Source organism: Astyanax mexicanus, chromosome 11, assembly GCF_023375975.1.
Source record: "Astyanax mexicanus isolate ESR-SI-001 chromosome 11, AstMex3_surface, whole genome shotgun sequence".
Lineage (NCBI taxonomy): Eukaryota > Metazoa > Chordata > Actinopteri > Characiformes > Acestrorhamphidae > Astyanax > Astyanax mexicanus.
This window is the reverse complement of record NC_064418.1, coordinates 22,641,213-22,759,270: the sequence shown is the minus strand read 5'-3', so window position 1 is coordinate 22,759,270 and position 118,058 is coordinate 22,641,213. Positions and strand designations below refer to the sequence as shown.

The 118,058-nt window shown below is 39.0% G+C and overlaps 4 protein-coding genes and 3 long non-coding RNA genes across 12 annotated transcripts; 4 read left to right on the top strand and 3 right to left on the bottom strand.

Moving 5' to 3' along the window:
• Positions 1-6,613: 6,613 nt before the first annotated feature.
• LOC125805049 (uncharacterized) lies at positions 6,614-7,913 on the top strand. The gene is made up of 2 exons (XR_007441329.1): positions 6,614-6,690; positions 7,464-7,913. It is a non-coding gene; the product is annotated as an uncharacterized LOC125805049 (long non-coding RNA).
• Positions 7,786-9,192, bottom strand: LOC125805052 (uncharacterized). 2 transcript variants are annotated; one of them, XR_007441332.1, is made up of 3 exons: positions 9,072-9,192; positions 7,919-7,954; positions 7,786-7,838 (listed from the first exon to the last, which is right to left on the bottom strand). It is a non-coding gene; the product is annotated as an uncharacterized LOC125805052 (long non-coding RNA). The 2 variants fall into 2 exon arrangements; XR_007441333.1 differs by having other exon boundaries at positions 7,919-9,192.
• A 780-nt stretch (positions 9,193-9,972) lies between these two features.
• LOC111196469 (piggyBac transposable element-derived protein 4) lies at positions 9,973-13,837 on the top strand. 2 transcript variants are annotated; one of them, XM_022685783.2, is made up of 3 exons: positions 9,973-10,041; positions 11,248-11,428; positions 12,188-13,837. In XM_022685783.2, exons 2-3 carry the CDS (start codon positions 11,268-11,270, stop codon positions 13,731-13,733), a joined length of 1,707 nt encoding a protein of 568 aa, XP_022541504.2. In that variant the 5' UTR covers positions 9,973-10,041; positions 11,248-11,267; the 3' UTR covers positions 13,734-13,837. The 2 variants fall into 2 exon arrangements, with proteins under 2 accessions (XP_022541504.2, XP_022541503.2); XM_022685782.2 differs by lacking the exon at positions 9,973-10,041 and having other exon boundaries at positions 10,486-11,428.
• Positions 13,838-15,520: 1,683 nt separating this feature from the next.
• ifngr2 (interferon gamma receptor 2) lies at positions 15,521-32,857 on the top strand. The gene is given in 7 exon segments (NM_001360806.1): positions 15,521-15,685; positions 17,574-17,685; positions 20,806-20,969; positions 22,653-22,807; positions 26,534-26,675; positions 28,254-28,408; positions 32,600-32,857. Coding segments are annotated over 7 exon segments (918 nt in total). The 5' UTR covers positions 15,521-15,630; the 3' UTR covers positions 32,735-32,857.
• LOC125805048 (uncharacterized) lies at positions 15,712-17,566 on the top strand. Of its 2 annotated transcripts, none has more exons than XR_007441328.1 (3): positions 15,712-16,363; positions 16,454-17,150; positions 17,205-17,566. It is a non-coding gene; the product is annotated as an uncharacterized LOC125805048 (long non-coding RNA). The 2 variants fall into 2 exon arrangements; XR_007441327.1 differs by having other exon boundaries at positions 16,400-17,150.
• A 10,732-nt stretch (positions 32,858-43,589) lies between the features above and the next one.
• Positions 43,590-80,010, bottom strand: il1rl1 (interleukin 1 receptor-like 1). Of its 3 annotated transcripts, none has more exons than XM_022685774.2 (11): positions 79,552-80,010; positions 76,275-76,350; positions 64,734-64,980; positions 64,433-64,583; positions 61,656-61,806; positions 59,863-59,931; positions 59,660-59,783; positions 58,490-58,653; positions 46,808-46,945; positions 45,673-45,825; positions 43,590-45,357 (listed from the first exon to the last, which is right to left on the bottom strand). In XM_022685774.2, exons 2-11 carry the CDS (start codon positions 76,348-76,350, stop codon positions 44,963-44,965), a joined length of 1,668 nt encoding a protein of 555 aa, XP_022541495.2. In that variant the 5' UTR covers positions 79,552-80,010; the 3' UTR covers positions 43,590-44,962. The 3 variants fall into 3 exon arrangements, with proteins under 3 accessions (XP_022541495.2, XP_022541496.2, XP_022541497.2); XM_022685775.2 differs by having other exon boundaries at positions 58,520-58,653; XM_022685776.2 differs by having other exon boundaries at positions 61,656-61,749.
• A 1,303-nt stretch (positions 80,011-81,313) lies between these two features.
• Positions 81,314-112,063, bottom strand: LOC111196468 (interleukin-1 receptor type 1). The gene is made up of 11 exons (XM_049485391.1): positions 111,801-112,063; positions 106,570-106,711; positions 96,471-96,678; positions 95,533-95,713; positions 91,882-92,029; positions 91,510-91,572; positions 90,573-90,708; positions 90,007-90,149; positions 88,802-88,939; positions 86,085-86,231; positions 81,314-83,650 (listed from the first exon to the last, which is right to left on the bottom strand). The coding sequence occupies exons 2-11, from the start codon at positions 106,625-106,627 to the stop codon at positions 83,244-83,246; spliced, it is 1,629 nt and encodes a 542-aa protein (XP_049341348.1). The 5' UTR covers positions 106,628-106,711; positions 111,801-112,063; the 3' UTR covers positions 81,314-83,243.
• Positions 112,064-118,058: the final 5,995 nt, after the last annotated feature.

Sequence of the window (118,058 nt, the reverse complement as noted above, 5' to 3'; positions counted from 1 at the left end):
GTTAATCACATTACACTGTGGAACATATGCCAGTTTAAACTATAGCTTGCTAGCTACCGTTATCTGGTGCTCACGACTTAGTAAGTGGTGCTCACGACTTAGTAAGTGGTGCTCACAACTTAGTATGTGGTGCTCACGACTTAGTAAGTGGTGCTCACGACTTAGTAAGTGGTGCTCACGACTTAGTATGTGGTGCTCATGACTTAGTATGTGGTGCTCACGACTTAGTAAGTCGTGCTCACGACTTAGTATGTGGTGCTCACGACTTAGTAAGTCGTGCTTACGACTTAGTATGTGGTGCTCACGACTTAGTAAGTCGCTTACGACTTAGTAAGTCGCGCTCACGACTTAGTATGTGGTGCTCACGACTTATTAAGCGGTGCTCACCACTTTCTACATAAAAAAAAAATACACCACATCCCTTTATGGGCTCCGTAAGAAAAAGAACATCATACCTACAGTAAAATATGGTGGTGGTAGTGTGATGGTCTGGTTCTGTTTCAGGAACTAGAAGATTTACTGTAATAAATAGAACCATGTATACCTATGTCTACCAAAAATCCCTGAAGGAGAATTCGGGCTGTCTGTTTATGTCTTTAAGCTGAAACAAACTTGGGTTCTGCAGCAGGACAATGATCTAAAACACACCAGCAGTTCACCTCTGAATGTCTAAAGAAAAACAAAGAAGACTTTGGAGTGGCGTAGTCAAAGTCCTGACCTGAATGCTTTAAAAGGTGGTTCAGGTTCGACACCCTCCAGTGTGGTGCAATTAAAACAATTCTGCAAAGAAGAGTGGGCCAAAATTCCTCCACAGTTCTGTAAAAGACTTCATTGCAACTTAAGCTGTTCATACACTACACAACAGTGAAAAGACTCTGTAAAGACTTTTAACAGACAGAAGTCTAACACACTCTCACAGCTAAAGACCAGTCACAGACATTTTAACTCACAGATAGTCAGTAAATAATAAGTAACTGCAAAATGTGTTTTTTAAAATCGTTTCTAAACAGTTACCTGAAATATATTTTTGCCTTCTTCCGTAGCTCTCCTATTGGTTGGTGACATTGTTCACGTCACTATTTGCTTGATCTGAGTCTCAAGACTATATAATATTAAACGAAATTCGTTAGATGTAAGACCGGCATTACTGCGTACGCTTGATTGCAGTTGTTGCTGCTAAGGGTGGCGTATGGAAGTAAAACAGTGTCACCAGATTTTGAATTTTAAAAGCACTTGAATATTTAGCACTGAATTATTTTACATTGAATTATTGCATGTGATTTTTTTTGCCTCTGAATTAAACACTTTAATTTTTCAGTATATCATTTTCACTTATTTTATTTGAATGTAAAAAAATTCAAAAGCAAAAATTCAAGTTTTAAAAATTCAAGTAAAATAAATTCAGGTTGCTCAAATTCGACCTGCCAAATTCGACTGCTAAAATACAACGCTCAAAATTCGCTGTAAACATCCGGGACACACAGGATGAGCAATCGATTCAGTCTTCAATCGAGCCAACAACCAGCCAATCACATCACGCTCCGAAGATCACGTGACAGGGGGGCGTCGGTGGGCGGACGCGGACACCATGGATTGGTCAGAGGTGCCGGAGGATGGTGCGGTGTTTGAGTCAGGAAGTGAACCTGAAAGTTTGAGTGGGAAAGCTGCGGCTGATTCTGAGTGGAAGAAAGTTGAAAATAGGACTGCTAAACGGAAGAAAAGTTGGGGATCAGCCTCAGATGGGAATAATGACCAGGAACTTAATCAGAGAGGTGACAAAGAGTTCAAAGTGGTGATCAAGGTTTTGTCTGAGAGTTGTACAAGTTTGAACCCTATTAAACTGACAAAGGATCTGAAGAAAGCACTAGGAGATGTAATCTGGGCAAAGCCGTTAAGGGATGGGAGGGTCCTGCTAATGTGTAAAGACAAAAGACAACAAGATTTAGCTTTAAAGATTAGGATGTTGGCGGGGCAGAAGGTAATGTGCTCTCTTTTTTCCACTAGAACATGGATTAGAGGAGTTATCAGTGGGGTTTCTACTGACCTGACAGAAGGCATGATTAAATCTGGAGTGCAAGGGGCCAAGGTGAGAGAGGTGAAACGTCTCAAGATAGGTAAAGCTGGGGAAAAGGTTGACAGTTTGTCTGTGATGATATTGTTTGATGAAGCTCAATTACCTGCTCGTGTTTATTTGGGTTGTTTGAGTTATGCAGTGAGGGCGTATATTCCTCCACCCCTTAGATGTTATAAATGTCAAGCATATGGTCATGTTGCTGCAGTTTGCAAAGGGAAATTGAGATGTGCTAGATGTGGGGGAGAACACGAGTATGGGAACTGTGGAAAAGGAGTAAAACCCAAATGCTGTAACTGTGGAGGTGAGCATAGTGCAGGATTTGGAGGATGTGAGGTTTATCAATCTGCCCAAACCATCCAACGTGTAAGGATTACTAAGGGTTTGTCATATGCTGAGGCTGCAAAGGAGGTCAAGTTAGGTGAAGAGCACAAGTCATCACAGGAACAGTTGAAGAGGAGGGAACCTCAGGATGGGCAGAGCTTGGTCCGTAGGGATGTACTAGTCCTGGACAAAGTTAAATTTCTCGCGTTTATGGTGGAAGTAGTTAACTGTTCAGCGCAAACAGATAGCAGAACTGAAAGGATTAGGATTATTCTTAGGGCAGCCGAGAAACATCTGGCTATGGAAGGTGTAACAGTTGACCAACTAAATGAGTCCTTAATGTCGCAGTTTGCTACTTCACAGTCTGTAAGTGGCATGTGATGGTGGCCCTTACTCTCCTGCAATGGAATGCGAGAAGTTTGATTGCAAATGGTTTGGATTTTAAGCAATATATTAATAGTAGCAATGAACGACCTAGTGTTATATGTGTTCAGGAAACGTGGTTAAACCCACGTCTGGATTATAGGATACAAGGATATGAGGTTGTCAGACGGGACAGGGTGACGGGCTCTGGAGGGGGGGTTGCAATGTTTATTAAACAAGATTTGAGTTATAAAATAGTAGAGGTGAATGCAGACTTTGAAAGTGTGATGGTGGATGTATGGGTCGGTTCCTGTTTTGTGCGGATTGTTAATTTTTATAATCCTTGTGACAAACTGAGTTTGGATATTCTTGAAAAAGTGAGTGGCCAAGGGTATCATAGATTTATATGGTGTGGTGATTTTAATGCACACAGTACTTTGTGGGGTTGCAAGGAGTCTGATCATAATGGTAGGGTGGTGGAAGAAATGTTAGAATGTACTGGCCTGGTGTGTCTTAATACAGGTGAAGGGACGAGGTTTGATGTGGCACGGGGGCAATTTTCTGCATTAGATTTGACCTTGACGTCTGGTGATTTGGCTGGGATAGCTGATTGGATGGTTAGGCAGGATGTCCTGGTGGGTAGTGACCATTCTCCAATTTGGTGTAGAATAGGTCTGGACCTAGTCCATGATATAGAGAAGGTAAAACGTTGGAATTTTAGGAAAGCAAATTGGGGTATGTTTTTGGATTTATGTGAGGCTGGGGTTAATGAGATTTCTTTTGAGGATGATGTGGAGACTTTTAATAATAAGATTCAGAATCTTTTGTGTAAGTCTGCAGTCAAGGCTATTGGGAAAACGAACAGTGGGAAGGGAAAGAAAGTTGTTCCGTGGTGGACGTCTGAGTGCTCAGCGAGTGTTAAAAGTCGGCGTAAAGCGTTTCGAGCTCTGAAGTCCCTTCATACCTTTCAATTGTTAATTGAGTTTCAAAAGGCAAGAGCAGTAGCTCGGAATGTTATTCGGAAGGCTAAAAGAAAGTATTGGAGGGATTTTTGTTCTTCTTTAGGACGACAAACATCTGTTGCTGATGTGTGGAGTATGATTAAGAAAATGGGGGGTAAACGGGTTGACTGTAGTATCCCTGTTCTGAAGCATGGGGCTGAGATAGCAGTGTCGGACCGAGAAAAAGCTGAGATTTTAGCAAAGACTTTTATTGCGATTCATAGTAATAATAATTTAACTGAAGACGCAAGGTTGTACAGGGAACAGCAGAATAGGCTAAATCAGTGTATTATTACGAGATGTGAGGATGGTGGACACCCTTTGGACGTCGAATTTAGTCTACTGGAACTGAAACAGGCATTAGAGTCAGCTAGGCAGACTGCACCTGGGAAAGATGAGGTCTGCTACATTATGTTGAGGAATGTATCAGATAGAGTTCTTCAGTGTGTTTTAGCTTTATTTAACAAAGTATGGAAGGAAGGAAGCCTACCCAATTCTTGGAAGCATGGTGTGGTAGTTCCTATAGTAAAACCAGGGAAAGACAAATCACATGCATCTAGTTATAGGCCTATTGCTCTGACTTCAAATCTGTGCAAACTTATGGAGAAAATGATTGTTAGACGTTTGTTGTATGAACTAGAGAGGAGGGGATTATTGTCTCCTTACCAGAGTGGATTTCGGAAAGGTCGTAGCACTATAGATGCTGTATTATACCTGGAATCAGACATAAGGAAGGCTCAGGTATCCAAAGAGTTTGTCATGGCAGTATTCTTTGACATTGAAAAAGCGTATGACATGATTTGGAAAGAAGGTCTTTTAGTTAAGCTGTATAACATGGGAATTGGTGGTAGACTATTCAATTGGATTCGGGATTTTCTTTTTGGGAGGTCTATCCAAGTTAGAGTAGGTGCTAGTTACTCTGCAATTTATTCTGTGGACAATGGTACACCGCAAGGTAGTGTCTGTAGTCCTGTATTATTTAATATAATGATTAACGATATTTTTTCTATGGTTGATTCAGGAATTGGAAAGTCATTATATGCAGATGACGGGGCTTTGTGGAAAAGAGGCCGTAATGTAGGGCAGGTCCAGAAGAAAATGCAATTGGCCATCAATGCGGTAGAAAACTGGGCATTTAAATGGGGTTTCAAATTTTCAGTGAATAAAACTCAGGCAATTTGTTTCACTAAAATGAGAAATGTTCCGAATGTTCAGCTACAGATGTATGGTCAGACTTTGACACAGGTCTCAGAAGTTAAGTATTTGGGGGTATGGATGGATGGTAAACTAACTTTTCAGTCTCACATTAATAGATTGGTATCAAGATGTAAACATAGTATTAATGTAATGAGATGTCTAGCTGGACTGGACTGGGGTGCAAGTAGGAAGGCGCTACTGCAGATATATTTCTCTCTCATTCGTGCAGCAATAGACTATGGTAGTGTTGTTTATGGGTCTGCCTCAAAAACTGTGTTGCAGAAGGTAGATAAAGTTCAGTTACAAGCATTGAGGGTATGCTGTGGGGCTTTTAGATCTTCCTCAAACCCAGCGATTTTAGTGGAAACGGGTGAACCACCGCTGGACCTTAGACGTCAGCAGTTAGCCATGTCCTACTGGGTGGGAATAAAAGGGCATGATATAGATCATCCTGCTAATATAGTTTTAAGGGATTGCTGGGAACATGGTGATAGCAGAGGTAAAAGTTTTGGGTGGATAGCGGGTGAATTGGCTCGGCAAATGAATCTGGAAAGTCTCTGTTTATGTAAAACTGTGATTGCGGCACCAATTTCTCCTTGGCTATTTCCAATGCCGGAAGTTGACTTAAAATTGCAAAATGAGTTTAAGAAACATGGGAAGCAGGTGATGAAAGATCAGGTAACACTATCATATTTAGATCTCTATTATAAATATGACCTCAAAATTTATACAGACGCATCTGTGGATCCAGATTCAGGAAGAGCTGGAGTATCAGTGTATGTTCCAACCTTTAAGACGGAACTTATTAGGAGAGTGTCAGATTATGTGGCAGTGTATACAGCTGAATTGGTGGCCATTATGATGGCCTTGCTCTGGGTCGAGGATGTACGGCCCTTGAGAACAGTAATATGTTCTGACTCTCAGACTGTTTTGAAAAGCCTAACGAACGGTCAAAAGTCATCAAGGATAGACATTATTTATGACGTCCTCATGATCCTTCTCAGGTTACAGCATTTGGGTTTATCAGTTGGCTTTCTGTGGGTACCAGCTCATGTGGGGGTGGAGGGCAATGAATGTGCTGATATGTTGGCAAAGCGAGCCCTTACGCTGGACTTTATTAATGTTTCAGTGCCCTTAAGCAGGCAGGAGGCTAAGCTGCTCATTAAAAAATATGTAACTAGGACTTGGCAAGGTATGTGGGATGGGGAACAAAAAGGAAGGCATCTTTATAAGTTTCAAAGGTTAGTAGGACAGAGAATAATTAGAGGTAAAAATAGACAGGAAGAGTTGGTACTTACTAGGGTACGTATAGGACATTGTGGACTGAATCAGAGTCTGTTCAGAATTGGTAAACATCCGGATGGCAATTGTCTGTATTGCTCTCAACCAGAGACTATAGAACATGTCTTAATACAGTGTGTGGCATATGATATACAAAGGGAAGAGGTGTTTGGAGGAGTTCGGGCAGTAGGGAATCTATCTATACATAGTATGATTCACGACACATATAAGTTGATTAAATTTCTTAAATTATCTGGGCTGTTTAATAGGATTTAGAATTCAGCATTTCATGTTCTATCCAGTAAGTGGCAGTAATGCACCAATGACAGGAGTGCTGGCTGCCATTAATTCGACAAAGAAGAAGAAGAAGAAGATCACGTGACAGGTAGCGCCTCAGTACAGCAGAGCCGCTCAACGCAGCTCACAGCCCCCTCCGCTGCTGCTCTCGAGAAGGTGAGTGTAAAACAGCTGAAAACAGGGCATTTACCTCACCACTGTGGCCATGTAATATCACTTAAACGGTGTAGAAATCCTCACTTTAACCAGGGTTTGCTCTGTGGTTTGTAAACATATTAAATTAAGATAGATATCCAGATATACCTTGTTAAACTAAATAAATAAATAAAGCTCCTCTGTTCATTTCAGAAAGCGCTTCAAACACCAACACTAGATCAATCATTTATAAATACAGCCAGACTGTGTGGAAGATAATTACTACTGTAGAATCTGAGATAGTAACTTAGTTTGCTAAATTATAGCTACCTATCTTGCTAGTTAGCTGTGGGACTGTGCGATTATAGACAAGATACTACCTAGTTAGCGGTTTGTTTAGCAATACCTTATTTACACTTTGCTGCAAAGTATGTTGCTTAGTGTACTGGCCACTGTCTAAATAAATATATTAAGCTATATTACACTTACTGTACCCCTCTCAGGCCGGTCCTCTCATTAAATAAAGGAGATTTATTACAGTTACTATATACCTCTCAGGCTGGTAACTAGGTCTAGATGTATGTGTGGGCATTATCTAATTTGTAATCAGTGCAATATTTATTAGTGATGTCTTTTATACATTTATATTTAGGTCATGTTAATAAATGAGAAGCAGATATTGCAACCCATGAGAGAGTATTATTAGTAATATTTATTAAATGTTTTATGTTAATAATAATTATCACATTTTGTAAATGCTGTCGCTAAAAGTGAATCTGATGTTTTTATTTAAGGTTGAAAAGAAGATGAAGTTTCAGCTTGCAGCTATGGAGAGTTCACCACGAAAAGAACGAAGTCAAAGAATACAAAGATCTGTCCATATTCTAAAGTCACCACTTGAAGATTTTATGCAGAATTATTTGGATTATGAATAGGAACCACATTATTTGCAACAGCTTTTATTATTTATACAAACAAGATGAACATGATATGATGTGCCAGAATATAGGGAGGCTGCCTAAAACATACAAAAAAAAAAATACAGAACACATGTAAACAACTAAAGAAAAACAGAACATGGCACATGTAAATAAATCAAATAAACACAGCACAGACTGCATGAAATTGGATTTCTTTATTTGTTCTTTAAAAGTTTGGAGAAAGGAAACCTGTGGAATACAAAACAAACGTGAAAAATTACTGCATTTGATACATGAATATAATTAAACATTTTAAAAACATTACCTACCTTTTATTATCCTTTCTTTTTCTGGGAGAAAATATCCTGTTTAAGAAAATGAAGACAAGAAGTATGACTGTGTTAAACTTGGTGTTGTTTGGATTCAGTATTTACTTCATTTATATAAAACATTTTTGCAATTATTATTGCATTGGTTTTGGCACAAACCAATTACTAATGCATCTCAGAAAATCTGAAGATCATGAGAATATCATAATTTAACAGAAATTATACATTACACTACATGTAAAGTGACATATTCCAAATCATTTTTACCTGGCTAAAAGTTCATTAAACCAGAATTACTGTCCCAACCTTAACCCAGTTTACTAGAATATGTAGTTTAAACTAGTTTAAATAAAAAAAGTTAAATGTGACCGTTTACTGAACGATATTAAACACAAATATATATTTTTCACTATTGAGATGCACTAGTAAATAGGACTAATCATGCTGTATCTTAATTACACAAGCATTTTAGGACTATTATTTACTGCTGATATCCTCAGTTAAAGCCTGAGTTGAATTGTTAACAAATTTATAAAATATATATTAAATATAAACATTAAAATCAATATCATAAAATTAATACTGGTCATATCTTAATTTATCTCTGTTAAATTAGTTAGTAAAGAGACAAAAAGCAATTCTAATAAATCTCCTTTATTTAATGAGAGGACCGGCCTGAGAGGGGTACAGTAAGTGTAATATAGCTTAATATATTTATTTAGACAGTGGCCAGTACACTAAGCAACATACTTTGCAGCAAAGTGTAAATAAGGTATTGCTAAACAAACCGCTAACTAGGTAGTATCTTGTCTATAATCGCACAGTCCCACAGCTAACTAGCAAGATAGGTAGCTATAATTTAGCAAACTAAGTTACTATCTCAGATTCTACAGTAGTAATTATCTTCCACACAGTCTGGCTGTATTTATAAATAATTGATCTAGTGTTGGTGTTTGAAGCGCTTTCTGAAATGAACAGAGGAGCTTTATTTATTTAGTTTAACAAGGTATATCTGGATATCTATCTTAATTTAATATGTTTACAAACCACAGAGCAAACCCTGGTTAAAGTGAGGATTTCTACACCGTTTAAGTGATATTACATGGCCACAGTGGTGAGGTAAATGCCCTGTTTTCAGCTGTTTTACACTCACCTTCTCGAGAGCAGCAGCGGAGGGGGCTGTGCTGTACTGAGGCGCTACCTGTCACGTGATCTTCGGAGCGTGATGTGATTGGCTGGTTGTTGGCTCGATTGAAGACTGAATCGATTGCTCATCCTGTGTGTCCCGGATGTTGACAGCGAATTTTGAGCGTTGTATTTTAGCAGTCAAATTTGACAGGTCGAATTTGAGCAACCTGAATTTATTTTAATTGAATTTTTAAAACTTGAATTTTTGCTTTTGATTTTTTTTTACATTAAAATAAAATAAGCGAAAATGATATACTGAAAAATAAAAGTGTTTAATTCAGAGGCAAAAAAATCACATGCAATAATTCAATGTAAAATAATTCAGTGCTAAATATTCAAGTGCTTTTAAAATCAGGACCATGTAGGTTTGGATTTTTTTTTTCCTTTAAAAATAAAAACTTTCATTTAAAAAATGTATTTTGTTTACTTGTGTTGTTCCTGAGTAATTTGTAAATTAGTTTAATGATCTGAAACATCTAAGTGTGATAAACATGCAAAGAAAATAAGAACACATATAAAGGGGACAAACAACGTTTTACACCACTGTATGTACAAATTATCTAGATATATTAAAAGGGGAATTGTTACATTTCCTAAATCAGGCCGTTTAGGTTGTGTATACTGTAAATAAACTGCAAATATATTTCACTTTAAATCGAACTGCTTACAGGGGCATTTGATTGTCTTGAAATCTATTTCCAAACATCATCTGTGTGTTTTAATTTGAGACCACAAAACCGCCCCAGTGGGTTAAATGATTTATTAATTATTTTCTTTTTACATAAGACGATTGCAAACTATAACGATAGGGTCTTTTATTTTGAAGTGTCTCAATTAGTGACCGTATTTGCCAGCTTCACCTTTTCAAAAAAAACAAAAAAAAAAAAAACAAGGTGAGGTAATGTGGTAACTCTCCCACTGCATACTCTCTCACAGTAAGTGTCTGTCTGTTATCCAGCGCTGAAAGCATCATTTAGTTACAGTAACACAATTAATGTGTGAGTGTTTGTGTTGTTTTGTGCGGTGTGTTGTGTTGTTTGCAGTGTGTGTTGGGCTGTGTGCGGTGTGTTGTGAGTGTGTGATTTGTTGTGTGCTGTGTGAGTGTGTGTTGTGTACTGTAAGTGTGTGTGCTGTGTGAGTGTGTGTTGTGTGTGCTGTGTGAGTGTGTTTTGTGTGCGGTGTGTGTTGTTTGCGGTGTGAGTGTGTGCTGTGTGAGTGTGTTTTGTGTGCGGTGTGTGTTGTTTGCGGTGTGAGTGTGTGCTGTGTGAGTGTGTGTTGTGTGCGGTGTGTGTGCGTGTGTTGTGTGCGGTGTGAGTGTTGTGTGCGGTGTGAGTATTGTGTTGTGAGTTTGTGTGTTGTGTGCAGTGTGAGTGTTGTGTGTTGTGTGCAGTGTGAGTGTTGTGTGCGGGGTGAGTGTGTGTGTTGTGTGCAGTGTGAGTATTGTGTTGTGTCTTGTGTGTGTATGTTGTGTGTGGCGTGAGTGTTGTGTGCAGTGCGAGTGTGTTGTGAGTTTGTGTGTTGTGTGCGGGGTGAGTGTGTGTGTTGTGTGCTGTGTGTGTGTGTTGTGTGCCATAAGTGTGTGTGCTGTGTGCGGGGTGAGTGTGTGTGCGGGGTGAGTGCGTGTGTTGTGCTGTGTAAACGTGTGAGTATGTGTGCGGTGTGTGTTGTGCTGTGTAAACGTGAGGGTGTGTGTGCAGTGTGCGGGGTGAGTGTGTGTGTTGTGCTGTGTAAACGTGTGAGTATGTGTGCAGTGTGTGTTGTGCTGTGTAAACGTGTGAGTGTGTGTGTTGTGTGCGGTGTGTGTTGTGCTGTGTAAACGTGTGAGTGTGTGTGTTGTGCTGTGTAAACGTGAGTGTGTATGTTTTGTGCGGTATGAGTGTATTGTGTGTTGTATGAATAAAAATGTCTATAGATTTTACATAATTACTAGTGTATTATTTAGACAGTATAGTTTTAGAGCTTTGTGAGTGAAATTTCACAAAAGTCTGGGATTGATGGCTCACCCATTAACAGTCTGAGCTCTGCATATGCTAACAGTGTGGTGATTCAGCAGTCATTACTTGGTGATTATGGGGCTAGAAAGGTGTGGAAACGCCTCCTCTGACTACTAGAAACAAGAGTCATTTTTGGGTTGTTTTCAGGCGGACTGAGGAGCTTCAGGATGGAACACTCTTGCGGAGCAGCTGCTAAAACCCTGCAGCAGATCCAGGAGAGCTGTGATGATCCAGGAGAGAGTGATGAGGACTGCAGCTTGTCCTCAGAAGGGAGCAGTGAGGAGAGTGAGGAGGAATTCAGTGATTCTCCTGAGGATGTTTGTGAAGAGTAAGTGGGGTTTGCTCCTCTAGCTTTGGTATTACACAATGTAAATGATTGTGATCAGTTCATATGCTGGAAAAGGCAGTTCCTGACCTGTTCAATGGCGGTAAGCGCAGAATCCAGCAAGCTACCCATGGCCGTCCACTGCTTTACCCCTCACTTCATTTTCCTCCAAACTGTCAACACGCAGTCACTTTGCTGAAGAATCTTAGCCTATATCTCTCTTTCTCTCTACTTTGTCTCACTAGCCTGAGATTATAATACGTTAAAAAGGCTCTAGCCAAATTATTGTCCTTTAAAGTTCTCATTCCATCGTTTTTAAAATCATTTAAAAATATCTAATTGTGGTCTCTAGTATGAATAAATGCCATGTGAGCCTTTTTTGTGGAAAAAAAAGTGCTCAGGTCTTTCTATTTAGCCCTACTTTAGATCACTGAAATGGAGGTCTCTGAAGAAAGACAGGTTTTGGCTACTCGCTGCAGTGCAAACAATCCCCTCCACGCAGCCGCCTGAATAACCCCACTTCTCGCGGCAGCGAGAATAACCTCACTACCTGCGGCAGAGGGAATAATCCCCTTCCCACAGCAGCGTAATAAAATCTACCAGTGTTCTGTGTTCTATACAACTCAGAGATACTTATAGCATTTCACAAAGAACAGGAAAAAGGGGATTTTAGCAGAATTAGACCTTTAAAAAGCTCAGGGTAGTACGAAATAAGACTATATTATAGTTTTATGACTACAATATAAAACTTTTATTTTACAGAAATGAGGAGAACATTGCACCTGCAAGGAAAAAAGCAAGGAGTCAGCCAACACTGTCCTGGAAGACAGAAAGAGATGACGATGTCGCTCCACCACCACTGCGCTTTCTTCCTGCAAGGGAGCCTGGTGTGCAGCTGAGCTCAGGGGACAATCACACTCCTCTGGACCTCTTCAAGCTCTTCTTTTCAGAGGAGGCTGTGGAAACCCTCTGCAGAAACACCAACAAGCAAGCTGCCAAGAATGTAGCCGGAGGGGTTAAGTACAAATGGACAGATTTGGGACCGGAAGAATTTTACAGATACGTTGGACTGACCTTCTACATGGCCATGATCAAACTGGATCAGATCACAGACTACTGGCGGAAAAACAGCATTTTTACCATCCCCTTCCCGACACAGGTGATGTCAAGGGAGAGATACCGGACGATATCCTGGAATATACACATGAGTGACCCAGATGAGGACCCAGCGAATGATGCCAAGAAGGGAACCTCAGAGTACGACAGACTTTTCCAGGTCAAACCACTCATGAGCACCATTCAGAGTGCCTGTAATTCGTACTATCATCCCCGCAGGAATCTTGCTGTGGATAACCGTATGAGCGACAAACTAACCAGATTGGGGTTCAAGATGATTGTGCTTGTAGATTCTAGCAACGGGTACACTGTTGACTTTGCCCTCAGTACTATAAAGAATTTGTACAAAGACCAGGAACTCTTGTATGAGTGTGTCATGTCACTGATTAACAAAAGGTATCTGGGGTCTGGGTACCACGTGTATATGGACAGTTTATTCACAAGCCCGAAGCTCTTTAAGGACTTAATTACATGTAAGATTGGTGCTTGTGGAATGTACAGAGAGTCCATCAGGGACTGTCCACACGATGCTGACAATGCGCTGACCAGGACCTCACCTAGAGGAAAGTACCGCTGGATAAGGGATGGTTCTCTTCTCTTTGTGAAGTGGATGGACAAACACGAGGTGTCTGTCTGTTCCACTATCCATCAAGCCTTTACTGGAGATACGGTACAGAGAAAAGTAAAATCCAAAAAGCTTGTCTACACCACACAGTCCATTCCATGTCCTTCACCAGTGATGGAGTACAACAAGGTCATGGGGGGTGTGGGTTTGTCCAACCAGCTGATCCAGTATTACACAGCACAGCACAAAACTTTGAAGTGGTACAGGAAGCTCTTTTTCTACTTTTTGGACATTGCTGCAACCAATTCCTACATTCTCCACAAAGAACTAAACCAGGACAGCAGAACCTACAAGGCCTTCATGGAGGAGCTCACTACTCAGCTGTGTGGTGTGCCACAGAAGACCATTGTAAAGAAAGCCAGTGGTGTTCATGTGCCAGTTCCTGGGACTGAGATTGTCCTTGACCGCAGGATGAGGGCATCTGATGGTCGCAAAACCTGTGTATATTGCAGGAAGTACAGGGGAACACAAACAAAAACCCCCTGGAAATGCAAAGAGTGTGACGTCTACCTTTGCCTTCAACCTGACAGAAACTGTTTTTACGCCTGGCATCCTGATCAGGAGTGACAACTTGCTATTCAGTTCTTATGCTTTAATATTCCAGTAAAAATTGTGGTTGGACATTCATTCACACATGCACATTTTTTTAAATAAAATTTAAAAGGCTTTTATTGGTCTTTATTGGTCTTTATTTTTGTCCACTTCACAATAACTCTCCAGAGGTATGGAGGCGAAGACGGAATTGTGTTGGTGCATTGAGACCTACCTCACCGCTAGCCCTCAGCTATGCAACAGTCTTTCCATGGTACTAAACAAGTCAGTGAGCTATATATGTTTTGATTGGGAAATGCTTGTTGATTGTGTAATTGGAACCTTTTTTTATACATGTGTATATATTTAAACAACAAAAAGGAAAATATATGTCCCCTGTAACTAAATATTTGGTTGCACACCCTTTGGGAAAAAATACTGAAATCAGGTGCTTCCTGTGACATTAATAAACTTCTTTTACCACTCAACTGGAATTTTGGATCACTCTTTGTCGCAAACTGCTCAAGACCCATGGCCTAGGATGCAAATCCAGCTTTCTGACACTGTACACTACAATGTTAAGGTTTTTTTATTAGCAATGTCAGGCCCTTGTAGTATTACCATAGAACAGCTGGTGGGTCATTCTTGAAAAAATCAATTCTCCAATGTCTAAATTATTGAAAACATCTTTAAAACAAGAACACGTGCTTGTGTACTTAAACCACTTAAACCAACAAAACCACCAAAACAAAACTATTCAACTTAGCCACGCAGCACTGTTGACACCACCGCCTTAATGAGGTAGAGTCACCTGGAACAGTTTTCTCAGCCTCTTGAAGGAGCTCCTGGAGGTGCTGAACAAAAGTTGCTGCTTTCCATTCACGCTGTGCTTCAGCTTATCCCAAATCGCCCATCTTAGTTTGGTTTAGGTCAGGGGATTTAGCATTTACTTCATAATTCGTGTCCCTTAATAGTTTATCTTTAAAATAAATCTTAAATAAATTAAAGAAATAAAAACAATTATTAAGGTGTCCAAACGTATGACTAGTACTAAATTTGCAGAGTATTCCTTTAGACAGACAATACAGCTACAGAAAAGACGCAGTTGCCATTCAAAGTAAATCTGTAAAAATATTTTTTACAGTGTTTGTGTGAAATTTAAACAACTGCACAGTGACACAAAAAAATAAATTAATATTGACCCTGTTATTGTTATAGAAAGTAAAACAGGCATGCTAAAATGCATCAGGAGTTTCTGAGAAGTCTCTGTGTGGTGGGGTTTCCAGCTCATATATATACCTCACTGTGCTGGTTAACACTTTTGTCCACAGAAACCACAGACTCTCTGTAGTTTAGTCCCACTGTAACACATCAGCTGCCAGAGAATCAGCGATAAACGCTGTCATTTCCTGTATAATATTAATTAATAATCCAGAGGGGCTAAAGTTACTGTGGAGCTGGTCATTTTCCATGAAGGCAGGGAACAGGGGTAGGATGCACAAGAGATAAAAAAAAACTTTTTTTGTTAACGCCAGGTTCACAATACACGACTTTTTAGCTCCACTCACCCCTGTTCATAAAGGACATAAAGGTGGTCAGACTCTCCATAAACAGCTGATGCGTTTTTGACCCGTGGTTCTCTTTCTGTGATCTTATTGGCTGTATGTAGCCACTGCTGCTGACTTCAAGTCGCCGAATGAGCCAGATATTAAACATGTAGAATATTTGAAGGGCGATCAGTTGGGAAGAACGACTAGGAAAAAGAGAAAGAGAGAGAGAGAGAGAGAGAGAGAAAGAGAGAAGGGTCGAGAGAGATAGGGAGGAAGAGGTGGTTTCGCTTTCTGTTTGCAGCGGGGGCGGCTGGAGGAGGAAGCAGCTAATTTCCACCGTGAGAAATGATTTTTTTTAACGCCGAATTAATTCGCACTTCGTTATGGATTGGAGAAACACGTTTGTTTCGTGCCTGGTGTTTTTTATTCCCAGCAGCGGTAAGCTTCTTATTCGGATCATTTTTCTATGAAAAAGAAAATTGGAGTAACATTAATGCTGCTGTAAGTGAGTGGAGTTAGCCGAGTGATCGGAGTGAGCTGAACTAGCAGTATGAGCTAGGTTATCTGAGTGAATGGGTTATCTGAGTGAGCTAGGTTAGCAGTATTAGCTAGGTTATCTGAGTGAGCGGATTTAGCAGTATGAGCTAGGTTATCTGAGTTAGCTGAGTTATCTGAGTGAGCTAGGTTAGCAGTATTAGCTAGGTTATCTGAGTGAGCGGATTTAGCAGTATGAGCTAGGTTATCTGAGTTAGCTGAGTTATCTGAGTGAGCTAGGTTAGCAGTATTAGCTAGGTTATCTGAGTTAGCTGAGTTAGCAGTATGAGCTAGGTTATCTGAGTTAGCTGAGTTATCTGAGTGAGCTAGGTTAGCAGTATTAGCTAGGTTATCTGAGTGAGCGGATTTAGCAGTATGAGCTAGGTTATCTGAGTGAGCTGAGTTAGCAGTATTAGCTAGGTTATCTGAGTGAGCGGACTTAGGAGTATGAGCTAGGTTATCTGAGTTAGCTGAGTTATCTGAGTGAGCTAGGTTTGCAGTATGAGCTAGGTTATCTGAGTGAGCGGATTTAGCAGTATGAGCTAGGTTATCTGAGTTAGCTGAGTTATCTGAGTGAGCTAGGTTATCTGAGTTAGCTGAGTTAGCTGAGTGAGCTAGGTTTGCAGTATGAGCTGGGTTATCTGAGTGAGCGGATTTAGCAGTATGAGCTAGGTTATCTGAGTTAGCTGAGTTATCTGAGTGAGCTAGGTTTGCAGTATGAGCTGGGTTATCTGAGTGAGCTGAGTTAGCAGTATTAGCTAGGTTATCTGAGTGAGCGGACTTAGCAGTATGAGCTAGGTTATCTGAGTTAGCTGAGTTATCTGAGTGAGCTAGGTTAGCAGTATTAGCTAGGTTATCTGAGTGAGCGGATTTAGCAGTATGAGCTAGGTTATCTGAGTGAGCTGAGTTAGCAGTATTAGCTAGGTTATCTGAGTGAGCGGACTTAGCAGTATGAGCTAGGTTATCTGAGTTAGCTGAGTTATCTGAGTGAGCTAGGTTTGCAGTATGAGCTAGATTATCTGAGTGAGCTGGGTCTGGGCTAGCAGTATTAGCTAGGTTATCAGAGTGAGCTGAATTAGCAGAATGAGCTAGATTATCTGAGTGAGCTGAGTTAGCAGTGTGAAATAGGCTATTGAGTGAGCTGGGTTATCTGAGTGAGCTAGGTTATCTGAGTGAATTGGGTTATCTGAGTAAACTGAGTTAGCAGTGTGAACTAGGTTATTGAGTGAGCTGGGTTATCAGAGTGAGCTGAACTAGCAGAATGAGCTAGGTTATCTGAGTGAGTTGAGTTAGCAATATAAACTAGGTTATCTGAGTTAGCAGTATAAGCTAGGTTATCTGAGTGAGTTGAGTTAGCAGTATAAACTAGGTTATCTGAGTTAGCAGTATAAACTAGGTTATCTGAGTTAGCAGTATAAGCTAGGTTATCTGAGTGAGTTGAGTTAGCAGTATAAACTAGGTTATCTGAGTTAGCAGTATAAACTAGGTTATCTGAGTGAGTTGAGTTAGCAGTATAAACTAGGTTATCTGAGTTAGCAGTATAAGCTAGGTTATCTGAGTGAGTTGAGTTAGCAGTATAAACTAGGTTATCTGAGTTAGCAGTATAAGCTAGGTTATCTGAGTGAGCTGAGTTAGCAGTATAAGCTAGGTTATCTGAGTGAGCTTTATGAAAAGCCCACGAAAAGTGAAGATGTGTATAGTGGTAGTAAATATGGAGTGAACATGGGATGAACCAGTTTTGGGATTATTGTATGTATGTCTTTAACATGTAACTTATGTCTATTTTTTTTAGCTTGTTTGTCTGAACTACCTCCACCACAACATGTCGTAATCGAATCCTCCACATTGCGGTGGAACCCTCCATTAGGCGAAAGCAACTTTAATTATACTGTTCAGTTCAGCAAGTAAGTCCTTTACCTGCATTGTGTGTAGGCCTGTCACAATGTCTGTATACACTGATACAGTACATTGTCTCTGAAACACTTTTGGTAAACGTTATTATTTTAATATGGAGTTTAGTGATGTTAAAAGTCTTTGCTCTCATTTACTATGAGAGAGTTAGTTTTACACATTCTACACAGTACATCTGTCTGTGTTGAAGTCAGATATGGTTAAAAAAAAAACTGACTGACTGACTGACTAACATGTTTGCTATCAGAACTTGCAGTGAAATCCAACATTGTGTTTCTGCAGTTATAGATGCTAGGGAGTCTCAGTTTCAAATATTGCAATCTATGGCTCAGGAATTGTGATATGTTCCGATCCATGACATTTGCGATATGTTACATATCTAGTTAGTAGTTAGTTAAATGAGAAGTAATAGCTGTTCACATCAACCAACTACAATACTACTAAAAATTAGCCACACATTAAACTAAACTGCAGTGATATTAATAAGTCTGGGCACCCCTGATAATTTTCATGATTTTGCTTTATAATTCATTGGTTAATTCATATATAGCAGATGAAAACAGTTATTTGAGTGTAATGAAGTTTGTAGGATTTACAGAAAGTTTGCAATATTTTTTTAAACAAAATTAGGCATGTGCATACATTTGGGCACCCATGGGATTTTATTGATTTGAGTACATTTAGCACTTATTATTGAAACACAACATTTGTTATTCGCAACATTCGCAACAAGCTTATTGATCCTTGACCAACATACACGGGTGAATCCAATCATGAGAAAGGGTTAAGGTGGCCAATTGCAAGTTTTTCTTCTTTTTGCATCTTCTCTGAAGAGTGGCAACAGCTTCATTTTGGAAAAAGGTGCTGTGGACTGAAGAAACTAAAATTGATTTTTTTGGGGGTATGCATGGCGTAAAAAGAACACGGCATTCCAAGACAGACACTTGCTACCCTCAGTAAATTTTGGTGGTGATTCTATCATGCTGTGGGGCTGTTCGATCAGTGCAGGTACTGAGCATCTACTATCGAATTGGATTTCAGTCATATCAGCAGATTCCTGAGAACAATGTTCAAGAATCAGTGACAAAGTTAAAGTTGCTCCGGGGCTGGATACTTCAACAAGACAATGACCCGAAACACTAAACACTGCTCAAAATCTACTAAAGCATTTATGCAAAGGAACAAGTACACTATGTTGTGGAATAATCATCTCAGTCCTCAGACCTGAATATTATTGAAAATCTGTGGTGTGATTTAAAGCTGGCTGTCCATTCTTGGAAACCACCAAACCTGGATGAACTGGTGATTTTTTACAAGAAGAATTCTCCAAAATACCGTCAACCAGTAGCTAGACTCTCATTGGAAGCTATTGGAAGCGTTTAGAGGCTGTTATTTCTGCAGAAAGAGGATCTACTCAATATTGATGTAATTTTACAGCAAGGGGCCTACATTTACTCACCTGCCTAATGTTGTTTAAATAATTATTCCAAACTTTCTTTAAATCCTATAAACTTAATTTCAGTTCTCAAACATCACTGTGTTTGTCTGATATGTGATATATTTATTCAAAGTTGCTGATCCAAACAACAAATGATTTATAAAGGAAAAGGGGTGCTTATGTTTTTTTATACCACTGTATGTTAAACAATATGTCCAGCCCTAAAGCAGCAAAGCATTCTCAAATTACAACACCACCACCATGTTCGACAGTTGGCCCCATGGACCTATTATGGAATGTTATGTTTGCTTTTTACCAGAATGGATATATAGGACATACACATGCACTGTAATAGCGAGGTGCCTATATCCAAGATTGTTTGCTAATGGTCAGGCTTATTCTATTACATAAATATAGTGTTAGTGGTATTATGGAAGTAAAACAGTCTCACCAGATTTTGACATTTAAAAGCACTTGAATTTCTAGCACTGAATTATTTTACATTGAATTATTGCATGTATTCTTTTGCCTCTGAATTAAACACTTAATTTTTGAATTATATCATTTTCAATCGTTTTTTTTATGTAAAAAAAATCAAAAGCAAAAATTTCAGTTAAATAAATTAAGGTTGCTCAAATTCGACATGTCAAATTTACTGCTCAAAATACACCGTTCAAAATTCAGTGTAAACATAATTTGTTTTCAACCTTTAGTGATGGCAAACCAAGGCTTTTTGAAGTCTTTTTTTTTTTTTTTTTTTTTTTTTACAGCTTTTAAAACTCTTTACTATTACTCTTATACTATTATTCACTTCCTCCCAAGCAGGGTTTGTAACACGTTTACATGTATCACTAGTCCATTGCCTATTTCTCCACAGGCCAATGTGAATTTGTTGCATTAAGTTTATGAAAACTTTTTGCTATTATAACTTTATTCCTGTATTTGCTTTGTGGTTTGTGAACTTATTAAAATATGGTCGATATCCAGATATACCCTGCTAACCTAACTTAGTAAATAAAGCTCATCTTTGTTCATTTTAGAAAGAGCTTCTAAAGTTGTGATATCTTGACCATTTTAGCGGTATTATTTTAGGTAAATCCCCTGTTTTCAGAGTTTGGATTGGCTGGTTGTTGGTTTAATTGAAGACTGAATCGATTTATAATCGAGTTTACTCTGAATTTAGTACCTCGTATTTTGAGCAGTGAATTTGACATGTCAAATTTGAGTAACCTAAATTCATTTTACTTGAATTTTTTAAACATGATTTTTTTTCATTTGAATTCTTTGAAATAAAACAAGTGAAAATAATACATAGAAAAATTCAAGTGTTTAATTCATAGATTTTAATTCAAAATCTAGTGAGACTGTTTTACTTGCATATGGTATAGAAATGTAATAATAATAAAAAAAAATCTAATAACTGTAAGAATCTAGAAGGCAATGTAGGTAGTTGACCTAAATCTGTTATTCAGTGCAGATGGTTTAAACATTTTATTAGACAGGCACTGATATCAAAGATAATTTCATCCATTTATGGCTTGTCAATATCACGATGACTGATCCTATTGTGCAGGTATTGATCTTATGAAAATATTATACCATAGTCAGAAACTTGTTGTGTTAATTGTAATTTGTATTAAATATAGTTTCATGCCTGCCCTTGTTTTACCTTAAGGGTACCAGAGGAGGAGTGGCACTATGTGTGTGGCTGTAATCAGCCACAGTTCAACTTCACAGCTGCTTCTGAAGATTTCTATGGAAGGATTTTTCGTATACGAACAGAGACAACAAACCAATCATCAGCATGGATCCCGTCAGAGCAAGTTCTGTGTGAACACAGTAAGTGCTTTTTTTCATCATATATGATAAAAGGAAAACCTTGTATCTTGCTAGCAGATCAACAGGGGACAAAAATAATAATTGTCTTTTAATGAAAGCTCGTAATATATCGTATCATTTTGGAGCATTTCTGTTGGTCAGGTTATCTCAAACTTTTCATCAAGGACATTTGTCCACAATTGACCTTATTCTGTTCGTTTCCAGTTTGTTTTCCAAATTTTGATTTGTAAAAAATATTTTATTAATTCATACATCTTTTTTAATTTAACTGATGTGTTAAATACACTGACATTCCAAAAGTCATGGGCCAGAAACAAGTATCGTCTCCCACGACTTCTGCCATGTCCTATGTAAACTAGAGCGCTTCACTAACCTATTGATTCCCTCTTTGAGGTCAGTGAGCTTTTTTTATTGCGTGTGGCAGCTACGGTTTGGGCCTAACCAGTGTGCTTGCTAGTTTCCATGGCTTCTGTCCCGCTCTGGTGCTTTTAAATCTGGCAACCTCTTGGGTGGAGTTAGTGTTTGAGAATGAACAGCAGGTGGAGTCAAAGACTACACCACACAGATTCTGTTACATTTCACACAGTTCTGTTAGGTGAATACTGACTAAAGCTCTGCTGACAAAAGCTGACAGTGTTTGAACTTTATATGTTTCCTTAATATCTGATGACACATATGATGGACTGATGTAGCAAAAAAAGGATTGTCCTCTACAATCCCCTGACCTAAACCCAACTGGGATGGGTGATTTGAAATGAGCTGGAGCACAGCAAGAAGGACAAGCAGCAACTATTGTTCAGCATCTCCAGGAACTCCTTTAAGACACTGAGAAAACTATTCCAGGTGACTCTACCTCATGAAGACACTGAGAAGATAAAATACTCAAAGTTAATTGTGGCCACTTAGAAAAATCTAAAGTATAAAACATATTCTGGTTTGTTTTACACTTTTCGTTTGCAGAATAATTCCACATGTGTTCCTGTACATCTTTAATGTCTTCAATATTAAATTCACAACGTAAAAATATATAAAAAGAAAGAAAACACACTGAATGAGAAGAGGTATGCCCTCTACTAGTTGACATAACGGAGAGAAAGCAAATTTCCTACACTTTAAAAAGACCAGTACCAAACTAAATAAGTAGGTTGGTTGGTTATTGTCTTATTACATATACTTTTACTAAACTACAGGGATTTACTAGTGTTCAGGGCACAAACGAACTTGATCGGGAAGTTTACTTGATTTTTTGTCTGGCACGGTGGTGGGGTGGGTAGCACTGTTGCCCCACAGCAACCCGACCTGGGTTCGATTCTTGGCTGGGGTGATCTGGTTCTTTCTGTGTGGAGTTTGCACATTCTCCCCGTGTCTGCTTGGGTTTCCTCCGTCCAAAGAGCATGTTCAGGCTAATTTGAACTTGTTTGGAACTGCTCCCTCGGTGTGAATGTGTTTTGTATGTTTGTCTGTGTCTGTCTGCCCTGCGTATGTGTGCGTCCTGTGTTCTGTATATTGCCTTATGCTGGCTGGGATAGGCTCCAGCCCCCCCTGTGACCCTGACTGATAAAGCGGGTATTAATGAATGAACGGATGATGTTTAATTGCCATTTAGTCTAGTTTTAATAATAAATGATAAGTTATGTTAAACAATAATAAATATCTCTCTAATCTGCTTGCATTGTTTTACAGCTGCTACATGTTCTCCCCTATTCAACCTGACAGTAAAATCGGACAAGGTGTATTTGTGGACAGGCCATAAAGACCAGAGTCTGAAGAGAGAGTTTGGGGGTCACATTGTCTTTAAGGCTCTGTACTGGAAAGAAGACCAAATCAGTAATAAACAGGTACATTACACTTTATACAGTCATCTCTGTAATTAAAGTAAAGTAAAGTAATGCTGTTTTCACTATTCACCAAAAGGTACAAATGCAGTAACATCATGTTTTTTTTTTCTGGGTATCATTATTAAGGCATTCGTAAGTGTCCAAATGTATGTCCAAATATGCCAACAGTGTGCACCCCCTCCCATTTAAGTGTTGGAACAAGTAGGTGCAGGAGAAATTAAGGGCAGTATAAAAGTCATGCTCTGTTTTCCTGAGCACAGTAGGGCCTCCTAATAAATATTAGTGATGGGCAGATCCACATTTTTTCCGGTTCAATTTTGTTCCGATTTGCAAATGCCGGAAAAAGATACGAGATAGAAGAGCTTTACATTTTTAATTTTAAATTAACTTATGTACAAATATGCATATTATGCACATAAACAGATATGTTTAATATTTAATATAACACTTGTTATTGGTTGTGCTTAAGGTTACACCATGAGGTTGAAACAGACAACAGGGTACACTGACTTTCAGTTCAATCTAAAGCAATTTATTTGTTGGAGATTGTACCTGAATTCTAAATGCCCCAAAAGGCTGCAAAATCTGTGTCTGGAAAATGGGTAAAATATAAATGTAAATAAATTAAGCAGCTTCTAATCATTTGGTTCATCTGCTGAAGTTCAGTGTGTTTCTGGAAAGCACAACTGAGAGTCTTCTGCCTATTACAGAAATACAATCGTTTAATGTCAAACACAAATGTTTTCATTCTACACCAGGAATGTGAGACAAAAGATCCACATTTCAGAGTGTTTACATCTAGATCTGATGCACAGTTCGAAGATAGCACTTTTTGTCTGAACCTTCCATTTTTTCTATGAGCCAAAGTATTGGAACACATCAGGTGACTTTTGTGTGTGTTGTTGCCCAAAAGTTCAAACAATAAACAGCACTTAATGTCTATGTTTAGTTTTAGGTTTGGGTTTTGTGCATTTATGGTTGGAGTAAAAAAACGTAAAAAACAAGAGAGCTGTCAATGGGCGAAAAACAATCAATTGTAAAGCTAAGAGAAGATGAAAAATCAGTCAATGAATATTGAGCAAAGTCAGTACAATCATTTTGAATGATTTGGAATCATTTCCTGCAGAAGGAAGTAGTCACATATAACATAACACATATAACACAAGTAACATTTTGAACAGGTAAACACATAGCAGTTGATGACAGACATTGTAAGTGCTGTAAAGAAAGAACCAAAAAACAACTGTTAGTGACATCAGCAACAACCTCCAAAGGGCCTGACATCATAAGCAAAAGTACAGAGGCTTTACCTGAAGATGAAGACCACTATTAGCAAGAAGAAGAGGAATGCCAGGCTGAAATTTAACAAGACATACAGAGAGCAGCCTTTAGACTCATTATGGACTGGTGAGACAAATGTTAACATTTACCACTGTGATGAAAAGGCTGAAGTGTAAAGAAAGAAAGAATTTGCTTGTGATACCAAAGATACCATCTCATCTATGAAACACAGTGGAGGTAGTCTCATGGAGGTAGTGTGAACTCAGAAGTCCACAATTTAAATAATGATGCAACAAACTGATTTGGAGATTATGAGTTTATCATGCATTTCATAATGACCCAAAACATGCTACCTGGAAAAGCACCACAGAAGAAGAATGCAGAAGATTAGTGATGTCAGTAGGTCACAGATATGATGCAGTTACTGCAGGCATCGCAAAGCATTTGCAAGTAAATGTTAAGTTTTATTCACTTCAATGTATTTAAAGTTTATCTGTTTCAATACTTTGGTCACAAAAATATGTTCAGAGTTCAGACAGATGGTGCTATCTTCTGAACTGTGTATCAGATCCAGATGTAAGTGAAAACAATGATGCAGTGATGATCTTCTGTGTCATATTCATCTTTTAATGTCAAACCCAAATGTTTTCAGACAAGAGCAGAAATAAGGCATTCACCTTGCTATTACAATACTTTTGGAGGTGACTCTAGTGTACTGTTGGCCATTGCCTGACACTTTATAATAGTGCACTATTTCTGTAATGGGTAGCGATACCGAACGCAGTGCTATTTAGCTTCACTTGCAGGTTTTCTGGGTTTTCCCTTCACCTGAATCTGCTGCAAGTGGTTAATTAAACTGATTAACTGAGTAATGATGCAGCTGTACTTCCAGCCCTCAGGATGCTGGCTTTACTCACAATACAAATGTCTGTGCTGCTCTTTTGCATTTCTACATTAAAATATCAGACAGCATTTTACTCAAACCAACTGCTAATGCTATTTGCTTACTCTGTGGCTGAATGTAAGAATGTAACCCTGCGTTCACACTGGAAAGCGACAATGCGACAGGTGACCATTCATTTCCTATGACTGTGCGCGATTTGTCACCACGAGAGGTGACATGCGACATAGATAGGGGTGTGACGAGACACTAATATCACGAGACACGATACTGGGTTCATGAGAACGAGATTTAAAAATAACATTTGAAAGAAAATGTCAAAAATGAAAAATGGCTTAAAAACGGGAGTTTTATTTGACAAAATCATATATTGCAAACTTAACAGACTGGTGTCTCTCACACATTGATTCTATAAGAAATAGAAATACGAATAAAAAATAAAACTTTTCCAGGTCTTATATAGTGCAAACAATAAGTGCAAATCATAAGCAGTCACATTAAGACTGTGCTTGAAGTGCAAACAGAGACAGAACATGTTTTTAAATACAGTACAGAGCTAAGGGATTAGTACAACTGCCTATGAAACAGTCACGTGTATGATTTACTTACAGTATTTACATATGGTTCATGTCTTGTTGGTCACTCTGGTACCGTTTATTGTTTCCACTGGAGCCAAAATGCAGCCAGACATACAACTTAAAAGTAGCAGAAGCATCTTCTATACAAATGCCCAAATTTTCCTCTTCTGCTGAGAGCTGCTCTCACTCCTCAGCCACCACACTCTATCGCTATTGCTACTGGGTTGCCAGATCCCTCTTAAAAAGTGCACACTAAACGTTTTTTTTTCTCGTCACACCCCTAGACATAGAGTTAAAAATTCTCAACTTTATGCAAATCAATTATGGCACGGTGAAGCGACATTCTAATTGGCTTCTAGCATGTCTTTGGACAGTGCGAGGTCCTCAAGAGTCTAGAAAGCGGCAAGCAATTTCTCATATTTACACTATATTTTCACTCGTTGCAAATGTAGCAACAGAGAGACCCTTGATAAAGGTATTAAAAACACACTACCTAACAGCTACTCTACCAGCCTCAGTGTTACCCTGCCAAACTGGAACTTTCCATTCTTTGTTTCAAAGGAGCTTGATGTAGCATGTAAACATTGTCACTTTTCAAAACGTTTCTTTTTCATCATAAAAAACATGCATTTCTTCCTCTTACAGCAAAATGCTATTTAAATGAGGTCCAAACCAAAGCAGCCAAATCAGTCCAAATTTACACACAACTGTATCAGTCTTATAATCAGTGCAGCTAACAAAATCTAATTATTTGAATTTGTAAGTTGTTTTAGGCTTCTTGGTTATATTTTACAGCCACACAAAAAAATGCATGTACTGTATATGTAAAATTTGCATGCCTAGAAATACTGTATGTAGTTTATAATTCTGTTTGAAAGTGTTGGGAAACCTCTCACCTATCCCTTAATGCTTGATGGTCAATATAGATGTTCAATCAATCAAAAACATTTTTCTTAACATTTTCAGGAGTATTATGTTGGAGGCGGGACCTTGAAAATAGAGGGCCTTAAGTCAGGACAGAAATACTGCTTCCAGGTTGTGTATCTGGCATACAGTAAATTGTATGGACGTCCTAGCAGAGTACTCTGTCAAGTCATCCCTATGTCACGTAAGTTATAGTTGGTAAACATTTCTATATTATTGTTAAACTTAGTGTTGCTCATTACTATTATAATAATAAAACAAAACCTTTGTTTCACAGGGAAAAACACATTGTTTATGTTTTTTAATATATATATTTTTTTGTTTATATACCATATAGCTCCTAAATTATTTACAAAATAAATTATTACTGGTGTATTTCAGTTTGTGAACAGCACCTAGGTTAAAGCATTCTAAAAATGAGTGTATTAAGTTTTCCTAAAAAAAATGCAAATGCATGTTGTGTTCTTTAACTATACCTGTGCTTGCCTACTTTAATACTATAAAAGGAACAGAAAAAAAAACACACACAGGAGTTTTGTTTTTTGTTCTATTTTTTTGGCAACTGGAATTTGGAACTGTTTTTATATAGCTTTAAATATTTATTTTGGCATGCAAAAGTTTGGGCACCCCTAGTCAAAAATCTTTGTTGAAAATGATTAAGCAAGTAGAATATATACTGAACTCCAAAAGGCATAATTAATAAATTATTTAATTAACACATTCTTTGTATCGTGTTAGGAAAAAAAAATTATATTTTAGAGGGGCACCCCACAAGATTAGCTTATTTGGGCTATGGCTTGTTTAAAATCATCTTGCAATTTTCAAGGCTTTCTGAATTCTATATTTGTAGAAATTAAAGGTTAAATATTATAGCTCTTTTTAAACCAGTAAAAATAGGGCTATGAACTGTACATATCCACATATCCATGAAGTTGTTTGCACAAATCCACTCTCACATTAAGAGATCTCAACAACTCTAATTTGCCAGTTTCGGTCCCTTTCAGACTAAGCCATTTAAGAGCTCTGTCACATGTATGCAAATAAGCAATTAGCGTTAAGCAAATAGTTTTTATCTTGTGTTACATGGCAAAACATGAACAAATAAGTTCATGCTTAGCTCATTATTCGAAAGTACTTGCATATCCCTCATCAAGTCATGGTGGCTAATCCTCCTTGGTGGCTAACCCTTCTGTGAATTCTCCGAGATCCAAAAGATAATTGATATGGCGAATCTTCAACTGATTACCTGACTAGTAGGTGGCGCTCTTGTGGGGTTGACTGGTAAGGTTTCCTTATTGTGACATCACAATAAAGGTGCCATCCAAACGCTCATAGAAGCATATGATTCCTTGCACCAAACTCTCACAAAAAAAAAAGAAAAGGGGGATGGATTATTTTCCCCAATCCTGCTCGGGGTGTTTATAGGGGCAGTCGAGACCCACAGGGAAATAAGAAAAAATAATTTGGCACAATATGTCCCTAGAACTTTAAGCTTTTTAAAATTAATGAATAGGTGGAAAAAAACAAGCTTTGAATATTTCCAAATAGAGTGTTAATAATACTGATTATATGGCATAATAGAGCTTTTTTCAAGTTATTTTAAATCTGTAACAAAAATGGAAATTAAAAAGCGTTCTTAATGCCTTTCACTTCAGTGTGATGAAAGTCGAACAAGTCAATGTTTTTAAAAGGCATTCAAATTTTACAGTGGATCAGTTAACATTTTTGTTGACTTTATTTTCTTCGTTTCTTCTCTTTCCAGCTGCACAGGAAAACATTCAGATTATTGTTGTGGGTATTCTAATAGTTGTGGTACTGTTTGGTTTTGGAGTGTGCCTTTATTGTTTTTACAAAAACTACAAGAAGGTGAAACTCTTTCTTCAACCCCCGCTGGATATTCCTGAGCACATTCAAAAGGTACATACATTTTTGTCATTAAACTTTCAAATTGTTTCTTGTAGGTAATTGGGTGGTGCTGTGATGTATGTGATGTGGTAACACCTCTGCTCTCCATGTTGCACAATGAGGATCAGGACAGGACTACAGGTCCTTCTCAAACAATTAGCATTGTGATAAAGTTAATTATTTTCAGTAATGTACTGATAAACATTAGACTTTCATATATTTTAGATTAGGGGTGTGACGAGACACTAATACCACGAGACGAGACACGATATTGGGTTCACGATAACGAGACGAGACGAGATTTAAAAACTTTTTTTTTTTTTTTTTGGACAAAATCATATACCACAAACTTAACAGACTGGTTTCTCTCACACATTGATTCTTTAAGGAATAAAAATAAGAATAAAAAATAAAAGTACAACTTTTCTAGGTCTTATATAGTGTAAACTACAACCAGTCATATTAAGACTATGGTTTGTAATTTTTTATTTTTCTCCTAAATCTCTTGTAATTTAACTATGCAGAAACATAACCAGTCATATTAAGACTATGCTTGAAGTGCAAACAGAGACCGAACATGTTTTTAAATACAGTACAGAGCTAAGGGATTAGTACACCTGCCTATGAAACGGTCACATGTAGGATTTACTTACAGTATTTATATATGGTTTGAGTCTTGTTGGTCACTCTGTTACCGTTTATTGTTTCCACTGGAGCCAAAATGCAGCCAGACTTACAACTTAAAAGTAGCAGAAGCATCTTCTATATCAGGAGTATTTAATTATATTAAATAATTAACTTAAGTGCTATATCCTGTAAGGTTGTTTGAACTGAATGATGTAAAAATATAGAAGAAGAAGAAGAGCCTCTCTGGACAGATTTTGTTTACATTAATCCCCTGTCTCTCTGTCGCGCTCGGCGTGACTAGTTTCCGCCCGTTCTCGTTTTTCCGCCAGTTCTCGTTTTTCCGCCCGTTTTCGGGCTCCCTATCTCCTTATAAAGGCGGTTTTTCACGACCGCGACCCTGACAACACGGGTTCGATCCCGCGTGAGGAGCGGTGTGTTTATTTATTTATTTATTTTTTTCCTTACCGCGTCTGCACAGATCTGATTGACTGAAGAGAGCGTTTAGTGATCTTACCTCACATGTGATTGGTCTGTGAGTTTACTGCGCCGCACAATTAAATCCTTCTCAGTAGTTTATCGGTTTGGGTCCGCATTGGGTCTGCTGAGAGCTGCTCTCACACTCGCTGCTACTGGGTTGCCAGATCCCTCTTAAAAAGTCCACACTAAACTTTTTTTTTTTTCTCCCGCGAGACAGGTTTAAGCTTGACGAGAAATATCGTCACATTTAATCTCGCGAGATCTCGTGGCACGATATCTCGTCACACCCCTATTTTAGATTCATTACACACAACTGAAGTAGTTCAAGCCTTTTATTGTTTTAATTTGGATGATTTTGGAAAAAAAATCTCAAAAAAATTGCATATTTCATCTGACCAGTAAACGAAAAAAAAATTTTAATATAAAAAAGTCAACCTTCAAAAAAATAATTATGTTCAGTTATGCACTCAATACCTGGTCGGGAATCCTTTTGCAGAAATGACTGCTTCAGTGCGGCGTGGCATGGAGGCAATCAGCCTGTGGCACTGCTGAGGTGTTATGGAGGCCCAGGATGCTTCAACATCGGCCTTAAGCTCATCCAGAGTGTTGGGTCTTGCGTCTCTCAACTTTCTCTTCATAATAACCCACAGATTCTATATGGGGTTCAGGTCAGGAGAGTTGGCAGGTCAATTGAGCACAGTAATACCATGGTCAGTAAACCATTTACCAGTGGTTTTGGTACTGTGAGCAGGTGCCAGGTCGTGCTGAAAAAATAAATCTTCATCTCCATAAAGCTTTTCAGCAGATGAAAGCATGAAGTGCTCCAAAATCTCCTGATAGATAGCTGCATTGACCCTGCCCTTGATACACAGTGCCCTTGAAACACATTGGACCCCCCCCCCCCCCCCCCCATGCCTGTGCATGGTGGCTCTGGATGTTTCTACTCCAGACTCAGTCCACTGCTTCCCAAGGTCTGGAATCGGCCCTTCTCCACGATCTTCCTCAGGGTCCGCTCACCTCTTCTCGTCGTGCAGCGTTTTCTGCCACACGTTTTCCTTCCCACAGACTTCCCACTGAGGTGCCTTGATACATCACTCTGGGAACAGCCTATTCGTTCAGAAATTTCTTTCTGTGTCTTACCCTCTTGCTTGAGGGTGTCAATGATGGCCTTCTGGACAGCAGTCAGGTCGGCAGTCTTACCCATGATTGCGGTTTTGAGTAATGAACCAGGCTGGGAGTTTTTAAAAGCCTCAGGAATCTTTTGCAGGTGTTTAGAGTTAATTTGTTGATTCAGATGATTAGGTTAATAGCTCTTTTAGAGAACCTTTTCATAGTATGCTAATTTTGTGAGATAGGAATTTTGGGTTTTCATGAGCTGTATGCCAAAATCATCAGTATTAAAACAATAAAAGACCTGAAATATTTCAGTTGATGTGCAATGAATCTAAAATATATGAAAGTTAAATTTTTATAATTTCATTATGGAAAAGAATGAACTTTATCACAATACGCTAATTTTTTGAGAAGGACCTGCATATACTAATAAAGCCCACTTCTATTACTCTTTTATACCCCTACCCCATGTTTTCAAGTGTAACCCATCCAGAGGGACGGGTACCCAATACCTCATTAGGTGACCCTGCTGGGCTGATTTAATAGCAGTAGAGCGCTAGTTCAGCAATCTTGCGGCTGGTTACTAGTTAACTTTACGGCATTATATTGTCTGTTCCTTAATTCCTCTGTGATGTGGAGCTGAAATGAGCTTTTATTTTATTTTTCTATTCCACTCTAAATGCTGCAGCCTCTGCTGTCTGCAGGTGAAATGGGAAAATGTTAGTAACAAGCTACTAAGATGAACGACAAACAATTTTTGTATGCTTGTTAGAAAATGTCCATAAAACATTGACTCTACACATTAAACTGCGTATTCTATAATTTGAATTAATGTTAAGGTGATGGAGACTACTCATTTAAATATTATTTAATTTTGCCAATCTAACACAGATCATTAATAAATGTTAGAAAGAAAATCAGGTAGGTCACATGGTTTACACACTGTTTGATATTTGCACTGGCGATTTCAATGTTTTTGATTGTTTCCATTAAACAACATATGTCTTAAATATATAGTTTCAGTTAATTTTTTGAGCAACTTATTATTGTTTTTATCACTATCAAAACTATTACGTCACAATTGTAGAAATTATTGTGAAATGATCCCTGTGGGTATGATTTGTACTCCTAAAATTTTTTCAAAGTTGTCAGGTCAGTGGTATGGCCAAGGGGTGAAATGGGATTAGGCCTGTAACACTTCCTGTAACACTTTATTCTCATTATTCATTAAATTGGAGATTGCTCTGAATGAACGTATCTGCCTCTGCCAAGAACAGAAATGTTGTAGGGATGAACAATAATGTCCTTTTAATTCTGATGAGGTAGCTAGTTGTGTTCTTTCACATATGTCTGCTTTCCAGGGTTTCTCAGAACCAAAACTCTCAGTTTAGCAATTGTTTTTTTTTATTCAGGTAATGTGATGTCAGCCCAAACCAGAAGGTTTATGTCACAGTTAAAGACTGTGACATAGCCTTTAGCTAGAAAAGTGTTTTCCAAAACTGGCGCAGGCACACTGCCCACACTGCCTAACTTACTCTTCCATTAAAGTGTTCCCTGCTTCAACACAACTACCCAACTAATGTACCATCAACGAACACCGCTAAACCTGACAAATTACACACAATCTGAAGAGCCACCCACTAGACCTGCTTTGGTCCATGACATTGCCTTAGCTTGATGGCTGAGAATGTGGCTGCTGTATGAAGGTGGTGGGAGAGGAGGCAGAAGCAAACTGAACGAGATAAAATATGTTTTACGTTAAAAGCCAACTGCTAGCCGTGGTGAGCTAAAGCTAAGGTAACAGCAGGCATAAAGGACCTTAGCTGATTTTTATGCTGTTTGGATATAGTAGCCTTTTTATGTAAAATTACCCACCCGTGACCGATGAGGCAGGCTAAAAGACCACTGATTTTGCTCTTAATTATATTTTGTTATCATGAAGAATGCACACTAAATTAAAAAGTGTTCTCTCTTTTACTTCTGCAGTTTTTTTCAGAGGAATTGCCACACCAGCAACTAGTTTCTAATGGCACCCAGGAGCTGGAATTGGATAATAATGTAATGTATGTGTCAGAAGACACCAGAAAGGAGGAAGAGGACAGAAGTGATGCTGTCCTCTAAAGAGCATGTTCTCCCACCCCGAAAGTGGCAGCCGACACCGCATCACACCCAGTGCTGCCCAGGCCGGGAGGTAAAGACCAGCATGTCTTTCTTCGGAGACATGTGAAGCTCCCCCCCCCCCCCCCCCCCCCCCCCCAAAACTCCTCACAGCATCATTCATCATGCTTTGAGGAAAATTCTCTTACTTCAGCCCAAAAATGTCTGATATTATCGTGGTGAGCGATGGAGTAGAGAAGACACTCTGAGGATTATGGCCTAGACAAGTTGATTAGATAAGATTGGACAGCCCTGGATTACACTGTTGTGCTGCTTTGCAATCCAACAATGCATATTTTATACTGGGTTTTAATATAGTATTTGATATGCTTTTTCTTATTTACCTTCAGCATGTAGTGCTGAAGTGCCAAGTTAGGTATGGTTTCGGTATTTCTTTTTTAGTTTACTTGGTTCTGGGGCAATATACAACCTTTAGCCACCCCCTGACTTTGAAGGCATGCATCTGTATTTTTAAGAAATACCTTCTCTGCCTTCTTGCTGGCTTATCTGTAAAGTAATCTTAGAACAGAGTGAGTTTTTAAGGGTTAAAACATCATCCAAACAAAACTTTTTAATTTCTTACACAGTTTGGATTTGTTACTGACAGTTTATATATTTTTTAAATATTCCAGCAGAATTAATCATCTAACATTTTGTTTTTGCTCTTGTGATTTGTTTATAGTCAAAATGCTAAATACAAGACATGCGGAATTGCATGAACAAAATAGAGGACGTTGGTCCTTTGTGTCGGTTTTCATATATGATTGTTGTGCCTTTAAAGGGAGGTATGGAATCAGGTCGTTTCCAGTGTTCCAGTGTCTAGTGTGTTCCAGCCAACCTTTCCTCTCTAAACACTATGCCCTTTTGTTAGGGTTGTCCTGATATAATGTCACTATGTACGATAAACAAATTGTAAGAGCTGTGATAAAACTGTGGAAAACAGCAAAGTCAAATTGCATTACCAGCAACAGAGGAAGCTCTTCCTGCTGCAAGTATGCTGCAGTATGATTTAATGTAAGAGAACAATCATGCAATGTTTCCTTTGAGAATAATTCCCTTCCTTTGGGAATTCAGTGTTTTAAGCACTACATAAACAATAAGATGTGCACCATTATCTGTAGGCTTTAGTGCAGGGAGAGTAAGTCAGTTTCTGAAAGCCTGACTGATGAATGTTTACATGCCTGTCCTGAACCTAAAAATTACAGCTTTTTTTACAGCTCGTTTGTCAGTATCTATGTTCTCACATTTAAGACAGTGGAGATGATTTGTTTGCAGAGTGTGTTGTTGGCTGCCTGCTGGGTGTAGCATTTGGGTGGAGTGCTCAGTTGGGTGGAGTGCTCAGTTGGGTGGAGTGCTCAGTTAAAAGTTGTACATTTACTTTTACTGTTACTTGTGCTGTATGTTTGTTTTCTCTATAGATTAAGAGCATTAAAACATACCTGCACACATGCTAGCTGACTGCATATCATTTTATGTAACCCTTTCAGGCATAGAGAATTTCATTCATAATGACAGGTTTATTGATCTGGGCAAATACCAAAGCCAGACCTCTGTGCCTCTAACGTACGCTACCATTAAATAAATCTTAATTACATAAGCCATAACATAGTTAATAAATTATGTATTTTATTATTATGTTTTGTAACAATTAGCTTATGTGTGGTAGATTTTTAGGTAATTTAGCTGTTTAAGTGTAACAAAATGATGAATTATTTCTAAATGATTGCTGATTTTTGTTGATTTGTGTTGTACTGTAAGTGTTGTTCTCTTGAGTCTGAATTTACTGTTTGCACAATTTTTCTCATATTGTAAAATCAATTAATTGTTGACCGCTAAAATAAAAAAAATATTTTCCAATGTTTAACTGTATTATTTTCTAGAAACATCAACATGGTGTGTCTGTGTGTGCGTGTGCGTGCGTGTGTGTACATACAGTACCAGTCAAAAGTTTGGACACAACTTCATTTAAGTGTTTTTCATTATTTGAAAATGTTCTGCACTGTACATTGATACTTAATTCACTCAAACTATTAAGAACAACATGAAATATTTTAGTGAACTAAACTAAACTAGTGTTTAACTAACGCTTAGAAAAGATTCTTCAAAGTAGACACATCTTTCTTTACACAGCTTGGTATTTTCTCAGTCAGCTTTATAAGATATTTAATTGGAATGGCCTTCAGTTTACAGCTGTTCTGAACTTGTCAAGTAACATGTTTAAGACCATCAGTTGGGTTGTGATAAAATGTACTGCTAAGATTTCAAACAACAATGCAAAATGGCTGACACATTATATAGTACACTTTTTACTGTTACTGTAAAAGGAAGTGATTCCCAACACAGTTCAAGAGTTACCTCTGTTGCACAGGATAAGTTCAGAGTTACCTGAAACTGCAACAGAACTGCATGATTCTTTATGCGTTCCAGTGGTGTGCAGTAAGGCCCTTCAAAACCTTCAGGGAAGTATGTAAATCATTAAAAAATATTTAATAAGAAAATATATATTATAGTTATTGTAAAATATAAGCATATTTTTTTGTAAATTAATTAAAATAAAAAACAACAACTAATTCAAAGCATAAGTCTGTGTTTTTTAATTGCTACCGGACTCATATCTGTCTGGCAGCGGTACTAACCAATCAAAACTTTTTAAAATGGCTTCTGCCCACTTGTGTCTGCGTGGACGCTGTCACTACCCGTTCTGTACCCCCTGCCTGATTTGTGCCGCGCATGCGCACTGCAAACTGAGCAGGGGCACGGATAGGGTAGCCACGGCTGTTACACAAGCAGTTGTGTGCATGTGTCAACATTTCTGTGAGTTCGCTGCTCAAGCTTAACTTCCGTTTTCTGGATTCTAGATAGACTGATAGGTGTTTAAACTAATTATAATTAAGAAATAAAAGATTTAAATACACTTTCAGAGATAGCATTAACATCTACATACTCAAGTGTCAATTTAGAATGCTTCCCATGAATGAATGAATGAATAAATAAAAAAATCAGAGCCAGAACACATTTATTCTCATAGGCCTTATCTAACTAGCAGTTTATCTTTCTGTAATCTAGATAGACTGGGAAATGAATTACAAATAAATACAAACATCAACTAGAAGTTTTTTGTCCTTAAAACAGTTGCTATATAAACTGTGCATTTTACGCTTTGCCAATTTAGTATTACAGGGTGTATGAGACATTTTAGAAATGTAATTAGTTTACCATTATAACAAACCTGTTTGGGTGATTCCCCACGTCTATGGGGTGGTGGTGTGGTCTTTGACCATTTGTATAATTTTTTAAGCTAACAAAGAATTTATGTAAGAAAAAAAAAACACATTTATTTTTTCTTTAACTATACAGTTAAAGAAAGTATCAGAAATAACAGCTGCCCGGACCCGGTTTTGCATGCGTCAAACAACTAACACCAGTTACTCCCTCACTGAAATTTTGCATTAAATTTGCCCAAACTTTGGTCTGTGATTCATGTTTAGAAATGGAAACCAAATACCATGTCTCTAAATATGGTCCTGTATCAATATGCTACTTACCATTTTGCTAGTATTTCCCCACACCCTTGACTGAAAGAGAAGAAAAAGAGAAGGGGGCCAACTCAGATAATTGGGCGGGAGTTTTGGGCAGCTTTGCGTGAAGCTGAAGCCCCTTCACACAAAGAGAAAAGGAGAAAACAAATGAAGGAGGAATATGGGGAGGAGGTGGGTGCGAGGTTGTTCGACATGCAGGTAGAGAGGAAGGGACGGTTTATATAGGTCGGAGAGTGGGCGGAGTAAGGGCGTGGATCAGTCTCCCAAAACTAAGTTATATAACTCCACTTAGTATTTCCCCATGCCCTTGACCAAAAGAGAAAGGAAAGAGAAAGGGGGGGGGGGGGGGCAACTCAGATGATTGGGCAGGAGTTCGGGGCAGCTTTGCTGGAAAAGTGTGAAGCTGATGCCGAAGCCCCAAAAAGTTTAATCAGAAGTTCGAGTACGGCAACAAGATTTGTGAGTAGGCCTGTGGCTGTGGTAGGCTTGGGATCTCGAGTGTTCGGGAATTTGGGATGTGTGATCAGGAAGTCCTTGGGCGAGCCGGAAGCTGTGCTGATTCGAGCGGGTGAATTAATGTGTATGATTTGAGGATAAGGTTAATTAATATAGGATGGAGATCTGTCAGACAATCGTGAGAGCGGATTTACATAAGTAGAGGGGGTTAAATCCAGGCAACGGGAACTGAAGGAGCCGGAGGAAATGGTTTTAAGGTGTTGCTAAGTGAAGAGAGAGATGTAACCTGCGCAGGGCATGGAATACAGTAAGACAGAATATGAGAAGCGAAGTAGGCTTGTTAACGTCTGATTACCAGAAAATAGGTGGTGGTTGGAAAGGGTGAGGAGATTGGAGTAGCAGTTGAGGGTAACAACAAATGCTGGCAAGATGATGAAGGCGGTGTGGAGGTCTAAGAAAAGAAAGGTAAGGAATGAATTAAGTGAGGTGTTTTGAGGTGCTGCCAGTCTATTCAAGTATGGACTGTACTGGAATAACAGCATAGAGGATGAGGTCCCGGGAATCAGAATAGGTTGAAGTGGAATATGGTGTTGAACGACTTGTGGAATGATGTGCGTGGTGTAGTTTAAAGGCCCCAAAGAGAAAGCCGCCGCTCCGCGATGCATAGCAGGTGCGACTGAGAAAGGTAGACAGGGTGCCCATGGCGGTCCAACTTGACCCGGGGAAGTGAAGCAGGTCGATGATGATTCAGAGGACAAAGATCAGAGAGAGAAAATTGACAGACTGGGGAAGGGAGGATGGACAAACTGGTGTAGGGGAGGGAAGAGAGAGAAAGATTGGGAAGATGGGATGGCATGGGGCGGAGCCAGGATTACGAGGGGACAAGGAGAGAAGAAAAGGGAAGAGAGAGAAGAAGCAAGGATTGAATACTTACACTGGAAGCGGGACGAAGAGAGAGAGAAGGACGAGGAGGATCGCCCAAGAGAGAAAGAGCGGCAGAAGGGGGAGCTGTGGACGGAGCCTCTGCAGCTGCAGGTGGAGGAGCTGGGGTGGACGAGAACAGTTGGTCGCAGGAGACATACAGGTGGAGGACCATCGGGAGCCAACACCACATGCGTTGTTTAACACGCAAGTAGAGAGAAAGTGACAGTTTATATAGGTCGGACATAGGCGTAGGAACCGGGGGGGATGGGTGGGACATGTCCCACCCAATATTAGAAACAGGTGGATTTGTCCCCCCCAAAAATGATATCAGTTCGCTCAGGTCAGCTGTACTATTAATGAGGAGACAGACCGGACCAATCACGGAGCCGGTTCAGGTATTAAGTCACGCCTCTCAGTAGAAACAGCCAATCAGCTTGCTCGTTTTGCGGCGCGCGGAGCAGAGGCAGTTTGCTGTTGGGGAAGCCCCGCCCCCTCGCTGTGAGATTTAGCAGCGGGATCGGGACGCAGCAGCTTCAGCTGATTTTAAAACAGATCTGGATATACGGAGATTTTACTAAAAGAAAGGTAACGATAGGCTAACCACTTCAACTGTGATGATATGTTTCTGATAGCTGGTTAAAAATACACGTCTCTGAATCAGCACACAGTTTAAACCCACTGTGATTAATAAACTGCAGCTGTGTTAGTGAGTTAGCTTATCTTTGGAATTAGCTAGATTGGGAGTCAGGATTAAAGGAAAAAAATAAAATATATATGCAATGTTTCCCTGTACCTGATCAGCTAATCACTTTAATTTTCAAACTGTTTATTCATTTAGGATTACATGACTTACTGTGAGCTATAATGAACGAAAATTGATTTAACTAACTAGTTATCTAGAAGCTGGATGTAGATGATCGCCAGAATTTCGTACAGTACTTTAAGTTGGTAGTTTAAAGCAGTTACTTAACCCCGATCACTGCCCTAAACTAGTGTTTTCCACCTGATCAGCTAATAAACAGTCATTTACTGAGTTTACCTGTTAAAAACCTTTAGCCCCCTATGGAGCCTAAATTAATCATGTATATCCACCAGAGGAAGCTCTAGAATATGCAGAACAGTTTTAATATGCAGTAGAATATGTAAGAACAGGGTTGAGAAACACTGCTGTAACGTGACTTCTGTTCATTTGTATTTCACAGTAAGACCACATATCCTGACGTTTATAAAAGTCTCTATGAAACGTAAAGTTACATTCTTTTACATAAAAGGACACCATCTTAAGAAGAGCTCTCAGTAGAAAAAAATAAAAGTGCAGGAGAAAATGTAAATATACAACAGAATTGACATGCCAATACATAATAATAATAATAATAATAATAATAATAATAATAATAATAATAATAATAATAATCTGTTATATTATTTTAAATATTAGGTGATAACTCAGACATTGCTTGCATAATTTTTCTAACAACAGTAACTGTAACGTGGAGTAACATGTTTAGGTTGTAAAATCACCTTATAATAATAATTTACTTTTAATTAAAAGTAATTTCCACAAATGTTGTTCTAGGAAACTATTGGGTGGGCTTGGGTTCCTATTGGCAAATGTGTCCCCCCCAATATCAAGCCCGCTCCTACGCCCTTGAGGTCGGAGAGTGGGAGGAGTAAGGGCGTGGATTGATCTCCCAAAATTAAGTTATATAACTTCACTAAAAATGAGGTACAACACATTTATCAAAAAAGCAGTTTATTTTAGCATGAGAGCGCAACCCAATAGTTAGCTAACTATCATGGAATTGTGACTGCAAATGAGACAGATATTGTGTCATATCTAAATAAAAAACCTTTTTAAAGGCTGCATTTCAATGTGAAACTAATTCACAATAATAGGCCTGACTGGTGAGTTTTTGTGTGTACTTAATGTTTTGGCTGCCCACATGGCTGCAAAAAAATTATATACAGATCAGAGAATTTATAGACCATTTTCACAGTGGCTGTGTTGTCACGTCAGTCTCTGAGTAGTAGTGTTGTTGAATTTCTTCCTGCACTGTAGGCTGCTCATTGTTTTTTTAGACTCTCTCAATCGTCTTTACTGATCTTTAGCACCGCTAACAGAAGCACAGCTTACTGAGCGGCATTCTGGAGGAGAAAAAAGGCGTCAGGTTCTTTACTCATTCACACATTGTGCTGTTTCTACATTAAACTACACACTGCTCAGTCCTCACTGATAACAATGTAAATAAATGCTGAGTAACTTAATGTACATGTAGTTTCTTTAATCACTGTTTTTATTTTAATTTCATTTTGAACTGAACCAGAGTGAACAGTGGGTTTATTTCATCTGATTTGATTGATTTGCTGTTTAAACTCACGTAATCACGTAATAAGCAGCGGTTTTTAGTTGGAGTTGAACAGTTTAATTCTGATAAAGTATAAACTCTGGTAAGGGTGTTTAACTAAATTATTGGTATATTTAGAAACAGTCCGCAGACTCAGCCATTGATTACAACACACAGTTATTTATATAGAAGAATCAAGAGTTCAGTCACTTTCTTATTCAATGACAATTTATTCATGTGATTAATAAGTATGTAACTTACTTAGCAGTGCAGACCCACATCCCATAACATTAATATAAATAAAAAAAAGATAAGAAAACTTAATTTGTAGCAAACTATTTTAAAAGTGGCACATGGAAACAATTTTAATACACTGACATGCCAAATTTAATGGGACAGACACTAGAAATAGTCTTTTGCCAAATTCCATGGAAGGTAAAGAACACCATACTGACCTGTGAGATATATGGGCAGGGTCTCCTGAATTGACTGTGGATATGATTTCTGCCATAGTTGCTAGTCGCTGTTCACAAAGGCAGTTCGAGCCAGACACCACCGGTCACCATCATTACCCCCCACTGTACTGCACTACTCACTTAATATTAGCCTATTACTGTTAAATACCCAAAACACAACTTCAGTAATGGAACGTCCCATGCATCTGCACCCTCACTCCAACTCCCATAATTCACCTGCACCCACTATCAGCTCTCACTCCAACTCCCACAATTCACCTGCACCCACTATCAGCCCTCACTACAACTCCCATAATTCACCTGCACCCACTATCAGACCTCACTACAACTCCCATAATTCACCTGCACCCACTATCAGCTCTCACTCCAACTCCCATAATTCACCTGCACCCACTATCAGCTCTCACTCCAACTCCCATAATTCACCTGCACCCACATTAGGCGTGTTTGACCCGGCGCTGCACAGTCTGATTGAGGCCTGGCTTGGTACAGTGCTTGTGGGTTAGTTTTTTTGTCCGACTTGTGTCTGCCCCTTTACCACGTGACGATGACATCCGGCGTTATAATCTTGCGAGTGTAACAGCGCTACAGCTGCTCTCCCCCAACTGAGTGAGCCTAGAGACGCCCTGATGACGACAGAGCTTAATCCCCATTGGTTAGAAGAGCCACTGACACCTATCGAGTTTGACTCTTTTTTTTATTGTAAAATATCCACTACCGTTCAAAAGTTTGGGGTCACTCAAACAATTTTGTGTTTTCCATGAAAAGTCAAACTTATTCACCACTATACGTTGTGAAATGAATAGAAAATAGAGTCAAGACATTGACAAGGTTAGAAATAATGATTTGTATTTGAAATAACATTGTTTTTACATCAAACTTTGCTTTCATCAAAGAATCCTCCATTTGCAGCAATTACAGCATTGCACACCTTTGGCATTCTAGCTGTTAATTTGTTGAGGTAAGCTGGAGAAATTGCACCCCACGCTTCTAGAAGCAGCCCCCACAAGTTGGATTGGTTGGATGGGCACTTCTGGCGTACCATACGGTCAAGCTGCTCCCACAACATCTCAATGGGGCTCAGATCTGGTGACTGCGCTGGCCACTCCATTACCAATAGAATACCAGCTGCCTGCTTCTGCTGTAAATAGTTCTTGCACAATTTGGAGGTGTGTTTAAGGTCATTGTCCTGTTGTAGGACGAAATTGGCTCCGATCAGGCGCTGTCCACTGGGTATGGCATGGCGTTGCAAAATGGAGTGATAGCCTTCCTTATTCAGAATCCCTTTTACCCTGTACAAATCTCCCACCTTACCAGCACCAAAGCAACCCCAGACCATCACATTACCTCCACCATGCTTAACAGATGGCGTCAGGCATTCTTCCAGCATCTTTTCATTTGTTCTGCGTCTCACAAACGTTCTTCTTTGTGATCCAAACACCTCAAACTTGGATTCATCCGTCCACAACACTTTTTTCCAGTCTTCCTCTGTCCAATGTCTGTGTTCTTTTGCCCATCTTAATCTTTTTCTTTTATTAGCCAGTCTCAGATATGGCTTTTTCTTTGCCACTCTGCCCTGAAGCCCAAAATCCCGCAGCCGCCTCTTTACTGTAGATGTTGACACTGGTGTTTTGCGGGTACTATTTAATGAAGATGCCAGTTGGGGACCTGTGAGGCATCTGTTTCTCAAACTAGAGACTCTGGTTAGAGCCTGTTTGTGCTGTCCTCTGAAGGGAGTAGTACACACCGTTGTAGGAAATCTTCAATTTCTTAGCAATTTCTCACATGGAATAGCCTTCATTTCTAAGAACAAGAATAGACTGTCGAGTTTCAGATGAAAGTTCTCTTTTTCTGGCCATTTTGAGCGTTTAATTGACCCCACAAATGTGATGCTCCAGAAACTCAATCTGCTCAAAGGAAGGTCAGTTTTGTAGCTTCTGTAATGAGCTAGACTGTTTTCAGGTGTGTGAACATGATTGCACAAGGGTTTTCTAATCATCAATTAGCCTTCTGAGCCAATGAGCAAACACATTGTACCATTAGAACACTGGAGTGATAGTTGCTGGAAATGGGCCTCTATACACCTATGTAGATATTGCACCAAAACCAGACATTTGCAGCTAGAATAGTCATTTACCACATTAGCAATGTACAGAGTGTATTTGCTTAAAGTTAGGACTAGTTTAAAGTTATCTTCATTGAAAAGTACAGTGCTTTTCCTTCAAAAATAAGGACGTTTCAACGTGACCCCAAACTTTTGAACGGTAGTGTATATCGCCTTTAAAACACCTTAAAGCATTTTATATCATAATAAAGCTCAACTGCTATACATTTTTACTGTTTTCTGAAGCGTTCTGAACTGCTCTTCTTAATTGTCTTTAAAGGCACTACATAACTATTATACTGAGATCTACTTTTCTTTCCTTCTATTATTTTCTGTTGTGAAATGCGCTAAACAATTAAAGCTGTGTAAATGAGCACTATGTTGTATTTATTTGCAAGAACTAAGCTTGTCTGCAATAACAAAACAATGTTCTAAAGCTGATTCTAAAGTTATGCGTGATTCATATTCAGTGTCTAACTTTTCTGTGTCTGAAGAGCAGATTTTTTAATTATGCCCAATTTATTCCCAATTTTTGTTTAGTGCTACACAATACATCTGTAACATGAGAGTTTTTTTTGTGAACATTATAACAAGTTTTTTTTTTTTATCTAAATTTAATAACACTCAATTTCATCCTGTAAACAGCCCAATCACTGCTATTGTTCCACTATTGTTCACGTGGCTGCAGGTGAAGAGTGTCTGACTTGACTCCTCCGCTTGCCCCCCTTTCCCCAACAGCACACGCCTGCTCTCGCTGACCAGCAAGGCGAGGCGCAGCCGCATCGTGAACAAGCCTATTTAAACCTTACAACTACCATCACCTGCACCCACTATCGGACCTAATTCCCAATGTCCTATCCAATTACATTTGGCATGGCATTGTATATTATTTAATGATTTTTTAAATAAGATTAATTATTTGCAGGAAAATGGTAAAAATACTTTAAATGGTAAAAGTACTTTAAAACAATAAAGGGAGATCAGGATGCTTTAATGCAGGCAGCTTTCTACAGAGCAGATAAAGATATGTAATATTCATATTCCTTTTGTACCACACACTCACTAAGCACTTCATTAGAAACACTAGACATTTCTAACAGAGGATTAGTTTATATCAATCAAGTAACCTTCATTTAAATTTACTGTACATAAAGGGGGGCCTTCAGTTACAGTGTGGACGGGCCAGTGCATAGAATATAGATTGATAATTAAAAGACAGCATTTATATAATATAAAATAAGATAACTATATCATCAGACCAGGCTTTGTTTCTCTACTCTTCAGCTGCTCAGTTTTGACCATTTCAATTTTGATCCACTACAGCTTCAGCTGCTTATCCAAATTATCTGAGTCAGCTTCAACAAATCTAACTTTCTCAGCTAAGAAATATGAGCACATTTTACGCCTTACTATGATCTAAGAAATCAGAGTATGCTGTTTACATGACTATTAAAATAAGACAGCGATAAGAAACATGCAACAGCATCATATTCAAACTCTGACTAGGTCTTTCCAAAACCTTCCTTTTATTTTGGTGTGCTTCGGATCATTGTCCTACTGCAGTACGTCTGAGCTGAAGGTCACAAATTAATGGCTGGACTTTCTCCTTCAGGATTTTCTGGTAGAGAGCTAAATTCATGGTTTCATTAATTACAGCAAGCAGCCCACACCATCCCAATATCACCACCATGACTTTAAGGATGATGTTCTTTTTCAGATTTTTTTTTTTCTGAAATAGTTTTATGCTATATAACAGGACACACACCTTCCAAAATGTTCCCCTTCTATCTTGTCAGGCAAGTGAGACCTGCAGTTCTTTACATGTTTTCTGGGTTTTTTTTTAGACCTGCTGGATGAGTTGTCCATGCCCTTTTGGAATAATTTGGGTCAGCTAATCACTTCTGGAAAGGTTCACCACGGTTCCATGTTTTATGCGCTTGTGAAAAATAATCATTAACAAAATCTTTTTTTGCACAAAACTCTTCTGATTCCTGTATATTGTTTCTACAAGCAGCCGGAGGGTGGAGAGTACAGTATGTCATGCTGTTTCTCTCTGGGTGGGTACAGCAGGTAGCGCTCTCCCCTCATGTATCAGAGCTGAGGATCTGGCGGTTTCCTCTGAGCATTGATGGTGCCGGTTAACAAAGAGGTGGAGTCTTACTTACATGTATGGGAGGTGACGTGGGCTTATCCTGTGGATTCATTGTTCAGGGGTAAATGGGGTAAAATTTAAAAGACAAAAAAAAATAATAATACATAAACACTGTATTGTAAACACATCTTTTTTCTAACAAAAACACAATGGGGATATTGAGGAAAACCAAAAGGATTGTGGTTATGCTAATGGATTAGCAGCATGTCTCAGAAAGTTCATATGAACGAATCTTAGCGGAACAAAAATTTGGACACAGCAGAGCTGGAACTGCCGGCATCATGTAACGGACCTGCTTCCAGAATCGGGAGCTAGCAGAAGTGGCATGCGGACTTCTCTCGCTCCACTTTAATGGCGGGGTCTTCTGCAGGTGATGCTGCAGCGCTAGTGGCAGGTGGGAGTAGTCCTTCATTTTCCCGAGCTGGATCAGAATCATGCTCATTTCTTGCTGAACCAGAACCTGATACAATCCCACCTGCCAGTCATAACCGTGTGGAGTTGGAAGCTGCTGTCCTTGGCTGATCCCTGGAGTTAGCACAACTATGAGTCTCCGGCAGAGCTTCATTACCCTTTCTACCTGCTCCATACAGTCTGGTGACAGAAGTGGAAGTCTGTTTTATTAACCATTCCAGAAATCTAACTCTTAAATTTAATTAGAAAATATAAAGATATAATGAGAAACAAATCTGGCCCACTTTTTTACTTTAGTGACTACAGGGAGTAGAATTAGGGAGTAAACAATTGAGAGGATTGCATGAATAAAGGAAGAGTATAGAAAAAGTTACACATGCACTAATACCAATTTAAACTTTATTTTTAAAAAATGCTGAACTTTTTCTACAGTGGAAAGTTTCAAATAATTGCACTTTTATGTGATAAATATTGTGTCAGTAATGTATGCTTTACCTTCCCCAGGCAGGTCGTCTCTGCAGTGAATGTAGAGTTTAAAGCCACAGCTGTTCTCCAGGACAGCTGGGAGAACTCTGTTGATAAAATTAGCTGTTTTCTCATCCACATTGTCCTTCTGGTAGATCACATATGCATCGTATACCTTTCCATCTAAATGAAATCAACACAGATGGCATTTCAGGCCCTTCAATCTTAGTTTTTCCTAAATTATTGTGTCTCATTCTCTACAATCAATCAGCCTGGGTTGCTGCAATTCTCTGCATGCAGTTCTGTTTTAGGCAGATATGTAAATGATTAGTGATCTGATCAGATACTGGGTTTTGCCACAAGAGCAGTGTTGCCAACTTAGCGACTTTGTCGCTATATTTAACGACTTTTCAGACCCTCTTGCGACTTTTTTTGTAAAAAAAAAAGTGACTAGCGACAAATCTAGCGAGTTTTTGTGGAGTTATTGGAGATTTTAAGATGTACACAAGCTCTTTAGTTACTGTCCTCAGCGAGCAGCGGGGGCTGCCGTGAGCCCCGCCCACATCACTCACAGTGCAGTCTCTCACAGTCAGAGCACACCCACACCGCTCCAGGAACACACTGCGAATCAACTGCGCTTACCCACAGCTACCGCTGACTGACCCCGCCCCCTATTTACAGAGTAGGATGTAAATATTAACGTGTCTTCAGTGTGACACGAAAAGAAATCACTGAATTTAACTCACACAGTCTCAATCACTCACTGACCTCATTAATACTTAGTATTAATGCATAAACCTTTTCAAAGACAAACTAATGACATTTCCAGTACACGTGTTTCTTAGAAATGAGCACACAATCTTACATTTTCATTTAAAACTATGTGTCAAGCAGGCTAATTCTTACACAGAATAGAATTATATGATCAAGGAAAGATATATTTGACACTAGCTGAAACTCTATTTTAAATCTTTTAAAATATGTCTTCATTCTTGTTGTTTTATGCTTTTACCATTAAATTTGTTTTGTTTTGTATGTGAAGTTACTTATTTTAGCTCTCCCGATTAAATACTTGATTTTATTTTAATTTAAATGTATTTTTCCGTCTCATTTTTTGATATGGTTTTAATGATATGGACAATTACACAGATCATACATTTTTTACCTTCTGTTTTCTTCAGTTTGAAACACAAGCCTCTGAAAAGCAAGGCCAGATCCACAGCAAACCATTTTATTGTACCAGCAACCAGGAGCACAATCAGAAACGTGCAAAGATACGTCACAACCAGCAGGAGATCTGATTCTGAAAAATAATGGAAATCATAAAAATTACTGTTTAATAATTGTTTCTATTCATCATTATAAGTGTTTTTTTTTTGTTCTTATTCCATCATTTTTAAATTCATTTTAAAATGTGTAGTTATATGTTTATTTTATGAGATGTGTAATGCCCTGCTAAGTGCAGTTCAGCCACTGACCTAGTCTTAGGGTCTCTGTAAAACACGAAATCCACCAAAGACCCGGGGTTGGCTGAGCCACAACAGAGCCGCCAGGCACTTGGAACATTGGGGTGGATTTTTACTTTTAACTAGTGTAAACAGAACTGTCCTAAAAATACACCTGCCTATCTCAATTGTACTTCGCTGCTGGTGTTCCATAAACAAATTCCAGCCATTTGTTTCTATATCTCTGAATTACTGGGCAAAGCTTAAAACACTGATGTGTTATTTGCACTGTAGCGGGCTCAGTGGTTTAATACCTGGTGCTAATTGAGATGTTGAAATATTTTTTTAATTGGGCGCCAGTTATTAAATTAATTTAATTAGATTAATTAATAAATTAATTAATCAAATTAATTAATAACACAAGACATCTCAGGGTGTGGTTTCTACAGGTGACAGAAATTTTCATAACCAAGTTATCCAGAAAAACACACTGAAATGACAGGTTTTGTAAAATAAAAGTATTTATTAAATCACACAGATATGAGTAAATAATTCATTAAAAAGTCATAAATGTAGCCATTAGCTATCAAATCATAGTGTAGAATGATAAATGAGAAATAAAAGAACAAACACGTTATAATGCTGATATGAAAGGAATAAAGATTAATATAACTATTAAGTGAGTATTTCTAAATAAGGGTCTAAGGCATTTTAAGTCTACGAAACCAATTCTTATTTCCAACCAAGCCACTCAAAATGAGTCATCTATACTAAAGACGCTCTATTAAAGACCTGACCCAGACCATGACCAACAGAACACCATCTGCCGAAAGATTAAACCCAGCTCTGCCTTACTCTGAGTTGTTGAAGTGGGCCTTGGTGACGTCCGCCTGGGTTGGTCGTCTGATGCTTCACCCCGAAAAAGGATCACGTGAGCCTGCCTGCAGGGTGGGTTGACTTCCTGTGTCAGCACGGAGCCCCATGAGAACCCACAGGGAAATCCCTTCGCTCTCAGCTGGCTTGCTGGTGGCCTCCGGACCGCAGGTTTCTGGGTTGGATCTGGCGGATCTCCTTTTCAGCTGTACTTTAGCTAAACTTAGATGGAATAATGCTTGGCTTCGTAGATTGTAAAATAACCTTAGATATTTTAACTAGGATAGCTAATATTAATATACTTGAAGATTAAATGCACTAGTCTAAGAAAACTAACTTAAGATGACTAAACTAACGGTCTATCCTTTCTCCATCTCTGGCTCCCTAACCTCTGTCCTTTCTCCTCTAACTGTTTTCCTCAACTCATCTTCTCCAACTCCTTCTCTAACTGCTCTGACCTGAACTCCCAAAACTCAACTGGAAACTCTAAAACTGGAAAAACTGAACTGTGTCTGCCCAGTTTAAACTATTAGTCCCTGTGGCCTGTTTGGCCCCTGAGCTATGATTGGCCCTGTGGCCCAAATGTCTGTGTTTTGATTGGTCTAGGAGCAATTTCAAACTTTGGTGGGGATTCACAAAGGGCCATAAACCCCCCCCTCACATGGTCAGCATGCATCAGCTAGTGGTCTATTTGTCTAATAGACCCAACCAAAAGAAAACTCAACTAAACAGTGGATCAAAATACATTTTTCAGCATATCAGTTTGTGAGGATAAATTCAGGAAACACAATCTTACAATTGAATCACAATAAATGTAATATATATATATTGCCCACAAACAGTTTTGTAATACTCAAGATAATCTTAGAAATACAATGATGGATGGTACTCTGTCAGAAAGAGATCAAGAGTCATGATATTATTTAAACCCAATTAAATCACTTAAAAGAAAATACATGATTAAACCACTGATAACCAAATAAAGCTATATTATCAAATGCTAATTAAACCTTGTTGATTCAGACTTGAATGTGTAGGAGAATTCAATCAGGACACATCCAAACACATATACCATATACCAGACACATATACCATTATTTAGTAAACATTCTATAAAACACCTTTTTTATATAGTCAATATATATGTATTTTAAGCAAAATCTTCTTAGTGAGAAATTCCTCCCCTCTGCTGTGTTTAGATAAGCGGCTGTCGTCGGAATTTACGACCGTGGGGGAAGTTGGTGAAGTTGGTGTTGGGAATGTAATTTCCAAGCTAAGAGCATTCATTTTAACTTCATGAATCTTATTTCTAAGTGGTTGCAGAAAGCACAAACCCCTAAATTGGTATAATATATTTGGTGAATTAACAATTTCCAAGGCATTAATTAAGTTTTGACACTCTCTTAAGTCCGCAGTCCCGTCCTAGTGATGCAAATGTTGCAAATGTGTTGCAAATGTTCCAAATGTTTACATTAACTCCGAGGTTTATGACTTGGAGGAATGTAAACAGAATTTTACCCTAAACTCGCATTTAGGGCTCTCGGGCGAGGCTGAGTGAAGAAATAGTCAGTAAATGTCATTTTGAAATTTAAGGTTGTTTGAAAAAAAAGATTACTCCAAGGTTTTTTAGAGTGTTCTGGGTTCGAAGTTTCCTTATAGGCCGTAAAGTGGGGGTAGTGTGTGTTTGTGTCCAAGCAATGAAGAAATCCTCTGGTTAATCCACTACATTCCCCCCCCATCGATCGATGGGCCACTGGACGTTGGGTCATCGGTCGATGTCAACGTGGATTTCTGTAGACAGAGCACGTTAGGGTACATCTTTCATGCAATTGGTGTCTTGTTGGTCATGCTTTCTTAAGACAATCTACTGCAAGGTCGCTGACAGAGTTTTTGGTCTAATGGATATACAATTTCTCTGATGATCAGTTTTTTTTTTTTGTTGTAGCTATTGGCTTTTGGTTCTGAATAAAATAGTTAATTTAATGTGATAGGGTGGCAACAAGCATATGAAAGGGTCACAAATAGTTTGCTAGCTATTTGTTCCTTTATAACTTTATCAAGACAACCTACCCATAAGGTATGCTTCAATAATTAGCCACTACTTAGTCAACAATTGAGAACAATATAGCGGAACAAACGTAGTCAGAAGGGAAACAAAATATGTTTTGGGCACCTGAAGAGAAGAGAAAAAAAAAAATTGGCACCCCCCCTTCTCCATGTATTTATTATACTGCTATGCTAATGGTTTGAAATGGTGATTCAAACACTAGGTTTAACAAAATATCCAATTTGTTGTGAGTTATGCTACTTGGATAGGTGAGTTCCAGACAGTGAATGTGTGGTACGTTCTCAATTTAACAATTGCGTCAGGCCAGAAAATGGTGGACAATGAACACTCAGTGTGTCTAAGTATTTGGCCCAGTATTATGATTTAACCTAGGGCATTATTGGTCCCGACTTGTCCCATGGGGCTTTTGCATAGTTTAATTGGGTTACAGTGAACTTGTTTGAGAATCAGTTTAATAAAACACTGACGATGCGGGATTTGGTTCCAGATGCGAGGCAGTTTGTCTGCCCCTGCATGAGGACCAAACCAATGAGACCTGAGCTCGCGAATTGTTTTGCCAGTGCTGTGCTGGGACCTCACCAGTAGCTTGTCAGCAGTGTAGCACAATGGTTGGTATCCAAGCGTGCTTTTTCCCAGTTTTGGGTGTTTCCGCAGTTCACCGCTAGAACGGTGAGATATACCAACACCTGAGAAAGTGTGGTTCAGCAAAAAAGTTGTGGCCTGAGCCATTTCAATAGGGTCTGGGGGACGTCCCCCCCATCTGGCAAATGCACCTGCCACAGTGATGAGATGTTTGTTCCTTCGAACAAATTTCATGAGTCTTTCAACCCAATCCATTTGTGGAATTGGCCATACACCACACAGATCTTCTGAAGATTGGGGCTGAAAACACACTAGCCTTTTTCCAACAAGTGGCAGATATGTCGATTGTGGGAATGCTCGGTGTGTTTTCCCCATCATTTTGTGGTCCACCCATGGGTGATCGAGGGCCTGGGCTAGGCTCTCCCCCCCATGGCTCTGAGGCACCACGAATGAAGATGAAGCGTGTGTATCTGGGGCATAAACAAACAGGCCCTTGAGCATCCTGAAAGACGCACAGTAAGTGGCAAGTGGATCAAGGTGAAATGCCAGTGTTCTGAAAGAAGTGTTGTCACATGCACCAATTGTCATGTCAACTTTCCATTTGATTTGAGCATTCCGAAAAGCACATCCATCTGTGTAGATGGTGGGAATGTTTTTACCTTCATAAGTATCCAAGGGACTGTGTTTGTCTGGAACCACTGGTGCAGGAACAAGAAGAGAACAATCCTTTTGGTGCACGAACAGAGGATCACAGTTAGTCCGTGGCAAGGAACCTGCAGGTGTTCTGTGAACAGCTGACTTGTCAGCCCATGGAACAAAGATTTCACCGTTGACCGTTGTGTTAAGAGTGAATGACTTTCCAGCTTTTGGGTTGTACTCATCTACAGCCGTAGAGGGAGTCAATGCCCATGAACAGGTGTTTTGTTTTAGAATCATGGTAGGGGATTCTGAGGATGGTGGTTTCAGAACCCTGACAGTGAGCTTCTCATTGATTCCCGTGGAATTTGAAGGTTCAATGAGCTTGTGTGGCTCAATGTTGCTAGCAACATGATAGCATTGAACTCTATCCTGTGCCTTAGGACAGGGCAGGGGTTCGCAAACCTGTGCCCAGATTCTACGATGCTGAAAGTCAATCAATGGTTTGAACCGGTCAAGGAGGTCTTTGCCAAAGAGCAATGGGACGTTCTCCAATGGAGAAATGTGAATTGGATGGGTGAGGCTCATTGGACCGATGGCAACGTGCACCAGGGCTGCAGAATGCAGAGTGATACCAGTGTGCGAATATGGTTGAAGGTGAAGAGCACACTTTTTCAGAGGTATCTTTTTGTTGTTTCGGCGGGCTGTCGCCCTCACCTGGTCAAAAAGTGAATTTGACATTAAAGAAATGTCTGACCCCGTGTCCAAAAGAGCTTCATACCCGAACACATCTTCCAGCCAGGTGGCTAGGTAGAATTTTGGTGTTGGACCTTTCTTGGTTAAGAAACCCAAGAATTGTTTAGGTGGTGGATCCTCCAGGCTGAGGGAAGGAGCTTCCTCAGTGTGGTTGTCTTCAGCGTCTGGCTGTACAACCAAGGCTGCATTGGAGTGGATGGATTTCGCACCCCCCCAAGCAGGTTGATCTGGAGCATGGACAATTGGCAAGAATTCAGATTCAGCATTGTCCTGCTTGCGTATTTCGTCACGAAATTGTCTGAGCAGACTGCCGTCTTTAGTGCTCAGGTTAGTTGGATATGTCTCATGCTTGTGCCCTTTAGGTGGACACCAATGTTTGTGGTGCTTTGGGCTCTTTCTCCTGAGCGGAGATTGAAGTTTGCTGGAGCTCTGTGCTCGAACATGGTGCTGTGAGTGTTTGCCATTCCAACTGCGCTTTATCCTACCTTTCCTTCGATAGGAGGGCTTTTGGTCACTTTGCTTGGCCCAATGTAGGGACGAGCGACGCCAAGAGTGGAACACTCTCTGGTTTTTGTGGTTTAACTGGGTCTTAGGTGGCATTGGAGCCTTGTGTGCCCCTTTTTGCTTGACGTGGGAGGACTGCTCATTAATTATCAGGATGTCATTTGACTCTGATTTTTTATTAATTTTTTGTTGGAACTTAGCAAATCCTCTAAGAGCCAAATCACGCAGCTGCCAGCTTGTTAGCGTACGAGGGCAGGCTGCGACTCCAAAAGAGCGACTGGTGGAGGGATGGAGGTTTCTCACGAACAATGTTTTGAAAACTTCCTCTTCCTCCATTCCAGGCTCATTTCTATAGCCGAAATAAGCTAGCCTGAGGCGGTGATAGTACTGTAGGGGTGTTTCCTGGCGTCTCTGCTTAATTGCAAGAGCTGCAGCAAGGCCGGTTTGAACAAGGTGGTTGGAGAACTCATTCTCCAAAGCCTTGCAAAGAGCAGGATAATCTCTCTTAACCTGGGGTGGTTGGCGCTCAATGAAACGTCCAACTTCCCGACTAGAGGACACCTTAATGAGGTAGATTTTATCATTTACCGTGGCCTTGGGGAAACGGCGTAAGAAGAAGTCAATGTCGCGAAGATACTGGTGGACATCATTAGAACCGTCCGGTTCTGGTTCAAAGCGTGGGATGTTACGCGCAATTTTGTCCAAATCTCTATCAGAGGGTGCTTGAGGTTGCACAGAGGTCCCATGTGGCTGGGAACGCTGAGTGAACCTTGGTTCTACTGGTGCTTCAGCACCTTTAAGGGAGGCTAGAGGGAATGTATTTGTGGATGGTTGTTGCTTAGGATCCGGAACCCCAGGGGTTCCTGATTTACCAGCTGGATTGATGGGGGAGTCTCCCTCCATCATCAGCTCAAATGTTAACTCTGTTTGGTCTCGAGTTAATTTGACTGCATTGTTAGCATGTACTAATTCAGTTTGTAGCTCAACCTGTTTTGCAATAGCATGTTTTAGTTTTTCCTGTGACTGAGCTGCAAGTTGGGTAGCTATGTTGGCTTCCTTTTGAAGCAGCTGCACTTCGGTTTTGAGGTCTCTTTGGTTCATTTCAGACTGTACAGTTTTGTTCTCTAGGTCTGCAACTCTATCATTTAAAGTCACAATCTCTGCTTGGAGATTTTGAATGGTTTTGGAGGAAGCAGCAAGTTGATCCTGTGACAACAGCAGTTGTTTCCACAGTATTAGAGAAATCGGATCCACTTGTTGCTTGCCCTCAAGGATTTTAGATACACACTCATTGAGGCTTTTGGCAATTAGTGCATGGAGACCCCCACTGTCCGTTTGTTGGACTGGGACAGTAAGTCCTGGGGGTAAACCAGCTGTAAGCTCTAAAAGAGCTTTTTCGGTGGCACACATTTTGATTTACGTAAAGCACGTGGAATCAAACAATTTTGATGACAAACAAGTTTATTTTATGTTCGAGTCAATTAGCATTGTGCCTTTTCTAAGAAGAAAATCTGTTAAAAGTGGGCGACCTAAGGTTACAATTAGTAGATTAATTTTAAAAGAATAGTTAGATTTGTTGTCAGTGATGCTAGTGAACAGTTTAATAACTGTAGGGCACTATACACAATGTCTAAATCTAAATATGGGTAGAGTTATTAACTATGTACAGGATGGGAGAATTTAACTATGTATTAAGCACAGGTGTGCTGGGTATATGGTTGAGTAACTGATAACTGGATAGATTTTTTTTTTTTTTTTTTTTTTTTTTTTTTTTTTTTTTAATGGTTAATTAATTAATTAATTTCAATCAGTTATTAATAATTGATCTTAATCGATCAATAATTAAGCTTAATTTATTTGAAGATGGTTGAATTAAATTGAAAATAATTAATTAACAAAAATTTAATTAACTTTACTTAATCAAATTGATTAAAATGACCAGTTAATTATTTTATGTTGTGATTAGTTACTCAATGGAGATAGCTATTTAGCTTGGTTCAATGTAACATAAAGAGTAATGTTTGAGAGAGCAGACCTGAAACTTAAATTTAACTATTTAATATTAACCGATTAAATGAATGCAGTTATTTGTTTACTTATTTACAAACCATTTAACCCCACCACAATGCAAATTCCCTTTATTAACTTAACAAAAAGTTTGTTTGAAATTGGCACCCTCTGGCGACAGAAACTCTAAATGCACTCTACAGGATGATAGCAATTACACAAGTACAACACCAGGTGGCGACACAGCTATATGGCTAAGTGGCTCCCTCTGGTGGTCAAACAAATGAAATGCACCTTTCTGCACTGTATGCAGTTAACCAAATCAAACACCAGATGGCGATGTGGCAGTGTACCCCCCCTAGTGGTGAGGGGTAGTAAAACACCCTTTGAGTTTGAGTGTAAATAGTCAGGCTGTCCACCAGATGGTGGCAGAGGCCGACTGGTGGGAGTGGTCACGCCCACTGATGATGCCACGTTAAGGACCGCCCCTTGGGTCTGGGACCTGGTCAGCAGATTTGACTGACTCAGTCGACTGTGAATAGCAGAGGAGAAGGACTCGGCTGTCCTAAAGTTTAACACAGCAGCAACACACTTCACAAGATGAGCAAAGAGGATTTACATCCTGGCGTGGTTAGTTTAATCACGCACACAATAGACTTCCTGCCACTCAGGGTGGTGTTACGTAAAAGTTAGCTACTCTTTTACGCACGTGGAAGTGTCCAGTACTGCAGGATTTTACGGATTTCGCGCAAAAACCGGCAGTTTTAACTGGAGCGCGGAGTCAGTGAGCCGGAAATCCGCGGCTCAGAGCTGCGCGAAGGCCTTATCAGATCAACACTGGCAAAATATGTCTATTTTACCGGAAACAGTTCGAACTTTATGTAAGTACACACGTATATACACGTATATACACCCGGGTTTAAGGTTACCCACACACGGCGGTGTGTCAACCAAGCTTATTTTACAAATAAGCGTAATATTTTCAAGAGCGCTCGCATACCACACACACACACAACTGTACACGTTATTTAGACACATAGGGGAGCGTGCGCGTGACACGCACACACACAGGGGACTGGCCAGTCCTGAATTGTAAACAAAAAACACGTGTAGAACATGTGCGTGTGTTTCTAACACGCTGGGTTTATGCAGTTAACTCCAGCTAGGCCAGCTAGCCAGCAGCTAACGCATTTAATAATAACAACAAAATACACTTTATTCTGCAACTTACAGCGCTATTTTCTGGAACTGGTTATGAAATGTGTATATATTCTGGTCTCGCGGCGGAGAACCAATAAGAATATAATCCTGCCCCACGTTGGGCGCCAATTATGTAGCGGGCTCAGTGGTTTAATACCTGGTGCTAATTGAGATGTTGAAATATTTTTTTAATTGGGCGCCAGTTATTAAATTAATTTAATTAGATTAATTAATAAATTAATTAATCAAATTAATTAATAACACAAGACATCTCAGGGTGTGGTTTCTACAGGTGACAGAAATTTTCATAACCAAGTTATCCAGAAAAACACACTGAAATGACAGGTTTTGTAAAATAAAAGTATTTATTAAATCACACAGATATGAGTAAATAATTCATTAAAAAGTCATAAATGTAGCCATTAGCTATCAAATCATAGTGTAGAATGATAAATGAGAAATAAAAGAACAAACACGTTATAATGCTGATATGAAAGGAATAAAGATTAATATAACTATTAAGTGAGTATTTCTAAATAAGGGTCTAAGGCATTTTAAGTCTACGAAACCAATTCTTATTTCCAACCAAGCCACTCAAAATGAGTCATCTATACTAAAGACGCTCTATTAAAGACCTGACCCAGACCATGACCAACAGAACACCATCTGCCGAAAGATTAAACCCAGCTCTGCCTTACTCTGAGTTGTTGAAGTGGGCCTTGGTGACGTCCGCCTGGGTTGGTCGTCTGATGCTTCACCCCGAAAAAGGATCACGTGAGCCTGCCTGCAGGGTGGGTTGACTTCCTGTGTCAGCACGGAGCCCCATGAGAACCCACAGGGAAATCCCTTCGCTCTCAGCTGGCTTGCTGGTGGCCTCCGGACCGCAGGTTTCTGGGTTGGATCTGGCGGATCTCCTTTTCAGCTGTACTTTAGCTAAACTTAGATGGAATAATGCTTGGCTTCGTAGATTGTAAAATAACCTTAGATATTTTAACTAGGATAGCTAATATTAATATACTTGAAGATTAAATGCACTAGTCTAAGAAAACTAACTTAAGATGACTAAACTAACGGTCTATCCTTTCTCCATCTCTGGCTCCCTAACCTCTGTCCTTTCTCCTCTAACTGTTTTCCTCAACTCATCTTCTCCAACTCCTTCTCTAACTGCTCTGACCTGAACTCCCAAAACTCAACTGGAAACTCTAAAACTGGAAAAACTGAACTGTGTCTGCCCAGTTTAAACTATTAGTCCCTGTGGCCTGTTTGGCCCCTGAGCTATGATTGGCCCTGTGGCCCAAATGTCTGTGTTTTGATTGGTCTAGGAGCAATTTCAAACTTTGGTGGGGATTCACAAAGGGCCATAAACCCCCCCCTCACATGGTCAGCATGCATCAGCTAGTGGTCTATTTGTCTAATAGACCCAACCAAAAGAAAACTCAACTAAACAGTGGATCAAAATACATTTTTCAGCATATCAGTTTGTGAGGATAAATTCAGGAAACACAATCTTACAATTGAATCACAATAAATGTAATATATATATATTGCCCACAAACAGTTTTGTAATACTCAAGATAATCTTAGAAATACAATGATGGATGGTACTCTGTCAGAAAGAGATCAAGAGTCATGATATTATTTAAACCCAATTAAATCACTTAAAAGAAAATACATGATTAAACCACTGATAACCAAATAAAGCTATATTATCAAATGCTAATTAAACCTTGTTGATTCAGACTTGAATGTGTAGGAGAATTCAATCAGGACACATCCAAACACATATACCATATACCAGACACATATACCATTATTTAGTAAACATTCTATAAAACACCTTTTTTATATAGTCAATATATATGTATTTTAAGCAAAATCTTCTTAGTGAGAAATTCCTCCCCTCTGCTGTGTTTAGATAAGCGGCTGTCGTCGGAATTTACGACCGTGGGGGAAGTTGGTGAAGTTGGTGTTGGGAATGTAATTTCCAAGCTAAGAGCATTCATTTTAACTTCATGAATCTTATTTCTAAGTGGTTGCAGAAAGCACAAACCCCTAAATTGGTATAATATATTTGGTGAATTAACAATTTCCAAGGCATTAATTAAGTTTTGACACTCTCTTAAGTCCGCAGTCCCGTCCTAGTGATGCAAATGTTGCAAATGTGTTGCAAATGTTCCAAATGTTTACATTAACTCCGAGGTTTATGACTTGGAGGAATGTAAACAGAATTTTACCCTAAACTCGCATTTAGGGCTCTCGGGCGAGGCTGAGTGAAGAAATAGTCAGTAAATGTCATTTTGAAATTTAAGGTTGTTTGAAAAAAAAGATTACTCCAAGGTTTTTTAGAGTGTTCTGGGTTCGAAGTTTCCTTATAGGCCGTAAAGTGGGGGTAGTGTGTGTTTGTGTCCAAGCAATGAAGAAATCCTCTGGTTAATCCACTACAGCACAAAATACAAAAGAACAAACTGCAGTGCTGTTCCAAACACTGCTAGCTCCAACCTGACGAGACAGGCCTGGCTTCAGCTCTGCCTGTGAGCGGTCAGGAGCCAAGGTGGACGAGACCATGATACTAATTCACAAGTTGATGTAGACACAGTGCTTTTCCTGAATTTTTGTTTTTTCTGAATATTTTCTTTTACTTGCTACTGCAGACAATTGAGGTTGAGGAACAGCTTCATGTGCAGCATCCATATACAACTCAGAGAGACCCATAGTATTTGACAAACAACAAGAAAAAGTGGATTTTAGTGGGAGTACACCTTTAAGTAAGTTTTACCTAGTAGAGAGAGCAAAATTGGACAAGTACCCGTGGTTTTGAGAGTGATGATCACATTCACCCACTTATTCAGGTTATAGGCTTTGCATTGGAACTCAGACTGCAGGTCCGCCTCCGAAACCTTACTGATTGTCAGAGAAGAGTAAAATGTATCACGTTCGTTCCTGAAAAAAAAAACAGCAGCACCAAAGCTATTAAATCAGAATTATGATGAAATTATCAAATATTAAAACCTGGTGGTTTTGCTTTCTAATGGAAACTAGGTTCATTGTTTCTGATAGAAACTCTAACCGTATCAGTTATGGTACACTTTTAAAAGCATTAGGATATTTAATGTAATGATATTAACCAGTCATGACAGCACAAATACTAATAACCATTAGAAACCTGGGAAACCTCTCAGCCTGGGAGTCTGGGATAAGTGTTCCTTTTGATTTCTGGCTATGTGACCAGGATTAAATAGATATACTGGATATACACTATATTGCCAAAATTATCTGCTCATCCATACAAATCACTGAACTCTGAGGCATGCACACTGCTCCTACAAACATTAGTGACAGAAGGGGTCCCTCTCAGGTCCTCAGTGAATTTAAGCATGGTACCATGATAGGATGCAGCACCTGTGCAACAAGCCCAGTCACAAAATTTTCTCACAAAAAAATATTGCACAGTCAGTGATATTAGTCAGTGAAAGCAGTTGGGAATTAAAGCTGCTCGCTTTATCAGTTTAAAATAACAGCAGCATTGATTGGAAAAGAGCATTACTATTTATAGGGGGAGTCCTAGTGAATTGGTGGGCTATCTGTCCTTCCAAACTGAGGAGAAAATGGGATGAAAACTTAAATAAATGACAGCAAAACAATGTAAACCCACTTAAACCAGATCATTTTGGAGCATTTCTGTTGGTCCATTCAGGAAACAGGAAATTTTGGAGGACAGCTAATCTGTTGAAATGAAGGATTACACTGAAAATCCAAAAATGGAAATATCTGTTTTGGTAGGCAGAGACTAAATGTGAACCCATCAACTAAAGTTGCACAATCCCCTAACGGACCCACAAAACGATCCAAACCCAGACCCTCTTGGAAAGTGATGCTGTTAGACCGCCCACACTCAACCTGAGAATAATAAACACAACACAAAACAATTAGGAGCTGACGGTTTTACCAGTTGTGAATGGTGTATCCCGTCTCTTCGATCAGCTCAGCGTTGTTCCTGAGCCAGTCAACAAAGCAATATTGCTTTATATTAATGCCAAAGAACACGGAGCACTGCAGAACCACCTCAGAACCTGAAACCAGAGGAATCAGCCTTAATGTTCTGTTCATATATTTACATTTATTTTACTTGATTTAGACTCATATTCTTACCCAGGTCTATGAATTTCACTGAGTTGTTGCTGGGATGTAAAATCTTCGGAATGGAGCTTATCCCAGGATCTGTAAACAGGGTAACATTGAAGTACAGTCTAAATGATTCTGATTGGCTGTTGGTTTTATTTTATAAAGAGATGCTGGTATGACACAGATCAGTTTTGTATCTAAACGCTAAAGCATAGTGTTTCACACCCTGAAACTCATCTGTGTTAAAATGTCCCCACACAAGTATAATCTGCCATGGACACACCCACAACTAAGTTCATTGGCTACTGGTGGTGTGGGGCCTGAGAGTGTCATTCCTGTGTTGGTGAAGAATTAAGTGCAGTGAGTTTGAGCAATGCAATGTAAATGAGTAAACCTCACTTAATTCTGACTGGGTTCTCACCTGACACCATCTGTTAGGCGTGGTTATTTGGAATTATATGTAATTTGTGTAAAGAATAAAATTTTACAGGACCTGACACAGATCAGCCAAAAAAGTAGGACAGAGTCACATACGTAATATTTACACATCAAAAACAATTTAAATGAAAAAAAAATAAATAAAATAATATACATTTTGAGTACATTACCTACCTTTTATTATACTAACCTTTTCAGGGAGAAAATATCCTGTTTAAGAAAATGAATTAAATAAAATTTGGTGTTGTTTTTATTCATTATTTACTTCTTTTATGTTTATATAAAACAATTTTTTGGTGTGGTATTAGTTTAAGCAGACTGTGTTTGTCTATTATTGTGACTTAGATGAAGATTAGAAAACATCTAATGACCGATTTATGCAGAAATGTAAGTAATCCCAAAGGGTTCACATACTTTTTCTTGCAGCTGTGTATCTACAGTAATGAGATTGATTCTCTGGAATGAGGTGTGTACAGGCAAATTCCTGGCATGTTTCTTTTTTGGAAAACACAGGTGTGCCACTGACCAATTTAAACCCTGACAACAGTCAGTTGTCAACTGTCCATACCCTTCTTCTTAGCTACGCAGGTGAGCCATGTTTATTGTTTTTCTCATTGTAGATTTGTCAACAAAATTGTTAGCATGTGCCAGAGATTTCTGTAAGTCTTCAGCTGACACTCTAGGATTCTTCCTCACCTCATTGATCATTCTGCACTGTGCTATTGCAGTCATATTTACAGGATGACCACGCCTAGGGAGAGTAGCAACAGTGCAACTTTCACCATTTGTAGACCATCAGTCTTACCATGGACACATGAACATCAAGGCTTTTAGAGATAAGTTTGTAACTCTTTCCAGCTTCATGCAAGTCAAAAACTGGTGTGTGTTTTTATAGGGCAGGGCAGCTTTAACCAACACATCCAATCTTATCACATCCTGGCTCCAATTAGCTCTTAGAAAAGTCATTAGACTAGGGGTTCACATACGTTTTCCCCCCTCACTGTGAATGTTAACATGTTGTGTTAAAAAAAAAAAATGTGTGTGTGGTATTACTTTAAGCAGACTGTGTTTGTCTAATGTTGTGACTTAGATGAAGCTCATGAATTTAATGACTAATTTATACAGAAATCCAAGTAATCCTAAAAGGTTTACATATGCGGGCATTAAAACAATAAACTGTTAATGGGGTGTAAGGAAGAAAAGAGCATTGCAACGTGTCAGAGTGTACAATATGACTCATCCACACGTCTTGTTTGTTGTGCAGGGTGAACAAGAGCTTCTCTAAGAGCTTTTCTAAAAGCTGTTAAAATCCTCAGATGATATAGAGAAGATGATGTTTAACTCTCATCTTGGATATCACTGTTTTATGATGTGTAATTCACCTTTGATTTCCAGGTGGATGGATCCGCTGGTGTTGTAATGTCTACCATGGTGCTCCCAGGTACACACACAGGTATACATGCCCTCATCTTTCTTCTGTGTGTTATGAAGGTACAGAGTTTTCTTAGACTCATTAGGAATCAGATGTGAATCCTCCAAACATAAAAACACCAAAAAGACATTATTCTATCATTCAGACATTTCTAAGCTCTCAGCCAATAGTTTAAATGCTGACGTAACTATTTGAATTACAACCCCTGGCAAAAAGTATGGAATCACCAGTCTTGGATGAGCACTCCTTCAGACATTTCATTCTGTAAAACAAACTCTGATCAAAAACATGATACAATAATAAGGTCATTCCAAAGTGCAACTTGTTGGCTTTCAGGAACACTCAAAGAAATGAAGAAAAAACATTGTGGAAGTCAGTGAATGTTACTTTTATTAACCAACCACAGGGAAAAAAATATGGAATCACTCAATTCTGAGGAAAAAAGTATGGAATCACTCAAATTGAAGGTAGAAAATAAGGACACACCCAGTCAATTTCCTTTCCCTAAATGGACACCTGCCTCAGATTAGATCTGCTCGTTAGTCTGCAGTTAAAAACACCTGCAGTCATGACACCTTGGAGGGCTGCTGGACGAATTAGAGTGGCTAGAACCATGGCTCCAACAAGAGAAATGTCTCTTGAAACAAAAGAGAGGATTGTGAAACTTCTTGAAGAAGGTAACTCTTCACGCATGGTTGCTAAAGATGTGGGCTGTTCACAGTCAGCTGTATCCAAGATATGGACCAAATACAAACAGCATGGAATGGTTGTTAAAGCCAAGCGTACTGGTAGACCGAGAAAGACATCAAAGCGTCAAGACAAGCAACTTAAGGCCATTTGTCTTGAAAACCGAAAAAGTACAACTAAACAGATGAAGCATAAATGGGAAGAAGCTGGAGCCAATGTATGTGACCGAACCGTAAGAAATCGCCTAAAGGAAATGGGATTTCAATACAGGAAAGCTAAAAGAAAACCATCATTGACACCTAAACATAAAAGAACAAGACTGCAGTGGGCTAAGGAGAGGCAATCATGGACGGTGGATGACTGGATGAAAGTTATCTTCAGTGATGAGTCAAGAATCTGCATTGGACAAGGTGATGATGCTGGAACTTTTGTTTGGTGCCGTTCCAGTGAGATTTATGAAGAGGCCTGCCTGAAGAAAACAACCAAATTTCCACAGTCCTTGATGATATGGGGCTGCATGTCAGGCAAAGGCACTGGGGAGATGACTGTGGTTAATTCTTCTATCAATGCACAAGTTTACATTGACATTTTGGACAGTTTTCTCATCCCTTCAATTGAACAGATGTTTGGAGATAATGAAATAATTTTCCAAGATGACAATGCATCGTGCCATAGGGCAAAAACAGTGAAGACATTCCTTGGAGAAAGACACATTCAGTCGATGTCATGGCCTGCAAATAGTCCAGATCTCAACCCAATTGAAAACCTGTGGTGGAAATTGAAAAAAATGGTCCACAAGAAGGCTCCGACCTGCAAAGCTGATCTGGCAACTGCTATCAAAGAGAGTTGGCACCAAATTGATGCAGAATACTGTTTGTCACTCATCAAGTCCATGCCTCAGAGACTGAAAGCCGTTATAAAAGCCAAAGGTGGTGCAACTAAATACTAGTGATGTATTTTGAATCATCTTTTGTTTATCTGTTTTTCATGATTCCATACTTTTTTCCTCAGAATTGAGTGATTCCATATTTTTTTCCCTGTGGTTGGTCAATAAAAGTAACATTCACTGACTTCCACAATGTTTTTTCTTCATTTCTTTGAGTGTTCCTGAAAGCCAACAAGTTGCACTTTGGAATGACCTTATTATTGTATCATGTTTTTGATCAGAGTTTATTTTACAGAATGAAATGTCTGAAGGAGTGCTCATCCAAGACTGGTGATTCCATACTTTTTGCCAGGGGTTGTACATTTAATGGACTTTTGATGAACTTCAAAATTTAAAAGCAGAATAAATTCATTCATTATTTTTAGCATCAAATTTCACCAAATCAAGATACAACACTGTTGTTAAATGTATTAAACCATACAATAAAACAGATACATTTAATTAAATAAAGAATCAAATGCTTCTGTTCCAGTCAAAACTTTGGATACACCTCACCTTTTAGTGTTTTTTTTCTTTACTTTATAAATAAATACTGAAGTCATTCAGGCTCTGAAGGAACACATAAGGAATCATGCAGTAAACTTAAAAGTGTTAAACAATGTTATCCTGTGCTCTTGGTAACTCTTGGTCTTCCTTCTTCTGATGAGTGCCAGTTTTATCACAATGTTTTTGATGGTCTTAGTGTCTGCTTTCAAAGTTCTTTTCAGATTGACTGACCTTCATTTCATAAAGTATTTTTTTATTTACATAATTAAGTAGTTCTTGCCATATTATGGATTATAATATTACACAAAGAGAGCTTTTCAATGTATACTACCGACTCCACCACTTCACAACTTTACAACTGATGCTCTCAAACACATTAAGAGGCAAGAAAGTTAAGAAATTAACTGTTGACAAGTTTAGCACAGCTGTTAACTGAATCTCATAAAGCTGCCTAAGAAAATCGAGCCAAGATGTGCAAAACTATTATCTATGCAAGAGGTTTTTTCTTATTTTATTTTATTTTTGTTTACTAAATGGCTTCATGTTTTTTATTCAGAGTTTGGATTTTTGACTGCTACTGTATGTATTTATATACATATAGAATGTACCTTGTACCATGTCAGACTCTTGGTCTGGTTGTCATAGGCTGGGCATGTAATCGGCACAGTTTCTGAGTTCTCTTTCAACTCAGTGTGAAACTTCTCACCAACCACAAGCTCAGTTTTGAACTCATCACAGCCAGTCTTATTCTTTTCCCACCTGCAACACAGACCCACATTATCACAACATACAACATGCAGAAACATACAGGACGTGTTCACACTGTGAAAACATACTGTACAATCGACAGATACATACATACATACGTGTAATTATGCACATAAAAATGATAGAAATGTAAGTAATGACCAGCGTGTGATGTAAAGGCCCGAGTCATTCAGAGTCAAAGGCAGGATGTATAAAACAGGGCCGTGATGATGGACTCGGGCCCGCTCATCTGCTGTGATTGGCTGGATGGTGCCACTGCTGTTTTTGAACCATTGTATCAGAGAGTGTTCTGCTTCCTCGCTGCAGTCTGAGTTTGGACATGGCCAGTACAATGCTTCCCCTTCAACTGCTTTCACTTCTTCTGGGACCTGAGGTGTGGCACATGGCACTGGAAAAAAACAAAAAAAATCGTTTTACCCACAAAATTTAAGTAAATTTGAGTTTTCTTACAGTTTTCCTAGACTCATTTTTGTCTGGAAAAATCTATCTCAAGTGTGAAGATCCCACCAACAAATAACAATAATATTGACAGATTTGATAGGTATTTTGTGAGACGATGCCAGTATAATATGGGATGAGACCAGTATAATGTGGGTTAAGTCTAGTGGTAATGTGGGACAAGGGCAGTATAATGTGTGACAAGGTCAGTATAATGTGGGAGTATAATGTGGGAAGAGTTCAGTGGTAATGTGGGATGAGGCCGGTATAATGTTGACAGCAGTGGTGTGCAGTGAATATAATGGGTACCCCTTCTGTGATCACCCCCAATCCCCATGCGCAGCCTTTGATACAATAGATTACAATATTCTTTAAGAAAGATTAGAGAACATGGTCGGTGTAACTGGAACTGCATTATCATGGTTTAAATCATACGTAACCGATCGCTATCAGTTTGTGAGGATAAATGATATGTCTTCCAGTTATACAAAGGTAAGATATGGAATTCCACAAGGCTCTATATTAGGACCATTATTATTTACATTACATATGCTCCCACTGGGAAAAGTTATCAGAAAACATGACGTAAATTTTCATTGTTATGCGGATGACACGCAGCTCTTCATATCAGCCAAACCTGATGACAGAGTGAGATTAAAGAAAATCGAGGATTGTGTAAAAGATGTGAAATTATGGATGTCGCACAACTTCCTCCTATTAAATAGTGAAAAAACAGAAGTTCTCCTACTAGGCCCCAAAGCTGCTAGAAATAAATTATCAAACTTAATGCTAAATCTGGCCTACTTCTCCGTCACACCTGTTTCAGCAGCTAAAAACCTTGGAGTTATTATAGATTCAGATCTAGCATTCGATAAACACATATCTAATGTTACTAGAACAGCTTTTCTACACCTCCATAATATTGCCAAGCTAAAAAAATGCCCTATCCATGCCTTTATTACCTCAAGGCTAGATTATTGTAATGCGCTACTGTCAGGATGTTCCTGCAGTACTTAAATAAACTTCAGCTTGTGGTAAACTGAGATGCTGGTGCTGTTGTTCTCTCACTGCACACAGTCACTCAGGTTTGTGGCGACGGTGGAGTGGGTGGATGCCAGTGTTTCAGGGAGCCTCCATGTTACCTTCTGGCTCTCTGCCTTTAGTTAGGCTGTTTAATTTAGATCTGCAGGAGTCATTAGCCACACTCTGATAATGTTTTATAATCTCTGCTTTACATAAATCCAGTCAAAACTAATTCCATCTCTCTGCCTTCCTCCGAGTTACTGATTGCCCACCTGTCTGACCCGATACTTATGGATGTTGGACCCTCAGGCTCTCATGTCCCCTGTCCGGCCAGAATGATGGAAGTTTCTGAAGTCAGCTCTTCTCCATCCATCACCCACCACAGATCAGCTGCTCATCGTCCATCTCACTCTCCACTACAGATTACATCCAAGCTTACATGAACTGCTCCTATTAGTGGCGCTGCTATACTCTTGGATATATAAACCTATGTGGATGTATAAAGACTTTTTAAAATTAATTTAAAAGCCAGTGGTAGGATGGTCCCCCTTTAAATGTGAGTCTTGGTCCTCCCGAGGTCTCTTTTGTAAAGCCAGGTAGTGAGGAGTGATGCGAGCCGAGTTAAAAGTACAAACAGGTTTATTAGCAGGAAGGCTAACAGATACTGCTAACAGAAAAGCCAGGCAAACAATGATCTCACCGATAACAGAAGACGTAGTCAAAAATACAGAGTTCGAAACCGAGAAACAGTCCAACCATACATCAAATCCAGAAAGGGCAAAACAAAAGACATAAACCAATAATCCGAAAACAGGGTCGTAACGAGAAGGCAAAAACAGTACACAGGAAAACGCTTAGTATGCAACATGAGTCGACAATACCTCACGGTGTTTGTTTACAAACAGATGCCTTAAATACCGGAGCTAGACAAGAATGAACCGGAAGTACTTCAGAACACTGGTGAATCAGAGCGCCGGAGCGTAACACGATTGGGTGAAGGTAAAAGGTTGTTATTGACATCATAATCAGGGGAATTCTGGGAAATGGAGTCAGGTGTGGAAGGAGGACAAGGCTGCGTGACAGTACCCCCCTCCAAAGAGTCCGAAGGTACCGAAGGATGAGGACGACACAAGGAAACAGCCCCATCACCCCCAGTGGCACTATGGACAGGTAGTCCAGAAGCGGGAACGGAATGGACGGAGACCCTGGACCTTGGACGACCCCTTCTGGAGCCGTGGACAGAACTGAGGGAATGGACCGAGCCCGAACCACGACGTCTACCCCTTCTAGGAACGGGAGACCTTCTCCTGGGGCGACCTCTGGGGCGTGGTGCAGGACAGGACGGATGAGACCGATGAAAGTCATCAACCATTAAAGGGTCCAGAACATCAGTTGCCGGCACCCAGCTTCTCTCCTCCGGTCCGTAACCCCTCCAGTCCACAAGATACTCAAGGGTTCCCCTTCTCCACCTGGAGTCCAGTAATCCACCGCATACACCGGGCCACCATCCATAGCCACCGGAGGAGGAGGAGGCGCTCCAAGCAAAGTCTCATCCAACGGACCAGGGATAACCGGCTTTAACAAAGACACATGGAAGGAAGGGCATACACGATAATGAGACGGTAAATCTAGACGGTAGGTAACTTCATTAATTCTCTTAATGATCTTAAAAGGGCCAATATACTTAACTGAAAGTTTCTTATGCATATCTGGTTGCCGGAAATCCCTGGTAGACAGCCAAACCCGATCCCCAGGAGAATAGAGGGGGGGTCTCGCAGCGTAGGCGATCTGCCTGTTTCTGTCGCTGTAATACAGCCTCAATAAGCCTATGAGTCTCCTCCCACACTTCCTCGCTCCGACGCATTCAATCGTCTACAGCAGGAATATCTGAGGGTTCGGCTGTCCAGGGCATGATGGGTGGTTGATATCCTAAAATACATTGAAAAGGTGTCATCTTAGTGGTGGAACTAATTAGAGAGTTCTGAGTTAGTTCGGCCCAAGGAAGGAATTTGGCCCAATCATAGATATTGTTAGAATAGTAAATTCTCAAAAATGTTCCTAGCTCCTGGTTCATTCTTTCACATTGACCATTGCTTTGAGGGTGATAACCAGAGGATAGACTAACAGATATATCCAATCTGTTCATAAAGGCAGACCAAACTTGAGAGATAAATTGAGGGCCACGATCAGAGACAATATCTTCAGGGATACAAAAAATGTGAAAAACATGATTAAACAAAGCTTCAGCAGTTTCTAAGGCAGTAGGCATCTTATTGAAAGGAATGAACCTTACACCGCGAGAGAAACGGTCTATGACTGTCATGATAACTGTCTGACCCATAGATTCAGGAAGATCCGTAACAAAATCAACAGCTAAATGAGACCAGGGCCGAACGGGAACAGGCGGAGGAACTAATTTCCCTGCAGGTAGAGTACGGGGAGTTTTACTCTGAGCACATATAGTACAAGAAGAGACAAAATGGTGGATGTCAGATCGCATATTTTCCCACCAGAAATGACTCTCTAATAATTGGTACATGCGGGTCTCGCCAGGATGGCCTGAAGTTGGAGAAGTATGAGCCCAAGTTATAAATCTATCTCTGCACTGATCAGGTACATAAGATTTGTCTGGAGGGCACTGTAAAGGAGGTGGGGATGTAAAATTAACTCGATTAATCTCTTCCGAGATCTCCCATCTAATTGGGGCCAAAACTATAGCTGGTCTTAGAATTGTGGAGGGTTCTGAGTTTTCTGCATTATCTTCATCATAAATATGTGAGAGGGCATCTGCCTTGGTGTTTCTGGATCCAGGACGATAAGTGATGACAAAATTGAAACGTGCAAAGAATACGGACCAACGTGCCTGACGAGAATTCATACTTTTCATGGATCTTAAATATTCCAGATTTTTGTGGTCAGTTATTACCACAAAAGGGTGTAATGCTCCCTCTAGCCAGTGTCTCCATACCTCTAAAGCTAATTTAATATCCAAAAGTTCACAATCACCAATACCGTAATTACATTCAGCTGGGGAGAGTTTGTGGGAGAAGTAAGCTACAGGGTGCATCTTACTGGGAGAGCCAAGATTTCGGGAAAGAACTGCACCTACCCCTACACTGGATGCATCAACCTCAACTATAAAGGGTTCTTTGGGGTCAGGATGTTTTAACAAGGGAGCTGAAGTGAATACTTCTTTAAGAGAAGAGAAAGCATCTGATGCTTCTTCTGACCAGACCAATTTTTTAGCATTCTGTTTCAACAGATTGGTCAGTGGAGCTGCTACTGAACTGTAATTGCGAATAAACCTTCTATAGAAGTTTGCGAATCCAAGAAATCTTTGTAATTTCTTTACAGATCTGGGAATAGGCCAATTAACTACAGCCTGGACCTTTTTATCATCCATGGTAATGCCCTTGGCACTAATGACATAACCTAAGAAGGAAATGGTGGTCAAATTAAATTCACATTTCTCCGCCTTAACAAAAAGCTGGTTCTGGAGGAGACGGGTCAAAACAGCACGTACATGGGAAACATGTGTAGGCAAATCAGACGAGTAAATAAGAATATCGTCTATAAAAGCTATGACAAATCGTCCCAGCATGTCACGGAGTACATCGTTTATGAAGGATTGAAAAACAGAAGGAGCATTCTTGAGACCAAAAGGCATAACTAAATATTCGTAGTGCCCCCTAGTGGTAAGGCAGTCTTCCACTCATCACCCTCTCTAATCCTTACCAAGTTATAAGCACTGCGGAGATCTAGCTTAGTGAAGATGGAAGCTCCAAGTAATTGTTCAAGCGCAACAGGTACCAGAGGTAGTGGGTAAGGATATGTTTTAGTAACTGCATTGAGTTGACGATAGTCGATACATGGGCGGAGGCCTCCATCCTTTTTTTTGACAAAGAAGAAGGATGCAGCCACAGGAGAGGTTGAATGACGAATATACCCCTGTGCTAGAGCCTCCTGCACATACTCTTCCATGGCACGTTCCTCAGTTTGAGTTAAAGGGTATATACGTGATTTGGGAGGTATCTGATTGTCTAAAAGCTCAATAGCACAGTCATAGGAACGATGTGGGGGAAGTTGAGTAGCACGAGATTTGCTAAATACTTCAGTTAGGTCAGAGTAATCTGGAGGAATATGTGCAAGTGATTCCAGGCAAGGACTTTCTACAGTGGTAGATTGGATCATTAATTTGGGACCAGTAATACAGTGATCAGTGACAGTATGGAGACCAAGAAATTATTTCACAATGAGACCAAGAAATCAGAGGGTTATGTTTTTTCAACCATGGAAGTCCTAAAATGATTTGATAGTTAGTGTCCTTCATCACAAAAAACCTGATCTCCTCTGAGTGCAGAGCGCTGACGTTCAGCTTGACAGGAGTGGTGGTGTGGGAAACAGTTCCTCGGCCAACTGGGGTCCCATCCACCGCAGACAGTCTCATTGGATTCTCCAAGCACTCAAACTGGATCTGGAGTTGTTTGGCCAGCTGCTCATTAATAAAGTTCCCCTCGGCACCGGAATCAATCAGAGCTGGAAACACAAAGGAAGAAGACTGGCAGAACAGAACAATAGAAATAATAAAAGATCTTGAGAACATGTCAGAGCTGGGTCGGCTTACCTCTTTAGCGTGTGGACTCCTTTCCACACGCTTTCCCGAGTCAGAAGCAGGTGGCTCATATAGACTGTCCAGGTTGCCATGGAAACCATGGGAGAGCCCACCGTTGGACGAGCCTAAAGTAACTTGGCGTTGAACTTCGGGAAGGGCAGTACTGACAATTACGCAACACATGACCCAATCTGCCACAGTAAAAGCACAGTCCAGCTTGAAGTCATCGCATTCTTTCTTGCTTTGATAAACGAGTAGCGTCTACTTGCATGGGTTCTTCATCTCTGAGTGTGGCCCGTGAAGTAAATCCAGATGCGCGAGGCATAGCAAAACAGGAGTAGAAACAGTAGCTCTATGACCAGGTACAGAGCTCTGTTTTAGCTGATCAAGTCTGATGGCTAATGATATAAGTTCGTCCAAGGGCAATCCATCATCCTTGCAGGCTAATTCAGCTAATACATCAGCCCTGAGTCTATTACGGAACATAACCCGTAGAGCTGGTTCGTTCCAACCACTACCAGCAGCCAAAGTACGAAATTCCAAAGCATAATCAGAAACAGGACGGTTCCCCTGGCATAACTGAACTAATAACTCCCTCTGAGATTGTCCATGATGAGGATGATCAAACGCCAGCTTAAATTCCCGAAGAAAATGCTCGTATGTACTACTCTCAATGCTAGGCCAAATAGCAGTAGCCCAATCCAAAGCCTTGCCGGTAAGGCGCGATATAAAAAACGAAATACGCACTGCATCGACACTAACCGGTGAATTAGCAAAAAATAGTGACATCTGCAAGAGAAAGCCTCTGCACAAATCTGGAGAACCGTCATATTTATCGGGTTTGCTTACCGGAAAAGCGGCTGCCGAGGGAGCGATAGCAGGCGAGCTAACCGGGGCCTGGTTAGCAGAGGCTAGGCTAGCTGGAGTGGCTACTCTCAGCTGGGCGAGCTGAATATCCTGAAGGCTAGCGGTAATCTGAGCTAGTTGAGAGTGTTGATCTGACTGCTGGGTAGTAAGAGCAGTAAAGGTGTTAGCAAGGCTCTCAAACAGCTGGCTATGCTGTTCGAGAACCCTCCCCTGATTCCCGACTGCCTGCTGGAGGTCATTAAACTCAGCCATCACTTTCGGTGAGGTATTATGTAACGCCAGGTAGTGAGGAGTGACGCGAGCCGAGTTAAAAGAACAAACAGGTTTATTAGCAGGAAGGCTAACAGATACTGCTAACAGAAAAGCCAGGCAAACAATGATCTCACCGATAACAGAAGACGTAGTCAAAAATACAGTCCGAGTTTGAAACCGAGAAACAGTCCAACCATACATCAAATCCAGAAAGGGCAAAACAAACGACATAAACCGATAATCCGAAAACAGGGTCATAACGAGAAGGCAAAAACAGCACACAGGAAAACGCTTAGTATGCAACATGAGTCGACAATACCTCGCGGAGTTTGTTTACAAACAGATGCCTTAAATAGCGGAGCTAGACAAGAATGAACCGGAAGTACTTTAGAACACTGGTGAATCAGAGCGCCGGAGCGTAACGCGATTGGGTGAAGGTGAAAGGTTGTTATTGACATCATAATCAGGGGAATTCTGGGAAATGGAGTCAGGTAGTGTGGAAGGAGGACAAGGCTGTGTGACATCTTCCTCCTCCTGCAGCTCTGAGGGAGTTTTTCCTTGCCTCCGTGCTCACTGGAGGATTCTGTATTCTGTATTTTCTATGTTTAATGTTTTGCCTGATTCTTTGTCCTGTGATCATGTTTCTGTAAAGCTGCTTTGTGACAGTACCAGTTGTAAAAAGCGCTATACAAATAAATTTAATTTGATTTGATTCACATTGTGAAAAGTCTACTTTTAGATCCTGACAGGTATCAGGATAAAAAATGTAATTAACTGCAGAACTAATTGTTGATAAAATTCAACATTGTACTAAAAATAAAGTACTAGTATAGTGTGGTACCATGGAACTTGCAGCATCTTGGTTCTCAAAGCATGAATTGAGGTCAGTTAACCATGGACATACATAACACATAAAGAATTCCTTGGAATCTCCTCTTGGAGCTCATTGCGGACCTGCCACAATGTACCAAGCTGGCTTAAAGCCATCTCCATACAGATACCTAACATGGTTTGAGGCATTTCTTGCCAACATTGACCTCTCCCACCCTGGTGCTCTTGACTACATCAAGCATCAATCTCTAATCCCATGGGCTCTGTCAGCAGTGGACAAGATCATCTAATGTGTGCACCAGTGTTGGGAGTAACGGCGTTAAAACTAACGGCGTTACTAACGCCGTTACTTTTTTTCAGTAACGAGTAATCTAACTAATTACTATGACTAACTATAACGCCGTTACCATTTCCGACACCCCGTTACTGCACATTACTTTAGCAGCTCTATGAACTTTTTTTTATTATTTCGCTTTGCCCTGGTTAACCCCTCCTCTGTCCGGTGAACTTGAGCTTCTGGCCGCTGTGCCTGTGGTTTGGCGTGGTGAAGTGAGGCACAATTGTGACGATTTGCGTGCTCTAATCAATTCAGTGATTGCCGTGGACAACCCAAGTTCCGAATTAAGGAGGTTAAGCTCTTTTTAGCTGCTCCGGTTTTTGTGGTGCTGCTGCTTTCTATTTTAGAGCTTAGATTCTCTGCCCGAATCCCACCTGACCTGAGGACCGACCCGAAATCGGGCTCCTATTTTTATTTTATATAAAGCTCTGGTGTGATAATCACAATGTTGCTAAGTAACCAATTATTATTGTTCACTAAAGCGAACGAAATAGCGAAAATTGAAAGTGAAAAACATTTGTGTTAACTGAATCTAATAAAAACGGTAATTAAAAGGAAAAACATAACTATCTCGAACGGTATTTTGTGTTTATAAAACTAACTAAAACGAACTGAAATTACTGATAGAATACCCTCATTTTTGTGTTTAATTTATTTATAAGCGCTGTTGTACAGCGGAGTTGTACAGCGGGAGTTGTTGTGCCGAGCGCGCGGCACTCGTGGTCCGTTAGTTCTTGTGTAAAGCGCTCGCGCTAGCAAGCCCACCCTAAAATGAACAGAAAAAATAAAAACAAAATAAAATTAAACTATAATAAAAATGAAAACTGTAATCACGTAGCTCTGGGCGCACGTGAACGCCTCCGCGTTTGACTTGCAGCATTGTGTGTAGCTGTTCTTAAAAATCATTTAAATTAAATAATAGTTCTATGCTTCTATGTTACAGTGTTAATTAACATAATTCTGATTATATTTCGCCCATTCAATCAGCCCGAAAACAGACAGTTTATGGGGCGGATCGGGTCAGGCTCATAATGACAGTTTATGGTTCGGGCTTGGGCAGAATGTGCACGGGCTCCGGCTGGGTCGGATTTTTTGGGCACGATCTAAGCTCTATTCTCTTTTGGTGAAGCTGTTATATTAATACCATTTTAACGGGCATTAAATTGTTGTTTTTGTCCATTATTTTGTTTTATATATACATATTTCTTTTGAGTGTGGCTTGGTTTGTTAAATTTCATCCCCAGACACGTTTTTCCGCTTTTTTCAGTATTACAAGTTTTAGTAATTTTCTTTGGTTGTGTGGAGAATTTCGTTTTATTTTTTTGAAATTCGTTAGATTATATTTTTGTCAACATTTTGGGTTTATTTTCGTTTGTTATTTTTTTGTTATTTTTCTAATAATAATAGTAAATGCATAATTGATTTCCTTTTTTTGAGGGGCGAATAATAAAAAGTAACGCGATAGTTACTTTTACTGGTAACTAATTACTTTTATAGTGGAGTAACTCCGTTAGTAACTCAGTTACTTTTTTGGAGAAGTAACGAGTAACTATAACTAATTACTTTTTCAAAGTAACGTGCCCAACACTGGTGTGCACACAAAGCAAGACCACCTTCCTTCACTATCTCCTTCAAGATAGAGACGAGGAGGTCACCTAAGGATGCACTCTTCTTACTAGATGTCAATGCTCTTTTTCATATGATAACTAACCTTCAACCAACCTGTAGAGAGATTTGTATGCAGCTCTTGAACCATATGATGCTCAAGCAGGACTTTCTCATCTCCACAGATTGCTAGCAGCCAGACTCTATTAAAGCCCAGGAGAGAGTCAGATGAGTATCCACTGAGAACCTCATAATTGGTGGCCCATACACCTGCAAGCCTTGTGACTTTAAGTGCTTTTTTGTCAAGAGGTAAATAAGAAGCAGCTATGTGATCTGCTTCTCAAGGTCTGGGGGAGCAATGAGGCAGCATCTCGGCTAGAGAAGTGAGGGCAGTGGTATGGGTTGAAGGGAGATCCTTTTGCCTATCCTCAACAAATGGCCAAGTAAGTTAAAAAGGCTCAGACCATAGTTATCAGTGTTTAACTGTAGCTGTCATCACATATCCAACACTATAAAAACATTTGAATAGAACGCTAGGATTTAATGAGTCATATAATGAGTAGTGTGTTCAATATACAGGTATGTGTTTAAAATTGAACATTTTGTAAAGGGTTCAGGCTTCAGATATCCATGCCCTGCAGTCAAACCAGCAGGAGAAAGACACCCGTGTTGTCCTGTACCTCTGCCAAGCTGTGAAGTGGAAGTCTAGTGTGATGAGGAGCCTGGACACCGACACTACTGAACCCTCTTTTACCATGCCAGCAGTGTCAAGTTCACCATGTTTCTTGACCACGGAACTGGCTTGCATTGTAAGCAAGTGAATGTCTCTGAGCTAGCTGAATCTCTGGGATCTGAGTACTGCAGCACTCTTCTGGGATAATATGTCGTTTTGAGGGAAAGGCTGCACCAGTGCTTTTAAAGGCAAAGGCAAAGTAGCTCCCATGAAGAAGCTGCAGTAAAACCTACGATTCCAGATGGCTTTAAGCAAGCTTGGTACATTGTGGCAGGTCAGCAATGAGCTCCAACAGGAGATGGAATCCTCAGAATCCTTCATCTGTTATGTATTTCCATGGTTAGCTGACCTCCATTGATGCTGTGAGAACCAAGATGCTGCAAAAGATGGTGGGTGTTAACAGAGCCCTGGATCCAAGGTAGACCTGGAATGCCTGCCTCCCCCCAAAGTTTGTTTCATCCCATCCAAACACAGAGTAAACTACAGGGTTGCCTGCTACAAAAGGACAGATCAGCCAAAATTTGAAAGGCCAAACCCTTACATTCAGGGCGTGGGTTTGGGAGAAGATAATGGAAGAGGTGGTGTTGGAGCCGGTCTGGTCAGTTTGCCCCATTTTCCCTCCTTCTCTTGTTGACATTTTTGCAGCAGCAGAAAAGACAGAATTGATTGGATAGGGGAGGTAGACTTTAATAATCTCTTCAGTTTTCATCCTGGTACCTGTCGGGATCTAAAAGTAGACTTTTCACAATGAGGCAAAAAATCCACTATTTGCTTGTGGACCCCTGTTTCCATCTAGTCTAAAACCTCTCTTGGTTTTGTCACATTGTGCATCTAGATCATCAGCCTTTCTCTAACATGATATAACCTACAGATTCTTTTAAAATTTCTTTAAAATAAGTCTTATTATTCAGAGCTCATATTTGTTTGAGCTGTAGTTATCTCCAGACCAGCTGACACTAAGACCCCTTCAAGCGCACAGCTCACCTGTTCCATCCATGTGTTTGGAGCTTTCAGTTAGATCAGCCAGAGAGCAGATGATAATCATCCATAACGCTTCCATCTGCCAGATACAAATTAAAAGGAAGAAATTTATCCAGAGTGGAGTTATGTTCAACAGAATAACTCTTTCTGAAACAAGTCTGGAAAAACTAAGATTAATTAAGTAACACAAAGTGTTTTTGTTTGTTAACAACCAGATTTGTTATCAGAGATCATGTGGTGCAATTTTTTTTTGAGTTTTTCAGAAGTAAAGCAACAATTTGCTTCCTGTGTTCTTATTTGTAAGGTGTTGCCAGAAGTCTCCTTAAATAAAGTTGACAAATCATCTCAGCTTTGATAGGTGACCATATTTTGTATAGCAGACAGTGTGCTCTTACCTTCAAAAACAGGATATTACTAAACTGATACAATCCGATATGATCAGAAGGCCGTTCCGTCTTTATCTGATTTTATTTTTTACAAATAAAACATTTTTTCATAAACATCTTCGTTTAACACTTTCCAGTAGTGGGCAGTTTTACACAGCTTTATACAACTAGATGTATAAAATAGGAATTTAAATGTAATAATATAACTTAACAAAAAATTGTATTGTTATTTTCCAGCATGTTTAGTCTGGGTGGGTAAGTCTGGTAAATAAGAGCTGGGGTTTAATACGGGTGGGTTAGTCTGGTAAATAAGAGCTGGGGTTTAATACAGGTAAGTTAGTCTGGTAAATAAGACCTGGGGTTTAATATGAGTGGGTTAGTCTGGTAAATAAGAGCTGGGGTTTAATACGGGTGGGTTAGTCTGGTAAATAAGAGCTGGGGTTTAATACGGGTGGATTAGTCTGGTAAATAAGAGCTGGGGTTTAATATGAGTGGGTTAGTCTGGTAAATAAGAGCTGGGGTTTAATACGGGTGGGTTAGTCTGGTAAATAAGAGCTGGGGTTTAATACGGGTGGGTTAGTCTGGTAAATAAGAGCTGGGGTTTAATACAGGTAAGTTAGTCTGGTAAATAAGACCTGGGGTTTAATATGAGTGGGTTAGTCTGGTAAATAAGAGCTGGGGTTTAATGTGGGTGGGTTAGTCTGGTAAATAAGAGCTGGGGTTTAATACGGGTGGGTTAGTCTGGTAAATAAGAGCTGGGTTTTAATACGGGTGGGTTAGTCTGGTAAATAAGAGCTGGGGTTTAATATGGGTGGGTTAGTCTGGTAAATAAGAGCTGGGGTTTAATATGGGTGGGTTAGTCTGGTAAATAAGAGCTGGGGTTTAATATGGGTGGGTTAGTCTGGTAAATAAGAGCTGGGGTTTAATATGGATGGATTAGTCTGGTAAATAAGAGCTGGGGTTTAATATGGGTGGGTTAGTCTGGTAAATAAGAGCTGGGGTTTAATATGGGTGGGTTAGTCTGGTAAATAAGAGCTGGGGTTTAATATGGGTGGGTTAGTCTGGTAAATAAGAGCTGGGGTTTAATATGGGTGGGTTAATCTGGTAAATAAGAGCTGGGGTTTAATATGGGTGGGTTAGTCTGGTAAATAAGAGCTGGGGTTTAATACGGGTGGGTTAGTCTGGTAAATAAGAGCTGGGGTTTAATACGGGTGGGTTAGTCTGGTAAATAAGAGCTGGGGTTTAATATGGGTGTGTTAGTCTGGTAAATAAGAGCTGGGGTTTAATACGGGTGGGTTAGTCTGGTAAATAAGAGCTAGGGTTTAATACGGGTGGGTTAGTCTGGTAAATAAGAGCTAGGGTTTAATACGTGTTCTTTTAAACAAACTTTGTAAATAAAACAGCTTATAAATCTTGGTGTGTGAAACAGTAGGGTAAGTTCAGGTTATTTTTTTAAGTGTTCTTTCCACAAATTAACAACCGCATTAAGAAAATTACTAAACAATCAATCTTTCAAATCCGTGTATTATTTATTTGATTTTAACTTGAGAATCAAAATTGGAAAATTTAAAAAGAAATATTTTTTTCTTTTTTGAATATAAAACCAAAAAACGAATAATGGCTTCGTTTTACTTTTTTTTGATGATGATGATGATCCAAACAAAAATGTAAAATTTAAGAAATCGGATCAAGAGCCGAACTTGATTTAGAATTTTTACCAGTGTCTTATTCAAATTTTCGTTCCACGTTAAATTCATACTGCAGTGACACACAGACAGTCATCCTTCATTAGTAAAAGGTTTATTTCCTTTATTCATGACTGGAATTGACTGTATTTATGATTATTTGGTCTCAAAAACCAAAATAAAATGTAGTGGGAAACCTACTGTGAAGTAACTCGATCTCTCCACACACGGTGTCTCCCGGCAGAGGAGCCGAAGGCTTGGCTACGTTAGCGACGCCACGTCAAAACCTAGACACTGAATTATCTAACTGTAACAACAGAGCATTAATAAGCAGCAGCTAAGAAATGTATTTTTTATTAAGAATTGTCAGAGAGCACAGTTACAATCAGGGTTTTATTTGTTATCAGACCAGGAAGGTGTTTAAAACAAAAGAGAACATAAAAATAAAAAAAACGTGTATATTCAATGAGAACAGAGAGAGAACAAACTAAAAAAGGCAACACATATTTATCAAAATTAAATTGTCTAAGAATTTTAATTAATTTTGCAGATTTTTTACATTATTGAATTATTATATTTTATTATTGTTTGTAGGAGTAGTCTTCTTTAAATAAGATTTGTAAATTTCATTTTATGGATAAAATATTTACCCAGTAAAATGAGCAGTATGATCATGAAGCAAATATTCTTGTTGCAATCACTATAAAAAAATATCACTTCAAAGTATTTATCAATAATACAGAATCCCTCTTTTGTCCTTCATTGCATCATATTAGAAATTATTTGAATGGATAAAATTGAAGAAAATATGTTCAACTCATTTATTTTTTTCACCACAAAAGTCACACTTGTTCTCCTCCAGCTCGTTATATTTTAAGGTAATTCTGATACAGTGATAACAATTAACTGAAGGATTTTTAAGCAGTTGGCCTACAAGTAAAATGGAATGCTCTTTTCCTTCCTCTGTGCTGCTTTCTCTAAGGAACAGGGGACTCCCAATCCTTTTATAGGATCAGAGCTCAAAATTGAAATATTGAAGTACCACAGAGTGTGTATAACCGTACCCTCCTTACAGCATTTACAGCAACCAGGGTTGCTTTTGAGGTTAGCTCTGTGCAGTCTAGACAGTACATTCCAGTACATTCTATTACTTGTCTTGTCTGAATGAATCTAATATATATATATATATATATATTCAGTCAAAATTACCTTCTGGTCTGGTGTTTCTCCTCAGCGGCGAAGACATCAGTACTCAGAACACACTCCTTCACTTACAAAGGATGCTTAATCTCTGTATCACACACACACACACACACACACACACACACACACACACACACACACACACACACACTCACGCACACACACACACACACACACACACACTCACACACACACTCACTCACTCACACACACACACACACACACACACACACACACACACACACACACACACACACACTCACACACACACACACACTCACACACACACACTCACACACACACGCACACACTCACACACACACTCACACACACACACACTCACACACACACACACACACGCACACACACACACACACACACTCACACACACACACACACTCACACACACACACACACACACGCACACACACACACTCACACACACACACTCACACACACACACACGCACACAAACAAAACAGTCTAAAAGACAGATAAAAGCCACACATACACACACTTCAGCTTGTGCTATCCTCATGGGGTTTATTATACATTATTCTCAGTAAACAGATCATTGTGTAAACCTGACTGTTTATTTATTAACAGATGATTCACGTTTTTACTAACCCAACACTTACACACTTACACAAACTCGCTGCCGGATGTCAGAGGTCCTCCACTTCCTGTCTGATAATGCACATTCTGACACAATTCTAGGAAATTTTCTTATAAACTGATATCAATATGTTGACTTCCACTGAAAGGCCTGTTTTGGAGATACAAGTTGTTTTCTAAGAGGTTGAACAGTATTGTATTCTATTTTGCCATCTTTCGGTATTTTTAAACTTAAAATTAACATGTTATTTAATGGTCTCATTCCATCATTTTTTTTTATAAATTGTAAAATGTCTAGTTGTGGTCTCGAGAATGAATGAATGTGAGCTGTTTTTTATTTTAAAGGGCTCTGGTGATCCGGTATAACGTTGCTTTAATCTCGTGGAGGAGTGGGCGGGGAGAAAAGGTAGGATTTCAGCTCTTGCTCATGAAAATTTATACATGCAAACATATCGCCTCTGAATGGCTAACAGCACTGTGACACCAGCGAGAAGAACTACATTTAGAAACGTTAAAAAAAAGACATTTTTACACGTATAACAGTCTTCGCATTGTCATATGTTACTTTACAATATATGTGTACAACGTGACTTGTGAAGTCCTTACCCAGCACTTGGGCTCGGTGCTTTTCCTGAACGACTCATTTTTCTAAATATTTTCTTTTACTTGCTACTGCAGAAGTGTTTCATGTGCAGCATCATATACAACTCAGAGAGACCCATAGTATTTGACAAAAAACAAGAAAAAGTGGATTTTAGGATGCACATCCTAAAATCCTTTAATAAACTTAAACTTCAATATATACTTTCAAGTGTTCATGCAAGGGGAACACTGTTTTTATGGCACTCTATTGACATTCTAAACCAAAACAGTCCCTAAAGTTTGTACATCTCATTCACTAAATTACACTTTTAAGAATTTGAGGAATTTTACAGACGTTACAGAAATACTGCTCATTTAAATACATTTTCATTTAAATCTTTATTCCAAACCCAATCAAACCTTGTTTGTAACAGGAATAATATTAACAAATAAATATTAAAAATTAAAACAGTTCAAAACAAGTACAGAAATAAAGCATGTATTCAGTCATAAACTTCTAAGCATTTACAGGAGATTTAGGTTCACTGCTTTCAGTGAGCTAGTCTCTGTGTGTATTCAACTAATCTGTTTAACACACAAAGTAACATGACAAAATATAGCATACTATATAATAAATCATATTATTATTATTATTATTATTATTAATAATAATAAACACTTGTAGTTGTAATTGTAATTACTTTGTATTACAATTAAACAAACATATTATATCATTATGTATTACATTTTCATGGATATTTTGCTGGTGGCTAAACTAGTCAGTTGTTTCCAGTAATAATGTATCCTGTGACACTTTTCTGCAGTTTGCAAATTGTACATATGAGTATAAATAAAACAACACACATTTTAAGCTTGTTCTAAACTAGAGCAATATTTCAGGTGAATCTCTGGAGACTGACATTTCTTCAGTGTTAATTACCATTCAGTAGCTGACATGTTATATTCTCCATTTACCTTCCACTCAAAGTTAACATATTGCTTTGTCTTTACGCATCTTATCTTAGCTTAGCTTTAAAAAAAACAGCATTTTATGATGGGGGTGCTAATTATTTTAAGTTATCCGATCCTACAATGATTTTAGCACACACAAAAAAATGAATATGCATGTAATCCAAAATGTAAACATAACACAGAAGCTGCCCTGAAACACACTTAAAAATCATAGCACAGTAATGGGAGTATTACTGGACCTATATTCCACCAAATTCATATTCTATATTTACATTCAGGAGGAAGTAGTGCCTCCCAATGTCTGGCAAGTCACAATAAATTCCTTTATCCAAAATTTAACAGGATTTTTTATTGAATTCATGAATGTGGTTGCTCAGTGGTTAGAGCACCGAGCCATCAGCGACAGTATTGCGGGTTTGGTACTCGGTCACTGCTGGGCCCCTGAGAGAGGCTGTTTAACCTCACTGTTCCCCAGGTTGGTAGCAGTGGCCACACACCAGGCACAAGTTCCAGAATATCACTGTGTGCCTGTGTTTGTGTACACACAGGGGTTAAATCTGTGTCCAGCTGGAATTGCGCAACATGTGCTCTAAAACCTTATTTGGTTCGTAAACTGCAAATTGAACTGTTCACATTTTAACTAAACAGGGTAATACCAGGGTAAACACTGAGCATTGCTTTAAATAAGATGCATGAATTTAAAGAGCTTAGGTTAGTTTTGATCAGTTTCACACTGCAGCATATTGACTAAGCGAAATAAACAACTTTACTACATCCTGTCATCTTCACACACATAGGCTCTCTGTACTTCACATTGGTTTGTAGAATGTTGTCAGTTCAGCAAAATGCCTTTCCAGGTACTGTGCCAAATTCCACCTCCCTGCCAGAATGCGACTCCCTTTGAATGCAGGAGCGTAACAGATTCTCCTCAGATTACTTTAATTTCTGTATATAAACAAGGGATAATCTACAGTTACAGTAGATACAGAATCTCCAGCATAATATGTTGTACCTGTCCTGCTTGCATGATGACAGCCTGCTTCCTGTAGTCCAAACCATCCCAAAAAACTGTTTTCACACTAAAAACCAACTGATTCAGTTAAGCTGGACTTGGTTGGACAAAATGTTATTTCTTTGGTCCAGAACATGGTTTACAGCACTTTTCACATCTGATATTTTGGTTCAGGGCAAACTGAAATGTCTGAAGGTCCAGAGTGTAAAAAGACGTGTAAAAGAATCCTCAGTCGAAATTGTGTTTATATGTAATATTCCTATATTTCTATTTTGTCTTATAGTTAGCTAACAAGAACACAACACACCAACTAAATTTGGAGTATTGATTTACAGGTGTGTCTGTATGTCTATAGGTCAGTTTTTAGAACAGAGATTAAGCCTAGTTGTAGACTATATTTTCCTCTAAATTCAAAACGCAGTGTCTTCCAAGGTGAGGCTTAATCCCTGTCTAAAAAACTGACCTCATATGTCTAATAATGTGCTCTAATTATTACAGAAAGTAACAGTGGTGGGCTTCAGACCACAGCATTCAATTTAACCTTCTGTACTAGAGGCATGCGGTAACGCAACTGTTTCCAGAACCTTCCGCTGGGCTTGGTGATGTAGTCCTGCTTCCAACGCAGAATGCCTTGAGTGCGCCTGATGTAGCGTAGCGACTCCGGCAGCTGAGCTTCGTCCACCTCCCCGCCGACCTGCACCAGGATGATCTTCAGACCCCCTTTTACCAGAGCGTCGTACAGACCCACTGACCACTCGTACGGGTCCAGGTTCAGGTTGGTAGTTTGAGTGGGGTCAGAGAGAGGAGGGTAACACTCTCTTTCATTATTGTTCAGGCTCAAGTGTTCTGTGGATGAACGAGATCCAAGAACGATGATCAACCGCCGACACTTCTTAACCGCATCGGCGATGACGTCATGGACCGCTGAAAAAAACAACAAAACAAACAGTTCTGTGAATTTTCATTTGAGAACATCTGTTTTAACATCGTTATATGTTAAGCTGTTTTATCCTAAAATTACACCAGTGATACAAACCATAACTCACTTTATACTTAAACTCAAATTAAGATCTCTATAATTAGGTTTTACTTGTAGAAAAACTCATTTCAGATACTTACTATGAAATGTTAACTAGTAATAATATCAGATGTGGTATGTGGTCCTGGTCACGTGACTTCAGAATTAGAAACACGTCAGAATTAGTAAACATTTCATAACTGATATTTAAAATGAGATGTCTAACCAGTAAAAACTGCATTACGGAGTTCTGTCGTTTCTAATAGTGCAAACTGAGTTAGGTTTGTTGTATTGTTTGTCATTATTATTGTTATCCTTTTTTATGATGCCTTTTACATGTAACAAAAACACTGTTAATGTTTTAGTAAGAGCCATTCACATATTCCACTTCTAGAATTAGCTCTGCCCATTCACACCAAAGCTGTAACAAGCATTCAGCACAGACTGCTTAATATATGAGGCACAACACAGGGAATCCAATTAGGACAGCAGCATGCAGTCAACAATGCACTTACTCTTAGATCTAAAGAGGGCATAATATGCAAAACTCACTTTTCCCTAAAAAACTTTACTGTCTCTATAAACACTTCAAATATGCAAAAAAAATCCATCCATTCAGCTAAAAGAGTTTAGTGTCAAGAATCATATGCTTCTATGAGCCATTTGGATGGTCCCTTATTGTGACGTCACAATAAAGAAACTTTTATTAAACCACCCTGGCTCCACCCCTCACTTGTCCACCCCCACCAGAGCCCACCCACTAGATCAGCTGAAGAAACACCATTTTGTTGTTAATTTTTGTGTTTCTATCGTAGCTAAGCTTGAACTTGCTTTGTGTTTTGTGATTTAGCACAAGCTAACACTTACATGTGGTAAATGCTCAGCATAAACATGCCATGGCAAGCAACAATGTATTTGCATAAAAGTGACAGACCCTTCAAATGGCTCATTCTGACAAAAACTGAAACTGGCAAGAATAGAGCTGGTGAGATCTCTTTATATAAGAGATATTTTGTGCAAAGAAGTTCATGGCCATGTATTGTATAGCCCATAGACCTATTTTATCTTGTATAAAAAGAGGTATAATATGTCCCTGTGGTGTGCATTGAGGCCCTTCTAACCCTTCAGAGAAGGGGTAACAATAAGTGCATGTAAATAATTACATAATTTTTAATCAGGAAATATATATTATAGTTATTGTAAGGGTATGGACTTATTTTATTAAATTTTATTAACGAAAATAAAAAACAGCAACTAATTCAATGCATTAGTCATGGGCGCAGATGGCACTGGGGACGGGGGGGATTTATAGTGACCTCATCCGAAATCTAGCATCTACAAGCATAAACGTTGGGGTTTTAATTTAATTAACTGTACGTTTGTGGAATTCTGTGTTCCACAATGCCCTCGTTTTTAAACTAGGAAGCGTTCAGTTCAGAGGTTACATTGTTCGGAGCCCCGTGTTCCAGTTCCAATGTAAATTTAACGCACCTTCTCAAGTCCGGGGTTCTAAGGAGCTGGTAACTGCCTGTAGACTACAGACACAGGCAGTTACCAGCTCCTTACGGTACGTGTCCACTGGCACTTTTTTCAACGCAATCCGCTGCGCTGGATCTCCTTGCTCGTTTTTGTATTAAAATGAAGCAACAGAAGTAGACAGTCATAAGTTTAATATTTTTATTTTCTTACCAACCTCACTGTAACCTATAGCTCTATAAATCCATATTCTGCCGCTTTCAGCTTCTCTTCTGTGGTTGAAAGGCGCCTGTTCTGTGTGTGTGTGTGTGTGTGTAAGAGGCTTGTGTGTGTGTGAAGACGCAGCCTGCTCTTGCCTAATTGGCTGGACGCATATTGACATACCAGACCAATAACAGTTTCAGTATGGCTAGTGTTGATCAGAAAAGTGAATATTCTAAAGTTTATTGCAGCATATATATATATATATATATATATGATTTTACAGCTTGGTTCCCCCCAGTTCAAAATTTCCATCTGCGCCCCTGGCATTAGTCTGTGTTTTTCAGTTGTTCAGGTTGTTTCAGGTTTTTTGGGGGGTGAGTGGATTTGATTTGCAGAAGGGGTACCCACCATATTCACTGCACGTCACTGATATGTCCCCTTTAATATGTCACATCATATAAGATATATTTAATGTTAAAATATATTACCTAAAAAAGTATATGAATGCCTAATCTCAAAAGTATATAGAGCATTATTATTATTATTATTATTATTATTGTTATTATATTATCATGTCAGTTTTTATTGTTCATATGCACAGATACCCTGCACACATATGTGCCCAGGTGTGCCTAATCACATGTCTGACGTTAGGTGTACCTCCTCCAGGTAGTTCATCTCGGCCACTAATGAACAGCTTGTAGCCAAGATGATCCTCTAGTATCTCAGGAAGAATCTTCAGGGCGAAGGACATGCTCTTATAATTTCCATGGCTATAACTGACATATCCGTCATATAGCTTCCCATCTGCAGGAAGGAAAAATTCAAAGAATGAAGAGAAATGTTTGTTCTTACATACAGCTCTGAAAAAAGAGACCAATTCAAAATAAATGTCTGACAACTGACAACATTTCTCCCAAGTTACAAATGCAAATATTGTCATTTATAGCATTAATTTGCAGAAAATGAGAAATTGTCAAATGAATGAAAAAGGTGCAGTGTTTTCAAACCTTAAATAATGCAAAGAAAACAAGTTCATATTCATTTAGAAACAACAATGCTAATGTTTCAAGAGTTCAAAGATTACTATTTGGTGGAATTATCCTGATTTTTAATCACAGCTTTTATGCATCTTGGCATGTTCTCCACACGTCTTTCACACTGCTTTTGGGTGACCTTATTCCACTCCTGGCACAAAAAATCAAGCAGTTCAGTTTTGTTTGATGGCTTGTGATCATCCATCTTACACCTTACATGATTACATTCAGATATTTTTCAATGGCGTTCAGGTCTGGAGATCGAATATTAGTAAGCAACCACAGACATTAGAATTGGATCATAGAGGACTGTAGTAAGATCTTTTTTTGATCAACACCTGGTCATCAAATGCCAAGATGCATGAAAGCTGTGATTAAAAATCTGCCTATTCTGCCAATTTTTGATTTTTGAACTCTTCCTTAGATAAAACTTTACTTTTGTTGTGTTTAAATGAATATGAACTAGTTTCCTTTGCAATATTTGAGGTCTGAAAGCTCAGCATGTTTTTTGTTAATTTGCCCGTTTCTCATTTTCTGCAAATAAATGTTCTAAATTACATTATTTTGGGAGAAATGTCATTGAGTAGTTTATAGAATAAAAAACAATGTTCATTTTACTCAAGCATATACCTATAAATAGTTAAATCAGAGAAACTGATTATATAAGTGGTCTCTTATTTTTTTTTCCAGAGCTGCACTACTGTGCAAAGGTTTTAGGCATCTAAGCACATTAATCTAAACCATTTATCCCAGCAAAGTGTTAATGCCTGAAACACCACTTTATTACTTGAACATATGTAACATACTTGTAATAAACATAAATACAGTACAAAGTAAGAACAATTTCTAAGATTTTTTTAGAAAGTAGTTCATGTCCTGTGAACTAGTCTGAAGAACAATGGTGGGTTCCAGATGCCCCCTAGCTAACTCCCCAGTGGCTCATTTAACATCATTAAGATCTAATTAAATATACAGTGATTTTAAATCACTACTAAAATCGTTTAAAATTTTCACAGGTGCTTAAAATATTTGCGCATTACTGTATGTTACAACCCATTTTCAAATTTCAAATTCACAGTTTGATAAAGCTTTGAGTAAGCTGATTTGTAATATTAAAGACACAAAAGAGGCACTATTGGGTTGTTCTGTGTGTTTTAGGATTGTCGAGTGGTTCAGGCATTGACTTAAAAGTCAATGGGTGTGTTGAAGTAAGTTTTAATCTCATTCCCTGGTAATGAGCATTACTTTCTGAGGGCTTAGTGGTGACTGAGTGATTTTATCCCCAGCTTATTGACACCAGGGTTGTGGGTTTAATACCCAGCTTCAGCAAGTTGCCACTGGTTGGCCGTTAGGGCACAAAGGTTAGAGCAGCAACACTCAGTGCTCCCCAGGCACCACAGCAAAAACTGCCCACCAATGCTTTCAGCAAAAGTATGGCCAATATGATTTGTTTTTCCTGTCTGCCTAATTGCTGCTAATTGCACAAGTATTTTTGGTGAAGTGGGCAGGACAAAGCTTACAAGAACCAATATGACTCTAATGACTCACTCCACATTCTTCAAATGGATTCTTCAATTTTTCTCACATTAAAGCTCACCTTCCGCGAAAATCCGATTTTTCTTGTTTTTTGTGGAATACAGTAGGTCTCTCCGAGTTGAATGTGTACACCTGCACATTAAACTGTTTTGCAGCCCCCATTGTCTGCAGGAGCTAAGCAAAGAAATCCCCCCTCCCCCCCTCCGAAAAACGGGTGAATTTTGAATTATCTTTCTGCCTACGTAGGCAGAAACTCACAGACCAGCCCACCTTGGCTCGAGAAACTCCCAGAGGCGGAGCTGAAGCGACGCAACATCACCGCTCATCAGTTAGGAGGTGGGAGGCAGTGAGCGGCAGAGCGGTGGAGGGGCGTCGCAGTGCTCCTAGCCAATCAGAGGAGAGATATTTGCATGCTGTTTGCATGTATGAATATTCATGAACAAAGCTGGAATCCGGTCATTTTGGACACACCCCTAAAACAGTCCATTAAAAAAGAGCTATACAGAGACACCTGAGCAATTTTGTTTTTACAAAAACGGCTCACATGTCATTCATTCATACTAGAGACCACAACTAGACATTTTAAAATGAAAGAAAAAACGACGGAAGGTGAGCTTTAATTGTTTTTCACTCTTCCTGAAAGATGCTTTGTTTTTTTTACATCTGAAATAAATTGTTTCCCTTTGCCCATTGGAGTTATCTGTTACCCCATAGGCTATCTATTTCAAATCTTTTCTTCCCTCTGTTCCTACAAACTTTAAATCTAAGTTCTACTGTAATTTATATAAAAACGACATCACTCACCACACTGTCTTTTTAAACAAGGGCTGAGTTTCCTGTAAGCCAGGACCAGGTCAACCTTAAAGAAGTGGAACACCAGCAGAACCAGTGCCACCACCAAGCAACCAGCAACAGGTAGCATCACCCAGTAACTCTCAGTGGCTGTAAAAGATGACAGATCACAATGCATGTTAATAAAGAGCTTCAAAAAACTAATCAACATGTTTACTGGAATTATTTATGATGCGACAGTAAATTCAGTTTTCTTTTCATTTAGAGAACACTAATGAGTTTGATGTGTGTTTTTAAATAATGGAATCATACTGTTGTTTGTGGGTAGGACAGTGTAAACTGTGTGCAGACTATGGAGAGAAATGAATGCCGAATTTAAAGGCAAACACTACTGTGGAACAACGTAAATGCAGTCCACAAAATGCATTGGTATTCCCCACTAACATGTAGAATACTTTTACATTACATTTCACTGCACTTGATATTTTATTAAAAAATAATAGAATTTACAACACACTGAATTCATGTCAGAATGGCACACAAACCTCTGCATTGTATTCCACTGTGAGGTACTGTGAATGGTTAAAAGCAAATCACAATGCACAGTATCGTAATTCTTCTAGGAGCAGCGTGGTATTCGTGCCAAAATGAAATCACTGTCCAGCGGAATACAATGCAGTTTAGGTTTTGTGCAATTCTGACACTAATTCAGAATTTGGTTTTGAAAATATAAATTCCTTTGTATTGTTTTTCAATGAAGAGATCAAGTGCGGTGAATTGCAATGTAATAGTGGTTTTGTGTTTTATTCCGGCACTTGTTCTGCATGCTAGTGTGGAAATGCAATGCATCTTGTGAAATGCATTTGCATTCTTTCATTTTTTTTTATTTGGCACCAATACATACAGACCATTTAAATCTCACATTAAATAGACAGTAATATTATTTAATGTTTTTAGAGCTGAAAGACTCATTATTTCAATCAAGTTATTGAGTTTAGTAGTCAAATACTTTTTTAACATAGTGTCAGGTTGGTTTAAATAGAGTTTTTTCCCTTAAAAATGAAATTATCCTTTAAAAACTGCTTTTTATATTTATTGGCTACCTTTGTCTGAGATTTAAGAATGTGTTTGTAAGGTACAATTATGAAAAAGAAAAAAGAAATTTGTAGGGGGCAGGCACTGTGTATACACACAGTATACAGTATGTGAGCACTTACCTGGAATAAGTATTGCTGTGCCATTGTCTGACCCTTTGGAGTTCAGGATCACACACATGAAAGGGATGTGCAGAAATTCTTTCTGAATCTCCGGGATAGTAAGATTATTCTGGTAATATATTGTACTGTGTTCCACGGTACGGCTAAGAACAAAGTAAAGTAAATTTCAGTGCAAAGCATATAGAAAAAAAGATTCTATAGGTATATACTCATTTCATATTTTAACTTAATCTAGTCAATATAACTATAAAATCCAGCTACGTACACATGTATTCAGTACCATATTATTAACATGTCATTTTAAACTTCACTATTGTAAGTCGCTTTGGACAAAAGCGTCTGCCAAATGTGATGTAATGTAGTGTAATGTAAATGTCTTAGCTACCCAGATAATGAGATGTTACTTATTACTTAAAAAAAAAAAAAAAAAAAATTAAACTATTGACTATACATCCAGTGTAACACTTAATAACACTACCTTTATTAAGACTGGTGTGAACATAATCAATCTGGCTCAAAACGCATTTTTCTGGCACCCGCTCTCCTGTATTTCTCTGTAAACTCACCTCACATTAAAAATAAAGTGTTTAGAGACTCTCTCAGCAAACTCTCCGTTCACCAGCCAATATATTTGGAAAGGATCTACGGGATCTTCTTGATCAGTTCCAACTAAAGCTTTACAGTTTAAGTCATGTCTTGAACCTACAGCCACAAACACAAAAACAGATAAAGCCAGAAATAATGTTATATATAACCAGCACATTTTTTAGAAAATTCACTTAGACATTTGTTGCAGGTACAAACAATTTGGTATTTACAAAGGAAAAAGGAATAAAACTGAGAATGAAAGTAAACTCTTCTGTCATTTTACACAGAACTCAAATGTACTGGCAATTTTTCAACCATGTGCTGTTTCTTTCATATGTATTTGTCCTGATAAAAAGTCTGGCAACACAGAAATCACACATTTAAGCAGCTGAATAGAGAAAAAATAAATCTAGATTAAATTGAAATAAATGGACATTCAATTGTGAAACATTTAATTCAATGCCTGGGGATGTGAGAACCAAAACAGAGAAAAATTATGGACAATCTCAGGGTAACAAGCCCATTTCCACCCCGTGCAGCCTCTTTAAGAGGTTGACAGCCGAGCCGACAACCTTGTACTAACCCGCCTGGGTAACACTTAAACCTTTTTGTTAAAGCAGATCATTGTACTGTTAACAGAAAGCAAAATTAAGTTGCTACTGGCACTGGAGCACGGTATTATGGAATCTGCAGTACAGCGACCCATTAAAGCATACAAAACCCCCCGAAATAGGAGAACGCAGTGGAGGGTTCTAAAGAGATCAGCTAGAAGTATGTGTTCCAGTAGAGAAAGTGACTGATTTCAGTCCAGTCCAATTTCAGTGGTTCTGTGTGGAATCATTTTAGATCTGCTGTATGGGAATGGGTTTCTCTGTATAGGTAAACTGCAAGAAGCACCTTTAGCAGAGTACTTACCAACTGTTACAGAATGAATTTCCTTTTGTGGTTTGACCACTCTGGGCTTTTGTGGAATTGTCGCTGTTGACACATACATAACAATAATAAAACATCATTAAAAATCTGTACAAAGCAAGCACATATACCTCAATACTGTCCATGGTGACAGTGATACACTGGGTATTTTTAACCAATTCTTTTAAAAAGATTGAAAGCTGTAATAATGGTAAAATGTGGATACATGGAGCATTTAAATATTTTTAAACATTATTTATATACTTCTAATCCATACTTTCACTGAGTTGTAATTTCTGTTTAGACTGTTTGACTGAAAAACCAACCAATGTTTTGTCTTGGAAAGAAGTGCACATATTCACTACAAGCATTTACCGTAATGTGTGCGGACTCGAAAGGTCTGGGCAGCAGTGTACACATTTCCTTCATGGGTAAAATTCACCGAGCACGTGTATTCTCCTTCATCACTCTCCGCAACATTCTGTATCAACAAAAGGCTATCCCCTTCAAGAAGGGTGCCGTTCTAGGCAGACGGAGAAAAGACATAAAATGTAAACTAAATTACAAATTGATTAAAGATTTATGTCAACCAACAGCGACATTATTAGAGTATTCATACCCCTTATCACCTTACAACCACAAAATGTGTTTACATGTATTTTATTAAGATTTTAAGTGATAGACCAACACAAAGTAGCTGATAATTGTGAAGTAGAATAAAAAAAAATGATCCATGGTTTTCAAAATTTAAATAAATAAAAAATTGGAAAATGTGACGTGCAAATCTATCGAGTCCCCTTTACTCTGAAACCCCTAAATAAAATCCACTGCCTTCAGAAGTCATTTAATTAGTTAATAGAGTCCAGCTGTGTGTAATTTATACAGCTTTATACAGCTGTGTATAAATACAGCTGTTCTGTGAAGGCCTCAGTGATTTGTTAGAGAACACTTGTGAACAAACAGCATTGTGAATATTACAGCAGGGTTAGGTCATAAAACATATCCCAAGCTTTGAGCTTCCCAAGGAGCGCTGTTCAATCCATCATCCAAAAATGGAAAAAGTATTCTGCAAGACTGCAGTTCTAGAAGCCGAGAGGCCCATTGTCACTCTGGAGGGGCAGCAGAAATCCACAGAGAATCTGTCCAGAGGACAAACAAGTTGTGCACTATACAGCCCTTATGGAAGAGTGGAAAAAAGAAAATCATTGCTGAAAGAAAGAAAAGACGTTTTTAGCCACAAGCTATGTAGGAAACACAGCAAACACCTGGAGGAAGGTGCTGTGGTCAGAAAAGACCAAAGTTTAAGTTTAAGCACTTTGTATGGCGAAAAAGAAAAACTGCTCATCGCCCTAAACACACCACCCAATGGGAAACATGGTGGTGGCAGCATCATGCTGTGGGGATGCTTTTTTTTCAGCAGGGAAAGAGAAGCTGGTCAGGGTTGATTGGAAGATGGATGAAGCAAAATACAGGAAAGTCCTAGAATAAAACTTGTCTCAATAAAATCTCAATAAAATACATTTAAGTTTGTGGTTGTAAGGTGACAATATGAAACAGGGGTGGGTTTCCCGAAAACAATCAAACTTAGAGGATAACGAACAAACTAAGGAATGACGTGAGTAAAGAACGAGTGTTTCCCAAAGAGCTTCGCAAAGTGAAAATTAACGAACAAGTTTAAAGAACGTCTGTGTCGACTTCTCCCCGACACATTCAACACTGCCAATATGCAGTATTTATTCACTATTATGCCCAAAAAACATAGAACTGTGTTGTAATCAACAACACAATACATATTCTGAAATTTAAATTACTAAAGGATGTACTTTGGCATAGATAAAATACTTCTAAAGATACATATGAATAAATAAATAATCTAAAATTTAATCTATTTTAAAACATTAAACTTTTTTTTAACTATTTTTATTAATATATATTATATTAATAGATATTACACTAATATTATTAATAGTAATATTGATAGTAAAATTACTATTCATTTATTATTATTATTTTTATTATTATTATTATTATTATTATTATTAATAAATAATATAATAATACATAAACAAATGTTCCTGTATGTCTATGTCTATATGTCTCTCTCTCTCTCTCTCTCTCTGTAATTGACTGTGATTAATTGCGCATCTTTTTATAACAGATATTTAAATGTACATAAAAGAATAAATGTAAGAAATGTAAAATGCAATTATATGTATATTAGTTGTCAATTAAAATAATGGTATATCTTTGTTTGTTTGATGGGAGATAAAATCAGCGCAGGGTGCTGGAATAAAGAATGCAGGATAAATTGGACTGTAAATGTCTCAGCTTGGTTGTAAGGATTTATGAATGCAAACTTAATTTAATGACTATAAAAATCTCAGGAATGAGGAGCAGGACAGAAGTGCGAGTCTAGGTCTGTGTGTGTGGGTGTGTGTGTGTGTGTGTGTGCGTGTGTGCGCGTGTGTGTGTGAGAGAGATCTCTGACCGGGTCTGAGCTGGAAGCCGGACACGAGCGCGAAGCCAGAGAAAAATCAGTGTGTTGAGTGGGGGCGGGGCAGATTACGGTGGAAGTAGGGGTAAAACTTGGTGCCTTAAATAACTTGCGTAAAAAAATTCCAAATCAACAGCATGCATTAACACTTTAGCAATGACACCCCTAATATACATACATATATATATATATATATATATATATATATATATATATATATCAATTTTAAACCAACCAGAATATGTTTTATTCTTTATACACTCTGTGAAGCTCCAGCTCATCCTAAATCACCATCTCAGTTGGGTTTAGGTCAGGGGATTGCGGAGGCCATGCACCTTTTTGTTTACTAGATAATTCCGTAAATTCCATCAATTATTCGTTTTCATGGTTTTAACATTAATCTATAATGTAGAAAATTAATTAAAAAAAAAAATAAGAAAAAACATTGAATGAGACGCGTCCAAACTTTTGACTGGTACTATATTTGCGAGCTGACACACCCCAGAGTTTGCCCAGATGAACGGCCACAATGTTGGTTAGAAGCACCTGATTATGAAATATTATTAAATATTACCCGCACATTCACCGATACCCTTTACAATACGTGTAGGTGTGATTAAAGACACTGCAGGCGTCCCCTGCACCGGACCTACATTACCAGGAATTTTCCCAATAGCATGGAAATATTGTGTTGTGCTGTAATCTCTGGCCTGTGTATAGTTTCGTGCATGCCACAGTAACAGTCTGATTACAGAATGCACGGACTTGGAGACTTTGCTTAAACCGTGAGCATCATCTGCAGGAATTTATTGATTGCATTCCTTGCAGCAGTAATGTCAAGAACTGTAACATCACTGATGATTTATTTGTGTGTTTGATTGGTCAATTTCAAAATGCCCAGTTAGACTACAAGCCACAGACAAAGTTGGCATTATATTATAATATAATATAATATAATATAATACAATACAATAAAATAAAATATAATATAATATAATATAATATAATATAATATAATATAATACAATACAATACAATAAAATATAATATAATATAATATAATATAATATAATATAATATAATATAATATAATATAATATAATATAATGCAATGCAATATAATATAATATAATATAATATAATATAATATAATATAATATAATATAATATAATTAATAATAATATTATATAATTATTTCAACCAGAGAAAAAATATTTTTTCTCCTTCAAAATTGGCGGTCCCTGGTGTTTAAGGTGCTGAACTGCAAGCAGAATGCCCTTTAAGTAGTTCTTTCTGATTACTGGTTACTCGTTTATCTGCGAGCAAGATTACATAGTACTTTAGTTACGCACGGGTTTGGGAAACACTCTTTAATTACTTATGTACAAGTTCACGAAGTTCTTAGCGTTACAAAGCTTTCGGGAAACCCACCCCAGTTCTGTATTCACAGCAAACATAATATATACTTGATGACAGAAAATTTCATTTTAGCTAAAGAAGCCCAACAATGGATTTCATGAACAATGCATACCTTTATCCAGCTCACGTGAGGGTGAGGGTCTAACTGGAAGATTTTGGTCATGTAGTTGCTCTTGCAGTTCAGAAACCCGTTTCTGTCCCTGGATAGGTGAATTGTCTGTGGAGAAGACGTCCTATTGGTCACAGCAACGGAAAAGTTGGCCATGGCATTGTGCTCTTTGCTGTGATTGGACCTGACACACAAACAAGATAGAGTAGGCATTCAATGGGAGACTGAATCACACCAGCCAGGGAAAACGATTATTAAAACAGTTTTTAAATTTTGAGTTTAATCGTTTAATCGACCATGTATCATTAAATACACTGCATGTATATCAAACAGCAAAATCCTACAAAGCTTAGCTGGTCAACAGTGTCGACAGTCTGTTGGGTTCAGGAGCCCCACTGATGCTAGCCAATACCAGAAATTCAAAATAAATGAATTTAAGCTTCTCAAACGGTTTTCAGTAGAAAAGTATACTTTAATTTAGCAAATTTGGTACTGGTTAAATACTTAATTATATAAAATAAAATATAAATATATATATATACTTATATAAAGACAAAACTATACTTTGTAATAAGCCAGGACAAGCCAGAATGTTGATCTTACACATGTGAACTGTATGTGTATATTTCAATTATTCATTTTTCATAATCAATCAGGTGATCCCAGATTTCTCTAGTATTTAAGTTTACTTAATTATATATAAGTATATAATAAGTAGTGAGATTCGATTTTACAGAGTACATGACAGGGAGTTTTTGGATTGGCTCCTTTTGGGTTTGCTGGATTTACTACTAAAAAGAGGAATATCAAAGTTTGAGGTAATGAATATTAGGCCAAAGTTAAAGTTTTTTTATTAGATTTTTATGGTGTGGAAATTGTGTGTGGATGAAGAATGTGAGGCTGGGAACTGGGATAATGTTTTGTAGGAGGTATCTTTATACCAGGAAGAGCAGTAGTAGTTTCCACTGTGCGACGGCTGAGCCGGCAAGAACCACAGGGCTTGCTTTATGATCTTCATTCCTGCAGGAAGACTCTCCATATCCAGCTCCTGCTGCTTTTCTGAACCCCATCTTATTTTCATATCACCTAAAGTACACTCGAGTGGAAACACGTGACCTGCAGTGATCTCCTGGAGTTTGTGCTGGTACCCTGGGGAAAAGAGTAGAGCTTATAGAGTTTATAGAGAACCACACAGCACAATAAAACCTGTATGAAACAAATATAAAAACCTAGTTTATTTAGCTATTTGTTCTTAAACTATTAAACAGCTTCTTCAGCCTTACAGCAGATTTTATATTAACATGGTGCCGAAATAGCCTCCTTATGTTTCAGTTCATATTAAAGGAAACGTTTAAAATAGGTAAATCATTACCACATTAAAGAGTTTACAGGTTTCTGACAGAAGCAAATGTCTATCTAGTGAGATTCCTTCTGCAGCTTCCATATGGAAACAATCTCCATCCTTACATTTAAAATCACATTAAAACAATGATAAGAATCAATTTGGTTAATGCAATTCCCAAAATGGGATAACTAACTGCACAGCACTATAGGGTTTATAAACCAAAAGAAGTATTAAATCATTTATTTATTCTTTAATTCTCGGTGAGAACTGAAAAAGAGTGGAACAGGTAAACACTGATATTTCTAATAAAATCTGCTGTGAGCTTCTTTTATAAGGAATGCACAGACAAGACTTTGAAAGATTCATTTTAAAAGTGTTTTGGTTGCTCTGTATATAGTGGCAGAATTCACTTGAATCCACTTTCAATTTTCCTGCATGGTTTTGAAGATACATTTTAAAAGCAGAGCAAATATTTTGCTCATGAATATCTCTGAGAACACAGGAGTTAAAAGTTTGGTGCTGTCTTGATAGATCACTGGATAGGACAGACAGTATTTAAATAACAAGAGCTGTTTTATAAAATGTTCTAAATTGGCACTTGCAACATGTTGTGGGATTACGATAATAAAATGTAAAATGTGTATAAAATAAAATTCTAATTTGCCATTTCAGAATCTCTGGAATTCTTATATGTATACACAAAAGTAACTATGACCATATTTAATTTTCTTTTTTTCTGCATTTTCTTACAAACACCTGACCCTAATTTCACCTTCAAACTAACTGCTTATCCTAAAGTTCCACATACATTTGTCACAATATTTTTCACAGTAAATATTTTGTCACAAATATATAATATTGGATAATTTTCCCCAATAAATAAATTACCAAGTATAATATTTATTTTTGTCTCATTTGTTTCTCTGGTTTCTCTTAATGTTATCTTTTCTCTTAATGTACTTTTAGGATGTGTGTGACAATCTGATTATGTTTTAGGTCATATACAGAAATATAGAAAATGTATCTGCTCTGTATTCATCAATGACAAATATTATTACACTGCTCATGTGTTTCATGTGTCGGCAACCCGGTTTAATTTTCAATAATAAATTATAACTATGATCAGGCAATAGGCATAATGAGTGCATAACTTTGATTGTTTCTTTTCTTACCCTGAGTATGAAAAGTATGAGTATGCATTAGGCATTGTCCTGGTATATCGCAAAATTAAAGGAATGGGGACAGCTGTCCAAATGCCCCCAAAATTGATGCAGTGATGCATGTCTGCCCCCGACATGACTGATACAGTGGGCAGAACTGTCAGCACTGCATCAATTTCGGTTGTGACTCTAAAACCACAAGACCCATAACATCTTGGAGAAGCTCTCGGCTTTGCAGCGGAGAATGGATAATATCGAGAACCATGATGTACAAAGAGAGTAAAAGTGTTTTATATAAATATAAAATAAGTAAATAATGAATACAAAACACAACAAGATTAAAACAATCATCTTTATTGTCTTTATTTTCTTAAACAGGATATTTTCTCCCAGAACAAATAAAGATAATAAAATGTTCCCAAAAAGTTTAATTGTACTCATGTATTAAATACAATTATTTCTCAATTTTCTTACTGCTTTTGTGTCCCCCAAGGTTCATTCTTACAAACTGCACAAGCGGAATTTAAGTAAACCCCATTTCATGTAATCTGTGCTGTGTTCATGTAGTCTGTGCTGTGTTCATGTAGTCTGTGCTGTGTTCATGTAATCTGTGCTGTGTTCATGTAATCTGTGCTGTGTTCATGTAATCTGTGCTGTGTTCATGTAATCTGTGCTGTGTTCATGTAATCTGTGCTGTGTTCATGTAGTCTGTGCTGTGTTCATGTAGTCTGTGCTGTGTTCATGTAATCTGTGCTGTGTTCATGTAATCTGTGCTGTGTTCATGTAGTCTGTGCTGTGTTCATGTAATCTGTGCTGTGTTCATGTAATCTGTGCTGTGTTCATGTTGTCTGTGCTGTGTTCATGTAATCTGTGCTGTGTTCATGTAGTCTGTGCTGTGTTCATGTAATCTGTGCTGTGTTCATGTAGTCTGTGCTGTGTTCATGTAATCTGTGCTGTGTTCATGTAGTCTGTGCTGTGTTCATGTAATCTGTGCTGTGTTCATGTAGTCTGTGCTGTGTTCATGTAATCTGTGCTGTGTTCATGTAATCTGTGATGTGTTCATGTAATCTGTGCTGTGTTCATGTTGTCTGTGCTGTGTTCATGTTGTCTGTGCTGTGTTCATGTAATCTGTGCTGTGTTCATGTTGTCTGTGCTGTGTTCATGTAGTCTGTGCTGTGTTCATGTAGTCTGTGCTGTGTTCATGTAATCTGTGCTGTGTTCTTCTTCACTTGTTCAACTTTTGAATCGGACAGTTCTTAGCGCCTGACTCTCTGGCTGAAACTATATTCTGATTGGCTCAACGAGAGTACATTATAATATGCAGCCGATGGATTGGCAGGCGTGAGAAATACCATGTGTGGCGTGTGAACTCGCTGAGGTGCGTGTGTCACACGCTCAAAGTGTGAGACTTGAGAACACTGGAGTTTATAGTTCTATAGAATAAAGCAGCAAATATTGCTGATAGGGATATTACAGTTTTTGTGTGTGAGTGAAGAGTGGTCGGGGGGTTCAGTTTAGTTCTGTGTGAGTGTGTAGGGTGTGTAGTGGATGGGGGGGGGTCAGAGAGAAGAGTCCGTGTGAGGGATGGGTGGGGTCGTCCAAAATGCTGATGGCTTTGCGGATGCAGCGTGTGGAGTAGATCTCAGTGATGGAGGGGAGAGAGACTCTTGTGAAAGGGTCTTACCATCCGAGATGATGCAGTTCCCAAACCAGACGCTAATGCAGATGCTCAAGATGTTTTCTACAGAACACTGAGGACCTTTGTGTTCTTCACAAACTTCACAGCAGAGCTGTTGATGTTCATTTTTCAACCTGAAATAAAAACATCAGATTCACTTGTAGCGACTGCATTTACACAATGTGATAAAATTAATATTAATTAACATAAAACATTTAGCCGATATTATTAATAACAGTCTCTCATGGGTTCCAATATTGGATTCACATTGATTAACATGACTTAAACGTGAATAAAAATGTATAAAAGACATCAATAATAAATATAGCAATAAATACTAATCCGATTATGCTCAAACATACACATAACATAACATGATGGCTTTACTGAGAGTATTCACTACTTGTCTAATAGATAATAGATAAATATTGTACATATAGTGTCTCCCATTCTTTTATATTTTATATTTATTTTCTGTACTTCCTGTAAATTTTGAGAAGGAGGGTAACTTAATTTCATTTCTCTTTATGTGCTGCACATATGCAGTGTTGACAATAAAACTACTTGTCAAAAAAAAAGTTACTAGCCTGAAAGGCAAATAATAACTGAAATATATTGCCTTTCTTTAATGAGAGGACCAGCTTGAGAGGCATATAGTAACTCATATATCTCTTTTATTTAATGAGAGGACCAGCTTGAGAGGCATATAGTAACTGTAACATAGCCAAATATATTTATTTAGATAGTGAGAAGCACACTAAGTAACATACTTTAAGCAGAAAAGCGTGAATAGTTAAGAGCTTGCTAAATAAACAGCTAACTAGGTAGTATCTTTTCTGACATTATTCAGTAAATGAGTCCCAACGCTAACTAGCAAAAAAGCTAGCATTAGCTATTAACCTGAGCAAAAGGTAGCTATCATTTAGCTAAGTTAAGTCTCAGCTTTTGCAGTAGTAATTATATATCCCATTCCATATTCCATATATCATCTTTCTGAAATGATTATTGTTTTTACTTAGATTAGATGTGGATATCGACACTAATGTTACAGTTGACAAACAACAGAGCAAATCCAAGATTATAATTATTATTTCTAGAGCCTTTTAGCTACATTCTATTACCATACTGGTCACATAAATCTCCAATGGAAAGTTTACAAAAAATATATATATTTTTAAACTTACCTACTCCGGAGTGCGGAGGGGTCATCCAATTCAGCTACTCTGCTGTATTGTGATTGGCTGGGAAGTCCTTGAAGCGCTGCCTATCACATGATCTCCAGGGCATGATTTAATTGGCTGGTTGTTGGTTCGAATAAAGACTGAATCAATTGCTCATCCTGTGCTCATCCAAAATAATTCAATGCTAGAAATTCAAATGCTTTTAAATGTCTAAAATTTGAGTGTTTTACTTCTATACTGTTCTTCCTGCAAAAGGTGGATCTACTAATCTTTGATGTAATTTTGCTGTTGGGGTGCCCAAATTTATGCACTTAAATAACAATTTCACCCTTACTGTAAATCTTATAAACTTTATTTCACTTGTTAAATATCACTATGTTCATCTGCTGTATGATATATTTAACTGAATTTGCTGATCCGGACAACCATCATTTTAAGGAAAATCATAAAAATTATTAGGGGTGCCCAAACTTTTTCATACCACTGTACAATTGTGTCTTTAGCCCTTTCTGGACAGGTTTAGTTTCTCCGGGGGTCCTAGGGTAACTATTGCAGGTCCTCTGTGATTTTATTCCCGTCCAGATTGACCATGTATATGTTTTTCTCAAACATCCCCTGAGAAAATTACAGGCAGAATTATCTATTTTTTTAATGAATTCTGTGGTCCTCCGGTAATTTTAGTCTTGTCCGGGAGCACAGTGTGAAATATTTTTCACAGGCGACCCCCTGAGAAACTAATCCCATCTGAATAGGGCTTTTGAAAGGAAGTACACTTCTCAAAATTCCCTGTTAAGAAAATAAAAAGTTTGAGTTTCTCCAGCTGTCTCTGTCTGGTTCTGGTTCTTATTTGGCTCGCTTGGGAGACTTTTTTATATACTTCTCTCAGCGTGTCTCTCCACAACCATGCAACAACCAATCAGAATTTTTACTGAATTTCCCAGGAGCAAATCAGCACTCTGAAGGCAGATGCTAAAGATTTGAGGGCTAATTAAACAAAACTTTCTCAGCTGCGTGATCATGGCGAGTGGAGCACCTTGTTGATTTAAAAAAGAAAGGGATAAAAATGTACTGCATGTTGGAGCTAGATAATATTAATATATCGAAACCGAACCGATACCGTGGCCATACAATATCGTTGCATCCCGAGTGGCCACCATTATTTTCCAGCACTTCCTTAACTCTCTTGGGCATGGAGTTCACCAGAGCTGCACAGGTTGCCACTGGAATCCTCTTGCACCTCTGCATGACATCACTTCAGTTCAGTGTTCCACACAATCGTTCCCCAACAGCTCATTCACAAACTGGACAGTCAGGGGCTGAGCACTTCACTGTGCAACTGGCTCTTAGACATCCTGACCAGACGACCACAGGCAGTGCGGGTTGGCAGCAACACATCCAGCATCACCACACTGAACAAAGGGGCTCCCCACAGATGTGTGCTGAGCCCCCTTCTGTTTACTCTGCTGACCAATGACTGCACACCAGCACACAGCTCCAACCTCTTCGTCAAGTTTTTGGATGACACAAAGTCATGTGGATGACACGTTGTCAGCAACAATGAAAAGACACTACAGGAGCGAGGTGAGCACGTCACAGAGGACCTCTCCTGAAGCACCAACTCAGCATCACTTATACAGCTCCTGCCTCACACAAAAAAGCCCTCCACCTGGCAAAAGATCCCTCCCACCCAGCACACAGCTTCTTCAGCCTGCTGCCATCAGGAAATTTAGCCATTTTCAGTTACTTTTAATCCCAGTGGTTTAGACATTAATGGCTGTGTATTGAGTTATTTTGAGCTAAAATTTACGCTGTTCTACAAGCTGTGCGTTGACTACTATATCTAGTATAGTATAATGTAATATTTACAAAAATAATTACATTCATATGCTTTTTTTTCTTTGATGGCTTTATTATTATTATTATTATTATTATTTTATTTTAGTTTTTTAGCCCGCCACCACCCCCCCTCTTCGGAGGACTAAAAATACTTTATTATTTATTACTTGTTAAACCCCTCCTACATCCCACCACCCAACTCTTCCAACATCACCACAAAAAAAAAAGAGAGAGAGAGAGAAAAAAGCATAGAGGAAAAATAAAAAACAAATAAATAAATAATACCAATATATACATAGGCATATACAAACACACATATATATACACATACAACTCAATTCTAGTATTTTTTATCAACAATGGGTCATGGAATGTACTTTTAATAAGGGCAAGAAACTGCAACCACACCATCATGTTGCAGAGGCAGATTGGAACAACCCGGAGGACCTACACCATCCACAGCCCACTGCCGAGTGGGACTGGTCACCCATATCGTACGATGGAGCTACTCAATTGATCTTTTGAGGTGGTAGACATTCTTTCCAGACTAATGTGGTCTAAAAGTAAATTTCTATAATGGGAGATACGTAATTCATTTTTTGATTTCCACTTCATGAGAATAATTTTCTTAGCTATGTATAAGACAGTAAGAACTATGTGTCTCTCTCTCGTTATGGCCCTCTTTATCGCCATCGTCATCATCACCGCCATCTCCGCCTGCATCACCTTCATCACCGCCGTAGTCTTCATCACCATTGCCTTTGTCTCTGCCTACATCACCGCCTTCATCTTCATCGCCGCCATCTTCTCGCCTGCATATTCATTGCTTTCACCTTCTTCGCTCTCATCAACGCCATGCTGAACATCATCTCGTCCTCATCGTGGCCATCTTCACCTTAATCGTCTCCGCCTCCTTCTCTGTCTGCATCGCCTTCATCGTCGCTGCCATAGTTATCGTTGTGGCTATCATCGTCATTGTAGTAGCCATCTTCATCCTCATCATTGCCGCAATCTCTGCCTACATCACCATCATCGGCGCGATCTTCTCGCCTACGTCTTCATCTTCATCTTCTTCGTCTTCATCGCCATCGTCTTGGGCATCACCTTGCCCTCGCTATAGCCATCTTAGCCACCATAGTCATCATCGCCACCATCTCTGCCTGCATCACCTTCATCATCTCTGCCACAGTTGTCATGGCCATCCTCATTGTCGCCGTCTCTGTCCATGTCATCGCCATCATCATCGCTGCAATCTTCTCGCCTTCGTCGCCATCGTCTTGGGCATCATCTTGCCCTCACTTTGGCCATCTTCACCACCATCGGCATCATTGCCACCATCTCTGCCTATGTCATCGCCATCATTGCCGCAACTTCATAGCTTTCACTTTCACCGCCCGCATAATCGCCACCATCTGGGACATAATCTCGCCCTTTTCATTCCATTCTTTCGTTGCCGTCATAACAATCACCCTCACCATACTAACCTTCGTCACCATCGTCGTCACCGCCACCATCGTCTTCGCCTCCTTACCCATCTTCGCTACACCAGTCTGTCTGTCCTCCCTGCCCATCCTCCGTCATCCCGACGCCAGTCCGTCTGTCCTCCCTGCCCATCCTCCATCATCCCAACACCATTCCGTCTGTCCTCCCTGCCCGTCCTCCCTGCCCATCCTCCATCATCCCAACGCCAGTCCATCTGTCCTCCCTGCCCATCCCCATCATCCCAACGCCAGTCCGTCTGCCCTCCCTGCCCATCCTCCATCCTCCCAACGCCAGTCCGTCTGTCCTCCCTGCCCACCCCCATCTTCCCAACACCAGTCCGTCTGTCCTCCCTGCCCATCCCCCATCATCCCAACGCCAGTCCGTCTGCCCTCCCTGCCCATCCTCCATCCTCCCAAAGCCAGTCCGTCTGTCCTCCCTGCCCACCCCCATCTTCCCAACGCCAGTCCGTCTGTCCTCCCTGCCCATCCCCCATCATCCCAACGCCAGTCCGTCTGCCCTCCCTGCCCATCCTCCATCCTCCCAACGCCAGTCCGTCTGTCCTCCCTGCCCATCCCCCATCTTCCCAACGCCAGTCCGTCTGTCCTCCCTGCCCATCCTCCCAACATTGGTCCCGAGGCCCACCCTCCCCTTTTTCCAGTGCAACCCGTGATTTCCGCCCGGCCCGCTGGCGGGCTGTGGCTCCGCCTCCTTGCAATCTCGTAGGGCGTTGCTCGGGCGTGGCCATTCATTTTCTCTCTCCCATTCCTCGGTCTGTCTGTCCTCCCTTCTCTTTTTCCATCTCCCGTTGCTGCCATCTTCCCACTCCTTCTTCCCACTCCATCGCCTCAGTCTTCCCACTCCGTCTTCCCACTCCGTCTTCCCACTCCGTTGCCCCGTCTTCCCACTTCGTCTTCCCACTCCATCGCTTCTGTTGGACCGTCAGGTGCACCCCTTCTACCTTACCCGGTCGCTCCTGCTACGCATGTGGGTCGGTGGCTGCTTTTGGGGCCTTTAAACTACATGTACAACATGTGCATCATTCCATTAAGTCGCTCAACACTACCTTTCCACTTCAACCGATTTCTGCCTCCAAGGACCTCACCCTTCATGCTGTCATTCCAGTAAATTCCTATACTCGAATAGGCTGGCAGCACCTTCAAACACCTTACTTAATTATTCCCTACCTTTCTTTCGTTTGACAAGGGCGTGGGTCAATACTAGCAAAGTGGAGTTATGTATTATAACTAAGTTTTGGGAGTGATCCACGCCCTCACTCCTCCCACTTCCTTCCTTATTTAAACCGTCACTTCCTCTCAACCTGCTCATTGAACAAACCTCGCACCCACCTCCTCCCCATCTTCCTCCTTCTTTAATTTTATTCTCTTCTCGTGTTTCTCTTCATGTGAGGGGGGGCTTTGGCTTCACGCTTTACAGCGAAGGTGCCCCGAACTCCACCCCAATACCCTCTTTTCTTCTTCTCTGCCCAGTCAAGGGCGTGGGTCAATACTAGCAAATTCCATATTTTAAAATAAGATCTTCAAATGAAATAAAAGTCCCGTCATGAATAACATGTTCTAAATTTTGTATACCTTTCTCTTGGCATTCTAAAAAAATCAGTACTGTTTTTTTTCTTCATATATCTGGGTTGTTCCAAAGGGGGGTCATTTTACATGGGATTAGTGAGGACTCAGCTATCTTTAAAAATCTTAAAACATACTGTAGTCTATTGGCCAAAAAATTGTAAAAAAAAAAAATTGTAAGTTCTAGACCGCCACAGCATTTTGGCTTTTGTAAAGTCTTCAAACTTATTCTCGGTGTTTTACTTCTCCATAAGAATTTAGAAATGTTTGAGTCTAATGACTTAAACCAAGAAACAGAAGGTTTATTAGGGATCAGTGAAAACAGATAATTGATTTTAGGTATAGGTAGAGAATTCCAACGTGTAGGATCGTCCTCTATTGATCTTAGTAGAGGAATATGATTCAGTTGTATCAAGTCTGATAGCCTGGGAGAAAAATGTATACCTAGATATCTTATATTACCCGACTGTAGTGAGGTAGTGATCGAGCTCTGAAATGTACAATTCAGAGGCAAAACTGTTGATTTGCTCCAATTAATGGAGTAATCTGATACCGATGAGAACTTATCTATAAGTGTAATTACCTTTATGAGAGAAGTTTGTGAGTCCCCTTAGGAAAAGTAAAACATCATCAGCACACACTGCCGTCACCACCCTGTACCCTCACACACTGCCCTCACCACCCTGTACCCTCACACACTTCCCTCAACAACCCATGTACCCTATCACGCTGCCCTGTGTGTTAATGTATTGTTATAAGTGCAGACAGTATAGCTTACCTGTGATGAATGAGGAGAGGGTGAGTATCAGACACTGGAGGGAGACGCTGTGAATCATCTCCTCTAATTTTCAGCAGATCCGTTTTCAGCAGTTTACAGTCTGCTTGATAGGGTTTTTGCAGGGATTTGTCAAAACTCAGGTCTGGAAAATATAATGCCAAATGTCAAACCAAAGGAAAATATGCTAAAAAAAAAAACCACCCCGTGCCATACTGCAGCTTCCAGTCGCTCCTTCCTCCACTCAGCAGGAGGGAAGTGACACTTTAGCAACAGCAGGGGTGGAGGAGGAACAGGAAACCCAGAGGACTTTCCCAGCAGTTAAAGACCTGTTTGTCTGTTCATCTGAAACCTGCTAACCTAGATTCTCTCACACCACATCCAACACCCATCCCCCCCCCCCCATCTAACAACAGGCTACAACACGTGTGATCATATGCTGACTGCTGCAGCGTGTGCATAAACTATCACTCACCCCATTTATCCACAGCATGACATAACAAGCACCACATAATAGATAATTACATAACTACTTCACTCCATATCCAGTTCTTAAACTGAATAAACTGCTAAAATATTTCTTCTCCCTTTTTTTCTTTTATAAAAGTTTAATTTGGCCTTAAAATCTAACAATGCTTACAGTTACAAATACCAGCAACTAAAACACTGTGGGTGAAAGTTATTGTATAGGTCAGCCTGGAGATCGGGGTTCTGTTTGTGAAAACTGTGGAGAAAGCTGCTGAAACACTGAAACAGCTGCTGAACACCCCATGAAAGTTCATTATCCTGTCTAACCTGCCCCATTCATAAAGTGTTGTCTGCTTGCTAAAGAGGTCAGGAGGTTTGGTAAAGTGGTCTCGGGTAGTAATAGCTAAACGAGGCTTCATAAACCAGGGGTTTTTCCAGCCCAAAGCTTACCAAAAGATTCATTACCTCACTGAGTCCTTCTCACAAGTGACTCCTGCTGTACAAAGGGTTATACAACAGACTGTAGTATTGTAAGGACAAGTGGTCAGGAGGTTACGGAGAGAGGTGATACAGAGACGTAAAAACAGTCTGGAACCAGTGACGAACGAAGCACCCAAACCCAAAAACAAAAATGAAACAAAACGAAATATACAATATTTACACACTATTTACACACTGTACACTGGTAGGAGTTAAAGGTGGGTTGGCAGCTACCACCAAAATGCTAAATAAACAGCTCAATAATCTTCCGTCGGCATACCAGCCACGCTTAACCAGTGTGTGACCCCCCAATAGTGTACCTGCCTGCCCTTTAATACTTTTAGCCCACCCCCGGCTAAGCCAACAAGCAATTAACTAGTGGGCAGGTGGGTAAGACAACTATACATGATAGTCATTATACAATATTTACAGATAATAAGACATAAACGTAAACACTTGGACGTCCAGGTAAGTATTGATAATAACTGTACAATGTTAATGCATTATTTTCCATGTTTTCTTTTTCACAGGTACCCCAGGCTCCCCTGCCCCAGGACACCCCATGGTCTCTACCCAGACCATTTCTACAGGAGCCAGGTAAGTACTGTGTTAATGTGTGTTCATAATGTGCTTAATAAAATGTACATGGGAGTTCTTGGTAGATGGTGATGTGCTCAGGGGCCTGACATCATCACACAGACTAAATGAATTCTGATCCAGACTATCCTCAAATGTCTGTGTAAAAAATATTTATTTTTGTATTTCTGTCTCAATGAATATTATAGTGTCTGTTATATCATTATATAAATATAATTAGTTAAGCGTTGTGATTGTGAACATAGTGAAAATCAGAGGTGGAAAGTAATGAATTACATTTACTCAAGTTACTGTAATTGAGTCGATTTTATGAGTAGTTTTTAAAATAGGTAATTTTACTTTTACTCAAGTAAATTTTGATACAAGTAATTTACTTTGCTACATTGAAAAACACCTAAATGCTGAGTAAAAAATAAAATGCTGGGAAAAAAACAATTGTCTGAGTAATAAAAAATAATAATTGGCACAGATGCTCACGTGTGGAATAACGAGGCAATAACTTCCTCATGCAATACAAAATGTGTCCCGCCGGACATAGCTGCCAGCTTTCAAAACTAAAAATACTCCCAATACCGCCATGCTTTCGCAGGTTTAATGTTGGAATCAAACATGCGAAAGCATGTGATGGTGAGTATTTTTTATCATTAAACAATCTGCTTAAATGTAAAAAAAACATGTAAATAGCAGTTAAAGCAGAGCAATTGCAAGTTAAAAAATTATAATGAACTGTGAAACTATAAAATGAAAGTTTATAGTCACCTATATGACCATAACCTTTTAACAGTAAAGAAAAAAAATGGATCCTAGAAACCTATACCACTTGTTCTTGAAAATGTTTTAGGGGGTGGTCTGAACAAATACTGCCTGAAAGATCCAAATTATTATGTGGAATAATAGTTCATTAAAAACTATTTCATTTATGATTTGTTTTTACATTTTTACATCAAATAATTAAAAGTAACTTTGTAACTTTTACTCAAAGTACATTTTAAATTTAGTACTTTTACTTTTGAGTACTTACTTTTACTTAAGTAGATTTTTAGATTGGTACTTTTACTTTTACTTTAGTAGAATTCTAGCAAAGTAAAGGTACTTTTACTCAATTACAAATTTTCTGTACTTTTTCCACCTCTGGTGAAAATAAATATATCAATGATGTTCACTGACACCAACGTTTTTGTTTGCTTCATTCAAAAAAGATGAAATGAGACCTTTAAGAAGATCTCTCTTGGGTGTAAATCGTTCCGCAGAACTCACATTAAGGATAACATGCTCTCACTGGCAAGATTGGACTTTCTAATTTCTAAACAGTGCTGTATAGGTTTAGGAGCGGGGCATAAGGGAGAACTGACTGGCCTGAGCAGTAAGCCTATGATAGCAGTGAGATGCAGATGGATGGACGTCACCAGGGCGGCAGAATCATTGATAGACTGATTTGCATCATCTCCTGTAGCACAGTTAAACCTGTGGGCGCTAAAGAGGCGAAAATAACCACAATAAAAGAGTTTTTTAAAGGTTAGAGAAGGTTTATAAAACTTTTTAGCAGGACTGGTATGTTTCACAACTTCACAACACATTTCTGCTATTGTTTAGGGTTGAGTGCCTCTTTAAAGCTCATACAAGAAAAAAGACCACTTTAGCTGACCTGCTGGGGGCTACGCACAGAGAATGCAGGTTCACTCACACGTTAACAGTGTAACTGAAATTTTCTTCTTTGGTCTAGAGCACAAGAATGGACAGAAAATGAATGAATGAATAATGAAGAATAAATGCTGTGTGAACAGAATCATGGGATCTCCTTTCGGGGCCTGCTGACATTTGTGAGCAGACAGTCAGCTTTTTCTCTAAGCTGTGAGCAAGCAGATGCACTAAAAGTCTATGGTATACTTGTAGAATTGTACTGGGTTAGGATATGCTTGAGGTGCTAAAAGCAGCTTGGCAAAAGAGCTGTCCTTACCATGCTGAAGAACTGGTGTCCTGTGTCCTTACTGTACTGTGCATTGACTGTAAGTTGTTTTGAAAAATGTAAACTGCTTGACTGGGGAAGGTAATTCATATTGAGCGGGCGTACTGTGTACATTGCAGGTTGATAAGTGATAGCATCTATTTAATTTATTCTTTTGGACCTCTTCAGGCTATTGTTATTTTAAGACCAGGAGAAGGCTATTGACAGAACTGAACATGAACTACTTATGGAAAGTTGCTAAGCTTCTTTGGGTTTATAGCTATAAATGTTTTTTGTGCCTTTTAAGGTGACTAAAGGAATTAGACAAGAATGCTCCTTGTAAGGCTTTCTCTGTTCAATTGCTATTGCTATTACCTCTGACGTGCAAATTCAGAAAAAAACTGCTCACTGGTTTTAAGATTCCCAAATGCAACAACTCTTTATGTGTATCTGTGTATAAAGAGGAAGAGGAAGATGTGAATGTTTTAACTAAAGAGATGTAGTGAAATGTAATGTTATAGCAGATTTGCACTTTATTTTGGCACTTATTCTGCATGTTAGTGAGAAAAAACAATGCATTTTGTGGACTGCATTTACATTTTTTCACTATAATGTTTGCTTTACAGTTTGGCACTAATTCCTCACCAAACCTCAATGGTATTGTCTCTGTTAAGTCTTTTTTCTACTTTAAATGCTGAGGTTTGCTGGCCTGTTTGCCCACAAAGAGAGACAGTGTTTTAGATTGCACCCTTTTTTTTTTTTTTTTTTTTTTTACAATTTTACAAACTGTTTTTATGAATTTTTATTAAGTTACTTTTACAACCCAATTTTTAACTCTACAATTTTAGATTAGAGCCAAACATTCAAGTGCCACCTGATAACTGTTATCCTTGGCCAAGAAAAGATGACTATTTACATGAGGAACAAAGGACAAAATAAAGATAGTATGCAGACTGTGATGCTGTGCTATCAAAGTCATCTTGGGAATGGTTAGGGCTAGGATAACACTTGATCATTGCTATTATAAAAGCATGAATAATCTGCATGCCTTTATGCTAATGTGGTGCTTTGGGGAGGCACTTTGTCTGATTGATAACATGGAACTGATTAAAGTTCCATGTTCGATCTTCTAATATTCCAATAATTTCTGATGTTTTAGGTTTTTGCCATGGTACTGTTTAAGTACCAGTGTTGTTCAGATATTTAGGGAGGCATTTGAGGCATTTGTATACATATTACATATTGTATTACATATTATTTGTAAATAAATGTAAGAAAACAATGCAGGGATATGTCCCGGACCCCGCCCCGGGCCATCACCATAGACAGTCTGTCTCACAGGATAGTGGAACTCTCATATAAGTACTAATTGTTGTGGCATTATGAGAAAATGTTCAAAAATGAAAATACATTAAATAGCACTGGTGATAGCAAAGTACTCTCTATCTCAGTCACTCCCTTAATTCTGATGGGATTGGCATTATGGCAAATTTATAAAAAGTAAATGTGCTGCAGTATATCTGCAAAGCCTTTTAAAAACACCACTTTCAGTATATATATATATATATATATATATATATATATATATATATATATATATATATATATATATATATATATATGCGTATATGCGTTATATGTATATACGTTGTATATCTACGTTGTATATGTACATTGTATATATATATATACACACAAAATAAAACATTAATATTGTTATGAATCTTTCTGTCATGTGTCTGACCTGTTCTCCTGTTCTGGTGTGGGTGGATGGATGGAGATATGAGTGATGCTCCCAGTTCTGCTCTCACATCAGACTGAACCTCAGCTCTGACTCGCTCACCTTTTCACAGTTGTGGGGTTTCCGACCCACCCATAAATATTTTCCAGTGAAGAAGATGTTGCTGCTCTTTCTTTTAAACGTGGGTGAGGAAGCCTGCGGTTTTGTAATGTATGAAACATCTGCAGAACAGTAGCTGTAGTTATTGTCAGCGCACACTCGAGTGGGGATTGAGAAGGAAGTGGGAGGTGTGGGTATGTCTGTGTGTTAGTGTGTTTTCCGTTACTTAGAATACACACTTATCCAGTACAGTGTTTCTCCACCCTGTTCCCGGTGCCACCCTGCACTGCATGGGGCAATGCTGCCCCTTTCACAGTCAGAACTAGGATTCAGGACAACTGCACTAGTAATCTAGTAAAAGCCTCTCTCTTTAAACCAGGGGGAGATTACTGACAGACCCCACTGGGCACATGGGGCCACAACCACTAGGAGAACCTTAATGAGCTCCAATTACATTACCTGATATTTTACAGACTGTATATGTGTCACTTAACAAGACTTAAGAGCTATAAACCAGGCAATCTATATAGCACAATGTTACAACGCAAAATGGTATTTGTGCTGTAGTCTGACTTTGTAACCAGTGGGCATTTAGTTAGGTCTGGCATACAAGTGTTAAAATTCCCTATGTGCTGCCCTAAAAATTAGAATAATGTGCTAGGTTGAATTTTTCTGCTTACAATAAATTTTAGCTGCCCTGGTCAAACAGTTGATACAGTCTAGCGAGGCTTGGTGGTGAATTTACAACCAAACTTCACATGAAAATACTGATGACAAATATTTTTTCATCTGCTTCATGAAAACAGCAGGATGCACTAATACTAATAAGTCTGCTAAAGAGTAGTTCTCTTGGAACAGGGTTGGAGCACCCTACTGCATATAGAGCATCCATTCAAGGAGACTGAGGGTGATTTTGCACTTTACTGAGTTTACACAGGCCTGAGGACACATGGTCTTTACTTCCCCAGTCTAAACTGCTATGTAAGACACAGGAAGTAGATTCTTCTTCAAAGGAATTTTCACATTTTTTTTTCAAAAAAGGTGTGAAAACTGTTTTGAAGCAGAGAGCAGTACAGAGTACCAAACTAATATCAGTGTACCAGGGTTCTGTGGTGCATCGTTGTGGGATAGAACTGGAGTGAAGATACTGTAACAATAAATAACACTGTGATAGGACTGGAGTGAGGGTACTGTAATAATAAAGCACACTGTGATAGGACTGGAGTGAGGGTACTGTAATAATAAAGCACACTGTGATAGGAGTGGAGTGAGGGTACTGTAATAATAAAGTGCACTGTGATAGTACTGGAGTGAGGGTACTGTAATAATAAAGAGCACTGTGATAGGACTGGAGTGAGGGTACTGTAATAATAAAGAGCACTGTGATAGGACTGGAGTGAGAGTACTGTAATAATAAAGTGCACTGTGATAGGACTGGAGTGAGGGTACTGTAATAATAAAGAGCACTGTGATAGGACTGGAGTGAGAGTACTGTAATAATAAAGTGCACTGTGATAGGACTGGAGTGAGGGTACTGTAATAATAAAGAGCACTGTGATAGGACTGGAGTGAGAGTACTGTAATAATAAAGTGCACTGTGATAGGACTGGAGTGAGGGTACTGTAATAATAAAGTGCACTGTGATAGTACTGGAGTGAGAGTACTGTAATAATAAAGTGCACTGTTATAGGACTGGAGTGAGGGTACTGTAATAATAAAGTGTACTGTGATAGGACTGGAGTGAGAGTACTGTAATAATAAAGTGCACTGTGATAGGACTGGAGTGAGGGTACTGTAATAATAAAGAGCACTGTGATAGGACTGGAGTGATGGTACTGTAATAATAAAGCACACTGTGATAGGACTGGAGTGAGGGTACTGTAATAATAAAATGCACTGTGACAGAACTGTAGTGAGGGTACTGTAATAATAATTTATTATTACAGTACCCTCACTACAGTTCTGTCACAGTGCATTTTATTATTACTTATCACTTAACAAGACTTAAGAGCTATAAACCAGGCAATCTATATAGCACAATGTTACAATGCAAAATGGTATTTGTGCTGTAGTCTGACTTTGTAACCAGTGGGCATTTAGTTAGGTCTGGCATACAAGTGTTAAAATTCCCTATGTGCTGCCCTAAAAATTAGAATAATGTGCTAGGTTGAATTTTTCTGCTTACAATAAATTTTAGCTGCCCTGGTCAAACAGTTGATACAGTCTAGCGAGGCTTGGTGGTGAATTTACAACCAAACTTCACATGAAAATACTGATGACAAATATTTTTTCATCTGCTTCATGAAAAGAGCAGGATGCACTAATACTATAAGTCTGCTAAAGAGTAGTTCTCTTGGAACAGGGTTGGAGCACCCTACTGCATATAGAGCATCCATTCAAGGAGACTGAGGGTGATTTTGCACTTTACTGAGTTTACACAGGCCTGAGGACACATGGTCTTTACTTCCCCAGTCTAAACTGCTATGTAAGACACAGGAAGTAGATTCTTCTTCAAAGGAATTTTCACATTTTTTTCAAAAAAGGTGTGAAAACTGTTTTGAAGCAGAGAGCAGTACAGAGTACCAAACTAATATCAGTGTACCAGGGTTCTGTGGTGCATCGGTGTGGGATAGAACTGGAGTGAAGATACTGTAACAATAAATAACACTGTGATAGGACTGGAGTGAGGGTACTGTAATAATAAAGCACACTGTGATAGGACTGGAGTGAGGGTACTGTAATAATAAAGCACACTGTGATAGGACTGGAGTGAGGGTACTGTAATAATAAAGTGCACTGTGATAGGACTGGAGTGAGGGTACTGTAATAATAAAGCACACTGTGATAGAACTGGAGTGAGGGTACTGTAATAATAAAGTGCACTGTGATAGGACTGGAGTGAGAGTACTGTAATAATAAAGCACACTGTGATAGGACTGGAGTGAGGGTACTGTAATAATAAAGCGCACTGTGATAGGACTGGAGTGAGGGTACTGTAATAATAAAGCACACTGTGATAGGACTGGAGTGAGGGTACTGTAGTAATAAAGCGCACTGTGATAGGACTGGAGTGAGGGTACTGTAATAATAAAGCGCACTGTGATAGGACTGGAGTGAGAGTACTGTAATAATAAAGTGCACTGTTATAGGACTGGAGTGATAGTACTGTAATAATAAATCACACTGTGATAGGACTGGAGTGAGGGTACTGTAATAATAAAGTGCACTGTGATAGGACTGGAGTGATAGTACTGTAATAATAAATCACACTGTGATAGGACTGGAGTGAGGGTACTGTAATAATAAAGGGCACTGTGATAGTACTGGAGTGATAGTACTGTAATAATAAAGTGCACTGTGATAGGACTGGAGTGAGGGTACTGTAATAATAAAGCACACTGTGATAGGACTGGAGTGAGGGTACTGTAATAATAAAGCGCACTGTGATAGGACTGGAGTGAGGGTACTGTAATAATAAAGTGCACTGTGATAGGACTGGAGTGAGGGTACTGTAATAATAAAGTGCACTGTGATAGGACTGGAGTGAGAGTACTGTAATAATAAAGTGCACTGTGATAGGACTGGAGTGAGGGTACTGTAATAATAAAGTGCACTGTGATAGGACTGGAGTGATGGTACTGTAATAATAAAGCGCACTGTGATAGGACTGGAGTGAGGGTACTGTAATAATAAAATGCACTGTGACAGAACTGGAGTGATGGTACTGTAATAATAAAATACACTGTGACAGAACTGTAGTTATTTATTAATACAGTGTGCTTTATTAATAATAAAGCACACTGTGATAGGACTGGAGTGAGGGTACTGTAATAATAAAGCACCCTGTGATAGGACTGGAGTGAGGGTACTGTAATAATAAAGCACATTGTGATAGGACTGTAGTGAGGGTACTGTAATAATAAATAAAACTGTGATAGGACTGGAATGAGAGTACTGTAATAATAAAGCACATTGTGATAGGACTGGATTGCGGGTACTGTAATAATAAAGTGCACTGTGATAGGACTTGAGTGAGGGTACTGTAATAATAAAGCGGACATTGATAGTACTGGAGTGAGGGTACTGTAATAATAAAGTGCACTGTGATAGGACTTGAGTGAGGGTACTGTAATAATAAAGCGGACTTTGATAGTACTGGAGTGAGGGTACTGTAATAATAAAGTGCACTGTGATAGAACTGTAGTGAGGGTACTGTAATAATAAAGCACACTGTGATAGGACTGGAGTGAGGGTACTGTAATCATAAAGCGCACTGTGATAGGACTGGAGTGAGGGTACTGTAATAATAAAGCACACTGTGATAGGACTGGAGTGAGGGTACTATAATAATAAAGCACACTGTGATAGTACTGGAGTGAGGGTACTGTAATAATAAAGCACACTGTGATAGGACTGGAGTGAGGGTACTGTAATAATAAAGTGCACTGTGACAGGACTGGAGTGAGAGTACTGTAATAATAAAGTGCACTGTGATAGGACTGGAGTGAGGGTACTTTAATAATAAATCACACTATGATAGTACTGGAGTGAGAGTACTGTAATAATAAAGCACACTGTGATAGTCCTGGAGTGAGAGTACTGTAATAATAAAGTGCACTGTGATAGGACTGGAGTGAGGGTACTGTAATAATAAAGCACACTGTGATAGGACTGGAGTGAGGGTACTGTAATAATAAATAAAACTGTGATAGGACTGGAATGAGAGTACTGTAATAATAAAGCACATTGTGATAGGACTGGAGTGAGGGTACTGTAATAATAAAGCACACTGTGATAGGACTGGAGTGAGGGTACTGTAATAATAAAGTGCACTGTGATAGGACTGCAGTGAGGGTACTGTAATAATAAAACACACTGTGATAGTACTGTAGTGAGAGTGCTGTAATAATAAAGTGCACTGTGATAGGACTGGAGTGAGGGTACTGTAATAATAAAGCACACTGTGATAGGACTGGAGTGAGGGTACTGTAATAATAAAGCACCCTGTGATATGACTGGAGTGAGGGTACTGTAATAATAAAGCACACTGTGATAGGACTGGAGTGAGGGTACTGTAATAATAAAGCACATTGTGATAGGACTGTAGTGAGGGTACTGTAATAATAAATAAAACTGTGATAGGACTGGAATGAGAGTACTGTAATAATAAAGCACATTGTGATAGGACTGGATTGCGGGTACTGTAATAATAAAGTGCACTGTGATAGGACTTGAGTGAGGGTACTGTAATAATAAAGCGGACATTGATAGTACTGGAGTGAGGGTACTGTAATAATAAAGTGCACTGTGATAGGACTTGAGTGAGGGTACTGTAATAATAAAGCGGACTTTGATAGTACTGGAGTGAGGGTACTGTAATAATAAAGTGCACTGTGATAGAACTGTAGTGAGGGTACTGTAATAATAAAGCACACTGTGATAGGACTGGAGTGAGGGTACTGTAATCATAAAGCGCACTGTGATAGGACTGGAGTGAGGGTACTGTAATAATAAAGCACACTGTGATAGGACTGGAGTGAGGGTACTATAATAATAAAGCACACTGTGATAGTACTGGAGTGAGGGTACTGTAATAATAAAGCACACTGTGATAGGACTGGAGTGAGGGTACTGTAATAATAAAGTGCACTGTGACAGGACTGGAGTGAGAGTACTGTAATAATAAAGTGCACTGTGATAGGACTGGAGTGAGGGTACTTTAATAATAAATCACACTATGATAGTACTGGAGTGAGAGTACTGTAATAATAAAGCACACTGTGATAGTCCTGGAGTGAGAGTACTGTAATAATAAAGTGCACTGTGATAGGACTGGAGTGAGGGTACTGTAATAATAAAGCACACTGTGATAGGACTGGAGTGAGGGTACTGTAATAATAAATAAAACTGTGATAGGACTGGAATGAGAGTACTGTAATAATAAAGCACATTGTGATAGGACTGGAGTGAGGGTACTGTAATAATAAAGCACACTGTGATAGGACTGGAGTGAGGGTACTGTAATAATAAAGTGCACTGTGATAGGACTGCAGTGAGGGTACTGTAATAATAAAACACACTGTGATAGTACTGTAGTGAGAGTGCTGTAATAATAAAGTGCACTGTGATAGGACTGGAGTGAGAGTACTGTAATAATAAAGC

Excerpts from the sequence above, each read along its gene's own strand:
- il1rl1 (XM_022685774.2), bottom strand. The coding sequence starts at position 76,350 with ATGGAAGCGTTATGGATGATTATCATCTGCTCTCTGGCTGATCTAACT. Across the intron at positions 61,807-64,432 it reads AGAGTCTGACATGGTACAAG|GATTCACATCTGATTCCTAA; the intron begins GTACATTCTATA and ends TTATGTTTGGAG. Across the intron at positions 59,932-61,655 it reads CATCCACCTGGAAATCAAAG|ATCCTGGGATAAGCTCCATT; the intron begins GTGAATTACACA and ends CCCTGTTTACAG.
- LOC111196469 (XM_022685783.2), top strand. The coding sequence starts at position 11,268 with ATGGAACACTCTTGCGGAGCAGCTGCTAAAACCCTGCAGCAGATCCAG. Across the intron at positions 11,429-12,187 it reads CCTGAGGATGTTTGTGAAGA|AAATGAGGAGAACATTGCAC; the intron begins GTAAGTGGGGTT and ends TTTATTTTACAG.
- LOC111196468 (XM_049485391.1), bottom strand. The coding sequence starts at position 106,627 with ATGATTCACAGCGTCTCCCTCCAGTGTCTGATACTCACCCTCTCCTCA. Across the intron at positions 92,030-95,532 it reads CTCACGTGAGCTGGATAAAG|AACGGCACCCTTCTTGAAGG; the intron begins GTATGCATTGTT and ends CCGTCTGCCTAG. Across the intron at positions 86,232-88,801 it reads TTGTTTAAAAAGACAGTGTG|ATGGGAAGCTATATGACGGA; the intron begins GTGAGTGATGTC and ends TCCTTCCTGCAG.